Below are 144,179 nucleotides of genomic sequence, written 5' to 3'. Positions count from 1 at the left end.
TATTTTTCCATCAGCTCATAAACCACCACAGCATCAGACCGCCCACTTCCCCTCGTACCCAGGAAATAAGGAAGATACTTAAACAGTCATAATTTCGAGGGTGAATTCATAAGAAAGGACACGGCAGGCGGCAGCGAGTGATGTGGGCCGAGTGGCATGCTGGGTAGCGGACACAGAAGTGCGTGGGAGCCGTACCTTGAGCATGTCCAGAGAGAGCTGGTGTGCCGGGGGGTAGGTGGTCTCCAGGGACAGCAGCAGGCAGGCCTGTGGTGGACGATCAAACATGGACTCAGACGGTCAGTACGGGTCATTAAAGGCCACTCTTACACACAGTCCATTACGCAATGACACACACTCTCCTGCATCAAACACTCTCCTGCATCACACACTCTCCTGCATCACACACTCTCCTGCATCACACACTCTCCTGCATCACACACTCTGCTGAGATACAGTGCAGTGCAGTACAGTGGACGCTCTTGACAAATGACTTCCTTCGCAGTAGACAGGTTTATACGTATTTAATTTAGTCCTTCGCAGTAGACAGGTTTATACGTATTTTAGAATGTGTATTAACCGTATGTTATTTGCACACCTATGAATTTTTGCCCGTAAAGTCAGTAGAGGTGTAAAGTCTGCATTGGTGTATAGGTATAGAGGTGTAAAGTCTGCATTGGTGTATAGGTATAGAGGTGTAACAGCAATGATAAACTTAAAAAGTCTGTTTAGGTGTATAGATGTAAAGTATGTATAGGCATATTAGGGGTAAAGTCTGTTTAGGTGTATAGATGTAAAGTATGTATAGGCATATTAGGGGTAAAGTCTGTTTAGGTGTATAGATGTAAAGTATGTATAGGCATATTAGGGGTAAAGTCTGTATAGGTGTAAAGGTGTAAAATATGTATAGGCATATTAGGGGTAAAGTCTGTATAGGTGTAAAGGTGTAAAAGTATGTATAGGTGACCCATACTCTAAACAAATGTGTAACAAACATCAAAGCATCAACAGGAAGCCGTAATGTTGTCCACAGGTCTCTTGGTACTTTTACCTGACGCTAGGTGCCTTGAGGATAGCGTTTTTAACTGCTGAACATTCTACACAGACTCAGAGCAGAGCAGAGCAGAGCAGAGCAGAGCCACAGGTGGGGGCAGTGGAGAGGTCCTCTGGCTCCTGGACTTACCAGAGGTTTGGAGTCGCTGAGCACGTGGTACTGCAGGAACTGGTGGAGCATGTAGAAGAGGTTGTGATGCACCAGCGTCTTGATCACCAGCTCATACAGATAGTGCTGCAGAACAACAACAAGAGCTGCGTTAGTGCTGTCAATCAGAGCTGTGTTAGCGCTGTCAATCAGAGCTGCGTTAGCGCTGTCAATCAGAGCGTTAGCGCTGTCAATGCGCTGTCAATCAGAGCGTTAGCGCTGTTAATCAGAGCTGTGTTAGCGCTGTCAATCAGAGCTGTGTTAGCGCTGTCAATCAGAGCGTTAGCGCTGTCAATCAGAGCGTTCAGAGCGTTAGCGCTGTCAATCAGAGCGTTAGCACTGTCAATCAGAGGTGCGTTTCCCAAAACCATAGTTGCTAACCCGTTAGCAACTTAGTTGGTTGGCAATGGGAAATTGCATTGCAACCAACAAAGTTGCCAACTAAGTTAGCAACTATGGTTTTGGGAATCGCACCCCAGAGCGTTAACGCTGTCAATCAGAGGTGCGTTAGTGCTGGCTAACCCGGGTCACTTTAAGAGTAACCAAGCCAGGTAACTGGCTAACCCGGGTTGCACTGAGCAGCTGTTGTTTCTTAAGTGGCGATATTGTTGAAAGAATATTAAACAAATAATGGGGACTGAATACTGAATACGTTGGTACATTATGACAGAGGTGCTTTTGTTACCGTGCCATTAGCCATTGTGCACCATGATCAAAGGAATTCTAGTGACTCTGGGTGACGTACCTGCACAGTGATCTGATACTGGTTAAGGGACCGGATGTACTCCATCAGAACAGCAATGATAAACTTATGGGAGACACCCTGTTAAACAGGAAACAGAAAACATTTTTTAATTTGCTTTAGATAATATAGAAATTCTAAATCTGATTAAAACTGGTCAGGTTCCTGTAAATTCCACAGAACACAAATATTCAGCTGAATGAGTTACAGGAAATGGAAGAAATTAAAGAGAACTTCCAGGTAAGTGACCTTGCGCTCCGTGAAGGCCGAGAGGACATGAGTGTACATGTCCGACTGGTCGATGACGGCCTGCGTCCTCATCGGTCGCTTATAGGACGAATTGGATCTGCTGGGACCTGACTCCATCGCCTGTGAGGTAGTGAGAGGCGTTTTTAAACAAGTCACACACACACACACACACACACACACACACACACACTACACCATCTGCTGTGCGGTAGTAAGAGGCGTTGTAGTCACATGTAGCTGAAGAACACTATACAATCTAAAACTATGCAGTGAATTTTCAAATTAGTTAGCACATTAATGCACACAAAAATACAAACACATGCATGCATATTGTAAAAATGCAATCAATAATGATGAATGCACTACTTACCACAATGTACGACTGCACACACAGTGTAAGACTGTGCACACACACACACACACACACACACACACACACACACTAGATTACACTACTTACCGCAGTGTAGGACTGCTCTGCCTCTAGGTATTCTTTGTAGACCTGGTTGAGTTTGTCAAACACAATGGCCACCACAGGAAGACTGCCCTTCTCATCACCCACCAACACTACAAGAGGAAGAGACCAGATCTCATCAGTCATCACCCACCAACACTAGAACAGGAAGTCATCACCCACCAACACTACAACAGGAAGTCATCATCCACTAACACTACAACAGGAAGAGACCAGATCTCATCAGTCATCACCCACCATCACTACAACAGGAAGAGACCAAATCTCATCAGTCATCACCCACCAACACTAGAACAGGAAGTCATCACCCACCAACACTACAACAGGAAGTCATCACCCACCATCACTACAACAGGAAGAGACCAGATCTCATCAGTCATCACCCACCAACACTACAACAAGAAGTCATCACCCACCAACACCACAACAGGAAGTCATCACCCACCAACACTACAACAGGAAGAGACCAGATCTCATCACCCACCATCACTACAACAGGAAGAGACCAAATCTCATCAGTCATCACCCACCAACACTAGAACAGGAAGTCATCACCCACCAACACTACAACAGGAAGAGACCAAATATCATCACCCACCAACTCTAGAACAGGAAGAGACCAGTTCTCATCACCCACCAACACTACAACAGGAAGTCATCACCCACCAACACTAGGACAGGAAGAGACCAGATCAGTCCGTATGCCACAGGTGGTGGCACATTTCATATATTACGGTACATCAGCCTTTAGAAGTAGCACCACAGCCAAATGTATCTCCACATCAACACAACACAGACATCAACATGCACATCAACATACTGCAAAACTATAGGCCTCTGAAGTTCGCCTACAAAAAAGCTGCCATCTTTGAGATCCGGTATCTTGCATTTTTTTTTCCTATGGGAAAATAACATGGGGGTTTTGAATTATCGCACCTGTTAAACTCTCGCAGGGAAGAAGTCTGAAATGCAGACGTTTTGCTCAACACACTTTTGACCTCTGCCTTCGAGTGGCTCCTGTGATCTTCAGTATGTTAAGACGGCAAACTACCCCAGAGCTAACCCAGAACTAACCCAGAACTACATAGGTAGCTTCAATTAACATCCGGATCTCCTTATATGGGCAAAGATGGCAGCTTAGGTTCTTTTTTGTAGGTGAACTTCAGAGGTCTGTGGAAATAATGAGAATATGAGGACCTTATACATCATTATACTTACATAGATAAAGTTATAGAAATAGAAATGCAGGTTTATGTCTAACAATCAGTTCTAATGAATAAACCTCAGTTAAAAGCCAATGAATACGGAGGGTTTGTGAAGATGCCGCGGGACTGAGTTAGCAACTAAGGAGTCTTACTCTGGGAGCACACGGACAGGATGACCATCTTGCAGTCGCGTCTGCGCAACAGGAAGTCCATCAGCTTGCCCTTGTCCTGCAGGAGGTTCAGCGTCGGCTGCAGCTTCACCTTCAGGTACCAGAGATAACCTGCACACACAGGACACACGCAGGACACTCCATTCAGTACCACAGATAACCTGCACACACATGATACACACAGGACACAGACAGGACACACACAGGACACTCCATTCAGTACCACAGATAACCTGCACACACATGACACACACATGACACACACAGGACACTCCATTCAGTACAGTTAGAGGATATCTCATTCAGCACATTCAGATTGTTTCTCAGATGAAAGCAGCATGTGAATGAACAACACGGGTGAGTGTACTGTTCCTGGCATCCCCTGTGAGTAATAAGCCATGGTATATATACTCTTTTTGATCCTGTGAGGGGAAATTTGGTCTCTGTTCCCAAGAATTAGTGAAACACACTCAGCACACAGTGAACACACAGTGAGGTGGCCACACACACTAAGCTGACTGTTGAGATGTCTGCTACAACAGCGGCACCCAGGAGCAGTGAGGGGTTAGGTGCCTTGCTCAAGGGCACTTCAGCCGTGCCTACTGGTTGGGGTTTGAACCAGCAACCCTCCGGTTACAAGTCCGAAGCGCTAACCAGTAGGCCACAGCTGCCCCATGAGTAGTATACTATCCCCCTGAGTAGTATACTATCCCCCTGAGTAGTATACTATCCCCCTGGCAGACACACAGTGAGTAATAAGCGCTCTCGGCACCAAACTAAAGCACCTACAATACATTAACATGGGAGCTAATGGAGCATTTAAACATCCAAATCAGGAAATGAAACCCTGCTCACCTTCACTGGCGCTGATGATGATGTCGGGCTGAAACACACTCCAGGTGGACGAGTCTTTGGGTTTAGAGTTCAGGAAAGCTAACAGCAGGATGAGATGGCCACCTCACAACTAAACAGCACTCCATTAGAAATACATCACACTCACTACATCTATTTTGTATGCAGCAGCATTTTCTTTGATGATTAACCAACATCCCCGCTCAAAGTGGTGGAAAGAGTTACAATGTTACAAACCCAGTGTCTGTGTGTCTGTGTGTCTGTGCGTGCGTGCGTGCGTCAAGTCAGAAAAGATACACAGCTCACAGGCCACTGGTGCTTGGCTAGGGGCTGCAGCAGGACCTGGGAAAGTGAAACAGAAACAGACGTCACGTTAAAGAGGCTGTTTTACACACACACACACACACACACATACATACACACACATACATACATACATACATACACACACACACACACACACACATACATACATACACACATAATATAAATTCTATTAGTGAAACAGACCTCATATTAAAGTGGCTATTTTACACATATAAGTACATCCACAACATATAAATACATACATACATACATACATACATACATACATACATACATGTACATACATACATGTCATATAAATTCTATTAGTGAAACAGACCTCACGTTAAAGTGGCTATTTTACATATCATATAAGTATTATGAGTGCAGTATCATGCAAATTCCTTACTGAAACATGTCACAACCAGCCTGGGTGCCAGCCAAACATTTGAGGTCGGGAAGTTCGGTCTGGCATTGCTCTGTTGTGGAGCAACTATGCTCGCCCCAAATCTGGCGGACCAATCAAATCGGGCTTTACGATGATGGACAGGTGAGCAACAGCGCGTCGTCCATCACGTCATCTGAGCACACTTAGGTTGATTATGTTTGCAACAAAAACGCTGTGGCTAAAAGGAGACAGATAGCTTCCCCCCATATGGAAAATGCATATTATTTCAATGAGGTTTTATCACTGAAAACTATTATTTCTGAAAACTTTGGCCAAAGTTGAGATGTTGGAAAACACACACACACACACACCTACAAGACTTTTAGCACTTTTACATCCCTCACCCTATGCTACAGACCTTTTATTTATTTTCTTATTTCATCACACGTCAAAACACACACACACACACACACACACACACACACACACATATCTGACTTTCTCCAACTTTTGCACATCTCCATAGAACTTTTTATTTATTATTTTTGATTTCTCCTCCATCTACCCTTGTCCTTGATTGCCTAGCCTTTCCACCCCATAATTACGTCCCAATGGAGCAGTATCAGGCTCATATTCTGACGAGAATTTGAGTATGACAACGTCAGGCTGTCACAACATCAATGATGGAGAACTGAAACTGGATAGATCACCACATAGATTCTTAGAATGTTGCTCCCTGTTGGTGGAGATCAGATCCCATCATAGCGGGGGGCATTAGATCCTCAGATCCTACCATAGCGGGGCATTAGATCCTCAGATCCTACCATAGCGGGGCATTAGATCCTCAGATCCTATCATAGCGGGGGCATTAGATCCTCAGATCCTACCATAGCGGGGCATTAGATCCTCAGATCCTATCATAGCGGGGGCATTAGATCCTCAGATCCTACCATAGCAGGGCATTAGATCCTCAGATCCTACCATAGCGGGGCATTACATGTTCAAGACACATTTACGATCTGCTAAAGTGATTTAAATATGCAAATGTAAATGAGATCTACATGAGCAACTGCTTTGGCTACCCAAAGAACTTTACTGGGCGAGTGAACTGTCTATGTTGAATGTGTGTGTGTGTGTGTGTGTGTGTGTGTGTGTGTGTGTGTGTGTGTGTGTGTGTGTGTGTGTATAAAGGTGGGTGCGCACCTGTCCGAGGGATCCTGTAAGGGTGGATGGAGCGGGCAGGGAGGACAGGCTGATGGACATTCACAGCACAGTCTGGCTCTTGTAACTTGATGTCAAATATAATGGAGGTCTGGAGCAGAAAAAGCACAGACTTCAGTTAAAACCAAACAGCTCCAGTCTCTTAGTCATCTAAGAAGGTTCAGTTCACTACTCAGTAGGACCTACTCTGCTCTAGGCACTGATTCAGTTTACTACTCAGTAGGACCTACTCTGCTCTAGGCACTGATTCAGTTTACTACTCAGTAGGACCTACTCTGCTCTAGGCACTGATTCAGTTTACTACTCAGTAGGACCTACACTGCTCTAGGCACTGATTCAGTTCACTACTCAGTAGGACCTACTCTGCTCTAGGCACTGATTCAGTTCACCTCAGTAGGACCACTGCTCTAGGCACTGATTCAGTTCACTACTCAGTAGGACCTACTCTGCTCTAGGCACTGATTCAGTACACTACTCACTGATTCACTACTCAGTAGGACCTACTCTGCTCTAGGCACTGATTCAGTACACTACTCAGTGATTCACTACTCAGTAGGACCTACACTGCTCTAGGCGCTGATTGAGTTGAGCGTGCAGAGAGGTTGCACAGCAGGCATACGTTTCTAGCGTGGCAAGGCAAGGAGCATGGAGTTTCCCCTGCGGAAATCTAGTTGAATCTGGACTTTAAATCACAGTGGCCACAAGCTTCCTTATTACTGATGGAATGAGGAAGAACATTCCGGGTCTGTTAAGCCCAATGTCCACCCTGCTTACAAAAACATTCCTGGTCTGTTACATGAACATTCTGGGTCTTTTACATGAACATTCCTGGTCTGTTACATGAACATTCCGGGTCTGTTAAGCCCAATGTCCACCCTGCTTACAAAAACATTCCTGGTCTGTTACATGAACATTCTGGGTCTTTTACATGAACATTCCTGGTCTGTTACATGAACATTCCGGGTCTGTTAAGCCCAATGTCCACCCCGCTTACAAAAACATTCCTGGTCTGTTACATGAACATTCCGGGTCTGTCCACCCTGCATACATGGCGCAGCTAATGACTGAAGACACATTTCCCAAACATGAGAAACTCCGAGCTACGAACCAAATGACTGGCAAGTGCCACACACACACACACACACACACACATTACTCACTTGTGAACTCTGATGATGAACCACCACCAAATTATCCACCACATTCAGTGCAAATTTGCCCGTAGTATTAAGCTTCAGCACATGGGTCTTCTTACAGGCTCCTTCCCTACGCAGAGGTAATGGAGAACAGACATGGAGAACAGTGAGGTGATGGAGAACAGACATGGAGAACAGTGAGGTGATGGAGAACAGACATGGAGAACAGTGAGATGATGGAGAACAGACATGGAGAACAGTGAGATGATGGAGAACACAGACATGGAGAACAGTGAGATGATGGAGAACAGCCTCCACCCTCCTTTTACATATGAGCGTCCTCCACCCTCCACCCTCCTTTTACATAGGATAGAGGATAGAGGGAGTGCTCTTACCTGAGCAGGTGATAAAACACTATTGAGAATGTGCTTTTACCTGAGCAGGTGATGAAGCACTATAGAGAGAGTGCTTTTACCTGAGCAGGTGATGAAGCACTATAGAGAGAGTGCTTTTACCTGAGCAAGTGATAAAACACTATTGAGAATGTGCTTTTACCTGAGCAGGTGATGAAGCACTATAGAGAGAGTGCTCTTACCTGGGCAGGTGATAAAGCACCACCTCAGCTCCAGGACTGTTGGTGGTTCTGGAGTGATGCTTCAGGTACATCACATACAGCTCGCCATATCTGAAACAGAGTCAACTTTTCACTTTTCATGGACAAGCAGCTCCATAAATGGTACAAAAAAACAAGTATGGTGCCATCAGGTATGTTTTGGTTTTGGAATATTTGATTTTCAGACTTGTAACAGACAGACACTAGCCGTTTGTGTAGAGATAGAAGAGTAACTGTGTAAGAGCATCACACAGGGCCCTCTCATGCAGATCCACACAGGGCCCTCTCATGCAGATCCACAGTTAGAGAAAAGAGCATCACACAGGGGCCTTACATGCTGGACACCGCAATATCTCTCTCCGAGAGGCTGAGCTTGGCAGGTTTGGGGACCACAGGCAACTCGATTTCAAATTTGGACATCTTGGCCATGGTTCCACTCTGAAGAGACAACACAGAAGAGACACACCATGAGCAGGGCTGCAAATAATACCGGGCCAAGGAAACGATATCTGGAAGAAGAAAGCATCAAATTCCTTCTAACGCCTCTCAAAACTAGTGACTCAATATAAAAGTGAGATCTTCTCAGATTACTTACCCGCCACCTGTGTTCGAAGTTATCAAGGAACTGCACGATATCGCTGTTGCTAGCCAACTAGCAAACAAACGCTTAAAAAAACAGTTGACACCGGCGCAGCCCGCCATTACACGATGCTCCCCTCAGCTGTGCACCAGGCTGCGACTCAAGGCCCTTCTCAGCTAAAAGATAGTGGAACTCAAGCCAGAATAGCTAATTCCTCCATCAGATTGAGAAGGATGAACAGTTCCTCGACACCTTTCTCTCCGTGAAGTAACGCTACCTCTCTTACACACACAAATGCCAGATGCCCTGATTTCACTCTGTCCTCCAATACTTTAACCATGCCATGCACTAATGCAACTTCTGTCCCTGTTGCCTCTCCCCGCCTCTGCTGAGAACCAAGCCTGCTCTGCTGGCCAGCTCCACTCCACACCAGCCTGAGCCATGGCGAGAAGCAAGCATCACAAGCACGCAGACGGGTCCGACGGCACTCAGGCCCAGCCCAACCTATACGACTGGAAAATCGCTATGCCATTCTGACCGAGGGATGAGGAGCCCCTCCAGCCCCTGAGACAACCATCCTGGTCCTCCTCAAAGTCGGCCCCCACCCTCCTCCTCCCCGACCTCATCAACCTCCACCCTGGTCATCGGGCAGTTCCATGGTTAGAGACCTCTGCATTCCCCATCATGTAGCTGTCCCTCCAAGGTCTACTTGCTTCCCCTGGTGCCAAGGTCCTTGACATCCAGCAGAAACTCCCAAGCATCCTGGGCCGGCCACACCAAGGTCAACAACATCATGACATTGGGCACCTAACGACATCAGAGATAAGCAGTCAGTAGCACTGCAGAAAAAAACTACAAAACTCTCATCACCACTCTGATGGGCACAGAAAAAAACGCTTTGTCATCTCTGGGCCTCTCCCTACCTACAGAAAAGGTGCTGAGAGATGGTCCAGACTGTTCGATCTCCACACCTGGCTCAAACGCTACTGCGCCTCCCTAAGCATCCCCTATGTCAACAACTGGGGCTTGTTCTGGGAGAGGCCCAGTATGCTGAAGCTGATGGTCTCCACCCAAACCAACATGGAGCCAGGCTACTCTCTGACAACATGGCCCCCACACTGAGACATTGACATTCTGTAGAAAATATTACAGATTCAATGCCCCAGGTATTGATTCAATGGCATTATACATGTGGATGGGTCTGAGAATGTTTTCTGCAGGGTAACATACAATACTACTACCATAGATCAAGCTGTGTCATGCAATAGCATGACTTATGCTTATAGTTCTATTCCAACGCTGATTTCTACCCAACGATAGTAAAAAGAAAAGACAAATTTAAAAACTAGAAACCTAACAAATATTCTTTCCATACCTCAGCATATTCCCTCAAAAGCCAGAGGCATTTTCAGCTAACATGGGTTTACTAAATATAGGTGCACTTACTACCAAAACCTTTGCAATCAATGATTTTATTAGTGAAAAAAATTGGATTTTCTGTTTCTTGTTGAAACCTGGTTGACTTCAGACAGCTTAAGCTGTTCTTGTTGAGACTTGTCCCCCAAATTATAATTTCTTCCACTCAATTAGACAAGGCAAACGAGGTGGTGGAATTGCCTCCATTCTCTCAAACAAATATAGTTGCACACGAAGTCAACTTTGGCTTAATTCGCTTTCCTTTGAGTATATTGCCCTCACTCTGAAGGCTGACCCAGTTGTATTTCTATTAACCTTATACCGCTTCCCTCCTAAACTATGGACTGGCTTTCTGCACCAGTTTTCTGAACTTATGTCGCCATCATCACTAGCTATGATCGGATAATTGTAAATGGCGACTTCAATATTCATGTCAATAAGACAACTGATGCTAAAGCCAGTAAGTTCCTTAATGTGTTGGACAGTTTAGAGCTAAAGCAGCATGTTACAGGACCCACCCACAACCTTGGCAACACCCCTCGATCTAGTCATTTCCAGAGGGATAGAAGTCACAGACTTATCAGTAAAATGATATAAATATGTCTGATCATCATTGTGTATCTTTTAATATTGTACTACATACTCCAAAAATTCATCCCTAAAATTGCAATCAAATCATGACTTGACATTAGAGCAGAACAGCAGTTCATAGCTCTTATAGACTCCATAAATTTAGATATTTTACATCATCCCATTGATCAAATGGTAGAGGCTCTTAATCGTGAATTAGGGCGCCTCTGCTTTGACAGAGTGGCACCCTTAAAGACAAAAAAAAAGGCCCTGTAGCAAACTGACACCTTGATGAATGAAAATATCCATGATCTAAAAAGATCATGTAGGAAAGCTGAGAGAACATGGAGAAAAAACTAAGTTACAGGTTCACCGTGCCATTCTAAAAGAAAAAATTGCAAATTATAATAGAGCTATTCGAATGAGAGGAGGAACCACTTCTCTAAGGTAATTGCTGAAAACAGTGGAAACTCTAGGGTGTTGTTCTCTACCATTGATAGGCTATTGCATCAAACACCTTTTGACACACTCAGTCAGGCATCCTCTCTAAGATGCTAAGAATTTGCAGACTTCTTCAAAACAAAGTCATTTCTATAAGGGAGGCTATTGGTAACACAAGTAATATGTTTGATAGTACACCCAAAAACAGCCCCCAAAATTAAGGTCCTTTAGCACTATTACTCAATCTGAGCTTGGTAAAATTATAACTCAAACCGCTCTTCAACATGTGTTTTAGATCCAACCCTACTACATTCCTCAAAAAAGTATATGATGGCTTAGCTCCCTTTTTTTCTCAAGGTAATAAATACCTCATTAGAAACAGGTATATTTCCAACTGCTTTTAAAACCGCTGTTGTGAAACCTTTACTTAAAAAAGTCAAAACTTGACCATGCCAATCTGAGCAACTACAGGCCTATATCAAATCTATCGTTTTTTGAGCAAAGTACTTGAAAAAGTTGTTTGCAATCAGTTAAATACCTTCCTCAACTAAAAACAGTATCCTTGAAAAATTCCAATCAGGTTTTAGATCAAATCACAGCACAGAAACGGCTCTAGTAAAGATAGTCAATGATCTCAGACTAGCTACCGACTCAAACAAAGTCTCAATCCTTATTCTTCTGGATTTGAGTGCGCATTTGACACCATTGATCATAGCATCCTAATTCACCGCCTTGCAAAGTGGGTGGGTCTCTCTGATAATGCTCTAAACTGGTTTCAAACCTACATTACTGGCAGAGATTTTTATATCAGTCTAGGAGATCATGTATCTGAAAAACATGACTTGCCTTTTGGTGTGGCCCAGGGGAGCTGCCTTGGTCCCCTGCTATTTTCTCTATATATGCTCCCATTGGGAAACGCCATAAGTCAGCATAATGTAAACTTCCACAGCTACATAGATGATACCCAATTGTATCTTTCTGTGGAGCCAACTAACCCAGATGGCCTTTGCTCCCTCACTGCATGCCTAACCTCCATTAATCAGTGGATGAGCAAAACTTTTGAAACTAAATGATGACAAAACAGAGGTACTTCTGGTTGGACCAAAACTAAAGCCAGATATTATTCTTAGTAATCTGGGGAACTTGGCACACCAGGTCAAACCAAAAGTAACAAGCCTCGGGTGTCATCTTAGATGCAGAGTTAAGTTTTAAGCCCCATATCAGTAAAGTTACTCAGACAGCCTATTTCCACTTGAGAAACATTGCCAAAGTGCGCCCCTTTTAACTCAACAAGATGCAGAAAAGCTAATTCACGCCTTTATCACTAGCAGGTTAGACTACTGCAATGCACTTTTCACTGGTCTTCCCAAAACATCTAAAGAAATTGGCACTCATACAGAACTCTCATGGCTAGACTTTTTTAACTAAGACTAAGAAAGAGAACACATCACCCCTGTGTTGGCTGAACTGCACTGGCTCCCTATTTCCTATAGAATTGATTTTAAGGTTATGTTAATTACTTACAAAGCTCTGAATGGCATAGCACCTTCATATATCTCTGAGCTTTTAATATCTTATCAACCACAAAGGAAACTTAGATCATCCAATTCTAATCTTTTAATCGCACCCAAAGTGCTCCACAAACAAAGTGGAGAAGCTGCGCTTTATCCATTATGCCCCCAAACTATGGAACACCCTGCCTCTGTACATCAAGCAGGCGAGTTCAGTAAATATTTTAAAAAGATCTGAAAACATACCTGTACAGGAAAGCTTTTAGTTAACTCATCTTATCCTGTAGACTACATTTTCAGATTATTCTACATCTGCTACTATTGAGGGCTTAGCCAGCCAGAAGCGGATGGGCTCCCCCTATTAAGTCAGGTTCTGCTCAAGGTTTCTTCCTGGAATATGGAGTTTTTCCTTGCCACAGTTGCCATATGGTGCTTGTGGGGGGTAAGAGGGTTAAGGCTGCCAGTCTTATGACGTCATTTTCTATATTTTTGATATGTTGCTGAGTATAACATAAACAGCAAAAAGAAAAGTGATTGATAATGACTGACTGACTATTATTGTGTTACATGCTTCAAATGTAAAGCACTTTGAGCTGCATTCTGTGTATGAAAGGTGCTATACAAATAAAGCTTTATTATTATTATTATTATTATTATTACCATAACAGGTTCACTCTAAAGACACAACACAGACAGTGAGGCACCATAACAGGTTCACTCTGAAGACACAACACAGACAGTGAGGCACCATAACAGGTTCACTCTGAAGACACAACACAGACAGTGAGGCACCATAACAGGTTCACTCTGAAGACACAACACAGACAGTGATGCACCATAACAGATTCACTCTGAAGACACAACACAGACAGTGATGCACCATAACAGGTTCACTCTGAAGACACAACACAGACAGTGAGGCACCATAACAGGTTCTATATCAAGTGGAAGGACCCTCAGAGCTACTGTGGCTAGATGTGAACCCAGACAGAGCACACACATTAGGGGTGGAACGGTACATGTATTCGTGTTGAACCAAAACGGTTAGCCCCGCCTTAGCTCTGATTGCCGCCTATGTTTTTTTTTTTTTTTTATCAGGTGGACGGTTGAGTCAGTCAGTCAGAGATAGCAGCAGAGGACCCGCTGGACTCTTTCAGATTGTAAGTTTGAGAACTTCAGTTACAGTAGTACAGGCGAGAGAGTGGTGGATAAGACGAAACTGTGTCGGCGTTGTTCAGCAGTTCAGCAGTGAGTGGAAATACATCGAACATGCTAACATATACCCGACACCATCACCCAGATGTACCTTCTTCCTACAGGGATTTACTTTACCAGCCTTTAGAAACACACACAAATAGGGCCAAAACCTACGGCTTAAAATTATTCTGTAATGACAGGAAGCGATGTAAATCATGTGATGATGATTACCTTTATGTTAGGGTAACTTGTAACGTCTCACATGAAGAGCTGGCAGTGTTAAGTGCATGAAGAAAGTGTCAACGCTAACCAGGCTAATAAACAAACCATGCTACGGTGAGTAACGTTGAAGGATAAAGTCACGTGACTTCTAGTTGTAGTCTGTTTATGAAACGAAAGGACCAATTTCGTTTTTTTTTTAAAAGAAGGCAAAATAGTGTGAAATTTTCACAGTTGGTAGTTTATTACTGTACACACACTGAAAAATATTGAGGCAAACTGTAGACCCCTCCATATCCAACCAAACACGGATGTTGAAGGTCTCGCCTAAGTGGATTTTTAAAAATCATTATTCTATGTAATTTGCTCTTTCATAAATAAGAGATGCTGTAGGCCTATTTTCAGTTTTATAGCTGATTGTCTTATTTTGTTTACAAGTTACAGATGGAGTCTGGAGATGATGTGGGGTAGTTGTTGTTTTAGCTGATAGCTCAGGGGAGAGTTTGTATGACACTAGGTGGTACAGCCTGAGACATGTACAATAAAAAATTGCTTTCTGCATTTTTGTTTTGCTTTTCCCTCCATTGTACCAAACTTGTGACTTCTGTGTACCGTTCCACCCCTAATCCACATACACATTAAGATCAGTTGTGCCAAAATTATTTTTCACTAATTGTTGAGGGTGGGAAGTGTGATCTCATAAGACCTACAACACAGTTCATGCCAATAAAACAGCAGAACAGGTATCATAGCAGAATGAGGTCTGAAGGTGCTTGTAAGAGAGGGTACTCACTTTGAAGGCAAAGGGCTGCAGCACGTTTCCCTGGACCGTGGTGGACAGAAGAAGGACTGCTGCTTCAGGGCAGTACATGTACCAGTTCACATTGATGCTCTGACTCTTCAACAGCTTTAGGGTGCGCTTGTCTGGCAAGACCCCAGTGGTGGAGGAAGTACTGAACCTCAGTACTTAAGTAAAAGTACAAATACACAGAGAAATATTTCCTTTAGTAAAAGTAAAAGTACCACAATGACAACCCTACTTAAGTAAAAGTAAAACGTACCTGCTTTTAAATGTACTTTAAGTATTAAAAGTATTTGCATAATGATTTATTCTCTTAATATCTATATTCTAAAAGGAAAAATCAGTATGGGCTGTGGCATTTTAATTAAGCTAGTTTTAGGTTATACTTTCGACTAGATAGTTTTAAATTAATGCAATTGTGCTTACCATCTGTGGCCCAGTTTACATTCTGACCTACAATTCTAGAGACTGTAATTCTGGTTATCTACTAGGGTGATCTGCTGAGTAATATCATTCAGCAAAACAGGAGAGCCTGAAGTTTAACGGGGTAGACAAGGGAAACGTCGGGTGGATCGTAATGCCAATTATGCTGATTGAACAGAAAAGTTGCTGAGAAAGGTGTCTTTATGATTAAGTTCAGTTTCACTTGCGCAGACGCGATAGACATTGAATGGCGCTCACGTTACTACCCCCAATTGTAGGCTATGCATCTTTATTTAATCACACACAATTAAGGAATATTTCCTAATCTGGAAAATGTTACGTTTTTTCCGGCCACCGGTTCATTAATAGTCTACCATTCATTTGTGCCGCAAATGATCAGACGTGTGACAGAAGCATGGGCATAGCCTGTAACTTCGCTGATCCGCGGATAGCAATCTCATCGGAGAGGAGGCCCTAACGCTGCAGATAACAGACAGAGAAAGGCACAGAACACAGTTGCATGTACAGTGTAGCCATGGGTCTGGTGAATATAGCCTACCGAATGCAGATGGCTACAAGCTCACGCTTTGCCTGGTCTAGACTAGAAGCTTATGTTTCTAAGAATGCACGAAGCGCCAGAATCTTTGGTAGCAACCCCGGTAAAACAAACGTGTTTGTCAGAGAAAAAAAACTGATCATAAAATGTATCGTGAAAAAGGAACGATGGTGTTGTAGAAATGTACAGTAAAAGGAGTAAAAGTACAGATAATTGCTGTAAAATGTAACTAAGTAAAAGTCAAAAGTATGCACTATAAATTTTACTTAAGTAAAGTACAAACACGTGGAAAATTTATTTTAAGTACAGTAACGAAGTATTTGTACTTCGTTACATTCCACCACTGCTGTGCTAAGTGTGTTTCACTAATTCACGGATTGGGATAAATGCAGAGACCAAATTTCCCTCACGGGATCAAAAGAGTATATATACTTAATCTGACAGGACAGTGGAAAGAGCAACAGGAAGGGAGTGGGAGAGAGAGATGGGGTGGGATTGGGAAATGACAGCAGGGGAGAGAGATGGGGTGGGATTAGGAAATGACCAGCGCCGGACTCAAACCCAGGTCCCTGTGGGCCCATGGACCTGAAAATGGTAAGGACGGCGTAACTAGCCGCGCCACGGCGCCCCTCGTGATGCTGTGTTTAAAGATTCTTTTCATAATACACACTTATTTCAATACAGCATGACAATTAAAGATCCTTCAGCATTGCATTACCACTTATATGTTACACTCATATGTTATCACTTTGGTCAGTCAGATGTTCCTATGGTGTTAGTCAGATGTCAGATGTTCCTATGGTGTTACCTGGTAGAACTCGATTCCTTGGTCTGTGATGAACACAATCTCATTCCAGTTTGTCCAACAGAAGCCCAGCACGCTTGCGTTTTTAGTCTGCAGGAAGACACACAAGCTGTTCCAGTGACTACACACACTCATTATGTCAATCTTATGCACTTGTTATTCAGAAATGATACAATACCTTGCACTCATGAGAGAATTCTATGTGTGGAAAATCAGGAATAAAGTTGATAAAGTCCTGGAAGGGAGAGACAGACATAATTGAATACATTTGACCTCATATAATTTTAAATGTGATTTACGATTTCATTAACACAATGTCCAGCATGAGGATGGTTCCATTAACACAACGCAGTGGACAAGTTAACTGCAATATACTGCAAAACATAAACTACAATAATCTACACAAAGCAATACACAATATTCAGTCTATGCAAATAACTATAATTTCTTTCCAAAGACTTACCACTGATTTTGGAGTCCTCTGAACAGCTAAGATCTTATTTCCGAGAGAGAATTTGATGCACTTCACCTCGCCTTTGTCATCCATTCTGTGGATTGTAACAAACTTTAGCTTCACGGGTTTTTAGTGTTAGTTGGTAAAAAAAAAAAAAACACAAATTGAATGTCATGTGTCGACATACCTGAATGCCACCGAGTTTTTGTCATCTGGACCTTTAACCACAACACCTGTGGCTCCTCCAGATCGCACCGCAAACACCTGATCGAGACCATCACAATTCTACAGTTCACTTTACAAACACCTGATATAGACACCATCACATTTCTACAGTTCACTTTAACATTATCGACAGGTTGATTAAGTACAGTGACATGTCAGCGTTGTGTTGCGAACATCAGGGAACACAATAACACTTTCTCATGATGCACGTCCTAGCTAGAGCTTCAGCACGGTTCGACAATGGTCAACGGTGTTGAGTGAGGGGCAGTATCAGGCTATGCATCTTTTAATCAAGACAAGTTCCGAAGTTGTCTGCAGGTTGAGTAAGTGGCTACCTAGTTGCACAGGGTCAGGCCCTTTCGGTCATCGAGTTAACGGTGAGTGTGTACGTGATGATAGGATTGCTGCGTCTTTTCTTTACTTTTATGTATGACAGAAATATACGGTGACTTGGTGAAAATATATCAATGAAAGAGGCTGGCTGTCACGATAAAATTAGCTAACAAAAGTAGACAGATAAGTTAGCTCACTGTGTAGGTTAGCACACCAGCTAGCTAGCAGGAAATGGCTAACTTGAGTACAGCAGGTTTTGCGCACAGCTAACGTTACCTGTTTATTTGCCTCGTCGAAAAACACGTTGTTGACACTGGAAGCATGTTCGAATTGCACAGGGTTTTCACAAAGCTCCAGGTAGTAGTCCTCATTCATGATTAATCTCAAGCATTCATTGGTACCAGTTCAGTTGCTGTTTTTCCCCTTACTCCAGGATCATGTGACAGCCGCCTCAGAGGGCGTGGCCTCCGATAAGGAGAGCGCTCTGTCATGGTTTGCCAAAGCGACAAATAGATAGATACAAGGGGAAATTCAAGGTCTCAAGAGCATACAGACACCACACACAACATTCACTAACAGCAGAAAAAGTAATACAAGTATATAATATTAAAAACACAACTAAGCAATAAGGACAGTAGGCTAGAAGATAAAGAATATACTAAAATAGAAATTATACTAAATAACACTAAATCTAAATCAAGTCTAAAACAGTAACAGTCCACATAGTATGATAATATAATATGAACATTACAATAGCCTGGGACTTTTAGTTGTTCCAGAAAGTTAACTGTCAACCATGGGTGGACATTATAAGTAGCCTACATTTACTTGATTACTGTACTTAAGTATGATTTTTGAGTATCTGTACTTTACTTGAGTATTAATATTTTTGGAAACTCATAACCACTACATTTGAAAGACAAATACTGTACTTTTGACTCCACTACATTTTAAATATGAGCATGAAGTACTCGTTACTTTTAACCACATTTCATTCTTGAAATGCATTTATGCGATAGACCATCCACCAAGTTCATTTTTTTTAATAGTTCAATTTGAACTTGGCTGAATTGGCTCTGGTAATGATGGTGACAACAGATTCTTCGTCAGAACATCTTCCATGTAGCCTGGGAGAAGCCAGATGAACCTGTTAGCAATTGAGATTTGAGAAGTGGTCTAGTGTAACCAGGCTATCCTCCATTGTCATTGTGAAATTGGAATGAAATTAGACACCCTAACATCACCTAACATTCACCACATAGCTCTTTAGCCTACATCGTTAAACGATAAATAATCTTACTCATAACTGAGTTATCTGGTTTTGTGTTCAGCGGTGAAAATGTTTTAGATTAGTGAACAGAGAATGAATAATGATTTAAATTATATTATTGCATCCATTTGTAATATTGCAAAGTTATGAAAATAGGTCAAATGTTTTTGCTGGATGTATAGGAACTAAAGGTCCTTTCAAGTCCTTTGCCTTTTTTAATTAGTGAATGATTCCACTGATGTCTCTGCTAATTTAATTTCAATTTCAATTTAATATCACTTAGCACAAAACATTGCACATGTCTCATGCCGCTTTACAGAGTGTTAAACAATCAGAGAAGGCCCATGATTAACAGGGGCGAGGAAACATGTAGGAAGAAACCTCGAGCAGATCCACAACTCAAGGGCCTGACCCATCTGCCCAGGGTCAGTACAGGACAGTAAGGTCTGTTTACATGATGAATGAATAAGTTAGTCAGGTGTAGAGAAAAGAACATGGTGTTTAAAGCCACCGGAGGTGCATGTTACAAAGAGGTGGGATGGTTACATATCCAGTATGATAATGCATGAATCTTATTTAGTGTCAGAAAGTTCAAATAGTCCAGCGTAGGAAAGCAATTGTCCAGGGGGATTAGGAGTTGTCATAGGGCAAGTAGTGGGTCAGTAGTGGGCCAGTAGTGGGTCAGTAGTGGGTCAGTAGTGGGCCAGTAGTGGGTCAGTAGTGGGCCAGGAATCTGGGCAGGGGGGCAGCAACAGGCGATAATAGGGCAGTTGTAGGGATGGGACCTCAGATGAGATGATAGGGCAGTCGTAGGGATGGGACCTCAGATGAGATGATAGGGCAGTCGTAGGGATGGGACTTCAGATGAGATGATAGGGCAGTCGTAGGGATGGGACCTCAGATGAGATGATAGGGCAGTCGTAGGGATGGGACCTCAGATGAGATGATAGGGCAGTCGTAGGGATGGGACTTCAGATGAGATGAGTGAAATGAGGGCCAAACACAAGGACAGCTGATGACTGGTGATGGTTATACCTCCCAAGTGAGGTAAGGGGGAAGGCAGAGAGAGATATAGAGTGGGTTAGTATTACTATAAATCAAAATGGGTAATATCAATAGGTATATCATTGGTACTATATAGTGTTACACCATAGTGAGAATAGGCAGAGTGAGAGTTGAGAGATAGAGAGAAGGGAGAGGAGGGGTTGTATGCCGTGACACATGAAAAGTCCATGACAGCACTATGCTATTAAAATAGCAGCATGGTGACAGCGCTATGCTATAGCAGCATAACTAAGGCATGGTGAGGGGTAGTCAACACCAGCGCAGGTATGGTCAGTGTCCACCGTCGCACGCATGACTGGGGTGCCAGTCACACAAGGACACAGCAGGGTGGTCCATTCCAAAAAACCCTGAGGTGGTTGAAGTTCCACACTTCACCATACCTACCTTTGATGCAGGACCTGTGTTGCCGTAAGCTACCATGCGTTTCCCTGATGGAAGGAGAGCAAATAGCCGGTTCCTGGTAATGCCTTGAGTCAGCACAAGGGGGCGCCTGCACAGCATCAGTAGCTAACAACACAACACCACGGTGTGGGCCTTTCCTGTCCGTTACAGAGCCGATACCATGGCAACCATACCCAATGCAATGATGCAGTTGGTCAGGATGCTCTCGAGCGTACCCCTATAAAGCACCTCTGGTTGTGAGGAGAGATTCGGGTTTTCTTCAGGTCCTGCAGAGGCGCTGCAACTGGACAGACTGGTGTTGATGGACCAGGAGATCCTGAGATCCTTTTGAGACTGGAGACACACCTCACCTCACCTCACCTAGTCCCATTAACACACCTCACCTCACCTAGTCCCAATAATTATAATGGTGGCGTGACTGATTATATGTCCTCCGGGTTGTTTCCTTTGGTATTGAGGGCACGGCTTGTTGTCTGAAGGCCACATGCTCAACCTTTTGATTGTAGGCTTACTCATCGTTGGCACTGATCAGATGTGGCCTCTGGTGTTTTCTGCAAATGTGATGACAACTGTTGGCCAGAAACCTAATTTGCATGGGAAAATATGACCTCGCCACAAACATGTGGCAACTGTTTGCCAGAAACCTGACATTTCTGTAAGGGCAGACACTGGCACGACGGCGACAGCCTTGGGGACTGCATGGGGACAGCAATCTGGGCCAGTGAGGACCTCAGACAGTGTCCAGCTAGGGTTGCCACAGTGTCCAGCTAGGGTTGCCAGTGACGACCTCAGACAGTGTCCAGCTAGGGTTGCCAGTGAGGACCTCAGACAGTGTCCAGCTAGGGTTGCCAGTGACGACCTCAGACAATGTCCAGCTAGGGTTGCCAGTGACGACCTCAGACAGTGTCCAGCTAGGGTTGCCAGTGAGGACCTCAGACAGTGTCCAGCTAGGGTTGCCAGTGACGACCTCAGACAGTGTCCAGCTAGGGTTGCCACAGTGTCCAGCTAGGGTTGCCAGTGACGACCTCAGACAGTGTCCAGCTAGGGTTGCCAGTGACGACCTCAGACAGTGTCCAGCTAGGGTTGCCAGTGAGGACCTCAGACAGTGTCCAGCTAGGGTTGCCACAGTGTCCAGCTAGGGTTGCCAGTGAGGACCTCAGACAGTGTCCAGCTAGGGTTGCCACAGTGTCCAGCTAGGGTTGCCAGTGAGGACCTCAGACAGTGTCCAGCTAGGATTGCCACAGTGTCCAGCTAGGGTTGCCAGTGAGGACCTCAGACAGTGTCCAGCTAGGGTTGCCAGTGACGACCTCAGACAGTGTCCAGCTAGGACCTCAGACAGTGTCCAGCTAGGGTTGCCACAGTGTCCAGCTAGGGTTGCCAGTGAGGACCTCAGACAGTGTCCAGCTAGGGTTGCCAGTGAGGACCTCAGACAGTGTCCAGCTAGGGTTGCCAGTGAGGACCTCAGACAGTGTCCAGCTAGGGTTGCCACAGTGTCCAGCTAGGGTTGCCAGTGAGGACCTCAGACAGTGTCCAGCTAGGATTGCCAGTGTCCAGCTAGGGTTGCCAGTGAGGACCTCAGACAGTGTCCAGCTAGGGTTGCCAGTGAGGACCTCAGACAGTGTCCAGCTAGGGTTGCCACACGGGCCAGTGACGACCTCAGACAGTGTCCAGCTAGGGTTGCCACAGTGTCCAGCTAGGGTTGCCAGTGAGGACCTCAGACAGTGTCCAGCTAGGGTTGCCAGTGAGGACCTCAGACAGTGTCCAGCTAGGGTTGCCAGTGACGACCTCAGACAGTGTCCAGCTAGGGTTGCCACACGGGCCAGTGACGACCTCAGACAGTGTCCAGCTAGGGTTGCCAGTGACGACCTCAGACAGTGTCCAGCTAGGGTTGCCACAGTGTCCAGCTAGGGTTGCCAGTGACGACCTCAGACAGTGTCCAGCTAGGGTTGCCACACACACTGGATTTTCCGGGATTGCTCTCTTTTTTGAGTGACTGTCCCGGATAATTAATAACATTTTCTGGGACACAAATTGTCCCGGTTTTAGGTCAAAAAGAATGTGGTAAAAATGTTTAGACTATCCCTGAATTATGTATATGGTTTACATACAGTGTATTACGTTTGGGAAGAATTTATGTTCTTCTTTAGTATTGAGTCTCTCACTATTACAAAAAACATTTGCTTTTTTTTTACATGCTTTTTGTTGATTGGCAGCAGAAATAGGGTTTACCTTATTACCTAGCAACTGCTGCACAACCACAGCTATGACCCCAGACCCCACTTTGTAATTTCACGCTCCTGTCCTAGTAGCCTAGTTGTAGTTCCACGCTCCTGTCTAGTAGCTTAGTTGCTCTGTAATGTAGAAAGGGACAGCAGCAGGGAAAGGAGTCCAAAGCAAGTGAGTGTGTCTGTCTCAACGAGTGCATCAGGGCAAATGTAGGTAAGAGACTATAGGAAATGTTTCAGCAGTGTAAATACATGTAGGCTACACAGTACCGGCGCTCCCCCCACACGCATCACGCTCCAAGGGACAGAGGGGGTACAACAATGTAGCCAAGACGTGCACACCAGAGATAGAGAGAGAGAGAGAGAGAGAGAGAGAGAGAGAGAGAGAGACTGGCAGGTTCCAGGTGGCTTGTCATTGTTGATATCTCGTTTTTAATTAATTATAACTACTTGTAACAACTTAATATTATGCATACAGTAGTATTGTTAATATTGTGTTATCATCAACGTTGCACAAACTCACAAGGCTAGAGGTTGTGGGTTATCCTTATATCTTACAAGAGCTGGTAAAAGGGCTTTATGAGAACCGTTTAGACTGAGTGACCTGAAAGTGGTGGTCATACTGTATCTTCTCTTTAAAATAACATCTCACAACATATTGTATGTAAGCTTCCAAAAGCGTTTAATGCAGCGGCCATGTTTCATCTGCACACCAAACCCAGTAGGCCTTATGCATGTGTCATGTAAAACATTTAAAAACAATTATAAATCACACAGACAGGCAGACGCAGACAGATATTGGATTAATCTAGGATTGTCAGTGGCTGTAGGATTGTCAGTGGCTCAGTGGGTTAATGCCTTGTACTGTTGTTTCTTAGGTTGAGAGCTCGAATCCCCGCTAGAGCTTTAGGATCAAGCTGCACATGGTCAATTAAGATTCACATTGAACAGCACCTGAATGGCATCAACATTCACGCTCATCAGTTTCCAAGAATTGCTGAGACACAGTATGGCATTAAGGGGAACCTCTTTTTGGGGGCAGCCGTGGCCTACTGGTTAGCGCTTTGGACTTGTAACTGGAGGGTTGCCGTAACCCCTCACTGCTCCCCGAGCACGCTGTAGCAGGCAGCTCACTGCGTCGGGATTAGTGTGTGCTTCATCTCACTGTGTGTGTTCACTGTGTGTTCAGTGTGTTTCATTAATGGGCGGTGGTAGTGTAGTGGTTAAGGAGCTGAGCTAGCGTGCAGTAGCCTGAAAGTTGTCTGTTCAATTCCTGGCTTCCACCGTTGTGCCCTTGAGCAAGGCACTTAACCTCAAGTTGCTCTGGGGACAATGTGATCCCTTGTAATATAGCTGACATATGTAAGTCACTTTGGTCAAGAAGTGTCTGCTAAATGTAATGTAATCTCAAGAGAAATGTGGTAATCCATCAGTTTATAGCACACACTAATAATGACAATACAATGGTTGGATGTAATAGTGTAGTCTTGTGTCCACCAAAGTCAATCAAATGAGCTGTTCCCATGATGTAGAGAGTGACAGGGAAGCACTGGCGCTCTGTGATATCATACATGTGAACAGAGATATGGAGAATGGAGAACAAACACAACTTTGATCATACATTATTTATGTATTTATTCACATCTTTGATCATACTGTAATAATCTTGCAAAGATGTCTCAGAAAGGTTTTATTGGTTTTATTAAGGTTTTATTACGCACCAAAACACACGAACGTCATTACACAGGCAACACAAAGGAGGTCAATTAAACAAGCACAATACACAAACAGAGTAGTCACATACAATACACGGGGTAAACACATGAGGTACAACATAAAGAAAGACTACACCAGCTAACACATACATGACAAGGTAAACGCGATTACTCATACTAAAACCAACATCAACATTACACACACACACATACACTGCACAGCATTATGGGAGTTCAGTCATGAACCAGCTAGGCTCAGTTCACTACACAGCCCCCCGAGACTTAGTCTATGTCCCTTTGACTCAAGTCTACGTCAGTCCATGAGCCTGGCTGGGACGCGACGCTGGCGTTGTGGGCGCCCCGCTGTCGCGGCAGTGACTTCCGGGGACGGCTGCACGGTGACCGGTGTTAGAGCCACAGCTCCATTGTCACCAAGGTCCACAGAATCAGTGTCCAAGTCTCCACGACCCTCAGCTGAGGCCAGGGGTCGATACGGGGCCAGTCGATCAAGGTGGAGAGCCACAACTCTCCGACGCTTAATCAGTCTCACATGATAGACCACGTCAGACAGCTTCTCTAAGACGTCACACTGGCTAGTGAGTTTCGGGAGAAATGCCTTTCTTTCTCTCCGGGCAGTACACCCAAACTTTATCGGCGGTTTGGAACTCCTGGCCACGACAGCGGCGTATCGTGCTTCTCGCTTTTGGCGTATTCCAGCTTCACTCATAGCCTGCCTGGCCAACTCGTGTACTCCTTTCAGTCTCTCGCGGAGCTGCTTGTAGTATTCCAGCCCTGGCTTACCTCCAATCTCCGCTTCCGGAGGCGAACCGAACACCAAGTCCACCGGCGTGCGTAGCTCTCGCTGCACTGCTAGCGTCCGATTAAACCGTTCCACTAGCCCGTCGCTTTGTGGATGCAGAGGTGTCGTTCTCGTTTTCCGGATGCCCATGCGCTGGCAAACCTCAGCAAACACCTCCGCCTCGAAATTCCGCCCTTGGTCGCTGCAGTGTTAATTTTGTCAGACGAGACGAGAGAAAATATGTTCGTCAACGACCTTTTTTTTCATGACTAAGACGAGACGATGACGAGACGGCAGTAATGTCCTGAAACACTGACTAAGACTATCTTAAGATGCATTATTGTTGACGAAAAAAGACGAGACTAAAATGTTTTGCTTCAAATAAAAACTAAGATAAAATCTCTCTTCATTTTCGTCTACAAAATGAGAAGACAGAATATCTAGCTGTTACGTTTTCAAAATATTCCGAATGAGTTCATACGCAACAACTTTCCTGTAGGCTAGTCTATGTGCTGTTGCTGCAACCCTGTGGCTGCAACACGAAACTACATGGAACAAGAACACTGGAGATTTCTGCCAGAGTTAGCAAGCTAACTACCTAAGCTTTATGTCACAATGCTACATACCCAGAAGTTGAAGCTTCTCTCATACAAATTAACATCCCCCAGAATGTCCATACAAAAATGTTCATAATGTAATGTCAACTATTTAACTAGTTAGACTGATGATGCAAAGTTTGCTAGCAAGTAAGCTACAGTAATATGGAAAGTTCGCTAGCAAGTTAGCTATGGCTAAGATGGAGAGTCTGTTTGGGGAATATGTTGAGTTTGGGCACATATCGGCGCATATCTAGCGAGGCGGAGTAAAACATTAATACTTTGGCCTATGACGGTGTTTCTCAAACTTTTTCAGTTTCAGGACCACTTAACTAACCCTAGCTAAAAAAAAAAAAAGATTAGACCAACTTCAACAGTAGCCTATAATTAGTCTACACAATAGGCCTACTCACTGAACCACCTTGCTTATTGTCTTTGCATTTTGCTTATTGTGTGGATTCATACTGTATGATTTAAACTGGCATAGACAGTGTTGCAGAACTGTTTTTACATACAAGTTAGTTCAATATTGCAAACAACTCATCTATATTATATTTTACCACGTCTGCTCGCGGACTACTTGGGATAGCTTGCGGACCACCAGTGATCCCCGGACCACACTTTGAGAAACACTGGTCTACGAATATGACAGTGGTCCAGTCAAATCTTTTACTGTCTATGGTCAAATCCCAGCCGAGCTACAGTATAACTGTAGCTCGACTTACCTGTGCATGTAAACATACTGACTGACAAAAAATCAGAATGAGTAATTATAACAGACGAGTAGCCCTGTGGACACATAATATTGTTGGAAAATTGAGATGTGTGAAACACTATTTGACTCAAATGGTAATCAGAAATAATTTGTTATAAAAAAAGACTAAAATGTGTTGACTAAAACTGACTAAGACTAAGATACCTTTAGTTTTCTTTTGACTAAAACTAGACTAAAATGACGAGACTTTTAGTCGACTAAAGCTTGACTAACAAAAATTATATTTGAATGACTAAATATGACAAAGACTAAAAAGGACATTTCGTCACAAGACTAAGACTACGACTAAATAAAAAATAGGTGACAAAATTAACACTAGCAGCGGCCTTTCGCCATTGTAGTGGGGCAACTCTACCGCCGCTGTCGCACCGGGGACCGGCCGGTTTCCATCGCTCCCATGTGGAGCGGGTTCAAGTGGCGGGATGCTGCCATCAGCCCGGTTCGTTTCCTCCTGTGGCCGGGGGCGGGTCTCTTCGTCACGGTCACGCTTAATAATGATACCTTTATAATGCTTAAAGTATCTTAAGACTATACTTTTATTAACATAACTGCAAACTTTCAAGGCACTTATTGTAGTCAGGAAGTACATTTGAAGTTAATGTAAAATATTACAGAAGCATGCCAGCTGAGCCCAGCAGGTGTCCATGGGCGAGCGCGCTGTCGAAGAGCCGTCTTGGCAGAAAACTCATCATCGCCAGGGCATCAGTTGCAGCTTTCTCCTCCCGTCCAGTAGGGGTCGTCATCCCACTTCTGACACCAATGTAATAATCTTGCAAAGTTGTCTCAGAAAGGTTTTATTGGTTACGCACCAATACACACGAACGTCATTACACAGGCAACACAAAGGAGGTCAATTAAACAAGCACGATACACAAACAGGGTAGTCACATACAATACACAGGGTAAACACATGAGGTACAACATAAAGAAAGACTACACCAGCTAACACATACATGACAAGGTAAACGCGATTACTCATACTAAAACCAACATCAACAGTACACACACACACATACACTGCACAGCATTATGGGAGTTCAGTCATGAACCAGCTAAGCTCAGTTCACTACAATACATTATTTATGTATTTATTCACAACTTTGATCATATATTATTTATGTATTTATTCACAATGGTTTCTATTTGAACTTGTCAGTGCAGGTGCTCTTTAGAACTGATTCATCTTGATCAGAATTCAGTCTAACTCACATAATGACGGATGCATTTAATTATGTGTGGCGTTTCCTGGTAAGGCCCCGCCCATCAGCATCACTGAGATTCCAACAACTCATTTGTATTCAAGGAACTGCGGTTATTAATCACATAGAAAGGTCAGATCATTTCATTCTTGCTGCATGCCTGTGTTGCATGACACACACACACACACATTGCTGCATGCCTGTGTTGCGTGACTTGATATTGAGCTAAAGAAGTGTAATTACTATTTTGTGCTCACTAACTTATTTTCAAGAAATAAGATATGAAGTAAAATATTATATGAAGTTATATATTATATGAAGTGAAATAAGATATGAAGTTAAATATTATATGAAGTTATATTTGATATGAAGTTGTATATTATATAAAGATATATATTATATGAAGTTATATTTGATATGAAGTGTTATGTCTCTATGTTTCTGTATCAGCTGCCCAGGTAAAAAAAAAAACTATTAAAATAACAATTTTGTAACATCCCAAGTGTATTGGAAATGTACTTAAAAGGCATTACAATATAACTAATAATAGTGTAGTAGTGTATTTTGAATACACTCTTATCATCCTCATTTCTATTCATTTGGCATGCTTCTGTAATATTTTACATTAACTTCAAATGTACTTCCTGACTACAATAAGTGCCTTGAAAGTTTGCAGTTATGTTAATAAAAGTATAGTCTTAAGATACTTTAAGCATTATAAAGGTATCATTATTAAGTATAATATTAGTGTGCTTTAAAATTGTACTATTAGTACTCTCCTACCTATTCTGTTACATGACAAATTACTCTTTGATTATGAGAAAAACATTTTATTGACATGAATGAAAACAAAACATAATATTCATCCATAACAAAAGTAAAACATTTTTCTGAAAGTTATGAGCATATCTTTTCAAGTTGGATGTGGTAACGCGATAAAACATGCATTTGGGCGTATTATATTATTTCACATGCATAGATTTTTCGAGTGGCTGTTTGGAGCGCTGGTCAGATTCCTCCTTGCTCGCAGCATTTTTTTCCATGCTTGGGGAGCAGTTTCCTCTGAGGCGACGCCAAGAGAGAAATTTTGGCGGCAAGACACATTTAATATCTACGTGTGTGAAATAATATATAATATAATACACCCGAATGCATGTTTCATCACGCAAGTGCTTTTTGCCACTATTGTGTCGCGATACTCTACAGCCTCATTGGTAGACCATCAATTCAAAATGCAGATTTCATGAAAAACAAAAGTTGTTTACCCTCCTAGGTGAGAGAATTTGCCCTCTAAGCTTGAAATTGTTTACTGGACACCCAGCCTACAGCCAACAACTTAACAGTCTAACATGGCTAAATGTGTAATGCATGATCATTTATTGCTTATTTGTTTGCAAAGTCTTCTGGCCCAGAAAGAAAACCATGGTGGTTACGGATCATGGCTGAGGAGGAAAGGTACAGCTGGTAGAGTTGTGCAGTGAGTGAACTTCCCTCCCAATACTGAGATGTGGTGGCAAAAGCTGTGGTAGCTAGCTTCCTTACTAGCACACCATCTTCCAGTCCAAGATGCATAAAGTTTTCGGTGGAAACCCGGGGCTGGACAGCAGTCAAATGCATTGACCTTGGTATTAGAGAATTTGTCTCTGTTGTCTGTGAACAGAAAGAAGATGGAAAACATTTTACAAGATAAACAATATTTTACACAGAAATCCATTGGCAATGATGAGATTAATACAGATTATCTGTACCTATTTGACATTTACTTTTTATGGGTCAAATAGGTATTGACACCATCTGTTTGCCATCCTGGTATGGGTAGACTTGGCCAGGTAGTCTTTCCTTAAAGCGTTGTGCACCTTGGCACCGATATGAGTGCAACCACCCTGTTTTCTGCATTTGATTATCTTAGATTCCTTTGTTTCCAATACAACCGTATTATCGTTTTCGGGTCAAATGGCATTTTAAATGGGAGTCGTAGGGGCACTAGCCTACTATTTTGATGCATGAATCAAAATCATCATGTATCAAAATAGTTCTGCCCCTACGACTCCCATTCAAAATGGCATTTGACCCAGAAACGACAATACAGTCAAGCTTAATGGTGGCGCTTCTGACTTAATTATGCTTTCAAACGAAAGTTTGACTCAGGTACATTCACAAAAAGACCCTAGGTTGCATTTTGGCTTGAGTTATGCTTTAAGAGTAATGGGATAAGGTCCTGGATGAAGAATATTTACCTTTACTGCTGATTATTTGAGGCGTTCAGACATCTCGGTTTCAAAACTGTCCAGGAACACCTGTAAAAACATAGTTAGGCTACAGATTAAAACTAGGTAAATTACAAACACTACCATGAAATGAACTTGAATGCTCTGTCAAACACAAATAATTAAAAAAACTAAATCTATCGTGATAAACCAAGGCATATTATCAATCATGTAGCCTAAGCTTCATAGCACTAACTTAGTAGAACACCAGGTTTAATTCCCCCTCTAATATCAATGGTGGAAAAAAACGTTCTACTTCATAAAATGCATGTAATTTGTCCTGTAGGCTCATTTTAAAAGATGTCTCCACGATTAAAGAAAAAAACAGCTACAATGTCATTAGCATGCCTAATGAGTGTGAAGTGTGACTAGCCTAGCACTATCCTCCTTTCTGTGAGTTAACTTACCCTACACCACACATAATATTAAAGAACATTGGTGAACTTTAGGCAAACGTTGCTTAATAAAGAACACACTTTCTTCCATCATAGTTTGTCTAACGTTAGTGCTAGCCAACGCTTGTCAATAATCCCACAAACACAAAGCAGGGTAATGTAGTTTTCTTCTTGATAGGGATCTGGTCGACGCAGAGCCATACAAAGGTAGAGTTGCGACAATGGGTGTTCAAAATTCCGTTGGTCACGTGGTTTGTGTAAACCTCAACTAGTTCCCGGAAGTGATTGACGTTGGATAAGAATGCATTAAATAGGCTACTGTTCAATGATAGACAGAGCCACGATTTTGGGTAATTGACAGTCAATAAATGCATTGATATACAATATAACACAGTGTAAATTGTGTAATATGTAGTTATCCTACCATTACAACAATATTAAATTAAATTCCAGACCTTATATCTTAGCCTGCTATATAAGGTGAACTTTTTTCCGCCCTTTTACGTGTCACTTAATATTAATTTCTGTACAAAATCAAGATCGGGAGATTCTTTAGAAAACGCAATTGCTCCCACCCCATAAGTGTAAATTATCGCTAATAAAATAAATTACCTCGTACAGTGACTCGAAAAGCTGTAAACAGTGTTTTTGAGACTGCGTGTAGCCTACAAAAGCGCAGCTCCTGTGAAATTTCGATTTTGCAACAAGAAACTGTAATACAGCTAGTCTAACATTACTTGTTTGAGTTTTCTACCCCGCGTTTCCTCTGGTAGGCTAGTCACTGATCTGAGCTAATGAGCGAATTACCTAGCCAAGCCTAGCCTATCGTCGCGGGAGAATAAAAAAAGTTTAAAAGTTTTTCAACATCTCCAGTGTAATGGTGGGCATTCTAAGTTAACCGTAGCATTAGGCCTACCTATTTAGTAACCCCATGGTAATGCGAGTGATCATAATAAAATATAACACACATGTAAGTCCTTCGATAAATAACCAGGCTATGAACTCATAAACATGAACAACATTGTGTCATCGTTTGTCATTCACCGTGCTGTGAACAGCATTAAGATGATAGGCTAAAGAGCTTGAGATTCAGACAGGTGAGCACCTGGGAATGGTGTGCATTGTGTCAGAAAATAGCAATTTGATCAGTGATCATGCATCATCAGCGCAAGCTTGGTTTGAAACTGTCTGGGGACTGGGATTTTACACGATCCTTCATCACACTGGGCTAGTGTGCCCTGCTGTGTTGATATGACCGTGCTGATGCTAACAGCTGCAGCTCCCTCAAATCTAGGTTCTCTCATGCATATTAGGCTAGCTTTTGCCAATGAAAATGAATGCAAAATAAATTAAAAAAAAAAAACAGTCCTGCTCCTAACTGAAGAAACGTTTACGTTACCAACAATGTTAACAACAAACTCAGTTTCACTACTGCAAGTACAAAGTTGGCTGTAAATATGCCATATTTAATGAACCAGCTAGCTTTGTGATAACAAAATCTTACCTTTTATGTGTTTAGTCCACTGAAAGTTATCCACATATCAAACGATTAAATCCACAGTTATGGAGGAATTGTTTTGGGGAAGCAGTTGCACTTTATCCCACTTTTGCTGCCCTTTTTAAAATTAAACCACTTAAATCCATAGCCTAGATGAGCATTGTGCATAACGTTACAACTATGTTGACATGATGGTAGCAGCTAAAGCTAAATTCCCAAGACACGTCACGTCATAAAAGTTGTAGGCTACAAGCAAAAAAAACTTAATGACAGCTCGTTAGGTGGTGTTGCCTAATTGAAATGGTATAGGCAAGGTTTATCTTATATTAGGTTATTATGTGTGGCACATTTATTGGGCTTTAGCCTCTTTTAATTTATTTGATAAGGAACTGATAAAAACTGAGCAGCAGAAAAGCTGTCATAGTCGATACATAAATAGTTTTATAGTAGTAATATTATAATAAGGTTATTAATACTATTACTTTACTACTATTACTATTGTTACTGTTATTATTATTATTCAGATGAGCCAATAATGTAAATCTGAGTCTGAAATGTTGGCTACAAACAGTCTGTAACTGCACTGCTGCTATTATAAATTGTTAACTTTCGGGAACTATTTGAGGCTTCCATTAGCCGCCATTGTTGGAAAAAATGGAACATTAGCGTCAATGGAGTTGTCGCAACTCTACCTTTATATGGCTCTGGGTCGACGTATATGACATTAACGTTAGCTAAATTAGCTAACGTGATCTGGCATTGCTAGCTTGTACTAGCAAGGATAAAAACAAACTCTTGAAAGATTGCTAAGCCATCATTTAACTTCTCCAAAGACTACCGAAGGTCATAAAGAGTAAGCTACATCAGAATCATTTAACAATATGCTTTGGGACTCACCTGATAACGAATAACTTGGCACTTTAGATCCAACTGGCTTCAGCCCTTGTTATCTCATATGACGAGTCCCTCTGGCTCTGTAGGACCAACGTCTCTGGCATGACTAGAATTTATGGTATCTTTAATTTGGACAAACCTGTAACCTTATACGGACCGTAAACGTATGCATTTTCTGGTCTCTACAGTCCATCTGTCTTGCAAATAAAGTTACAAGCATAGACTGTATGAAATAACGTTAATGTTTGCTCACACCACGTTTTGCTCGAAAGCTGCACAGATCCGCCCACTCCATTTCAAATTCAAACAGCCATGTTATTGGTCAACTGGACTGCCTATACATTTAACTGTGTTGCCTATAAATTTAACAAAATGCCACATTCATCCTCACACAACCTCTACTACATCACAAACGTATAGGCTACTACCTTACTAAGACACAAAATCAACAAAAGAAAAAATATTATTTGATGACCAAAACTGATAGATCAGTATGTCTCAGGTTATTGCACATTGCCATCCATGCGGCTGACATATCAGGCCTAAAAGCTACACACATTTGTATTTTATTAAAGGTGAGATGACTATGAAACTATACAAACAATGTATTAGGCCTACCAAAAAGATATACTTTCCATAAGTACACTATATTACAACTCTAAGTATTAGCAATTTAATACACTTAAACTAAATAAACTTATTTACCATTTAAAATACACTAACAACAAAGTACACTTTTAAAAAGTACATTACAAAAACACTTTGAATATTGCACAATAAGTATATTTAATTTTAGTACACTGAAGTTGAACTTAATAACATTTACTTTGAAGTATACTTTCTAAAAGTACTCATTAAACATACTTTACATAAAGTACAAAACGTGTAAGCATACTTGCTTTATACTTCATGTACTTTAATCATATTTCTAACACACTAAAGTATACTACTTTTTTACCTGGGAGCTCTCTCAAAAATGAAAGTGTGAAATGAACTGTTTCCTTTCAACAAGATGAGTGACAAGGTGCAGAATCTGACCTGGTTTAGTAAGAATGAACCAAAATGTGCCTGTTTGACTTGCTTAGAATGAGATGTGAATAGTTCATTTTCCTTCCCCTTCCAATAACCCGGCACTTAACTTCACCAAAACAAAAGAGCTGATTATTGACTTCAGACTTCAGGAGGAGGAGAGAGGAACCTGCTCCTCTTTACATCAAAGGACACACGGTGGAGAGAGTTCAAGTTCCTGGGTACATCCATCTGGACCTGACATGGACTGCCAACTTCACCTCTCTTCAAGTTCCCGGGTACATCCATCTGGACCTGACATGGACTGCCAACTTCACCTCTCTTCAAGTTCCTGGGTACATCCATCTCCCAGGAGCAGACATGGACTGCCAACATCACCTCTCTTGTCAAGAAGGCTCCGAAGCGGCTATATTTGCTGAGGACCCTGCGGAGAGCAAATCTGGCACAGCAGCTGCTGCTGTCCTTCTACGGACGTTCTGTGGAGAGCATCTTCTCACGGCATCCTGGTGTGGTCTGCTAGAGCATCTTCTCACGGCATCCTGGTGTAGTCTGCTAGGCACTACAGAGAGTCATTAATACTGCACAGGGCATCATACAACTACCCACCCTAAAAGACATTTGCAGGGCTTGATGTCTGCCAAATGTATCACACAGGATTCCAGGACTATATATATATGCCAGTGTCTGTGCTTTTGGGCACCAGGTGCTTTTTCTGCTATATTCATTACAGCAGTGGTCTCCAACACGGTGCCCGCGGGATGGCTATGAGGCGCCCCCAGCGCAACTTCTAAAAATAGCCAACAGGTCGCCTGCAGATCACACTCTAAAAACACGCTCCATTGTGAAGTTTTCAATAGATATTTAAGTCTAGACCAGAACCATTTTAAGAATGTATGTAGCCATACATCTGTAAGATTAAATTGATTTGGTGATACCTTACAAATTGTAGCTGCGTTCAATTTTAGCTATTGGCTCCAAATCCGTTTCCTATTCAATCTTTGCAAAAGTTCTGTGGACATTCTATGTTCATCAAATACGGTTCTTGCATGATTGTTCAAGGACTGAAAAACAATTGCTTTAGCTCACAGGCCTTTTCTCCTCCGTAGGCTACTGCCGTATAACAGCGCTTTTGTGGCATGCATGACTGAGCAAGAGTGTGCATTACCTTTTTTGTCAGATCATGGAGAGATTTCAGGTGCGCAATAACTTTAAAAGGAGTCTTCATATGTTAGGGTTTGTTAATAAAATTAAGATTAGATTCCCCACGCAAACTTTGAAATGAACAAACTGAACAAAAATGTTGGTAGTGTTGCATATTGATATTAAAGTATTGAAGAATCAGATGAAAAAAAAATGACATAGGCCTATTATTTAGTAGGACTACCCTAGCAAAAAAGGGGTGAGGGTCTGTTTGTTTCAAATGAGTAGCCCTCCATATGATTTCGGGTCTTCAGGTCAGTAGCCCTTATTCCCAAACAGGTTGGAGACCCCTGCATTCCAGTGTCTGTGCTTTTTCTGCTATATGACGGTGTCTGTGCTTTTTCCAGTTGGTCATTCATCTTGACCACATTTTGAAAACACAAAACGACAGGTTAAGATTTTCCTTCCAAGATGTTACCTGCGGTAGCCTGGTTTCACCCACGCTACGACGGTGCAGGATTCTAATGAAACGCTTTTCTATTCATGGGTATGGTTGTCATGCCTGACATTGATTTACCCTGCTGCTTAGTAGGAGCTGCACCTGCTCTTGAGGCCGGCATGCATTCCAGAAAAGCCTGATGATATTGCACTTTTGTAGGACTACCAAATTGTTCTTGTTGGCTAGTTGTTCTTACAGTTTACATAAGCTAAGTCAATTGATGGTTTTCATAACATCTTGCCAAAAGACTACAGTTAAAAATTAGCCGGCTGGCTAACACTGCCACATTTACAGAAATGTTAATGAATGTGTGTTGTCCTTATTTAATAAATGAAATGAAAAATGAAACACTGGTATTCCAGAAGATGATAGAACTGCATTTTGGGGAAATATTCTGGTCTTATGTAATCATAACTTTACAGTGGCGGGATATTCAGCTTCTGGATTCAGAATCATTTTTTATTTAGCCTACACATAATCAGTCGCACATGTATACTAGTGCTTTGCTTGACTTGGGCTACTTCCTAGAGTTGTTTTTCTTCTTTTTTCGTTTGTGTGGTGTTTTGTTTCAATGCATTTAATAGGCTTAGTATACTTTCGTCTTTTATTTCCCTTTTTGGTTGCAGTCAATGTGCTAAGGAAACCTTTAGGTTAGTCATACTGTGGTTGGCAAATTCCAAAAAGGAAGTAGGATGTTATATTTCCACTCTGAGACTTATGGTCAGTAGAGACAGGAGAAAGCTTCCTGCTCTTGAAACTGGTCCTGTCACTGGTTTGTCTGCCAGTTCTGTCTGCCTTTGTGTTGTTTTTGTTTTCTTTAATCAAAACATTTATTATATATACGTGACTGTTTATATCTATGCTTACGCTATTTCCACCATTTATTTATATTTACTCACTTAGACCTACAGTACAGTACGTTTTTTTTTATTGAAACTTATATCAGTGTCTATGCACTTTACAGTTCTGAGTTCAACTTGACATGGAACTTAAAGCCTTCTGCACTTTACAGTTCTAAGTTCAACTTGACATGGAACTTAGAGCCTTCTGCACTTTACAGTTCTGAGTTCAACTTGACATGGAATTTAGAGCCTTCTGCACACTATTTCTCTGGTAAATATTGATGTAATAAACAGTGTTTCGTTCCTTAGACCTTGCTCAGGTTATTTAATTTTTTCAGAAATTCAACCTGACCAAAATTCAGTCAAAATTCAGTCAAATTCAAAGACAATGCCAGATGCTGCGTAGGCGTCCGAGCCCTTACCCTTGCCCATCGGAACTTCAGTAGAAAGAGATTTGCATGAAACTCATTTATTTGCACGGCAATGTATTCGTTTTCACTTTAATAAGGAAGTCTCATTATTAATGCAAGATGCATACTTGACAAATAACATAAGTGATGATCTCATGACAAAGCTATTGCTTGATGTGACCAACGGCTGCTACTGTATGAGCTCAAAGGAAGATGCAAAGAAACACTGTCACTCTGATTTTAATGTGAACTAGTTTGATTTCAGGTCTTAAGGTACAGCATCTGACATTCAACAACATTTCTTTAAGAAAATGACTATTCACACAGGTTCCATATTGTCAATATTATATATTGACAAATTGACACTATATTACATTTGAAATAAGTGACTTCATAAATAAGCAATCTAGAAATCAGAAGCTGATATGACATCATATTTCAGCTTTCATGTTACTCTTTCCCAAATGACCAGTAAATGGTCATGGAGTCAGTTGGACACTCCTGACATAGCAGCTTAGCTTATTCTTTTCTATTTGACAGCTTTTGGCCTGGGGCTGTTGGCATTAAAGTAATCAAAAATACATTTGATCTAAGATTCTGAATGTAAGTGTTTTTCACAACTTATATACAAAACCCACAATAATATCTAACCCAGATAATAGTTAGTGGCAGGTGAACAAAATGCCTCTGATGAAGGATCAGTGTGAATATATTTAACTCAAGGGTGCATATTTCATAAATGCCCAAATTAGTTATCACAGTTGTCCAGCCACAATCCTATAGCATACATACTGATATGAATCCAGATTCAAACGGCCCAGGCTCAGGAAAAGGGCAGCAAAAATCTCTGCAGACCCCTCACATCCTGGTCACAAACTGGCGATACAGGGAACTGTTTGCCAAAACCAGCCGACACAAAGACAGTTTTTTCCCCAAGCAGTCACTCTGTTGAGCACTCAGTAACAGCCCCCACCCTCACACTGAACAAAGTCAATCAACACTGTTCTGCTCATCTACCTCATGTATACTTCAACCTTACAGTTACAATAGTATTATTAGTACATTATAATTGCACTGAACTGCCTGCACTATATTTATATTTAAATCTTAAATCTCAGTCTATAGTGATATTGTACTATTCCTACCCTCTCTATCCTACCCATAGTGTTCTATTTATTGCAAATGTACATACTGTATTTATTCTTATACATAGCCATATACTGCCCTTCATTCTATTCTTACTGTTAAGTGAGTGTTGCCCTTGGAGTCAAATTCCATGTTTGTTTATGCAAACCTGATTCATACAGATTAAAACTATCCTCTGGGCTAACTTATTTATTCTTTTACACATTTGGACGAGCAGACATTTGTGAACTAACTGAAATAGTTGCCTAAGAATACTCCCTGTACTGTCAATGCACAGAGATATCCAGTAGCATATGTCAAAAACGATTCAAATAAGTCAGTTCTGAATAAAACTCTGTAAGACTGCAGGCCCAGTTCTGAATAAAAGTCTGTAAGACTGCAGCCCAGTTCTTTGGTGGTGAAATGACAGCTGGAATGAAGTCACTACAACCCCAGTTATCTCAGATGATGGTGTCCGCAGTCCTTAACTCACCTGATCACGGAACCCCAACGCGGTCCTTAACTCACCTGATCACGGAACCCCAACGTGGTCCTTAACTCACCTGATCACGGAACCGTGCTGCCGCAGGACCAACACAGTCTTTTGGGGCCGTTTTGATATTTATGTTTGTAAAATCTAATTCTAAATCTAATCTAATGTATTAATCTAATATATTAATATTGATAAAACACCAATGACATTAGGATAATATTTATGTTCATGAAATATGGTTTATAATTATGAGGAATATGGTTTAAATGTACATAATCTATGTGTTATGGTCAATTAAGAGTGACGTCTGGCCGTCTGATTGACGGATAGCTATTATAGGGCTGGGACACCTTTGGCCAGGTAGAGTGGAAGAGGCAAACAATTTTTCAACCGCGTGAATGCGATAGAGGCTTTTGTTTGTATTCTGACGAAAAGTGAATTAATAAATGACTCTATATTCTAAGACGCACGTTGTCTGGAGTTATCCGCTCTCAGAAGTGGCCGCCGCAAAGCTGTCACCACAGGGTCCTTAACACCTGATCATGGAACAACAAAGTTGTCACCACAGGGTCCTTATCTCACCTGATCATGGAACAACAAAGCGCGCTCACACCTGTCCTCACACCTGTCCTCACGCCTGTCCCCCGGTATGCAGAGCATGCAAGAGGCCAAAAGATGCCGTTTAGCCCGTGCAACTACTCTCGAAATACTGGAAGTTTTCGGTTTGGGTTTAAAAAAGTCCTGGTGTTATGTAATCCTACTGTAAATGTACAGTAACAGTAACAAAAGGCTTTTAAAAAAACAAAACAATTTATGTAACAACATGGCTATTCTTGTAAAACATGCCTAGGTGTTTCGGCATTACTGGCTTCAGAGCATGACAAAAGTCCATTCAGCGTTATGGAATTCTGACATTATATCGCCTTTGTGTCCATCTGTAGGTATTCCATGGAAATGATGTATTGCTGGGTGTGTATTAATGTCTTTTGATTTGCTGCCAGTAAGATGAAAGTTATTCAGTGGGAGGGATTTTTTTTACTGTAGGTGTGACATATAATAAAGTTGCTCATGAGCCCAGCTCCCTGACTGCCTGCTCTCTGTCCTCCAGCCCAGGTGCTCTCTGCCTGCATACTGTAGATATGAGTTCTCTCTCTAGCGGCTCTTGGCGACCCTCGTCTGTGTCTGGTTTTTCGGTCACCTCATTTAAGCTCACAGGCTGCAGTCATGGGAAAGATGCGGTGGTGTTCTGTGACACCTGCTCCATGCCACTGTGTGAGGAATGCTTGGTTGATGTGAACCATCGCAGCCACAAGTTTAAGACCATGGAAGAAGTATGCAAAGACAAACTAGTGAGTACTGATTTGTTTGATTTGAATTTGTTTATTATTATATGTGTCGCCTATACTCAGTTCAGCACTATTATGAAGGAAATGTCCACTAGTTTGTTTTAGGCCATAGTCATTAACACTGTGCTTTTGCAGGAACATATTGATAAGCAACTTGAAAAGTGTAAAGGCAACAGCCAGAATAACTCTCAGCAATTGGTGGAGAGTCAAGAAGAACAGCTTGAAGTAAGTGAATCCTCTTCATTTGAATTAGTTTTCTTTTAAGAAGAAATGCTCTAATTCATATTTGTACCTGCTTTTAAACATTTTAAACAAAAAACAAGTTCTGACCCATGAGTGTTGAAAAGCCTCACCATATTGTGTCTCTTACCTTCACCTCTCTCAGAGGGACTTCCAGGAGGTGCAAGACAGTTTTACCGAGCAATACAGAGAACTTGACGACCTGCTGAATCACACCAAAGAACACGCCGTCACACTGTTGGAGGCCCAGCGGCAAGGACAGAAAAAGCCCCTTTATGTGCTGGCCGAGGAGGGGGACAGATACAAGATGCGGGCGGACAAGCTTCAGACGGACATAGCAGATTTGAAACAAAGGGTGTCGTCAGGAGCCGATTCTACTTGCATTCTGGTAAGAGTCAACAGCCCCAGCAAATATTTGAACCCAAAATATTCCTACTGATAACCAGAGTCTATCAATAGATGTTATTGTGTCTTGAATTCCATATAGTAGGCTACCAAAGACAGCTGGAGATTTGTGTCATTTATGTCATTGTACAATATTATTGGTGAAACAATGTGTTGTTATTAAATAGGCAATGTTGTACTTACTTTGGTTTTCATTTCATTCTTTTTTACCTTGCAGCACGAAATTCAGGCACATCAAATGAGGTTTGTACAATCTGTATCCACTATAAGTGAAAAAATTACAATTAAGTCAAGTGGACACTTTTTAAGATGAAACTATTTTAATTGACTTCATATTTGTCGATATTTCAGTATTGACCTTATTGATGAATTCTACAAGAAGGTCAGCCGAATCAGCAAGTTTGACAAATCAAGGTTGGAGGCCCTGGAGAAATCCATCCAGCATATCGTTGAAAAAATCGTTGAAATCTTCCCTCGACCATGGGAATGTAAGAAGCACAATTACACACAGTACAGCCCAGCATGTCATGTAGTCATGTCTATAGTAATAGACTGTAATACTTGTATCTCTCTCTCTCTCTCTGTGTTAGTTTATGAGGACATCACCTTTAACCCTAATCCTGACAAAACAAACGATAACCTGATGATATCTGATGACTATACGCAAGTCTTCCTTAGTCCCCAACGGTCATCACCTAGAGTCCCCTACCAGACTAGAGAAACCCCGTTCTATGTCCTGGCCAAGCAGTCCTGGAAGAAGGGGCAACACTACTGGGAGGTGGACGTGGGGCACTGCCGCACCTGGGCAGTTGGAGTTGTGGAGCTGGCCAATGGCAGCCGGCCGCCATCACAGGCTGCGCTAATGCGCCTGGGACGCAACAAGAGGTCGTGGATGCTGGAGTCGGAGGACGGGGAGCTGACCGCGCTGCACAACGACAACCTGAGCATGGTGAAGCAACCTGAACAGGAAGTGACACGCCTCGGGGTCTACCTGGACATGACCAAGAACAACGGCCGGCTGAGCTTCTACGATGTGGGCGGCGGCGCGGTCCTGCACACGTTCCGACTGTGCGTCAAGAAGAGCGTGTTCCCCGCCTTCAGTCTGACCAGAGTGGACGGCCAGCTCCAGAGTCTGGTGCTCTGCAATCTGGGCCTCAAGCCTAAGAACGAGACTGAGAACGAGAATGAGTCGGAAGACTCAGGGGCCGACACAAGCTCGAGGCCAAGCTCTGGCATGTCAGGGGTGGAGATGAGCACAAGGCCAAGCTCTGGCATGTCAGGTGCAGATTCCTCTGACATATCGGGGTACTCTTCAGATTACAGTCCGAGGAGCTGAGTCTTCTGTGGAGTCTTCCCTGACCACCTCTCTGTAATCTAGATCTGGATCCATAGACTGACCACCTTTCTGTAGTCTAGATCTGGATCCATAGACTGAATGTGGTAGGCTGCTTACATATTTCATATTCAGGCTGGAGTTTAAAGCACACAATGAATATTGCTAATCAATGTTTGACTTCACACAAAGCACTTATTTCTTGCACAAGTTAAAGTTGTTTTGGATAAAAGCACATTCACTATTTAAACGATGGCGATAAATGGCCATTTATATTATATGTGTTTGCATTTCCTATCTCATGTTATAGACTATTTACTTTTTATTGCACTATTTATATATACTTTGGTGTCCTTGTACCCTATAGCCTTAACCTGACATCTAATGAAAGGAGTCAAGATTTTGTAAAACATATTTATATGCACATGTTATTTATTTAATTGAACGTGTAATTCAAAATAAAATATTTATTAAAAAAAACTAAATATGAAGTGAAATATTATATCATGGGACACTAGCTATAGCAAACCTCACAGAACCCATTCATGTGTGTGACATTATCTGAATTGTTCTGATCGAGAGACACTGTTACACAAACTTAAACATTCATCTCAGGCACCTGCAGCAAAGTGCTTTCACTAACATAGTGCTATATGGTCTTTTAGGGCCCCCACCGTCAATGCCTGGAAGGCACTAGGGTTAGGATTAGTAGGGTTAGGGTTAGTAGGGTTAGGGTAGGCAAGGGTTAGGGTTACTGTAGGTAACTAATATTAACCGCCAGTAGCGTCCGCGAGTAGAGACCCAGCTGTGTTCTAACATTAGGCCTGCTTCCATACATGCATGTTGCTAATAACTTTGGCTGTCTAACGAATTGTATCTCTCCCGGATTGACTTTGCTGTGACAAGAACAAACTAGTTAATTTGCATGCATGAGTAGCCTATTGAACTTAATTTGCGCTGTAGTGTTGATAATGCTAACCTTTAGTGAACACCGAGCTGAACTGTCATTCTGTGCTGCAACAATCTTGGATTGTTCTGATTCAAGGAGCCTAGTCTACAGAGGGGAGTCTCCATAGTGTGTGTGAGAGAGTGACAGCGGGACAAGGAGAGGCTATGTGAGTTTCTGTTGCTGCATGTAACTAACAAATAGCAACAAAATAGAAACATAATGTGCTGGTCATACTAGGGGGGCAGATTTCATTTGAGGGGCCACCACAGCCTTCCACTCCATGCTGTTGAAGGAGAGTGCATGCTTTGCATTTGAGGGGTGTATGCCCAGCACTGTGCTGCTAGGAGAGTGCATGCTGTTAGAGCTGTGCTGAGAGTGTATGCTGTTAGAGCACTGTGCTGCTAGGAGAGTGTATGCTGTTAGAGCACTGTGCTGCTAGGAGAGTGCATGCTGTTAGAGCTGTGCTGGAGAGTGTATGCTGTTAGAGCACTGTGCTGCAAGTAGAGTGTATGCTGTTAGAGCACTGTGCTGCTAGGAGAGTGTATGCTGTTAGAGCACTGTGCTGCTAGGAGAGTGTATGCTGTTAGAGCACTGTGCTGCTAGGAGAGTGCATGCTGTTAGAGCACTGTGCTGCTAGGAGAGTGTATGCTGTTAGAGCACTGTGCTGGAGAGTGCATGCTGTTAGAGCACTGTGCTGCTAGGAGAGTGTATGCTGTTAGAGCACTGTGCTGCTAGGAGAGTGCATGCTGTTAGAGCACTGTGCTGGAGAGTGTATGCTGTTAGAGCACTGTGCTGCTAGTAGAGTGTATGCTGTTAGAGCACTGTGCTGCTAGGAGAGTGCATGCTGTTAGACCACTGTGCTGGAGAGTGCATACTGTTAGAGCTGTACTGCTTGGCAAGGACAACTTATGGCTCGGGCCAAGCAACCATGTTTGTTTCCTATTTACAGAGTCAGACAACTTTAATATGGCAATATGTGTTTTATATAGTTCGTCCATCATAGCTCATGATCATGGCATGTCTCAGTTTTGGTGAGCACTCTCTCATGGCTGAACAGACTGTTCTGAGCATGGCACTCTCTGTGGCACATATGACAGGCCAAGCAGGTTGTAGAGCACAGGAGTGCAGCTCCAGATCCTGCTTGACAGATGTACAACGGCTGCTTAACAAAGTCCTGGTGTGATGTAATCCTAAATTTACAGTAACAGTAACAAAATGCCTTTTTAAAAATCTAAAATCCACATTACAATTGATGGTTTGCTCATGTCAACTAATGATGATGTGTGCTGCTAGGGTATCATATTAATGATGATGTGCTGTATCAGATTAATGATGATGTGTGCTGCTAGGCTATAAGATTATTGATGATGTGTGCTGCTAGGCTATCAGACTAATGACTATGTGCTGCTAAGCTATCAGGCTAATGATGATGTGTGCTGCTAGGCTATCAGGCTAATGATTATGTGTGGTGCCTGGGTATCAGACTAATGATTATGTGTGCTGCTAGGCTATCAGGCTAATGATTATGTGTGGTGCCTGGGTATCAGACTAATGATTATTTGTGCTGCTAGGCTATCAGGCTAATGATTATGTGTGGTGCCTGGGTATCAGACTAATGATTATGTGTGCTGCTAGGGTATCAGACTGGGTGTTCCTCTAGTGCTCATCAGTTTTGAGATCTAAAAAGTCTAAAATCTAAAAAGAAATATGTTGAACATCTAAGGCACTCATGAGGGTTATATGGTTTTAAAAGCCTAACATCTCACATGGCTAAAACATGACTACGCGTTTCAGCATTACTGGCTTCAGAGCATGACAAAAGTCCATTGGAAGCACTATGGAATTCTGACATTATATCGCCTTTGTGTTCATCTGTAGGTATTCCATGGAACTGATGTATTGCTGGGTGTGTATTAATGTCTTATGATTCGCTGCCAAGGGCGTAGGTTTGGTCTGAGCTTTGGTGGGGATACTACCCACTAACCTCGAAAAAAAAACAAACAAACAAAAAACACTCAACTCTTTCACCAGCCACTATAGATATATAAACTGATTAAAATGTGCTACTGTCCAACTACTATCCATGATTAAAATGTGCTACTGTTCAACTTGATCTAACTACACTGTGTAGCCTACATAATTTGATTTTAATATGTAGGCTACAGATATGTAGGCTATATTTAACATTTATTTTCTATTTGGTCTGTTATGAAATCATGCCCATTTAAGCACAGCTCAGTTTTAAGAAACTTAAATACATGCATGCTTAGCATTTTGTGAAAATTAAGGCTACATTGACAAACTCTTAACCGTGAGCTGCCTGTATATTCTCTGATTCTACTATTTACAGATATCTAGGTGATGTAAGCACAGCTCAGTTTTAAGAAATGCAGCCGAAAGACCATGTTGAATTTTGCTATAATTTATTTCAAAACCGGATTACTCTGGAACAGCTAACTATACACGGGAATGCATTACACCTTTGTGTTCGGTAAGGTCTGCTGTTTATTCTGATATATGGTTTGTCATGTGTTGCGTGAAGAGTGTGTACCCGACAAACACGGGACGTCCCCCGGACCTTATGCCGACATTCACGACGTCCCCGATTGGTCCTGAACGTCGTGTTCTCTAGCGGACGTTCCGGTGACCTTATTGACGTCCGGAGCAAGTTATCGTTTGGTTATTGCGTGACGTCCGGTGCAGGACTTTCTGGGGATGTCACCGTCAGGTCCCTCGGATGACATTTGCATTTGGTCATTTCAAATACCTTCTAAGGACCCGACAATAACGTTATACCAGGGACATGGGAGGGGACGTTTTTTTATTCACACATGGCAGCGGAGTTGAGAACGCTCTGGCTACTGCCTGCAGGACGGAGACATCACATCCATGCACGACTTCACGTTACACGTCTGGGGATGACTAAAGTATCTATCTATCTAGTCTGTTAGTCTCTCTAGCAGTAGCTGCATTAGCCTACCGTAGTCTAAGGCAACATATTGTAATAAATGGTTATGAATAAAGAATGCTGCCACCACCTTTGTTAATCCGGTATGGTCCGGTGTCAAGAGTCAGAGGACAATCACCACAAATAAGTTACCAAAAGCAGATTTTATTTACATACAATTCATTAAAAGTAATCCACCCCTCCCAGCCAGATAAAATTCCCAGTTCAGAGTACCCCCTCTATCTTTAGCACAGGTCACAACACCTCCAGACCCAGACAAAACACTGCAGGTGAATAAAGGCGTCAGCACTCACACACACGCACGCTATACACTACAACCCATAATGGCACTGCACAAAAAGGACCGCTTCACACTCAAGCAAGATCAAACCAACTAGGGAGACAGGGGTGAAACTGTAAAAGCGGTGAAAAGTGGGCCTTCATCTCTGGTGAAACTCACTGGCTACAGGCTTCATTAAGATTAAACATCAAACACAAATAGCCCCGTCGGGGCTAACTTGGTATCTGCCGCCGGAGTCAGCCAGGGAATAATCCAAACAGAGGAGACGAAGATATGCAGCGTGCTCACAATCAGTTGCGAGTGCAAACAGTCTTTTGGCACTCGCTAAACCCGAGGCCCTCTCTGTCTCAAGGGAGTATTCAGCCGTGGGGGCAGCCGTGGCCTACTGGTTAGCACTTCGGACTTGTAACCGGAGGGTTGCCGGTTCGAACCCCGACCAGTAGGCACGGCTGAAGTGCCCTTGAGCAAGGCACTTAACCCCTCACTGCTCCCCGAGCGCCGCTGTTGTTGCAGGCAGCTCACTGCGCCGGGATTAGAGTGTGCTTCACCTCACTGTATGTTCACCTGTGTGCTGAGTGTGTTTCACTAATTCACGGATTGGGATAAATGCAGAGACCAAATTTCCCTCACGGGATCAAAAGAGTATATATACTTATACTTATATATAGCCTCCCCCTCCTGATACAGTAATTGTTTGCTCCCCTATTCAACTGTCTTCACTGCCGGCCACACTAGAAGTTGCGAACAGCACCCTCCCCCCCGAGTGCCAGCCGCAACAGTCTCTCTCAATTCGTCGATCGAGCACTTCGCACCTCACTTTATGCCCTCATGCACAGGTGAACATAATTCCGTAAATCCAAATGTAATCAGTCAATCATTCACTCAATCAGGCTGATCGTTCAGTCCATCATTTCCGTTTCTCATCACAATATCATACAGTTTATGAAGTTGTGCGTCTATTTGCTCATAGACGCACAACTTCATAAACTGGGAAGGGGGGTTGTTAACGTTAAACTCAAAATGTAGGTTTATGTTACATACATTAGCATGTCAGCATGTCAGACATGCTGAATTATGTAGCACATACATTTTGAGTTTAACGTTAATGTATAACGTTACAAACTAGGGAAGGGATTTTATCAAAATGTTAGCTGATGTGATGCTTGGTGTAACGTTAGCAAAGTCGCTGTTCTTAGCTTCTAGCTTAGCCTACAATGCGCATTTCTTCAGAGAACTGTCATTACGTGATGCATGTAACATGCTCTAAATAGGCAGTGGTTTATTTAACATAGTCACATACTTATTATCGGTTTTATTTTCAGAAACACACACACGGCCGAATTGGGACTGAACCGACTTTTGGAGCTGAATACGATGCAATAAAACCACGTAGCATTTGTTTAGGGTTGTCTAGCAACAGAAGTGACTACTTAGCCTAATTTGTAAAGCAAAACGATCTAGCTCTACATTACTCTGCAATGTTCCAGGAAGATAGGCTTACATTTATAGGCTGTCCATGTTTGATCACAGGTCCAAGAAAACGAGTGGATATAACGTCAATGTATTCTAGTTATGTTTCATGTACTTTATTTCATGTTGAGTTTTGCTTCCCAGCATGCATTGCGATTAATTTAGTATTTTTGGCTATTATTAGTTTTTAATATTTTGAAACAATATGGTTTGAACAATTTATCTTAGACTAGCCTTGGCCTACTCTGATTATGTTTTGAACAATATGCTACGGGATATGCCCATTGAAACGTCGTATTAGTTTTTTAAGAAAATGACACCATAGATGTGAAAGCAGCACATCCTAGCCCGGTATAAATGTCCATGTCTACTCATCAATAGGAGGACGTGATTTCATACATGTGTGAAAATATGAGGCGAATGAAGTTGATTGTGTAGTTGTAGAACAAGTCGTTGATGCGTGATCATGTTCCTTTTCTCCTAGCAACACTGAGACTTACAGGATGTAATAGCCTACCATGCTGAATTGCGCTTCATGTTTTTTTTTTTTTTACCATCGCTGAAATATAAACGCGGCGCCGATAACGCCGCTGTGACCATTACAGGACGCGTCCTCTCAAAGTCTCGTGGACGTCTTTTAGACCTCCCGAACAGAGGTCCGCGGGACATAAAGGGAACCCTACACAATGCCGAGGAGGTGACGTTCGCCAGGGGACGTCGCCAGGACTTTATTTTGTTTACTGGGTAGGCTTACGATATTCCACCGAGACGAATGGATGTGGAGATGGGCGCAGAGAATAATTAAATCTCTTGAAGTTATTTTTCTCACAAACTGTTTATCACAGCAAACAGTGGCTAGCTAGCACCGTTTAAAAGCTGAGAAAAGGTTCTTTCATGTGATACATGTGTGATGAGTAGCCTAGCCCACTTCTCGAGGAGTTCAACAGAGAAGAATGGGTGAATTTGGACGCACTTCATGCTTGTAGTGAAGTAAAGCTGAAGCGCTGCATGCTGTGGCTCACTGGTAGTTATTATAGGTAACTTCAAATCAGCTGATTTATTCTTTATAGGCTGCTGCACATTACAAGATCTGTACGAGATGATCCGCAGCACTGAAGTGAGAAATGATTTAACTCTTTGTGTAGCGATGTGAGCCGCTTTTTTTCCCCATTTCAACCTGAATATTGGTGGGGACATTTCAGTCGTAATTTGACATTGGTATGGACACGTCCTTCGGTCCCCACGCAAATCTACGCCCCTGTTCGCTGCCAGTAAGTTGGAAGTAATTCAGTGGGAGGATTTTTGTTTTACTGTGGGTGTGACTTGGGTCATAATAATAAGTCGCTGCAACAATTCCAACAGCACACATGAGCCCAGCTCCCTGACTGCCTGCTCTCTGTCCTCCAGCCCAGGTGCTCTCTGCCTGCATACTGTAGATATGAATCCTCTCTCGGGTCTCAAACTCCCGGCCCGCGGGCCAAATCCGGCCCACGTCCGACCCAATTCCGCGACGTATGTCAAAATAATAATGTAATCCGGCCCTTGAGGGTATTTTTAATTGCGACAAACAACGATACTGATTAAAATAGACGATAGATCCAAGTACGGTGACACATCCCATTTGTACTCTCCTCCACTATTTGCTAGACATCCAGAGCTTGATTCAAACTCAAAATCGCTGCACACAGTTTTCAGGAAATACTTTACACGCAAGAAACACGAAGACGTGCATTTGTAAGGACGCGGAAAGCGATGCAGGCCATAGTTTTGCACAAATTGAAGCAGAAATAGGCCTACACCAAATGTTGAAAAACGTTCACGTATGATGAAGTCTTAGGAAGGCTATGTTATTAACCTATTCTGATTCTGAAGGAGAATATCCTTTTGGAGATTATGATCGATCGTCTATTGACAGTGATGGTCACGGTGCGTCTGTGAATGGAGGTGCGTCTTTGCGTGCATACCATGTTTATTTCGACCCTCAGCCCAACATAGCTTAGAGGTTGCAGTGGTAATCGTGATGATAGTGTCCGTAATGGACGTGGTACAGACAGCAGGGCTATGTGGGTAATATGACAAAAAAGAAAGTAAACCTGCTCAAATATGTTCATCCAGTATTTACTGAAAGGTGCATAATTTGAGGTGCTTGCCGTCCAGTGGCAAATTAGATGGGTAAATTTACCCCCTTCATAAACTTTTGTTTATACTCAAAGATTTTTACATTCACAGTAGGACTTGCCACTTTCAAGCCATGGCCTTTTAGAATTTTGATATAAAAATCCAATGGTGTTGCTTTTTTTTAAACCTGACGCCTTTGCCAGGTTTAAAAAAGTTATGAGAGGAAAATATTTTTATTAGCCGTTGTTTTTTTGTGTTATTTTTTAACACCGACGCGGCCCTCCAATCAGATGACATTGGCAGACGTGGCCCCCAGCTCATTTGAGTTTGAGACCCTCTAGCGGCTCTCGGCGATCGTCTGTGTCCGGTTTTTCGGCCTCATTTAAGCCCACAGGCTGCAGTCATGGGAAAGATGCGGTGGTGTTCTGTGACACCTGCTCCATGCCACTGTATGAGGAATGCTTGACTATTGTGGAACATCGCAGCCACAAGTTTAAGACCATGGAAGAAGTATGCAAAGACAAACTAGTGAGTACTGATTTGTTTGATTTTTAATTATATGTCTCACCAAACTCAAGTCAACACTTTTCTGAAGGAAATGCCCACTAGTTTGTTGTAGGACATAGGGCTGTATTTTGGACACCAGCGCATGGCGTAAAGTTCGTTTTTCACCCGCGCAAAGTTGAATCCACCTACGTACACCACCTAAACCTGGTCAGAAGTCAATGGCGAGTTGTTCATATGCTATTTTAAGAGCGCATGTCAACAGTCATATTGGCAGGTGCACGCACCATCCTTCTATCATTCATGAACGCACACCAGCGCACGTCCATGCAAAGCATTACAAATTGCACGATTACAATGGGAAACATTATTAGAACTAGACTGCATTTCCGGCGGGAACTGCGAAAGTGTGTTTGCCCTGGTCCGGTCACCAACGTGAGCAGACAGTGACATACGCTATGCTGAACCTGGCTTGATCAAAGCATTCTAACAGTGCCTTTCAGTGTTGGAGCAGTAGCAATACCTCAAAAGCTCTATTTAACTATGGCCTTGCGGGGTGAATGCGGTTCGTTGGATTTTACCTGTGGCCTGCCTTCGAATTTAGCTTCTATGACTAAAATCAAATAAATAAAATAAAACAACAGCAGTGATTGGCTGCAAAAATAAATAATGTCACGCATCTTGCACCTCTCAAACTGGGCTATCAGGTAACCTAGAGAAAAATGTGAAATTATGAAATATGACTAAGGTATTAAAATGCTGCTTGTTTGTCAGGATACTTTTTCACTGATTTATTTTAAAAATATGAGCTATGAGTGTGAATGTTATATATTCCATCCCCTAATTCTGTTTCACTGGTTTATTTGACAAATAATCTATATGGATTTGCTCTATAAAGACCTTATGTCTGTTTGGGATTGTTTTGAGAGCCTATTGATGTATCTCAGAATAAATGAATGTCCACAACATTAGTGATGTTTTTTTTGTGTGTGTGAATGTATTTTACTTAACTCATTGAATGTAGCTGGATACTCATGAACGCATGTCTCTAATAGCCACAATAGGAGTAATTTTAGCAACACCGTATTTTGTGTGGCCCATAACAGTTTTATTTTTCAAGGAACTTTTCTCGGCCCTAAATGTGCTTGGAATACAAATTTTCATCAGTGGCCCACTCCCAGCAGAGGGAAGCTTTGTATTTTCCAGACTATTCAGTTTAAACACCTGGCTCGCAAAAACATGCTTTTCAGTTGGGATGAATTGTATTGACAATTTTAACCTTTTTTGGAATCGCAGGGAATACTTCAGACCAAATAGCACAGAGCTGAGTTGGACTGGGGCCAAGATCTTAACCGAATACTATCACCTCTCTCTCCTGCACCCAACATTTTTTCTGCCAACCTTGAGCCGAGCCTCTGATAAGCGCTCAGTGGCCATACAGACGGAACAAGCGGATGACATCAACATCTCAGCTAAACCAAAACACTCTGCACAGGCTGAAACAGAGATATGCCCAACCTCCCCTGCTGTGGGGCCCTCTGATAACCACCCGCTAGCCTCCACTGAAATGCAGACCTTGGAGAAAACATAAACAACCAGCTCAACAATGCCAAGCCATGTCCACTGGACAAGATAAGATGGGTGCCGCTAAAATGACTCAAAGTCAATCACTGGCGTCAAACTCCCTGGAATCTCAGCAAACAAATGGATGCGATGAGCATGAGGAGATGGCACCTATCAAAGCTGCTGAGAGGCTATCAGAAAGGAAGGGTCATGTTGTAACACCAGTACCCATCTCCGTCGACTCCTTGTCACCACAAAGACACAACAACTTGGAATACACTACTGGAATACATGCTGAAAGCGGAGCATCTGCAACAAACTTCCCAGAACCTCAGCAGGCAGATGGAGACTCTGGATCAATTTTCAACCCCAACCTCCTTGATTTCCCATCACCACCCACACCCAATCCGTCCCCACCCAATCAAACTCCCCAGGGCACACAAACCCCCTAATCTCCCATCACCATCCCCACCCCTTCATCCCACCACCCACTCCAAACTCCACAGGATCCCCTGAATACCCATCACCATCCCCACCCAAGCACATGATGTTCCCTGCAAGAATGGAGAGACTGCTACCAGTAGCCATGCAGAGTTTTACTAGCCCAAGATCATTAGCACCAAAGAAGCTAAGGGCACCTCCACCCCTCAGCCCTCCCCTCCCGTTTAGAAGGATCTCTTAAGCAGCAGCAACCTCTTAGTTCATTTTCTCAGCCCGCATATAGCATGGAATGTGCAGTGGAAAATACAGATGGCAGCAGCGGGGGGACAATTATATGATGACTGTATGGCATGATATTCTCAGGGTCCCTGCAATATAAATGGTACTGACAGTAGTTTTGAGAACATGCGGGACCCAGTAAGCCCATGACATTCTCTATTCCTGTATTGACAAGAAATAGAACACAAATGCATCGAGCTTATAGGGTAAACCAGTCCAATCTCCTACCCGTATACCACATCAACCTCAGATTTCCCCATGGATCATATTTCCCCAACACTTAAACTAACAAAACTAGCACTCCTAAATATCAGATCTCTTTCAAACAAATCATTCTTAATTCATGATCTAATTTGCACACACAACCTTGATTTTTTTACTTTTAACTGAGACATGGTTAGATCAAGCAAACAGTGCTGCTACTTTCTCATCGAATCAGCTCCCCAAACTTCAGTTTTTGAGTGCTACCAGAGCAAATAAAAGAGGTGGGGGATAGCCACAATTTTCAAGACGTCTTTTCAGTGCAATCAGTCGCCATTCGGTGACTTTACTTCATTTGAATATCTGTGTGCATGCATTAAGTCTTCTCCTCAGATTTTATTACTGACAATTTACAGGCCTCCAAAACATTCAGCTAAAGTTTTTCTTGAAGAGCTAGGTGAACTGCTATCAGTTGTTTGCATAGAGTATGACTGTCTTATTATATCGGGGGATCTAAACTTGCATGTGGATAATCCTGAAAACAATTATGCCAAAGGAATTCATTGCACTAATCGATACTTTCTCCCTAACACAGCATGTACAGGGGCCAACACACTCTCTCGCCATACCCTCGACCTTGTTATCACAAAGGGTCTCGATGTCTCTACAGCTGTTAAAGACCTGGCCTTATCTGATCATTTTTCGTGTTGTTTTGATGTGTCTATGTCCCCACACACTCAAAACACAGCTATGATGGTAAAAGGAGAATCATAAATGATCAGACAAGTGCTCTCTTTGAGCAAGCACTTTCACTAAAGTCAAGTCAACTGTCAGACTCTGAAGACTTATTTGATCACTTTAATGCAAAAATGGCAAACATTATGGATGACATTGCTCCATTACAATTCAAGAAAGTTAAGGACAAACAGAAAGCACCATGGAGGCAAAAATCCAGCAGTTAAACTTCTAAAAAGAGAGTGTAGGAAGACTGAAAGAAAATGCATGTAAATACAAACTTCAGATCCACTATGAAATCCATAAAGAGATGCTCCTTTACATATAACTCTGAAATATGCAAAGCAAGACAGTCTTTTCTTTTCTAACATTATCAATAGAAGTTCAAATAACACTCGTATTCTATTTTCAACTGTTGATAAGTTAACAAATCCCCCTCACAATTAGCCTGAACTTCTCTCAACTAATAAATGCAATGAGTTTTTCATTTTTTAAAAGGTAAAATTGACAAAATCAGACTCAACATATCTGCTCAATTACAAATTCAACAACCTGAACTTCCAGCAACAACAGAGGGAAACTAAACTTCAGTTTAGTTCAGAGTTTACTTCAGAGTTCAGCTTGATAGACTACGAAACACTTGAAAAAACGGTACAGAATCTCAGCCCTTCCACATGTGTCTTAGACACTCTGCCTACCAATTTCTTCAAAACTGTTTTCACCTCATATGGCGGATGTCCTTCAAATTGTAAATGTATCATTGCTGTCTGGCACTTTTCCTAAGTCACTGAAAACAGCTGTTGTAAAGCCACTTCTCAAGAAGAATAACCTGGATGCCTCCATGCTAAACAATTACAGGCCCATATCCAATCTACCTTTTATTGGCAAAATTATTGAAAAAGTAGTCTTTAATCAATTAACCACCTTCCTAACATCAAATGGGTATTTTGATTACTTTCAGTCTGGTTTTGGGCAAATCACAGCACTGAAACAGCTCTCATTAAAGTTTCCAATGACATGTCGCCTCAACACAGATTCAGGTAAAACATAAGTCCTAGTGCTACTGGACCTTAGTGCAGCATTTGACACTGTTGATCACAATATTTTACTACACAGACTAGAACACTGGGTTGGATTTACAGGCATAGTTATCAGCTGGCTAAAATCATATCTACAAAAAAGGAGCTTCTTTGTTGCCATCGAAACTGTACCTCAACACCAACGCCTTGACCTGTGGTGTTCCCCAGGGTCGCATCTTGGGGCCACTATTATTCAACCTCTATATGCTCCCACTTGGACAAATCATTCAAAATAATTTGATTTCATATCATAGCTATGCAGATGACACACAAATTTACTTTAGCTCTATCACCAAACAACTATGGTCCTCTTGAATCTATGTGTCAGTGTATAGAACAAATCAACACCTGGATGTCTCAAAATTTTCTTCAGCTGAACAAAGAAAAACTGAAGTAATTATATTTGGTAAAAATGAGGAAAAGACTTAGGGTTGCCACTCTCCTTGACACAAAAAGGGTTGAAGGCAAAGGATACTGTTAAAAACCTTGGTGTATTAATTGACAGTGATCTAAATTTCAACAGCCACATGAAAGCGATAACTAAATCAGCTTTTACCACCTCAAAAAATATTGTCAAACTCAGAGGGCTGATGTCAAAACATGACTTAGAAAAACTCATTCATGCATTTATCTCCAGCAGGGTTGATTACTGCAATGGACTGTTCACAGGCCTTCCTAAAAGACTATTAAACAGCTTCAGGTGATACAAAATGCAGCAGCTAGGACTCTAACAAAACTAAAAGAACTGACCACATTACTCCAATTCTTAAGTCCTTGCACTGGCTTCCAGTAAGTCACAGAATTGACTTTTAAAGCACTATTGCTTGTTTATAAATCAGTAAATGGAGCAGGACCTAAATACTTGTCAGACATGCTTCAGCAGTACACACCTTCTCGTCCTCTCAGGTCCAAGGTGAAAAAACCTGCTAGTAAAACCTACAGTTAGAACTAAACATGGTGAAGCAGCTTTTAGCTGCTATGCTGCTCAGCTGTGGAACCAACTTTCGGATGACATTAAAAGGCCCCAACTGTAGCCAGTTTTAAATCTAGACTTAAGACCAAACTGTTCTCAGGCGCTTTCTGCTAACTGTGCCGAAGTTACAAATTCTGAATCTGCCTCGATAATTATTCTACTTTGTCTTTTATTACTTTTTTACTACTTTTGCCTTTGTTTTGCTTACTAATTATTCTTTATTTTTAAATGATTTTACCTTGTGTTTTATGTTTTCTTTTTATTATGATCTTTACCTTTTAACTATTCTTTGACTATATTGCCCTTCTATGCTTTTATTTGTTATTATCGTTTGGTTTTGTTTATGTAAAGCACATTGAATGACCTCTGTGTATGAAATGTGCTATATAAATAAACTTGACTTGACTTGACTTGACTTGACATAACGACCCAGTGGATCATGAAAATGTGCCAAAATTCACATTGCTTGTTGTTGGTACATTAATCCCATTCAGATTGCCACTTATCTGAGATGTAAGAGTTCAGTATAGGTTTAAGGTCTGGGGCAGGGATTTGACATTCTGTGACTTCTTCATTGAGGGCTTGCTTAGCAGCACTGTCCACTTTCTCATTTCCCCTCAGACCAACATGGCCTGGGACCCAGCAAAAAACTACACTCAAGTTCTGGTAACTGTAATTACATTTATACATAGTTATTCTACTGATCTTTATACTATTCATCCTGCACATAGACTTATTCTTACTACTCTTATAATGTTGTTTCTGCACTACAATGACACTGTTTCCACACTGCACATAGCTGTATGTTATGTACATATCTGTTATATATTTGTCATATTGAATATCCATATTTATTCTGTTTTATTATATTCTGTTAATACACTGCATATATCTATATTATTATGACCGCGCCGCGAAGCTAAGCGGCGTGGTCATATAGGTTTAGAATCAGATTTTTTTTTTTTTTTTTTTTTTTTTTTTTCTTTTTCGTGATGTCCAAATTTCCGTCAATGATTCCGGGACACTGAAAGACCGGGGTAGACAAAACTTGGTGGGCATGTAACCCCATATGGATAGCATGGAACCATCGTTTTCGTTTTGATCTGTAGCCCCCGCTGGACTGCACCCCGAAAGGAGGGTAGGGCAGACACAGTTTTCTGTGAATATCTCGAGAACCGTAAGGTTTAGGAGGACCATTATTTTTGTATGTTGATCTCAAGGGGCCATGTCAACGTATTCCATAACCACTCATTTCATGTATAGCGCCACCTAGTTAAACACAAAAAGTAAAATGAGGTGGTGTAATTGAAGGTATCTGTGACCTAACATAGTCAAAACTGCACGAAATTGAAGTGTAGGATCATTATGACACCCTCTGTATGCACGCCAAGTTTTGTGGAATTCCGTTCATGGGGGGCCACACAATAAATTAATTTATGTTACTATACACCAACTGGCCTGTAGGTGGCCGGAGACAGTTTTCTGTGAATATCTCGAGAACCGTAGGGCCTAGGAGGTCCACCTTTTTTTGTATGTTGGTCTTAAGGGGCATGTCAACCCATCCCATTATCACTTATTTCATGTATAGCGCCACCTAGTTAAAAAATAAAAAAAGCATAAAATTAGGTGTTTTCATCTCAATATCTCTGGCTGACAAGGTCAAAACTGCACAAAATTAAAAGTGTAGGATCATTATAACACCCTCTGAATGCATGCCAAGTTTTGTGTACTTTCGTTCATGGGGGCCTTACAATAAAATAATTTATGTGTACATTTAGTGGCGTACACCAACAAGGATTCCGGGACACTGAAAGACCGGGTACACAAAACTTGGTGAGCATGTACCCCCACATGGATAGCATGGAACCGTCATTTTTCGTTTTTCATCTGCAGCCCCCGCTGGACTGGACCCCGAAAGGAGGGTAGGGCAGACACAGTTCTCTGTGAATCTTTTATGGTATGTTGGTCTCAAGGGCCCACATAAACCTGGCTCATAATCACTCATTTGTGATTTGCCCCGGTAAAAATGAAAATCAGTAGGATTAAAAAGAAAGCCAAAATAAATATTCATCATCATCATCATGGCTGCATTTTCAGTATTGGCGAGAAGTAGTCGTTTGTCCACTAGATGCATGATCGTTGCAGTGAGGCGTAATTTTGTTGGAAGTTAAAAGGGGTTGGAAAAACAATGGGACGCTTCATACAAGGACTGTAATTTACCGCATTTAACATCTAATAAGGATAGGACGATGTTCACATGAAGTGTAATTCCCATTTCTTCTTGAAGCCGAAATAAATCTGAGGATGTTTATCGGACATGCTTGGTTTTACTGCAGGTGCGTTAATCTTGTAATATCAATAAGGACCTAGGTAATGTTACCGTTAGCGTTGGTTGAGTGATGGAGGCATTTGATTTATTGCATTTGTAGAAAACTATAAATGCGGTTATACCAAGTAAAATGTATAGCAGCACTGTTTGTATCTTTCGACTGTCATTTATTGCACGTGCTACAAAATCATTCTGTGCAATGGAAGATTTACCAACGTTACACCGGTCTGATGCAGTTTTGCCTATACATGCGTGAGACTGAGACGCCTGTTTATTTTGTTTTAAGTGCGTGCAGGGTGTGAGAGGGGAATCGATGTGCTTTGATTACAGCTTGGTAGTCGTAGTCTGTGAAATTAAAAAGCACGTGTGTGTGAAGTATCCAAACAATGACACCTTCATTTCATTATGGCTGTTTTAGCAAAACACCTTAAGCTACTGTGTAGTAGGTCCCATTTAGAAGTGGCTACTTCATTTGCGCTTTCCTTGACTCATGGAGCTGCGTGAATGTTATTACAACTTTTCGCCACGATATGACAGTTTAAGTCCGCTTGATACTGTAAGGCGTAAGCCATTGGTTTCCAAAGGAGATTTTATTTGTGTCGCCAGGATAGCCTATTGACAATTTATGTTGTCAATAGGCCTACCTTATAATCCTACCTGTAGCTTTAGGGAAGCTAACAACTTTCTATTAGGATCTAGTTTGTTAGTTACCGTTTTTGTCATAACTCCCTGATGCATTTTTGCATTTAGAATAGCCAGAGCGTGTATATCTCAATCGGAAAATTAAACAATATCGAGTGCCTATGGACTAGGCTGGGTGAACCCAGCCTGATCTGCCCGCTATTTATTTTTTGATTTCTTAAAAGATTGAGCTTGGTCTGATGAAAGCCAGACTAGCCATGGACCTCAGTTAAACAATGCAAGGGAACATGAATCAGCCTATTTTGCACTAACAATAACGGACAAAAGCTCTTCAACTTTGGCCCGTTAAAATGTGTATGAACAGTCTAGCGACGCATTTCATCAAGGCCCATTTGGACATGTCAGTTATTTGCACCACTGGTTAGATGTAAAACAGCATTTCGTTTCAGACTAGGCTACTGTTACTTAATTTGTGCATTAACAATAACGTTTCAGACTACTGTTACTTAATTTGTGCATTGACAATAAAGTATTACATGAACTAAAGATGACTAAAATCTTATGTAGAAGAAGAAACATTCACAAAAAATCCATCCATCAAAAATGACCTTTGTTTTTGATAGCTGTTGAAAACGGCATGGAACTGACAGAGATGTTTTTGTTTAAAAATACATAAAAATAAATAAATAAATAACATTATGCTGATACCTTTTGCTTTTCCCAAATACAATGTAGCCTACAGGTGTAAGTGACCTTTCATCAATCCAGTTGCAATGGATGAACTGTGATGAACTGCCCTACTTGTGATTGTTTAGAGATTTTAAAGGTTTTATAACAATTCTACATCTTCTTTGGCTATTCTACAATCTATTCACCTTTTCAGCACCAGTAGGGTACTTTCTGTGCAGCCGCACACACACACTCAGGCATGCCAAACAAGCATACACAAAAGTTTCAAGAGTGGGGGATGGAGTAAAATATGGAGACAAATTGAAGTGTGATTTATTTTCATGAACGGATGTACAGGACTGGCGGCGGTCATATTTTGTACCGCTATGCGGTACATCTAGTTATTTCTACTATTATAATGTTACTGCTACATCTACATACATTATTCTACTTATTGTATGAGATAACTGCTAATACACTGCACATATTTATATTTAATTCACATTACTCTAAACCACCTTCTGTAAATCAGTTGTATACTACTGTCTACATTGCACTATATTTCTTGACCTGTCTCTGTATATTTCATCACCTTTCTATACTTTGCATCACATTGCATGCATACTGTAGCTACATGAATCACAGCTAAGATCCTTGGTTGCTATGAAGACCAGTCGTTCTAAATGGATGGTTGCTATGTTATCTCTGTTATCTCTGCCGTTGTCAAGCGGGCATATCCTAACTTTATCTTATTTTAAACATCTCTATTTTACTTAGCCTACTTCCATACAGTGAGTCCCATTAAGAAGTGGCCACTTCATTCGCGCTTACCGTGACTCACGCAGCAACATTATTAAACTAGAAAATGTAATTTCGAGGAAATTACCAGGGCATGAAAATATAAACATACTGTATATTAACATAAAACGCCAAACAAACTTTTATTTGGAAACAGTTGGCAGGAGTCATAGTTGATAACAACTGACAGTTGAAATGGCTGAACAGTTAAATAGTTGAGTAGTTTAAATCAGGGCTTTGAACCGATTTTTTTCCCCAATCGGTTTGTTCCGAACAGAAACGGAATTATAACGTTTCCGGTTATGAGTTCCACCAATAAATTGACGTTCGAACCGGTTAGAACAAAAATACTGTTCCCCGAACGGTTAATTTCGTTCCTGTCAGCTGTTTAATGCTATAGAATTATGTCACATCTTTCTCATCCAGCTTAAACTAAATGTAATAATATTACAACCATTATTAAATAATAATAATTATATTATTAATAATAATAATAATAATTAAATAGGCCTACAATTATTTAAAATGTGTAGTTTATTGTTAAAAGAGAAAATTTCCACACAAATGTAACAACATTATTAAGACACATGGTTATGCCACTCGGGCAACAACAAATTCCAACTGTCGGGGGGAAAGACCATCCAGTAGGCCTACTCATACCAGTAACAAGCCATCTGTGCATTAGGCAAACAGAGGTGTTGGCGCCATTTAGCCAAATGTTCGCTAGTCCATCATTAGCGATGGAGTCACAAATATAGCTATTGTTATTGTGTTTGGAATGAGCGTTTTAATTAACGATGGATCGTAATTTACCTCTTATTTAAGATGTGGAGTGGAGACTTTGTAATCCACCACTCTCTCTCCATTCAGTCAGCGAATGTCTGATGTCACACAGGAAGTGAACCTCAGCCGTCATGGTAACGTGCGCAGGAAAATAATTACTTTTTTTTTTAGGCAACGAAAACTTTGAGGAACAAAATAAAACCGGTATTAACCGGTTACCATTATTTTTAAATAAGTGTTCCTGTTCCAGAACATAAAAAATTATAACGTTTCCGGTTTCGTTCCTGTTCCCTGTAAAATACAAAAAGTTCCCGGTTTTCGTTTTCTTTCCTTGAACCGGTTCAAAGCCCTGGTTTAAATAGTTAAATTATTTAATAGTGAATTATTGTAGTGAGGACATTTATTTTGAAACAGTTGTGGGCAGAGGAAATAGTAGTCTTAAGAGAGCCAGATTGTATGCTTAAAGCCTGAGACGGAGTATATAGTTTAAAAGTTGAATGTAGATAGTGTAATGGATGTTGATAGACAGAAAGTTGAATGGATGTTGATAGGCAGATTGTTTAATGGATGTTGATGGATAGTTTTATGGGTGGATGAGTGAATGGTTTGAAGAGGATGAATGGATACAAAGTTGGATGGAATGTGCCTTATATCCATTTTGTTTAATGAATGGTTTAATGGTGATAACTGAAAGAGAATGGCTCTAATGTTTTAAGATTTTAATTCAGAAAGCTAAGTTTTTGATACAGGTGCAGTCAGTTTAGCGTTTTCTAAACAGCAGTTTAATGTTTTAGTTAAAAAATGCTAATTAGCATGCTAACAATCTTTATCATGCTAACTATGTTAACCATGTTACTTAGCTAACTTACCTAATCATTTTTTAGCAGTTTTGTTAAAATGCTAACTAGCATGTTAACTATGCTAACCATGTTACTTAGCTAATCATTTTTAGCAGTTATGCTAACTATTTTAATTAACATGCTAACATTAACTATGCTAACCATGTGACCTAGCTAATCATTTTAGCTAATTTTTTTAAAAAATGTTTTCTTAAAAATGCTAACAATGCTAACCATACTAACTAGCTACAGTGGGTAGGAGTCATAGTTGATGAAAAGTGTTGACATAGTTGATGACAAGTTAAAAGTTGTTGATAGACAGCTAGTGAATGTATATAGTTTAAAAGTTTAAAAGTTGAATGTAGATAGTTTAAAAATTGTTGATAGACAGCTAGTTCAATAGATAGATAGTTTAATGATAGTTTAAAAGTAGACCGTTTAAAAGTTGAATGTAAAAAGTTCAGTAGTTTAATGGGTTACATTGTTTAACAGTGGATTATTGTAGTGAGGACTTTTTATTTTGAAACAGTTTTGGGCAGAGGAAACAGTTGAATAGGATGTGTAGTCTTAATTATTTAGATTGTGTATGTTGAGGGCTGCAGGTGGCCTGAACACCTGCCATAGGATTCTAATTGCTTAACGGCCATTATGATGTCAATCGGCAATGTTAAGTCTATGGGGATTTTTAAAAGTTTTTTCTTTAATAGTTTAAAAAGTATAAAAGTTTCAAAGTTGAAAAGTCATACCAACCCGATCTGTTTGAAGACCTACGTAACAAAGTTTGAATGAAGTTTCTAAGTTAAACTGTTCAAGAGAAATAGCGTCTACGGAAAAAAAGTGGTAAAGCGGAATAATAATAATAAGTTGCCTAGGAAGAACAGTACAGTGCATTTTCATGCACTGTAACTAAAATACAATTCAAGGAATTACCAGTGCATGAAAATGCTAAAAGTTGTGATGTAAAATATCATGTATATATAATACAGAGATGGTTACTATGGTGATGCTAGGATAGACATGGTGGTTGCATAGCTTAATAAAAGTTGATAGTTTAAAAGTAGACTGTTTAAAAGCTGAATGTAGATAGTTTACAAGTTGTTGATAGACAGTAGATCGTTTAAAAGTTGTTGATAGACAGCTAGTTTAATAGATAGTTTAATGATAGTTTAAAACAGACCGTTTAAAAGTTGAAGGTAACTAGTTTAAAAGTTGTTGACAGACTGGAAGTTTAATGAATGTTGATATTCAAATAGTTTAATAGCTGTGTATAGGTAGATATTTGGCGTTAACTGAAAGTTGGAATGGCTCTAATGTTTGCTAGCAGTTTTGCTAAGATTTTTAACTATATACTAACCATCTTTACTTAGCTAATGTTTTATAGCAGTGCTTCTTAATCTTTACACTGCTAACCATGCTACTTAGCTAACGTTTTCTAGCAGTTTAATGAATGTTGATATTCAAATAGTTTAATGGCTGTGTATAGGTAGATATTTGACGATAACCGAAAGTTGGAATGGCTCTAATGTTTGCTAGCAGTTATGCTAAGATTTTAATTCTGCTAACCATGTTACTTAGCTAATGTTTTATAGCAGTGCTAGCAATGCTAACATGCTAACCATGCTACTTAGCTAACGTTTTCTAGCAGTTTTGCTAAACATGCTAACTATGCTAGCAATGTTAACTATGCTAACCATACTACTTAGCTAACTTGACTAACATTTTCTAGCAGTTTTGATAAATATGCTAGCAATGCTAACATACTAACTATGTTAACAATGTGACTTAGCTAACCAAGCTTATCATTTTTAATAGTTATGCTAACTATGCTAACCATGTGACTTAGCTAACCTAGCTAATGATTTTTAGTAGTTATGCTAACTATGCTAACTAACATGTTAACAATGCTAACATGTTAACTATGCTAACCATGTGACTTAGCTAACCTAACTAATCATTTTAGTTGTTATGCTAACTAACATGCTAACAATGCTAACTATGTTAACCATGTGACTTAGCTAACCTAGCTAATCATTTTTAGCAGTTTTGTTAAAAATGTTAACATGCTAACTTTGTTAACCATACTAACTAGCTACAGTGGGTAGGAGTCATAGTTGATGAAAAGTGTTGACATAGTTGATGACAAGTTAAAAGTTATTGATAGACAGCTAGTGAATGTATATAGTTTAAAAGTTGAATGTAGACAGCTAGTTTAATAGATAGATAGTTTAATGATAGTTTAAAAAAAAGTGGTAAACGGAATAATAATAAGAAGTTGTTGATGTTGTTGCCTTGGAAGAACAGTACAGTGCATTTTCATGCACTGTAATAAGAAGTTGTTGTTGCCTAGGAAGAACAGTACAGTGCATTTTCATGCACTGTAATAAAAGTTGACAGTTTAAAAGTTGAATGTAGATAGTTTAACAGTTGTTAAAAGACAGATAGTTTAATGAATTACATAGTTACATGCCCCACCCCACCCCCATCCCCAACACACACACAAAAAACACACACATTAACATCATCACTGTCATCACCTCACATACATACAGCACACTGCTTGCTACAGTAAGCCTCCTCTACTTGCTGCACACTGCCCCCCCCCCCTCCCTACATACACAGCACATTGTCTTCAGGATCTTCTCCAACACACATCCTCTACATATTTTACAGCACACTGCCCCCACCTACCCACACACACACACACACACACACACAGTCACTGCTACACTCCCCTCCTGCCCACACACACATCTTCATCACTCCACATACATCATACATACAGTACTCTGCTTGCAATAGTAAGTCCCTTCACCATACTTGCAGTACACTGCCCCCCCTCTCCCTACATACACAGCACATTATTTCATCAGGAAGCTTCTCCAACACACATCCCCAACATACTTACAGCACACTGTCGCCCCCCCCCCCCCCCCAATACACAGCACATTGTCTCATGAGGAAGCTTCTCCAACACACATATTGCACACACTGCCCTCTCTCCCACATACACAGCACACTATCACATCTCCCCTGTCATCCCCCAACACACACACCAAGACCCTGGCAGTTGGGTTAGCCCCCTTGAGCCGTGGATCTGCCCAAGGTTTCTTCCTTGGTAAGGGAGTTTTTCCTTGCCCCTGTTGCTCTTGGGTGCTCCTTGTTGGTGCCCCCCCCCCAATTCCAATCCTCCCTCACCTTTCTTATGCAGCCCTTGCCACTTAATCTACTAAACCCTCTTCTACTGCACTCCCCCCCCCCCCCCCCCCACTTTGCACAAATAGGCTGACACCAGACATAATTTCACTGCATTTCTTACTTCCAGTAACTATATGCATGTGACAATAAACTTCCTTGTATCCTTGTATCCTTGAATGTTGAAAGTTTAAAAGTTAAATGTAGATAGTTTAAAAGTTGTTGACAGACTGAAAGTTTAATGATAGACAAATAGTTTAAATGCTCTATATAGGTAGATTGTTGAAGATAACTGACAGTTGGAATGGCTCTAATGTTTGCTAGCAGTTATGCTAACAAAGCTAATTATTTGGACCAAGTTACTTAGCTAACTTAGCTCATGTTTTCTAGCAGTTTTGAAAAAAATGCTAACATGCTAACTATACTAACCATGTGACTTGTGACAACCAGCTAACTTAGCTAATCATTTTTAGTAGTTATGCTAAAATGTTAACTATGCTAACATCTTAACTATGCTAACCACATTACTTAGCTAACTTAGCTAATTATTTTTTAGCAGTTATGCTAAAATGCTAACTAGCTAAGTAGCTAGTGAGGACTTTTATTTTGAAACAGTTTAAGGCAGAGGATACAGTTGATGGGAGTCATAGTTGACTGACAGTTACAGTTACAACAGTTGAACAGTTGATAACAGTTGAACAGTTAAAAAGTTGGATAGTTTAAAGGGACTTTTATTTTGAAACAGTTTTGGGCACAGGAAGCAGTTGAACAGGATCTGTAGTCTTAAAACAGCCATATTGTATGCTTAAAGCCTGAGACAGTGGCTCCAGGTGGCCTGAACACTTGGAAGAAAAACATCCATGCTGTTTTGAGTGAGATATGGGTTTCTGAATTGATCCTGCCTTCAGCCTCTGGGTGAGCTGTTCAAAATCGCCAAGGCTTCACACGTCACAAGCCGAAATATTTGAATATTCCCACCCCCTCAGAGCATACGTACAGTGTCTCCACCCACCAGGCACAGCAGTCAGACTTCTCAGATAGCATCCATTTTGTTACCGATTTGGAAGCACTGGTTCAGATTAGAGGACACCATGCCGAAGTACCATGCAAAATGCTATGTTGTTGGCTGTACAAAAGAGCACAAAACACTTCATCGTGTCCCAGCCGAAGAGGACAGAAGTGCGGCAATATCCCTGCTACTGTTGGCAAGAAACTGTCGGTGTATGCCAATCATTTCGAGACTGACTGTTTCAAACTACGGTCAGTACAAGGCAGGATTAGCCGGGAAACTCCTCTTAAACGACGGCGCAGTTCCAACTTTGCGCGAAATACCTGCAGACGAGGAGCATGTAAGTAGTTTTATACAATTTAATTTGTAAATTATGGTGAACTCGTGTGTGTTGTAGAGCAGTGTTTGCCATTGACACCGAGGCGGCTAACCGCTAGCGCTAGCTTGTTAGTTTACAAGTCTGCTTGGTTTCTCCTGCAAAGCCATTGTCCAGAAACTTTCGAAAGTTGTGCATTTGTAAAATATTTATATGCTGTAATGGGTTGCGCAACAAACAGTCAGTTTAAAACAAGTGCGTGTGTGGGCGAGATTACAAGTTTGGTCGTCAATCTACAGTAGATTTTTGCCCACCACATCAGAAGATACAGTAGCTAGGCCTACTAGCTCGCCCCTAATCCATATGTTTCTGATCTTTTTAGCAGCTAACTCATGTACAAGGGAGAGGACAAATTGTGCACGTATTTACCTGTGTTTATTTAGCAATTCTACACGAACTAACCAAGCAGTGTTTTGCTAAACTAACCAACTAACTAGCTAACCACTAGCTTCTAGCAATCAGCATTGTCTCAACATTCAAACCCTGTGACCAAATCGGTCATGCAGTACACATCCCTGGCGGTTTCGGGAATTTGCTAAAATAATGCGTTAATAATGCGTTTGGAAATGTTTTCTGAACTGGAATATGTTAGTGTTGTCCAGGGTAGAACGAGTGTATAGTTGAAATTGCTACATCACTGGACAATTTACACTCAAAGCCAAAGCCATTACCAAAAATATGATATGTACTATATATATATATATATTTTTTGTCTTGCAGGAACTCCTGCATTCTACAATCTAGAAAAAGGAGCAGACCAGTGAAGACAGACGCTAAGTTCCGTAAGTTTTTTTTATTTACACAAAAACAAACACTTACATTGTACATGACAAAGTACTGCTACAGTGCTTTTCACACAATAAATAAAACCAAACACACTTAAATACCTGAGAAACTACAAAATTTCACATGCAAAATGTCAATATGAACAGTTGTTGAATAATGTAGTAAATTATACTAGTGATTCACTTTTTTGTGTGTATGTGTAATGCACAGGGTATGTTGATTTGATGGACATGATCATGGAGAAAGTGTTGACCCATCATCGTATGCAGACGAGATTCTGAAGATAAACATCCCGCCGGACCTGTCTTCAGAATATGAGCATCCAGACAGGGAGGAAAAGTATAGTAATAGTAAGTATAATAAACCTGGTAATTTTTATCTAATAATAGCACCCACGATTTCATTTGAACGAGCTTGCTCCAGCTAGCTAGTACTTTTTCTCAGCCTGACGTAAGTAGGTGAATGGTAAGTAGTGCTAGTGCTAGGCTAGACTTTCTGAAGTTTACAATGCGAACACACCAGTATACACCAATATATCAATGTACAAGACTGCAACACGATTCCTTTAAATTATTACCCATCGTGCAATAGATAAACAGGAACTGAAAATTATAGCCTACTAAACTCAAAATCGTATTTTCGCGGTTTCTGCAGCATTGTTTCATGCGTGGACATCCTTAACCGATACAGAGTTGTTCTGTCAAGTGGAAGAGCCAACTAAATATGTATAAGAAATGACAAATATTATAAGAATAACAAATAATTATAGGCTACAGCTGTGTCGGAGTCAATAAGATAAACAGCCTATAATTATACAGTTATATTTGCCTTGCACTACAAGTCCATATTGACAAGTAGCTGTAATGTTATAGTGTGTTAACCTCCACAACCCAACAGCATTCTATTGTAGTATGCTAACATCCACAACCCAACAGTATTCTAACACTAATGCTTCAAGTGGGATTTGAACTCTCAACCTAAGGATCACCAGTACAAGGCATTATCCCACTGAGCCACTGTCAATCCCACATGGAAACACACAACAAGAAAAACTCCAAGCATACATTTGACAATAAAATAAAGGGCTTTCCTGAAAGAGTACACCTGAAATCTTTTTGAAATTCTGGGGCAATTAGACATTTGTAGAGAAGAACACTAATGGATGAAATATAAATATGATAGACTTAAAGATGAAGGAAAAATAGTGAACAAGTTCCCCTAAATGTCAGAGTGTCTCGGCATTCTGATTCTTGGCATCTAATGACTGTATGTTGATTGCCTGATGTCATTCAGGTGCTGTTCAATGGTGTGAATCTTCAATAACCAATAGTATTCGAGCTAGAGCCTAATGCACTACCGAGGATTTGAACTCTCAACCTAACAAACACCAGCACTAGGCATTATCCCACTGAGCCACTGACAATCCTACATATTTGGCAGTCACATTCACATGGTGAAAATGTGTGTTGGCAAACACACACATCAAGAAAATTCCTAGCATACATTTGACAATAGAATTAAGGGCTTTATAAAAAAGAGTACAGATCTGAAAATGTGCACTGTTAATGGTATCCACATAATGATGGTTGTATGGTTGTTCTCCAAGGAAAAAAAAATACTCATAGGAATATAGGTGATATAGGAGAAATGGGCGAACTTTATTGGTCTATATCTCTGAAATGGAACAACATATCCAAATTCTTTTGATAACTTTTGTGAGGCTTTGTCTAAACATTGTCTGTGAGAATTTTGGTGAAGATTTGATAATTTTTGAAGCCTGTGAAACTTTTTATGATGTTTGGCTTTTCTCTGAAATTGTGGCAAAAGTAAACATTTTTAGAGCATAAGGTCAAGTCAGATTTATTTGTATAGCGCATTTAACATGCACAGAGTGCAACCCAAAGCGCTCCACATATAAGAGACATTGTCATTGACACAGACTAACAAATACAATAGATGCCGGACGGAGCGGCGTAGTCGCCAGCGTACCCGTGACATACAAGACATACAACAAACAAATTAATAAATAAAAATTAAAAATAAAATTAGTCCAATTTCCAACCGGCTGAAAATGTCCAAGGGCAAAGATGACCCACGGGAAAACTGCGCACAGCTGTGTCTTCACGATGCAACACCAACAAAGTTCTTTATAACTGACCAACCCGGAGAATTCACTGGCAGTCTGGAGGGCACTGGAAGGACTAGACAGTCCGAATTTGTGATGGGCGACCCTGCTGATTATCAGCTCGGTCGGTGGTCCTAGACAGTGACCGTTTGTTGTTCATGGTTGACGCTGTCATCAGAGTTTCTTAGCACTCAATCCAGACTCCAGGCACGGTAGATGCTAGGCAGCTCGGTAGATGGTGGTATGCTGCAGATCTCTTGTAGATTGAAGTTAGAGCGCCTTGCTGAGCAATCCCTCCCGCCCAGACATTGGATGAGGGACCTCAGAGACATAAGGCAGGCTAGCCTGCAGAATGGATCAGCCCAATGGGTTAACGTTAACTTGACGTTGATGGTGTCAGCCGAAGTTTGTTTAGAAAAAGGACTAAGAATAACACAAAAACGAACGAAAATAAAATAATTAAAGAGTGATTTACATTTAACTAGAAAAAGAAATACAAAAAATTAACAGAACACTACATAAAATTACGAACATTACATAAATACAAACAAAAACATGAGGCCAGACGGAGCGACGTGTCTCGCCAGCGTCCCCGTAACCTAGCGACCAGGGTGAAAAAGATGCATCTAAATGTAGAAATTAATATGATGATAGAATTTTGAGTCTAGGTCAATCTGGTAAGGAGAAATAAGCATTTTTGACAAGAGCGCCACCTTTGGGTGCAGTACCCCAAATTTTGGGTTATGGGTAGTGGGGGGTACTGGTAACAATTCTGAAAAAAAATGTGAAGTTTCTAGGACTTACAGTTTATAGGAATATAGGTGATCTAGGAAAAATGGCCTAAGTGGTCTAACTTTATTGGCCTATATCTCTGAAATGGAACAAAATATCAAAATTCTGACCGATAACTTTTGTGAGGCTTGGTCTGAACATTGTCTGTGAGAATGTTGATGAAGATTTGATTATTTTTGAAGAGTGTGAAACTTTTTATAATGTTACAATTTTCCATGAAATTGTGTCAAAAGTAAAAAAAATTAGACCATAAGACCAGGGCCAAAAAGATGCATCTAAATTTAGAGCTTAATATTATGAAGAATTTTGAGTCTAGGTCAATCTGGTAAAGAGAAATTAGCATAATTAACTTTTTTTTCCCAATAGCGCCACCTTTGGGTGCAGTACCCCAAATTTTGGGTTATGGGTAGAGGGGGGTACTGGTAACCATACCTGAAAATTTGAAGAGTTTTGGAGTTACGGTTTAGCTGCTGACTTATGAACTTGGCCAAACAGAATACAGAAACAATAGGGTCCCAGAAGCTTCGCTGCTCGGACACCTAAATATAGCTGCAAGCAGCAATGAGGGGGCCAAGCAGTTGAGCAAGAGTTGGGATTGGATTGGACTGGATTGGACTTGACAGTGTTGTGTTAGATTGGATTGGACTGGACTGGATTCGAAGGTCACCGAATTTATTGTACTCCTAAATCCACATACCAAGTTTGGTTTAAATTGGTGAAAGTGTTGATAATTATAGCACCCCTAGTGGTGAAAGTATACCAAATTAATTGTGCATCCTCAGGATGTAGTCCCAAGTCCACATACCAAGTTTGGTTGCGATAGGTGAAAGTCCTGCTAATCATAGAGCCCCTAGTGGTCAAATGTTACCAAATGTATTGTGGGTCCTTAAGATGTGTTTACGATTCAACGTACCAAGTTTGGTGTTGATACTGAAAAAGTCTTCCTAATTATAGCGCCCCTAGTGGTCAAAGTATACCAAATGTATTGTGTGTCCTCAGGATCAGGTCCCGAGTCCATGTACCAAGTTTGGTTTTGATGGATAAAGGCGTTGCTGAGATATGAGGTAATTTCCTGTCTCTCTAGCGCCCCCCCTAGTGGTCGAAGGTCACCAAATGTATTGTGTGTCCTCAGGATGGGATCCCAAGTCCATATACCAAGTTTGGTTTCAAGATGTGAAAGCATTGCTGAGATATGAGCCTACTTCCTGTGATTTTAGCGCCACACAGTGGTCAAAATTTACCAAATTTCTTGAGCCTCCTCCTAATTGGGTTCTGAGCCCATGTAACAAGTTTGGTTTTGATACGTGAAAGCATTACTGAGATATCCCTTCACTTCCTGTTTGCAGGGCTTCGCCAATTTTGATTGGCTGTTACGGGCTTAACGGTTTTAGGTTTGAAGACAAAAAGGGATAACTTTTTTGAGGCTTGGACTGAAGATTGTATCAAGTTTGGTGTCAATCGGACAAACTTTGTGACCTGTGAAAACTTTTAGTTTTTTTTATTAAATCCAATATGGTGGCCGAATCAATTAGGATGAACTCACAGTTTTGCTTGGGTCAGCCTAAGGACCTCCAACTACCCCACTAGTACATTTTAATTCAAAACACAACAGCAGCTACAGGCCAAAACACATTGTTCCTAATTGCAGCGCCTCCTAGAGGTCAAAGGTCACTAAAGTATTTGAACATCCTCCTGGTGGAGTCTTGAGTCTACGTACTAAGTTTGGTTATGATACATGAAATGGTTGCGGAGATATGAGCTCACTTCCTGTTTGGCGGCTTTGCCACAAATTTCGATTGGCTGTTACGGGAGAGTGGTTTTAGTTCCGAAGAAAAAAAGGGAACTAAAGAAAAGGGATAACTTTTGTGCGGCTTGGTCTGAAGATCATATGTACTAAGTTTCATTAAAATCGGACAATTTATGTGAGGCGTGAAACCTTTTAAAGGTTTTTGACAAAATCCAAAATGGCGGAAAATCCAGCATGGCGGAAAATGACGTCATAGAGTGCGTTGAACTCTGCTTGGTCCAAGGATTCCAACGATACCTCATTTTTGACAATCGGGTCAACGGGTCAAAAGTTACGTGCGTGAACGCATGTCCAACTTTGGCCTATTGGTGGCGCTAGAGCGCTCAAGGTGCCGGTATGAAACTTAGTGAAATTAATCATGAGACTGTCCCCAATCAGTGTGCCAAATTTCACAACTTTTCACCAGACGGTTCTATGGGCTGCCATTGACTTCAATGGCAGAGGAAAGATGTTGAATAAATATAGCTGCAAGCAGCAATGAGGGGGCCAAGCAGATAGGCCGGAGTAACCATGGCAACGAAATGCTGTTAGCTCAATGCTGCAATCAGACGTATGGCCATAAGCTGTCAAAGCAAGTTTCACGTCTAGCACGTCAAAAGTTACAAGGCATAATGCATTTTTGCTAATTGCAGTGACCCTAGAGATCAAAGGTCACAAAATTTCTTCGGCATTCACCTGACGATTGCTGAGATATGAGCTCACTTCCTGTTTGGCGGCTTCGCCACAAATTTCAATTGGATGTGACGGGCGAACGCTTCTATCAATTGTTACAGAAATAAATGAAGTGACAAGACATGGTCTGAAGATGGTCTGTGCCAATTTTGGTGAAGATCAGATGAAATTTGTGACGTGCGAAATTGTTGGTGTTTTTGATCAAATCAAATATGGCGGTCCTCAGTTGACCTAAGGACCTTTCACAGTATTACCACTAGTACAATTTAATTCTAAGCACAGCAGCAGCTACAGGCCAAAAGGCATGTTTGTGAATTACAGCGCCCCCTAGAGGTCAAAGGTCACCACATTTCTTGAGGGTCCTCCTGATGGGGTCATGAGTCAATGTACCAAGTTTGGTTTTGATACATGCAAGGGTTGCTGAGATATGAGCTCACTTCCTGTTTGGTGGCCTCGCCGCAAATTTTGATTGGCTTTTACGGGCGAACGGTAATACTTCCGAAGACAAAAAGTGATAATGTGTATGAGTATGTGACCCCTGATACATTTTAAGTGTTTTTGATGAAATCGAAAATGGCGGAAAATCCATCATGGCAGAAAACGACGTCATAGGGTGCGTTGAACTCGGCGTGGTCCAAGGATTCCAACAATACCTGACTTTTTTGAAAATCGGACCAACGGGTCAAAAGTTACGTGCATGAACGCACGTCCAACTTTGGCCTGTTGGTGGCGCTAGAGGGTTCGAGTTGCCGACACGAAACTTGGTGACATGAATCATGGGACCGTCCCCAATCAGTGTGCCAAATTTCCCAACTTTTTACCATACGGTTCTATGGGCTGCCATAGACTCCCATTGCATATAATAATAATAATAGGAAAACGTAGAAACACAGTGAGGTCCTCGCAGCTTCGCTGCTTGGCCCCCAATAAGAAAAGGTAGAATCACTATGGGTTGCCTCGCAGCTACGCTGCTTGGCCCCCAATAATAATAGGAAAAGGTATAAACACAATGGGTGCCTTCGCTGCTTGGCCCCCAACAATAAGTGTGCTGCTTTGCAAGCACACTTAATAAAGATATTACGAAATACTGTACATCTCATGATGAGTAGTTATTCACCATCATTTGCAAATTGGAAATGACGGTTAAAAGTGATTAGGGGAGAGGCGAGGAACGCATTATGGAGCACAGCTGAAGACGCACTATCGCGAGATATAAGCAACTCCTCTGCAGGATAAATGTTGTTTTATTCAGTCATTTGAGCAACATTAGGGTAAGTGTTGCTTTTTCCAGCCTATGTTTTTGGTGGTAACCCATTGTCAGTCGATAGTGAAAGTAACTGCATATCACTGTCTTGCCGTTGACTAACTCCTTGGTGAAGTTAGTTTCACTTTGCCAATGAGTTCAAATAATAGACGAGTGCAAATGAAAATCATGGTTTAAGAATGACTATATGGTGACATACGATCTCGCAAGCAGCCTCCTTCAAATGCGCCGTTGAATGTCAAAATACCGATGCATTTATTTGACATATCGCGCTTTGCAACAAAATGTACTATACTGTTATGACTAGGCTTCTTCTTATTCAGCTGACCACTTTTTCTGTGTTTAATTCAGCTTGAACTATTTAACGTACAAACTTCATTCAAACGTTGTAACGTAGGTCTTCTAAAGAACTAGTGTGCAATGTATGTTTCGTTTTTGTAAACGTTATTAATATCTCAAGTACAAGCTTATTTTTTCCCATAGACTTTGCATTGATCATTATGACATCATAAAGAACCAAATAAACTGAGTTGCACCTGTTCCAACTGCCAACTTTTAGTCCCCCTTTCTCTCTGTGTTTTCATTCAACAAGACTAGAAGACACCAACTTTCCCACCATCCATCCACGTTAAACCATTCATTCATCCATTAAACTATCTGTCCATCAATATTCATTAAACTATCTGTCAATATCAACTGAGCAACCAAAATAATTACCCTAGCACCCAGCATTGCAAGCCCTTTATTTGGCATAGCAACCACCATATGTACCTTATCAACACCCTAGCAACCACCTCAATTACCCTAGCAATAACCTCACTATAATCAACCACTACTATAATGTCAACCTAGCAGTCACCATAGCAACCAACATTAATACCCTTGCAACCGCTTTATTTAGCATAGCAACCACCATGTCTAACCTAGCAACCATAGCAATTACCCTTGTAACAACCTAGCAACTACTTTGATATTGTCAACCAACATGATTATTCTAGCAACCAGCATAGCAACATCTTTCTTTAGCTAAGCAGCCACCACGTCTACCCTAGCAACAACCTAACAACTGTCTCAACTACCCTAGCAACAACCTAGCGACCACTTATACTGTATTTTGTAAACCAGCATGATTACCCTAGCAACCAGCATAGCAATCACTATATTTAGCATAGCAACCACCATATTTACCCTAGCAACAAGCTGACAACCTAGCAACCACCACTATAATATTAATCTAGCAACCACCATAGCAACCAACATGATTGCCCTAGCAAACAGCATAGTAACCATTATGTTTAGCATAGCCACCATATCTACCAGCTAGCAATACAATAGCAACAATCTTAATTATCCTAGCAACAACCTAGCAACCACTACCATGTCATCATCCCAGGAACCACCATAGCAACTAACATGATTGCCTTAGCAACCACTTTATTTAGCATAGTAACTACCTTAGCAACACTCTGCAGACAGGGAGATCCAGGAGTGTTGAAAAGCCTCACCATATTGTGTCTCTTACCTTCACCTCTCTCAGAGGGACTTCCAGCAGGTGCAAGGCAGTTTTACTGAGCAATACAGAGAACTTGACGCCCTGCTGAATCACACCAAAGAACACGCCGTCACACTGTTGGAGGCGTCAAGGACAGAAAAAGCCCCTGTACGTTCTGGCCGAGGAGGGGGACAGATACAAGACGCGGGCGGGCAAACTTCTGATGGACATAGCAGATTTGAAACAAAGGGTGTCATCAGGAGCCGATTCTATGTGCATTCTGGTAAGAGTCAACAGCCCCAGCAAATATTTAAACCCAATCCTATCAATAACCAAATAGTCTATCAATATTGTGTCCTAAATTCCATATAGTAGGCTACCAAAAAAAGCTGGAGATTTGTGTCAGTTACAGTATATCATTGTACCATATTATTGGTGAAACAATGATATTATTTGTCAGGGTTTTAGGCAGGAGTACCTAAGCGCAAGACTCTTCCAGGCGGAAGTGTAGAAAAACACACTTTATTGTAGCAAACTACAATCTTAGACATTTACATTTACATTTAAAAAGTTGTTCATTTAAAATGTACTTTAAGTAAAAGTTACTTAGTCTCTTTTTTTGGGGGGGAAATCGGTTTTATCCGGTTCTAGTGGCTGCAGCCAGCAGCTAAAGTAGCCAGGCAGCTACCGCGCTACATTCTGGGGGCATGTTCGTGAGCCCCCATGTTCATGCCCCCCAGAGTGTAGCGCTGCAGCTGCCTGGCTACCTTAGCTGCTAGCTGCTGAAACGGAGATCTACAGTATGTGAAAAATCGCTGCTCCTTTGAGTATGTTTGAGCAGCAGTTGATTTTCAAAATTAGTTGTGCTCATCCTTGCTCACTTTGCAGAGAACAGTAATCCAGCACAACTGAAAAGCTGCTCACAGGCATCTGAGGCAGGCAGGCCCAGGTTGAGTTTCAGAGAGAAACTCTATTTTTAAAGGAGTTCAGCAGATCCAAGGGCCTCGGATTGTGGGAAAACTGGGACTGATTACAAGGCCCCAATGGAGGAGAAGGCCCTTGAAAAGTCTGGAGTATATCTTATTTTACCTGGATATTTTAATTTCCAAATTAAATGTCAAAATGAATGTCAGACGAAATGTTTGACTGACTAAATTTTGTATACAAAAAAATAGTGAAGACTGTATAAGGCAGGGGTGTCAAACATCAGGCCCGCCAGCAGGTTTCATACCCCAGATGTTTTTGGATGTTTAAGGTCACTCTCACTCTCCCTTGCTAAAGCGCAAAATGGTTTTGGTCCGCCTGCACAACGACTGATAAGGTATCTCATTTTGTTTACGTAGTTGAGCATCGCTAGTAGTGGACAGCTAATTGTTGTGCTGCTGGTACAATGTCTTTCTCCAAGAAAACCAAGTCGAAATACCAAAAAACAAAGGCAAAAACGAGAAAAAGAAAGATGAAAATTAAACAGATGCTAATAAACTTCTTTCCAAAGAAAGGTGAGCACACACGTTAAAACACGAAATCCCATGGTGTTAAACTGCTTGAATATAGAACTGAGGCAACCCATTGAAAGAGCGGAAAATACACTTTCCTCGGTTACACAGGTAATCTGAGGTAATCTATCTCGTGATCCACTTCCATCTTCATCTCTTTCAGAAAGACTTTGTGCCAGCTTGATTCATGCCCTATGCTACATGCTGATCATTCTAGTGGTTCCGGGCGCAATTTCCCCCCTTCCTTTCGGTTGTCGTTAGTCTTAACTTTTTTTTTTTTTTTTTTTTTTACTCAGTAACGCATGGGATTTGTGATGTAGCGAAGTACAACACTTCACTCAAAACGTAATCAAGTAAAAATAAAAGTACTAATTTGAAAAACTACTTAAAATATACAAAAAACTACTCAATACAGTAAAATGAGTAAATGTATTTCGTTACTTTCCACCTCTGATAACGGGCAACAGGTGTGAGCAGAAACGGAGGGAAACTAACGAGACAAGAAGTGCAAACCATATAAGGAGATAGGTGGGGACAAAGACAGATGACAGACAGTTACAGTAAACACAGAGCACAAGTGGAAACAGCAAAAGCAGACAAACACAGGGCAAAGTACAAAATGGCCACCAGGGTGGCACAAAGTCAATCAGTCGCTGCAGGATTATTATTAAATTGTCTTACTTACTTCATTTGTTTTTATTTCATTCTTTTTTACCTTGCAGCACGAAATTCAGGCACATCAAAGCAGGTATGTACAATTTTTTTATCCAGTTTGCATGAAAATATTACAATTAAGTTAATTGGACCCCTTTTAACTCATTGAGTGCCAAAAATGTAATATTACGTTTTTCCTTCCCATGCGTTGAGTGCCAAAAACGTAATATTACTTTATTATTGCTTTTTTTTTTAATTACGAAACTAGACACTCTAACACACCTTATATGTGATTTTGGGAACTCTGTGATGAATGGAAATGATATATATGACGATCGAAAATTCATGAAAACGCACAATCTGAACATTTTATCTGGACATTTTATCATTCGGTTGCCGCTTTGGGTCGAATCAGTGACGCATGCACGTCAGGTCAAAACCAGGCCATTTTCTTGGGTCTATCACTAGGTGGCAGTCTCGCCAGGTCTCGCTGATCACTTCCCGGAAAGTTTACAGGCAACACTTCATATTTCATGAAAGACGATATATCTCCATTTCTAGAAAAAAAACAGCGATTTTGATGAAAACTAGCCACTGTTTAGCTTGGGATTTCTCAGGAACAGAGGCGTGTAGAAATACACGGTTTGCACCCACTGAGAGCTTTTCTCACCTTTTAAACGAGCCATTGTATGTGTTCATAGCTATAACACAGAATATGCTGTGGCTGTACAAAAATCATCAACAATGGTCTAGATTGCTGGCACTCTAGGACAAAGCTTTCGAAAACAGCTTGGCATTCAATGAGTTAAGAACTATTTTCTTTATATTTCTCCATATTTCAGTATCAACTTTATTGATGAATTCTACAAGACGGTCAGCCAAAACAGCAAGATTGACAAATCAAGGTTGGAGGCCCTGGAGAAATCCATCAAGCACATTGTTGAAAAACTCGTTGAAATCTTCCCTCAACCATGGCAATGTAAGAAGCAAATTCACTACATGTCTGTAGTACTGGAAACTTGTATTGTAATACTGGTGGTTCATGCTGTACAAAAACATAGCTCATCTCTCTCTGTCAGTTTATGAGGACATCACTTTTAATCCTGACAAAACAGACGAAAGCCTGATGCTATCTGATGACTTTACACAAATATGCATCAGTCCCCGCCAGTTCTCATCCAAAGAAACCCCGTTCTATGTCCTGGCCAAGCAGTCCTGGAAGAAGGGGCAACACTACTGGGAGGTGGACGTGGGGCACTGCCGCACCTGGGCAGTGTGACCAGCATATCATGTCATGCTGGGGCTCCAGACCACTCTTACCAATGTACGAAAGACAATCGTAGCAAAGAACCTTTCGGGAAATGAGTGAAAATGTTAAGATAGCGCTAAGGTAGAGGTTACGGACTACGTAGCGTTAAGAATGCTTCGGGAAACCAGCCCCTTACCTTTCCTATGATATTAGATGCTAGTTAAACAATAAACAATTCAGGAGAAAATTAATGTTGAATTTACATGAAATGTAATCATATTTACATTCTGCACAGAGCGCTGCGTCCATGTCCACACTCATTATTGTTGGTGGAATATCTCACAAACTCTTCACTCAACATATCACAAGAAACGACAGACTTTTCCGAATATGAGGGCATAAAGCATTCCTCTGCACAACAAGACATTCCTGAGTAATCTGATACAACATTGGGCTGGAATTCTAATGTAATAGCACTCCAAAATAATAAACTCCCTTTCCATATCAAAGAATCAAAGGTTAGTCATAGCATGCACAGATCCACTGTGCTTTTGGCTACATGACATTTGCACATATGCAAGCACAGCTTAGCCTACGTCAGGTTACAAATGCACTTTTCAGTTTGCATTCTATTAGTAGGATAGTTTTGTATATTCACAGTTGAGTTTGCACATTTTGACAGCAGGGGGTGTTTAAAAAAGTCAAAGTCAAAGTCTGCTTTATTGTCAACTTCTCCACATGTACCAGACACACAGAAGAATCGAAGAATTGTTTCTCTCTATCCCTCTCTAAAGAGAGAGAAGCTTACCTCTTACCTCTAAGTTAAGAGGGGGTCCTGAATTAAATCAAATAAAATAGTATCAAAATTCTTGACTTATTATATCGAAACAATAATTTTGACACATACAAAATAAATATCTATAAAAATTAAAATCTGCAGAATACAGAAAAGTGCATAGGTTGAACGTAGCAGAGGATTCGACAATGTAATAAGATAAAATCTTAATCTCACCATGTCACCGAATCAGGGGGAGCAATGAGCTTGTTTCCCCGCAATAAGATGGTCATATCACGGGGTGATATGAGACGGCAACACCCGAAGTGCATTCCTAAAGTGTGTGCCTTAACAGATGGCATCATATTCAATTGGTAGTCCGATTTTCTGCATAATACCATTTTTTCCGTGAGGCCTGGTCGCAATTGTCCCGCAACATTTTATTATTTTTCCCTTGCGGTCCAGTAGCTGGAAAGTAGCAACGTTGAGCTCCCCCACACATTGAGCCCAGCCCTGATCTGCACGCTGCAGCCAGGGGCTTCTGAGGGGAGTGAGTTCCAGAGTTTGGGTGCAGGAAAATGTCTTTGCTCCCATTGTGGTGATCCTGATGTTTGCTACTGCCAATAATCCAGCTGTAGATGAACGTAGTGAGTGGGAGGAAGTCTGTAGGAGTTCTGTGATATATGGAGGGCAGAGGTTATGCACATTCACTATTTAAACAATAGTAATAAATGGCCATTTTTATTTATCTGTGTTTGCATTTCTTATCTCATGTTGGTCTATGTTTTAAGTATGTGGTTCATGTCTTCAAAAAATATAGGCCATAGGCTATTCATAGGCTGTTTACTCTTTCTTGCACTATTGCAAAATGCACTTTAGTGTCCTTAGACCCTATAGCCTTAAAGCGTAACTTTCACCAAAATGTATCATAGTTGTACCCAAGTCAAACTTTTGTTTAAAAGCATAATTACGTCCGAAGTGCCACTTTTAAGCTTGTCCGTCCAAAACCTTTCTTTTTAGTAAACTATGTGTACACGAACAATGTTCTCAATGCTCGATTTCATGTGTAGAGACACTGATGATACTTTGATCAAAGTTTCAAGTTCTTCACGTTGTGTCAAGCCTTAGTGTTTTAAAAATAGCGATTTTGACGCGATCATGAGTGGAGAGAATTTGCGCAGCTCGGACTAGGCCTACGGTCATTCTCATTGCGACTCCCACACTGCCTCTACGTTCCCCCCTGTCCTATGAGCACTTCGACCTCGTCTAACATACCCAGTGGCATTAGACAAAGGCTCCACCACGTTACTGTCGCCGCGATTGCGGAGAAGCACACGGTCAGAAGACAGAAGCTAGGGGATGACGTATGACATGTCTGCCATCTAGTGGAGTGGAGGTCGAACGAAATATGACACACTATTTGACTAAATCGGCCGTTTTATTCAGTACCGCATCTTGTCAAGTAAACTCGACCGTGGCGCCTAGAGGGTTAAGAGCAGTGCACGCGCGTTCACGCTACGAGCATGTTCGGGAAGCAATCAGAAAAACCAAACGAACGATCGTAAGATGAATCGCAGAAAACCTTCGTAAGAGCGTGTCTCCATCGTTATCGGGAAACTGGGCCCTGGTAGCAAATGTAATTTGCTGGTGCTAGGGTGCGTTTAGATTTCTAGGCTAGTGTTAACCACATAATGTTGCAAAACATATTGTTATTTAAACATATTGTTTTAATTTAATGGAATGTGTAATTCAAAATTAAATATATATCAATAAACAATATGAAGTGAAATATTATCTCATGGGGCACTATCTATAGCAAACCTCATAGAACCATTCATGTGTGTGACATTATCTGAATTGTTTTGAACAAGGGACACTGTTACACAAACTGAAACATTCATCTCAAGAGCCTTCACTAAAAAGTGGCCTGAATAGGTCTACAATTGTTTCACTCATCTTTGGTTGACTCTTTTCATGACCATATTGGGCATCAGTGTTTAAAAATATAATTTTCTCTGTCACTTTGGTGCCATTCTTGAACCATCATTAATATTTGCACAACAGCAAGTGCATTTCTGGTCTGGAAAAATGCCCCAAAAGTAAAAAAGGGTTTTTCCTACAGATGCCTTTTCCCTCTCTTTAGGGAGTGTCATTTGGAGATCTTGCTCTTCTAGTTTTGTAGCCATTTCATCTCCTCGTGTGGTGATCTGGCTTTCTAGTTTTCAATCACGAGTCTCTGTGTTATTTACGGCCACATTATCAAATAAAGGAAACAGATAAAGATCTAGATGAGCTACTGCAGAAAGTGAAACAATGAGAAAGTAGAGCAGTGGAAGAGTTATCCAGACCTGGAAAATATCCAAACCAAAATTGATACTTCTATTGAAAATATGTTTTTCTGGGTGTGTACTAGAGGGGGAGGAAGGAAGCTCAATATTGTTTTTTGTTAAAACTCAACCAGCATCCATGAGCTCATGAGCACACTCAGGAAGGTTATGTGTTTAAAAAGCCTTCCATCTCACATGGCTATTCACAATATTTCTTTTCTAACTATTTGACAAACTAGCTATTCAACTATCCTGCTTGCTTACGAGACTCAGTTGTGAATTTAAAATTAAGTTTGATGGTCATGCAAATTCTGGGAGTTTCCCGGGAGAAATAACAAAACGGGAGGGTGCCGGAAAATGACCTTGAAATACGGGAGAAACCCGGGAAAAACGGGAGTGTTGGCAGGTATGCACATGCCTATACATTTTCATGAGGGTTATGTTTAAAAACCTTAACATCTCAACATCATGGCTATTCTTGTAAAACATGACTAGGAGTTTCAGCATTACTGGCTTCAGAGCATGACAAAAGTCCATTCAGCGTTATGGAATTCTGACATTATATTGCCTTTGTGTCCATCTGTAGGTATTCCATGAAACTGATGTATTGCTGGGGTGTGTATTAATGTCTTTTGATTCGCTGCCAGTAAGTTGGAAGTTATTCAGTGGGAGGATTTTTTTTACTGTGGGTGTGACTTGGGTCATAATAATAAGTCGCTGCAACAATTCCAACAGCACACATGAGCCCAGCTCCCTGACTGCCTGCTCTCTGTCCTCCAGCCCAGGTGCTCTCTGCCTGCATACTGTAGATATGAGTTCTCTCTCTAGCGGCTCTCGGCGACCCTCGTCTGTGTCCGGTTTTTCGGTCACCTCATTTAAGCCCACAGGCTGCAGTCATGGGAAAGATGCGGTGGTGTTCTGTGACACCTGCTCCATGCCTCTGTGTGAGGAATGCTTGACTAATGTGGAACATCGCAGCCACAAGTTTAAGACCATGGAAGAAGTATGCAAAGACAAACTAGTGAGTACTGATTTGTTTGATTTGAATTGGTTTATTATTATATGTGTCGCCTATACTCAGTTCAGCACTATTATGAAGGACATGTCCACTAGTTTGTTTTAGGCCATAGTCATTAACACTGCTTTTGCAGGAGAAGATTGCTGTGCAACTTGAAGATTGTAAAGGCAGGAGCCAGAGTCAATTTCAGGAATTGGTGGAAAGTCAAGTAATACAGCTTGAAGTAAGTGAATCCTTCTTTTAAGAAGAAATGCTCTAATTCATATTTGTACCTGCTTTTTAAACATTAACTTCTGAAAAACCTAAAAAAAGACCCAGGAGTGTTGAAAAGCCTCACCATATTGTGTCTCTTACCTTGACCTCTCTCAGAGGGACTTCCAGCAGGTGCAAGACAGTTTTACCGAGCAATACAGAGAACTTGACGACCTGCTGAATCACACCAAAGAACACGCCGTCACACTGTTGGAGGCCCAGCGGCAAGGACAGAAAAAGCCCCTTTATGTGCTGGCCGAGGAGGGGGACAGATACAAGATGCGGGCGGACAAGCTTCAGACGGACATAGCAGATTTGAGACAAAGGGTGTCGTCAGGAGCCGATTCTATGTGCATTCTGGTAAGAGTCAACAGCCCCAGCAAAAATTTAAACCCAAAATATTACTATCAATAATAAAAAAATATATCAATAGATGTTATTGTGTCTTGAATTCCATATAGTAGGCTACAAAAACAGCTGGAGATTTGTGTCATTTATGTCATTGTACAATATTATAGGTGAAACAATGACTAACTTGATGATATTATAAAATTCTATGTTGTACTCACTTTTGTTATTTCATTCTTATTAACCTTGCAACAGGAAATCCAGGCACATCAAATGAGGTTTGTATTTTTTTTGTTTATCCAGTAAATATAAAAATATTACCAACAAGTCAAGTGGACACCTTTTAAGATGAAACTATTTTAATTTACTCCATATTTGTCGATATTTCAGTATTGACCTTATTGATGAATTCTACAAGAAGGTCACCCGAATCAGCAAGTTTGACAAATCAAGGTTGGAGGCCCTGGAGAAATCCATCCAGCATATCGTTGAAAAAATCGTTGAAATCTTCCCTCGACCATGGGAATGTAAGAAGCACAATTACACACAGTACAGCCCAGCATGCCATGTAGTCATGTCTATAGTAATAGACTGTAATACTTGTATCTCTCTCTCTCTCTCTCTCTGTGTTAGTTTATGAGGACATCACCTTTAACCCTAATCCTGACAAAGCAAACGATAACCTGATGATATCTGATGACCATACGCAAGTCCTCCTTAGTCCCCACCGCTCATCACCTAGAGTCCCCTACCAGACTAGAGAAACCCCGTTCTATGTCCTGGCCAAGCAGTCCTGGAAGAAGGGGCAACACTACTGGGAGGTGGACGTGGGGCACTGCCGCACCTGGGCAGTTGGAGTTGTGGAGCTGGCCAATGGCAGCCGGCCGCCATCACAGGCTGCGCTAATGCGCCTGGGACGCAACAAGAGGTCGTGGATGCTGGAGTCGGAGGACGGGGAGCTGACCGCGCTGCACAACGACAACCTGAGCATGGTGAAGCAACCTGAACAGGAAGTGACACGCCTCGGGGTCTACCTGGACATGACCAAGAACAACGGCCGGCTGAGCTTCTACGATGTGAGCGGCGGCGCGGTCCTGCACACGTTCCGACTGCGCGTCAAGAAGAGCGTGTTCCCTGCCTTCAGTCTGACCAGAGTGGACGGTCAGCTCCAGAGTCTGGTGCTCTGCAATCTGGGCCTCAAGCCTGAGAACGAGACTGAGAATGAGACTGAGTCAGAGGACTCGGGGGTCGACACAAGCTCGAGGCGGAGCTCTGCCACGCTAGGTGCAGATTCCTCTGACGTATCGGGGTACTCTTCAGATTACCAAAGTCCGAGGAGCTCCTTGACCACCTCCCTGTAATCTAGATCTGGATCCATAGACTGAATGTGGTAGGCTGCTTACATATTTCATATTCAGGCTGGAGTTTGAAGCACACAATGAATATTGCTTATCAATGTTTGACTTCTCACAAAGCACTTATTTCTTGCACAAGTTAAGGTTGTTTTGGATAAACATTTAACGATGGTGAAAGGCCATTTATATTTATTTGTGTTTGCATTTCTTATCCTATTCTTATATTTTTTTTTTTTTTATCTATGTGGTTCATGTCTTCAAAAAATACAGGCTATTCAAATGCTGTTTACTTCTTCTTGCACTATTGCAAAATGCACTTTGATGTCCTTGGACCCTATAACTTTGACTGGACATATAACGACAGGAGTCAAGATTTTGTAAAACATATTGTTATTTAAACATATTGTTATGTATGTAATTGAATGTGTAATTCAAAATAAAATATTTATCAAAAAAAGAAATGTTGATTATTATATCATGGGGCACTAGCTATACCAAACCTACGACGGAGTATTAGGGCCACACATGAAGAAAAAAATATTTTTTGCCATGAGATTAAAGTCGCCATGTCGACATTAAACTCGACATTTCGAGAACAAAGTTGAAATATCATGTTGACTTTAATCTCCACGTGTCGACATTAAACTCAACATTTTGAGAATAAAGTTAGTTTGGAGAGAGAACGACCGCTCGGGACGATTGAAAGGGAGGACGAATGAAACATTGCAGTTTTCTTCGAGTGCAACAATGATTAGACATAGGCCTACATCATGTGGACAAAACATAGAACATTAACCTCCGTTACTCAGCCAAATACTTTCCTGTTATCACGGAGTTAAAGGCGATAAATGCGATGTCAAAAGTAAACGTCATTAGTGGTTTATTTATATATTGTAGACCTATTATGAAAGGCACAATCAGTCAGGATTTCGTTTTATTTAATTCACACTCCACACGCCAATCCAGTTGGGGCAGCATGTAGGAAAACAATGATGTCACAATGATTTGCTAGTGGTAGAAACGACAAAACGCACATTGCCCATGTCTCCTCCCCTCCTCCCTCCCCCGTCTCCGTTTTCGCTACTGTCTATCAGAGAATGTCTCTGTCTATGGTCGCTGCCTAGAAAAAAAACCTCCTAAATCCGGAAAATGTCTTCTTCAAGCGGCTCACCCTTACCCGATCACTACATATAACAGTTTTTTATTAACGTTTTGCTTTTCACACTGGTATTGTTGGTAATGAGACATTTGAGAAATAAATACAAATTTGCTAGCGGCATTTGGCAAGCGAGTCTTAGCAAAGGCTAGGCCTAGCCTGCGTGTAGTAGCGATTGTATGGATGGATAAAACTGAAAATAGTAATAAGCCGTAAGGTATTTTTTTTTCGGGTGGAGACTGACGACGAAGATTACATCCCCCCCTGCATCGAGTCAGACAAGAGTGGGCAAACGTAAGGGCCAGGCAAAAAAGAAAAGGCCTGGGTGTCTAGTGTCAGTCCCAGACCTGGAGAGAACAGTACAGGGACGGCTCGAGCTGTCAGAGCAGCCAGAGAGCGCACTGACCAGCAGAGGCGTTTGGAGAACAGTCACCGTTAGAGTCTGGCAGCAACACAGGTGTTCTTGCAACGTAGCCAGTAACTAAAATGCTCCATGTAGTCAGTGGTTACAGCCAATCGTTCTGTTTACTATTAGAGGTCATTATTACCATTTATTACACGGCTCTTTATAATGCTGTAGAATGCTCCATTCACTCCGATGGGACTTCCCAACGTCCTACGGTCTGATCATTTTAATACCGGACCGTTGCTAAGTATAATCAGAATGTCAAGGAAAGTGAAACTCGGCAGGCCACGGCCAGCGCTGCATCACTGTCGGGAGATATGCCACGATAATGACCGCCTTACAGAACGTTATTCCTTACACAATCATCCTCTACAACTAACAATAAAACTTTCTAAGAGCACAGTGGCTACATTTCATGTAACATAAAGAATACCTGAATTATGACTAAAATGGTATGTTCATCTTTTCCTTTGCACCTTTAGGCTATGAGTTCATATTTAAAACTATGGGCACAAACGTCAAGAGCCAAAGCTACCACTTGAAATTACATTAGTTTAAACAACTCTTTAACAACAAATAGATTCTAAGAAGTCAGGAACTGGAGAGAAAAGCATGATGTTAGTATACCAATCTTGATCAAAGAACACTTTCAGGCACAACCAATGTTTCACCAATCCTGGTTCTTGGTATTTATTATAAAACTACAAGACAGGAATAAACTTTACATCTACCAAGAGCAGCAACATGAATAGAAATGTAACTTTTGGACTATATGAGGCAGGAGGGAAGCAGCTGGGCACATGGATAGTCCTTAGCAGTCTTCAACAGCAAGAAGTTGGGCTAACGAGTCAGGCTTCATGTTGATGAGCCACAGGAAATGAAGAGGTGATCTGATCCTGTGAAAACAGATACAAACACACACATGGGTATATTGTGATAAAGACATGTTTGAAGAGCTTCAAAGGAAAATGGTGATGCTATTTTGCAACAGGCCCGACACAATCTAAGCAACTTATAACGTTACCGGAGATAGAGGATGGTATTCTAACGTATCTGAAAGTTATCCTAATCGCGTAGAGCTAGCATTAGTTGTAATTTTAGTATCTTATGCTGCCAACATCATTCGTTAGCGAGACCACAAGCCAGTGAACATTCACCAATATCAAAATGTATTTATTGCATATTGGAACATTACACTCTATGTATTGTGGACACAAAACTTGGTCACGTACAAATAATAGTATTTGGCAAACTGCTTAGCATATGCAGCAAGGACGCTATCGCTAGGTTGGTAACGTTAGCAATGGCGGTAGAACAAAGTCAATTTACGGCGATCTACAGCTGACAAACATTACCTAGTGGCTCGAGAGCTAATTCTACAATATCTCCTTTGCTTAATCAAAATTATGAATTATGTTTAACAGATGTTTACTTACCAGTCAAGAAGAAATGTCGCAAGTTCCCTAGATTAACGTGTATTTGCTTGCTTCCCATCTGATATTCTTTTCGCCTCAGATCGAGTTTTTTTTTAGCTGGAGGCGATGGAGGTCTCTTCGGTTCTTCCTAGAACTTTTGCCCATTCTCGCAGTACACTTTACTGTAGAACTTGAACTCCGTGGGGAGGGAGGAGCAGGAGGGGGTGGGAGCAGAGCGTGCGTAATTCCGTTGTCTCTTTCTCGACTGCTCTGGGCTGCACTGAAGACGGTTTGGCCGGTATGTTACTCCCTGTCGCCACCTCAGACATAAACTGGTATTGCAAGACTGGAATCGGGCTAGTCGGTTAGCACGCTAATTCTGGAGGAGATCTCTGCAATGCTATGCATATTCTTCGATTAGAAAATGTCAGTAGTGTTATTTCTTCACATTCCATTGATATGTATAGTTGATTTTTGAATGCATTACACTTCAAAAGTTCACAAAAAAGACACATTGTGCCTTTAAAGAGTTTTTTTTATCTAAAGGTTCAACTTCATGCTTATGCACTAGACTAGGTATACTAAGTGCTCTCCCCAATCCCAGACTTTCACATTGCATGTTTGTTTGTAATGGATGCAAAACAGCCTATTGCTGAATGTCTATGGAGGGGCGAATGAAGCTGTCCTCCCGACCATAGGCAACCCCATGTATTCTAAGTAAATGCACACATATTCACTCATGGGATCAAAATAGTATAGGCCTATATACTTCTATATACTCCTATCGCAGGTGAGACATGGAAAAGCAGTTTTAGAAAAATGAGTTTTGCCGTGTTAACCTATGGAGAGTGATGGCCTGTGGGTCATGAAGGGCAGTTATTTGGATGTGCGGTGGCCTTACCCACGTAAAACAAGAGTGAAACAACATTTTGTAGCCTACTATAGAAACATTATATCATTGGAAACATGTATTATTCTAGCTATATAATAGTGCATGGTATAACCGCGTGATACAGCGCTTCACGATGACGGCAATGAGTTAACAGAAGACGCAATCTATCTAAATATCTGCAATCTATCTGATATAACACCTATTTGAAGTAGGCCTATTATTCATGTCACATATTGTGTGTTAGTGTAGGCTACATAGCTTAAACTGTAGGCTATGTTTAAACTGTATTTCGAGTTTAATGCCGGTATGTCAACTTTAATATCGACACGTCGAGATTAAAGTAGATATGATATTTCAACTTTATTCTCGAAATGTCGAGTTAAATGTCGACATGTCGACTTTAAAGTCAACATGTCGAGTTTAATCTCGCCATGGCAAAAATATATTTTTTTCTTTATGTGTGGCCCTAATACTCCGTCGTACAAACCTCACAGAACTCATTCATGTGCGTGACATTATCTGAATTGTTCTGATCAAGGGACACTGTTACACAAACTGAAACATTAATCTCAGGCTCCTGCAGCAAAGTGCTTTCACTAAAATAGTCAACTGAATAGATCTACAATTGTTTCCTTTCTTTAAGGTATCATGTAAAACAAAATCAAAGTAAGTGCTCTAGTTAGTGCTCTAGTAATTGTTCTAGTGTTCTAGTAAGTGCTCTAGTAATTGTTCTAGTGTTCTAGTAAGTGCTCTAGTAAGTGTTCTTGTAAGTGGTCTAGTAAGTGCTCTAGTGTTCTAGTATGTGCTTTAGTGTTCTAGTAAGTGTTCTTGTAAGTGGTCTAGTAAGTGCTCTAGTGTTCTAGTATGTGCTTTAGTGTTCTAGTAAGTGCTCTAGTAAGTGCTCTAGTAAGTTTTCTAGTAAGTGCTCTAGTAAGTGTTCTAGTAAGTTCTAGTAAGTGCTCTAGTAAGTGCTCTAGTGTTCTAGTAAGTGCTCTAGTAAGAGTTCTAGTAAGTGCTCTAGTAAGTGTTCTAGTGTTCTAGTAAGTTTTCTAGTGCTCTAGTAAGTGTTCTAGTAAGTGCTCTAGTAAGTTTTCTAGTTTCTAGTAAGTGTTCTAGTAAGTGCTCTAGTAAGTGCTATAGTAAGTGTTCTAGTTTCTATTAAGTTTTCTAGTAAGTGCTATAGTGTTCTAGTAAGTGCTTTAGTGTTCTAGTAAGTGCTCTAGTAAGTGTTCTAGTAAGTGCTCTAGTAAGTGTTCTAGTAAGTGGTCTAGTAAGTGCTCTAGTGTTCTAGTAAGTGCTTTAGTGTTCTAGTAAGTACTCTAGTAAGTGCTCTAGTAAGTTTTCTAGTAAGTGCTTTAGTGTTCTAGTAAGTGCTCTAGTAAGTTTTCTAGTAAGTGTTCTAGTAAGTACTCTAGTAAGTGCTCTACTAAGTGTTCTAGTAAGTACTCTAGTAAGTGTTCTAGTAAGTGCTCTAGTAAGTGCTCTAGTAAGTGTTCTAGTAAGTGCTCTAGTAAGTGTTCTAGTAAGTGCTCTATAAGGATAAACAAAAATGTGGCCACTCATCTTGGTTTGACTCTGTTTCATGACCATGTTATTTACGGCCACATTATCAACTAGATCTAGATAAGGTACTGCAGAAAGTGAGACAATGAGGAAGTAGAGCAAATACACAAGGATGATGTCATATTAAATTATGAAGTATGAAAAACATGTTTAGTCTGAGTAATAGTTCATGATGAGTGGGGCTTTATTAAAAATACATTGTTTTGCTTAATGTTTGCATTATTGTGAAATTAATTTGTGCATAAGCAACAATTGCATAACCATACTTGGCATTTAACTAAATTGGTTACACTTTACTTGACAGTATCAAGTTTTACCTCCTAGGCAGCAGCTTAGCCACATAACACTGATTCCCTGGCAGGTGTAATAGAAAGAAACAAAATTCCAGTGGATATTTCATGTCTTCTCAAAGACTGGCAGCTGATAAGAGTGATGTTTTTTGCCAAAAAAATAATAAAGCCAAAACACGTCCGTGGAATTTAAGGATTTTAACCGCATGCTGTGAAGTTACATGCAGGTCTTTTACGGAGGAAACTAAAATAAAACTCTAGTCACAAATTTTGATCGTGTTGGTATAAATATATGTTGAAGTATGTGATTCCTACAGTGTAAAAAAATATACTAACATCTTAGAAACGTTGTAAAATTATTGAAATAGAAGTATTAACAATAATGTATAAACATATTTTAGATATAGGCTTATTTATAATGTATAAACATATTTTAGATATAGGCTTATTTACTATGAACAAACCATTTATAACTGTGTGAACAAATGCTTTACTGATGATACATTATGTATGAACAATAAATTACTAATGATGAACAAACCATTAACTAATAAGTAACAAAGAATTGTGTGTAGTTATTATAAAGTGTTACCCACTTCTGTTATTAAGTGAGATTCGTTTTTTGTCATAACAAGTTAGGGTTAGGATTAGGGTTCATGTGTATTGACAGGGTCATGTCACTCTTATGTCGATACTGTCAAGTAAAGTGTTACCACTAAATTTAACCATTTTTGTCAAACACCATAACAATACCAAATCTTCAAACTATACACTAATTGTCACCCTTCAATTAAATTAAAACACCACACACACATACATGCATACATACACACAAATATACAGTAACTTCTTTTTCAAAAATTGTTTATTTGGTTTCTGTCCAACTACATTTGGTCATGGTTGTTTTATTCGCAATAACAAGTGATTTGGAGAATTTTGTTTCAAATTTTGCATTTTGTGTGAGCAGTTGGATTTGTGTGTAGAGTTTTGCCAAATAGACATAGAGCTTTGATAATGTATGTAAGAAGCCAATGATGCTGCAGTCAATAACACGCTACCACAGCACAGCTAACACACTGGTAGACAGACTAAATGTACAGAGAGAGAGGAGTGTGTGAAAGTGTGTGTGTGTCATATTGTCATAGAGGAGTGTGTGTGTGAACAGAGGGAGGTGTGTGTGTGTGTGAGATTGGGGGGGGGCAGGTTCCTTGTGTTAGCACTTGAACCTGGTGAACAGTAACAACACACACTGATCTACAGATGAAATATCATATTTCATAAGCTTTTGAACACTGGGAAGTACTGTAACTTAACACACACTGATCTACAGATCTACAGAAAATATCATATTTTACCAGGATACAGGGGGCATTAGAGTGCAAATAGATTTAACAAGGAAATGGAATCATGTTGTGCTATCCACATTGCTCTAGCTTAAACAATGGTGATGTCATAATAAGTATTGTTTTTATTGCTGTTACTGCTTGCTAAAGGTCTACATGCCAAATTAATGTGAAACACACTGTACATTTGGCATAGCTATGTACATATCTGCAAGCACATGAATAATAAAACATAAATTCAATCCAGCCCAGCATGAGCAGTAGGGGCTGTTGCTACGGTATCCATGTTTAGTGGCACAGAGGCACGTTCTGTAGAGCACATTCATAAGACTGTCCGTAGAGCTGTAACTGAAAGGGCAGTTGATTTATACAATTACGGCATAACACTGAACAACAATGAGAACAATGAGTCACCGACATGCTCCTTAGCACAGATAAGCTCAAGTCAAGCTACTGACATGCTCCTTAGCACAGATAAGGTCAAGTCAAGCTACTGACATGCTCCTTAGCACAGATAAGGTCAAGTCAAGCTACTGACATGCTCCTTAGCACAGATAAGGTCAAGTCGAATCAAGCATGTGCTGTGTGTCGATCTGTCAATAAGCTTGTTGGATGTGTGTGTGTGTGTGTGTGTGTAACTCTATACTGTGTTGCCATCCCCAGCCTGTTCTCTGGAGTTAAGAGGCTTGTCACTACATACTCATTAGGCTGTCAAAACACAACGGAGTAAACTTGTAACCCGATCCTTTGTAGAACTTGTTCTGAAATTCCACCCTAAAAAACATAAAAGACAACATGACATTACATTGATATATTAATGCATTGTTGATGAGCTGTGTAATTCTAATCTCTTCCCTAAGTGATATATTAGGACATGTCTTACTTAGGTACTCTGGTTATGTATTGTGCAATATATGACAATATAGATATTGTAGAGTACTGGCGTATAGAGCACAGTACAAAACATTGGAACAGTGGAATTTGGTAAGGTATGGAATGAATGTAGGAACTAAATAGGCCCCTATGAGCGGGAATCAGCCTGTCTGACTTCATGGTGCTTTATAGCACAAACCCTGGGGCCTAAACGGGATGCCAAGGTAGATCAAGGTGTCCTGTCCTTAACGGATGTGCAGCTACAATATTTATAGTCTCATCGGTTCACATAGCTGTACAGGCGGTCACGTTGTCGGGATGCCATTCTCTTGAGATAGTACAACACGGCGATAGAGACTTTCACTGTGTGAGACCTTTCTTATGGAGACTTTCACTGTGTGAAAAAGTCTGCTTTATTGTCAATTTCTTCACATGCCAAGACATACAAAGAGATAGAAAGTGAGACCCTAACTCAAAACCTAACCCTAACTGTGTGAAACCCTAACTCAAAACCTAACCCTAACTGTATGTGACCCTAACCCTAACCCTCACTGTGTGAGACCCTAACCCACACATTTGTGATGGTGTCATGTTATAGTTATGACACTGTCATGTCACTCTTATGTATACCTTCAAGTAAAGTGTTACCGCATTTTCCCTTAATGATGTCATGTTGGTCTTGTGAGTCTTTTGGGTTTTCGGGGCACCATTGTGAGAGGTTCAAGCCTCTTTAGTGTTGGAGTCAGAGTTACATGTGAAGCATATCTTGTCCAGCAGCCTTCAGGCCTGATTTATCAATTAGTTCGTCTTACCAGTGAAGTCTGAGTGCATGCAGGAATGCAGACAGGCCCTCCATGACCAGCAGAACGGCCACTGTGAGGGCGGCGAATGCGGCAAAGATCAGCGCCACCAGCACAGAGCCCAGGCCGGACGTGTTGCCCAGAGCCACGTGGAGCACCATCTTCCACAGGACCTCCGAGAGCTCTAGAGGAAGAACACACACATGACACACTCCTATAAACACACCGCACACTCCTATAAACACACACCGCTCAAATAAAAAGATGGAAAACGTAGCTTCCGGTCCTCCTTAGTTCTGGCAATCATTATAACACTCTTTTTGATGTCATATTGTCCTCCATAGTTTGAGCAGACTCTAAGCAGTTGCTGGTAGGCCATCACTATATGGAGACATAACAATTAAATCATCTACATACATCAGATGATTACAGTTTTTCACAACTGTTGACACACATTTTCAAAACGCTGTGTCTATTTTTCAAAACTACACACAAAACCCACTATTGCTCACACAAAATGCCTCAAATCTTCATCAAAATGACACACAACATACAAAATGTTATAAACACCTCTCTAAAGCAAACATTCGCCTCACATTATCAACACTTTTGTCATAATAGGACATTTTGGATACATCATGTACACACTGTTGCTCAAAACCTAAAGCTATTCTGTCTTTCATCGACTTTTATGTGCATCTCATACAAGAGTGAAAGTCATCTACAGAGAAAAGTTGAAATACACAGTAAACGTGAGCAATTATGAAACCAAAAATAGTGATTTTCCCCAAATAATTTGCTGTTGTGTATATAGTATTTTCCAGCCAACAACAAAAAGGAAGCTAAATACAATTACCACCAGATGTACATGGAGTTTTGAAAAAGCTGATTTTGCCAAAGACAGAAATGACTGTATACAAAAGAAAAAAAATACTGAATATCAAATTACTTTGCTTTTTCCAAAATATGTGTGTGGACATGTATTCATAGGCCTATAGACCCTTTCAACTGCAGAAACAAACATGTTTGTTCCTAAGGCATTTCCGGAGGCACAGAAAATAACATTGAGCAGTAACTTGGGGATAAAAAAAAAACAAAAAAGACAAGTTTTACGTAAAGTTAACTTTTTGTAGAACATTACACTAAAGTCTGATTCATTTTCATTTCAAGTATCTGCATTGGTTCTGCACATTTCAACCAGAAATCCTCTAGGAACAGATTGAAAGGGTCTATACCTATAGAGTGTCCCAGTGACTTCCGTTCTACTTCCACTACAAGGGACCTATCTTTCATAGCTGTCAACATTGAGCTTTGAAAATAAGGGAGATTTCCCGGGTTTCTCACGCAGAATATGGGAAAATGTCAACATTCGTCCCCTAACGTTGGGTTAGGGTTGCAGTATTAGTCCGTTTCATAATTGCAAGCTTGTGCATTGGTCAGCTAAACAATACAACAAAGTAGCCTACTTTATTTACGCCTAACAACAGCCTATTCATTTGGTCACCTTTATACAGCCCTTGTAGCACATAAATGGGCATATGATTTGATTAAGGCAGATCTTATTTATTGTTACATATCAGATGTGTTACTAAATATTTAGTAGGCCTACGTCTAAGTAAAAGTAACAATTTAGGTTATCTCTCTTTATACTCCCATGCAAAACAAAATGTGTATGCCCAAGTAGCCTATAGTGCGTAATTCTTCTTCATAAAGTTGACCAAATGCATTTGGTTATTTTAGAGAGAAAATATAAATAGCCTGTCATGCAGTTTATGGGCTACAGTGCAGAGTTGGGAAGTTATAGTAGGCCAACTTGGAGTGAATATACAAACGGGAATTCTTTCTCTATCAGAAGCTGAGTGGTAGGCCGATACACACAGCGTTCGGCCGTAGCCTACACCAGAGACGGTTGATAAAGCGAGACGATTCACAGAAGGGTTCTTCCTGTTCCCCTATGACGTATGGTTCACTAGCGCCACGCCTTTTTAGGAGACTAGCGAGAGATTCTTTACACTGTGGCCCTATGGAAGAAATCATTTTTTCTCGGATTATGCCCCAGCCCTTAATTATACAGCTCGAGATTGACATTTTAATGCATTTTCTGTAATTCACATGTGTTCCTTACATTCTGACACCGACATGGCGTTTTTCAGATGAACAGTTAAGGAGAAAACGACTTTGTTTGCCACTTGTCTGTCTGTTTCTGTAACCCACTGGCACAGCGATCTACTAAGTAGGCGAAGGTTCTCTGGAATAAGTTACCGTTGCTTACCACTTCGATGTTGATCACTCAATGTGAAAATGCCTAAACTTTGGGTGCATAAACAGACACCTTTCTGTCTTCTCTTTCCCTAAGGCGACATGTACATACCGTCATATTGACTGATCAGCATCGTTTTTGATGTCTGGATTATGTTCAAATAGGCTGTATAGCAGACGGCCATACTCATAAACTAGGGCAGTGGTTTCTCAACCTTTTTTTTTCAGTGATGTACCCCTGTGAAATATTTTTTTCAGCCAAGTAGCCTTCCCCCTAACCAGCGCAAAGCATTTTTAGTTGAGAAAAAAGGATTTAAAACAGAGCACTGTGCCATCAGTGTCTAATTTATTAAACTTTGGAACTAATAAACACATACAAAATTCAAACATTTGGAACATTTTAAATTGTAATAATCCATGACTACATTTATTGCTAATTATTTGTATATTTTAAAATCTCACGTACCCCCATTTGAGAACCACTGTACTATAGTCTTGCATATTATTGTTTAACAAGTAGGTCATATCACAGAATAATCTGGACAGCCAGGGGTGCGTTTCCCAAAACCATAGTTTGCATTGCAACCAACAAAGTAGCTAACTTAGTTAGCAACTATGGTTATGGGAAACGTGCCCCTGGTTAACAAGTTGCTAACTAGCACACCTAACCAGACGTCTGCTTTCTCAATTAGCCTTACCTCTGATGTTTGATAAAGTAGCTAATCGATGTATCCACACAGCCACACGGCCATATCTTTAGGCCTACTCCCACATAAATTACAATGGAAATACAATAGGCCTACACCACTTATTTTTCATTGACATAAGGCTAAAAATATGATGAACACTGGCATTTCTCTTTCAGATACCATATTATTGAACTAGTAGAAGAAAGAGGCAGCTTGTTAATATAAGGAGTGCCGACTTGTCCATCCAATCCAAACAAGTAAACCTGAGGAAAGGAGGGTATAAAGTGTGTGAGGCTAACTTTGAATGGTAGGGTTTTATTTGAAATTCACATTTTCAACAAATCCCACAATTTAACACCTGCATACATAGCCACATTCTGCAGTCTACCCACAAGGAAAAGAATAGCACAACTGCCCTAAACCCCCTCCATCAACTGCCAGTATATGTGTCCTGCATTGAGTGGTAGTTAAGCATTTACAAAACTAAATACTGTTATTGTCTTTGAATTAACTAACATCCTGAATGGAGTGTAGGAAAGCAGGATCTCTTCGTTTGGTTGGATGAAGGTTGAAGTCATATGGCCAGCATTTACAGCACCTAAAACAGAGACAACACCACACAAAGTAAAATAAAAAATCATGAATTACTCTTATGTTCTTGAAATTAAGTTACTACACCTGCACATTGCTTTGCTTAATATGATCCTTCCTACTATAAATGCTGTGATAACACAATAGGACTGAAGACTATGATACAGCTGGAGAGGCTGCCAAGTTAGGCAAATACTACGACTGACTTCTTTGAGGCCATGAACAGGCTTTTTGATGTCTTAAATTCACGGTACAAATGTCCATTCAAATACCCTACTCCAGTTTTAGCATCAGTCAAATTGTGATTACAGCACTTGATTACAAACACAAACACTTACTTCTCAGGCGCATCTCTGACCCCAATCCATGGCGTCGTCCTATAGGACCACAAAGCAGACATCAGATCCACCATCTTACGGAGAGCCTTCAGTGGATTGAGTCTTGGACCTTCAGGTTGCTAGAGAACAATACATATAGTGCAGCAATCATTCTCAGTGTGTTAACTAATGTTGAATAATAGATCTTTTTTTCCATACAGAGGGAAGTTTAAATCTAGTTACAGAGTTTCATAGTGACAGGCTGTTGGTCGAAACATGTTGGCCAATGCAGCCAAAAAGGCTTTTCCTTGGAGTACCTTTTGTAGAATTAGTTTCAACTTTATTTTGGTAGTGTTTCATGAAGTCTTCAGGTCTGATTGTTAGTAGCCTATATGAAATTATATTTGATATGTTTAACTTTGAAAGTCTGTAACTTTATAGGGCAATTCCATAAAACTGTCACATCCATAATGCCAACTAAATACCATGGCATTGTGTTGGTGTTATGGATGTTACAGTTTTGCGTGGAATTGCCCTATACATTTGAATGGCCACAAGAGCGGACAGTTACAGAACACAGTCTATGTACATAGCATTGACTTATCCTCTGAATAACACAGGTTCAAGTTCATTCCTCCCTGTCATCGCTGGTTCATCCTCACCATCCATAGCGTCCTTCTGCTCGTCCAACAACTGGGGAGAGAATTAGCAAACATGACGCTCATTTTAGTGCTGCTTGGTGCAAGACCATCCGAGAAAAAACTACTCAGAACTGATGTAACGTTATTCAACACAATCGTTGAGCCACCCTGACTACACATTTGCCATCAGAGACAAACTTAATACAAAAATATGTAATGTGCAGGATCGGGCAGAGATCAGTAGAGAAAATCGGCGTCATCGAGGACAGACAGAGAATATGGCGTAAAACTAAATGTTTCACTCACGCTTAAGCTGATATTAAAATTCAGTGCACCAACAACTGTGTACATACGGTACTCATTTTTTACTAGCAGCTAAACACATTTCAAAACTGCTAAATCAATGTCGCTTGCAGTAGATCTGATCCACAAGCTATAGTGATGCCGATTTAGGTAGAGCAAATATCAGGTTCAGAATTATCTTTGTAGCCTAACTACCAAATTAATCTGGTAGCTAGTGCCTCAGCTAGCTCTGCTATAGGTATCAGATGGTTAGCTAACGCCAACTAACGTTACTCCTCAATGAGCTAACATTCATGACGGCGACAGGAGATAATAATAATAGTATTACCTAAACTACGCAGACATTTTACTACATAGATAACTCGTTACACAGACACAAACTAATCACAAATACCTTGCCACATTTCAAACTGCCACTTACCTGGAAATCAGACCGCATCTTGCCACGACGATGTACCAAATTCAGTCACCCAGGCCAGCTCCAGTTGGTCACAGCAAGAGAGAGGCGAAAATGAAAAATCTTTGACGTTTTTCATCAACGAGGTAGCGTCAGCGCATTCTGACCACGCCTTTTTAGGAGGCAGGAACTGTGTACAATTCCATTCCATTGTAGAAGCCTGTGCTGCTTTATCTTTGTATATTAAGGATCTTTGCCTACACTATGCAGGTGCCACTGAATCGTGCTCTCACGACAACCACGCCATCATCTTAAATAGTCTCACTGTCGCCTTCAAGCAAGCAAAACGATGCTTTGAAAACATCTGTTTCGTTGGAAGGGCAAGGGTGTAGCAACAGGACAACAGTACAGAGACTGACAAGTCTGAAAATATTAAAACGGGAAGACAGCGGGAAGAAGGTTAAAATAAGTGAGAAACCCGGAAAAAAACGGGAGGGTTGACCGCTATGAAATATGAACGGGAGTTAATGGAGAGATAACAATTATTTTTTGGTCCAGTTTGAATTGTGCCACGAATTTCACATATGATGTGTGTGAATTTAAAAGATACATTTTCACGTCAAGAAAGTACTGTTGTTCGATAGACTTCAAAAGTTATGTTGGTTTCGTGCGAATCCGCTCAGTGGACTACATCTCTCTTCTCGAACAATGTACGTCACCAACGTAATGAAACGATAAGATTAGCTGTTATGCTAGTTAACGGTTGCATCTTGCTGTCTGCTATGTATCTAATGTACGGTCTATGAACGAATACAACTTACCTGATGTGTTTAATCCTCTGACTCATGGTATTTTCATCGCCAAGGAAAACCCAATTAAGACCTGTTGCTGGTATGCTTGTACAATCTAGTGTGGCTGTGAATGAGCTAACATCACCTAAGCGACTGATGGGTTTGTAGTCGTTGGAATTACGATCTTTCACAATGTTGTAATTCAATAGTTACGAAACAAACTGCAAATGTCTTTACATGAACAATTGTATTTAAAATTGACAAACATCATATGGGTAATTCAAGGCACAAGTCCACGGGACCAGAAAATAATTTATTTTTTGAATAGACCATCAAAATTTTTTTGAAAGATAGGTCTCATCAAAAAGGGCGGGGACTTCGCTCTCTGTAGAGTATTTCTATTCATAGGCCTGTGGCAATGATCGGATGGTGTTCAGTAAAGTGGCGAGTGTTTGTACATTGAGGACTGAATGTGAATAAGTTGCAAATAAGTGTGGCATTTTGACAGAAAATCAAGTTATTTCCTGTTAGATTTTTGTGTGCTAAGTGGAAAATTGTGTGTGACGTTTTGCAAAATGTGTTTTAGAAAATTGAAAACTGATGATGATGATGTACTGTTTTGCAGATTTGGTGTGGGGTTATGATGTTTGAAAGACATGTTTAGAAAATTGTGCAAGAAGCAAATATTTAGTGTGTAAGCAGTTGAAAAAAACTAATATGCCCATCCCCCATTATACCTCCAGTCTTACACTCTTGTCCTAGAAAGACCATGTGCAAATGATATAGGAGAGGTGACAATATTCCACCTTGTCTTGTCATCTCGGCTTCACTGAAAATGAGTTTGACCAGACCTCACTGTTGTATACAATGGCATAAAGGCTGACATATGACTCCAAAGGGAATTTCATACACAAATCCAACAGTGAATCAGTGTCTATGTTATATGTGAGATAACAAAATTGATTTTATTTGTTCAGAGTCCCACACACATACCACAAAAGGTCAGAGGTCAATGCCTACCTGCATGGGCTAAACTTAGAGCCCACAAGCGCAGATAGGACGCGGTGTTGGAGATGCACCCCAGGCAGTACTCGATGGTGTGAATGGCCTGATACACAAACATGTCCCCCATGCTGACCTGTCAACACATCACACTTAAATCAGTCAGCCAACCACCCATTTCAAAAGCTCTCCTCTGCTTCCCTATTATTGGATATCCAGAGGGCCCTGCAGCATGCTAACACTGCACATGCTAACACTGCAGCACGGTAACGCTGTAGCACACTAACGCTGCAGCATGCTAACGCTGCAGCACGCTGCTGCAGCACGCTAACACTGCATGTGAGGATTCTCTAGCTGCCAGTCGATCTAGACAATGCTCAAGGTGTCATCCCCTCTGGTCTGCATTTTAGACATGAATCCACCTCTAGGGCTGGACTATGTGCAAGGCCCTTATAGCATCACTGTGTTAAAAATGAGTGGGGGAAATCTGACTTCCTCCTTGGCAGGCAAATTAGTTGGTGGTTGACAGTAAATAGGAGGTGTCTTGGAATGTGGTTAGACAGGAAACCGAGCTAGAAGCACAGGAAGCAGGGGGCCTATAGGGGTTTGAATCTGGATATCCACAGAATATGCTGGCCCAGCAGGGGCCTATCTCATTTTTGTTAGGATAGAAAATTTGACCTGCTGTTGTTGTATTGTTTTGGGAGTTTCTGGATCATCTTACACAGAATGACACTGTCATAACGTGTCATAAAATTATAAACAAGTCATAAACGTTTATGACATGGTCACTTCGCTTCTGTCAAGTGAGGGTCATGACAAGTTAGGGTTAGGGTTATGACAGTGTCATGTAGAAAACAACATTTCGACACACCTAAAAAACATGATGAAATAAAGACTACAGAACAACTGTTCTCATGTCTCCCTTGTTTTTGAATGATCACAAGTCTAAATAAAAGGCCATAATGGGTTATGAAAAAGATATTGCTGGTTCAGTTCCTTAACATCTTTTTGCTTGGCTTTATGTTTATGTCCAGATAAAATTGGTTTGTTTCAGTCTGACACTGATATTTCTTTGGTGGTGCATTCCTTAATTAGTTTAGTTGTTCGGTTATTGGTTGATAAAAGTTAACATTGTGGTGCATTCCTTATTAAGTTTTAATTGTTTTTGGTTATTAGTTGGTAAAGAAGACACTGTTGCGCTTTCATTTTGAGACAGTCAGATTCCCTCATATAGAAAGTAGCCTATCTGCACGGGTCTCGTTGTAAGTTTAATTAAAAAAACACATTGGAGGAAGTAAACGAAAAGATAGCGTGAGGAAGACACAAGTGGCATTAAAGCGTGAAATGAGTCCAGCCCTGTTTTTGGCAGGCAGTTTTGTTGACAGTGCTGCGGCCTCCTATCACCCCCGGATGCTTGTATTTATGCCTAGTGAGTAGGTGGTTGTGCTGTGAGAGTTACCATTTCCTGCTTGTGCCCAGGTGCCATTTCCTGCTTGTGCCCAGGTGCAAAGCCAGCACTCCCGTCTGCAGCGGCCTGCTGGTTCTGCTCTCTGCTCCCAAACACCTGTGAGGAACAGAATCACATTTGACTTTTGTTAAGTCAAAACACTTCTGCCAGTATGTGCACATTATTGATGCCACAATACACAGAATGCTGGTAGAATTCTCAATGTAATAATGGATTTTGGGAAGAGTTGATGGTGTCGAATACAGTACATTTGACCATATGATCATATGGAAAAATATATTTTTTATCAGGATTAAGTTGCCAACTAAACCGACCTGAAGGAGAGTTTATTAAATATTGTTTAACAGGCACAACATTGACAATTACCAACTTAAATGACACAATCACAACCTTTTGACACCTCCTAGACTACAGTGCCAAACTTTTTCTCTACAGGAGTCACGTTTCAGTCGCTACTTAGATGTTAGCACTATAGATAGCCAGAGTTAGCCCTCTGGATAGCCAGAGTTAGCCCTATAGATAGGCAGACTTAGCCCTATGGATAGCCAGTTAGCCTGAAAGATAGCCAGAGTTAGCCAGACTTAGCCCTATAGCCTGAGTTAGCCCTATGGATAGCCAGAGTTAGCCCTATGGATAGTCAGAGTTGGCCCTATAGCCAGAGTAAGCCTGATGGATAGCCTGGGCTAAGTGTCCAGGATACGCCCAGATACCTAATAGCTGAATCTCATTCTCACTACAGGACAGTATTAAAACCACTTAATGGATTTACAAGGTGTCCTGATATGCAGAAATAATAGAGGAGACCATGATGACCTCCCTGATGCAAAACAGAGTGAAGTTTTCTCCACCAAGTTAATTAATTCCGTTGCACATGCGTGTGGTTCTAGGAATCTTGCTACTCTGCGTCATTTATGTTCGGTGGTGGTGTAACGTGCAGCGAGACATACCAAAGCAATTACATTCTTGCGTGTTCGCTTCCCAAACGAAGTATTACGGCTACATAGCTTATCACCTTGATAATGGCATTTTTAGTTATACTCTTTAATGAAAGACATATGTCTACTGTTAATAAAGGGTCATGCACATTTGGTAGGCTGTTCCTGTGTGGAGCATGTTAGTTCTGTGGCATAAATTCCCATAGTTACCAAGCTGGAATTCACGTTAACCTCATTACTGGAACGGAATTCTTACTAAAATTAGAGGTTTGGCCTTTAGCGAGCTTGATGGAATACCCCCCAGGTGCTTGTTGACAGCAATGTCAACAAACGGGAAACCGGTTTGCCGATTCCAAGTAAGCTGGTGCACAGAGCCCATAGGACAAATTGAGTCCCGAAGTGTGACGTAGCGTTTCCATGCCGGCAGAATCACTGGATCTAAACAAACTTTCGAAGTGGCATAAATAGCATAGCATTGAATGTAGACATGTGGCATCATTTCTAGCTAATAAAAATAAATATATCCATTTAAACGTGTTTTACCTGCTAGGCAGCAGCTTAGCCACATAACACTGATTCCCTGGCAGGTGTAATAGAAAGAAACAAAATTCCAGTGGATATTTCACGTATTCTCAAAGACTGGCGGCTGTTAAGAGCGACGTTTTTTGCCAAAAAAATATAGCCAAAACACGTCCGTGAATTTAAGGATTTTAACCGCATGCTGTGAAGTTACATGCAGGTCTCTTTTACGGAGGAAACCCATGTTAAAATAAAACTCTGTAGTCACGAATTTGATTGTGTTGGTATGAATATATGTTGTGTTATGTGATTCCTACAGTGTAAAAAATATATACTAACGTCTTAGAAACGTTGTAAAATGATTGAAATATATTAAGAAAGCCACCGCTATGGTGATTTTCTAATGGTAGATTGATTTGTTTAGATCCAGTGAAATTGCTGCCTTGGCAACGCTGCGTCATGGCTTCAGGACTCTATTACTCCTCTTTTCCTCACCACCCTGGATTTGCAGATCGTGGAGAGAATTTAACTGATGTCCAGCAACCTTGCTGCTCACATTAAAGGTGCTCCAAGCGATGCCACACGTTTTGTAGGCTAAAACATTTTATGTCACTTACATAAAACATCACCTAACCAACCGCTAGCTGTCTGTGTCCTGAATACACTGTAAAAAACAAGATCTCTGTGGACAGCCCAGGCTCCAAAAACAGCAACAAAAACAACCTGGGCAAACCTAGCCCATAAAAACATAACAAACTGTTCCAGCAAATCACAGACGAGATGCTCGGGAGGGAGGGGGAGGAAGGTGGAAAACGCATGAATATATTGGTAAGCCATTAATGGTATTATGGTTGACTGGAAAGGGATTGATAAGTTTGACAACAGAAAGAAGAAATAGCAGCGGAACGCGTGCTGGCTGGGACTCGCCTGTTTGTTTTGATCCCTGTAGAGTAGCAGGGGTTTGGCCAGCAGCAGCCAAGGGACCATACATATAGCTAGCATCACCAAGAAGATCTGCAATGGCTTCTGGGAAATCAACAACAATCAAAAATGAACAAAATGTAATACTTACAAATATCACATCTGTACTCATACTAACAAATATCACATTTGTACTCATAGTTACAATATAGACAAGGCATTTCAGTTTTTTCATAATGACAAATAAGAAAATATAGTACAGAAACATATTAAAAGAGTATTGTGATGTCAGGTGAAAGCTTATGAATAAAATATTTAATTGAATACACACACACACACTTAATACTACTTACTGTCGCTTTGGACAAAAGTGTCATCTAAATACTATAACCATAACATACACCATAACATATACCACAACCATAACATATACCTGCTTAATACTACTTACGGTATACAGTATATACCTGTTCACAGTTTTTCACAATTGCTAAAACAGTAAACCAGATTCTCTGAACCAAATTCTCAGTTGCGGAATATTAGGCCATTTAGTGGCGTGATCTTTCTGTGAGCCAGTTGGTCAATCCAGATCTTGTCATCTTCATACTGTTGCCGTTCCATCCAGCACATCAGAATAGTTCAATACATTTTCAATGAACAATGAATGTGCACGACTTAACTAAATATGATTTAAAACCTAGTATGTAATATCTTGGTGTATAAACGCTTGTGTGTGTGGCAGTGGTAGTGTAGTGGTTAAGGAGTTGGGCTAGCACGCAGTAGTGTGTGTGTGTGTGGCGGTGGTAGTGTAGTGGTTAAGGAGTTGGGCTAGCACGCAGTAGTGTGTGTGTGTGTGTGTGTGGTGGTGGAAGGAGTTGGGCTAGCTTGTAACATAACTGATACGTAAGTCATTTTAGAATTTTTTTTTTTAAATGTGTAGTGGGTGTGTGTGTGTGTGCATTAGAGAATACCAGCATGGTGGTGGTAGCGTAGTGGTTAAGGAGTTGGGCCCACACACACACACACAAAACACTTGGCATTCAAAGAGCATGGAGTGTGTGTGTGTGGCGGTGGTAGTGTAGTGGTTAAGGAGTTGGGCTAGCACGCAGTAGTGTGTGTGTGTGTGTGTGGTAGCGTAGTGGTTAAGGAGCTGGACTAGCACGCTGTAGCCAGAAAAGCTGTGGGTTCAATTCCCGGCTTTCACCGTTGTGCCCTTGAGTAAGACACTTAACCCAATTTTTGATGAATGATTTACAAGTTTTACAGTTTTTCACAAAAGCTAAAACACTACTCCATTCTCAGTTGTTCGAGCACATTTCTTGAATCGGTCTCTTTTGGTAAAACACATTCTTAAGCAGTAAGACACATTTAAGTTATGTTGTTATGAGTCAGCCGGGTTATTTTGTCATGAGTGGGATCTTTAGGAGCTGAGTAACTCCTCGTCAAGGTGAAAAGTAATCCACAACAAAAGCCAGTCAGTCGAATCAAGCTCTGTATGGAGTTGCCTTGAGTAGGCCAGCCTACCTGGGTCACAGCCTAGTTTCTACTCGTGTCAGGGTGATAATAATAATAGGCCTAATGAGAATAGTAGTAGTAGTAGTAGTAATAATAATAATAACAATAATAATTTATTCACTGCAGGGCATTTCTACGTTCCTGTTTCTATGTCTACATTGAAAGTCAATTGCTTAGGCTAGGTTAAGACAATAAATAAACAGTCTGGCTCAAACTGCTTTCTTTCCCGTGAGTGGGTGGAGGTTTTGATGCTATTATATTAGGCTATTTTATATTATATTATATTATATGATATTATATTAGGCTACCTAACAGTATAGCTATGATTAATAGTAATATTAGTTGCCTAGTATTAGCAGCCTATAATACTTATTAGAATAGATTCCTAGTAGCCTACTATTAGTATATAGTAGTGGTAATAAACATTGTTGCAGAGTAGCATTAGACCTAGGCAAACTTTTCTATTGTTAACAAAACAACAACAAATAATTATTATAATATAGGCTACCCTCTCTGTCAATAAGATCAAAGTTTCTGAACATGAGCACCAAAAAGATGAACAATGTGTGGATGCACTTTGACCAGGAGAGCAAAACTCTACAGGCTAAATGCAAGTACTGCAAAAACCTGGTTTCAAATCATGGAGGATCCACATCCAACATGAGAAGGCACTTAACAAAATGAAGCACCCCACTGCATTGCTTGAACGTAGGACTGAATTTCTTTGCGATTTAGCAATACTGACTCAAGTGACTCGTTCTACCCGGATCAGTTTAGTGAGTGACTCAGAATAACCCGGATCCTTAAAAGGAATCGAGATTGACAGGCCTATTTCAAACACACTGAGGGTGTCACTGTCTTCCATCACCCCCAGATGGAACCTTCTTGTTGCAGGGAAACAAGCACAGGGCTCCCACTGATTATATTCGTAATGCACGTTTAGCTCCCATGTTTTGTTACCATATTTTGTTAAGCATGTTCACACATGATAGATGTAGCTTCAAGTTGTTCAATTTTCATAGTTCATATTGTTCAATTTTCACTTCTTCAAGTTCACGTTTTTCACATTGTTAAGAGTTCGTTACCTTCACTGTTCATACATAACTGGAGCTAGTTCTTTTCAAGTAATGCATGCACAACACGGAACATGGAACCCCCGAACCCCCCCACCGGTCCGTGAAAAAAAATGGGAATCAAACCGGTCCATGGTACATAAAAGGTTGGGGACCCCTGCTGTAGACTTTACAGTGCTGAAATGCCTGTATTTTCCGGTATGCAGTTTTTCACTAAACACATTTTCAATCCTTCAACCCTTTTCTCAAAAATGTAAACACAAACCCCAAGTGAGGGTAAGTAAGTAAGTAAATATACTTTTTTGATCCCGTGAGGGAAATTTGGTCTCAATCGGTGAATTAGTAAAACACAAACAGCACACAGTGAAGCACACACTAATCCCGGCGCAGTGAGCTGCCTGCTACAACGGCGGCGCTCGGGGAGCAGTGAGGGGTTAGTTGCCTTGCTCAAGGGCACTTCAGCCGCGGCCCACTGGTCGGGGCTCGAACCGGCAACCCTCTGGTTACAAGTCCAGAGTGCTAACCAGTGGGCCACGGCTGCCCATTGGGAGAGAGAGAGAGAGAAAGGAGTGAGAGAAAGCGAGAGAGAGAGAGGAGTTAGATAGAGCGAGAGAGACAGCGAGAGAAGAGAAAGAGGGAGAGAGATAGAGCAAGAGAGAGAGAGCAAGAGAGAAAGTAGAGAGAGATGTGTTTGTGAGAATGACAAATAGACAAATATAGAGATGGAAACACAGGAAATGATATTCATGAATTTCTTTCCCAGATAAAAGATGGAAAAAAGAAAAGATGCATTGTCTTAACCACACATAATATATTTTTATTTTATTTTTAAATGACCAGCATGCTATAAAGACACCCGTTCTATCTGACACAGCACTTATTGTAAATCTGTCGGATTCATGTGACTAAAACCTTATGAGAATATTTTAATTGTGAATATTTTATTACAGACTAGAGTCTTATTTTAGATTAGATTTTTTTAGATTCTTTATGAGAATATTTTAATTGTAAATATTTAATTACAGATTATATATGTTTTATTACTTATTTTAGATGTAAGTTACAGGTGTATCCAGAGGTGGACACAAATACATCAAAAACTATTTTGTTACAAACTACAAATACTGGATCATGAAATGTAACAACATAAAACACAAAATACTGATGCGAAAAATATATTTCATTAAAATACAAGTAATTAAAAAAAAAAATACCCACACAATAATCATGGTATTCCAACTTTTTTAAAAAAACTACAAGGTGTATTATTGAAAATGTATCCCCAAAAGACAAGAAATACTACTTTCTGATTGGCTGGCAGGGGGGCCATCACCGTCCCATTTCAATGTAAACGACGATTAAACTGACAACAAACAGGCTTCGCAGCAGTGGAGTCAAATGTAACAAAGCAAACTACCCACCATCATTTTCTGTAACCAATGAAAGTAGTGCAACAAATTGAACAAGTTGGCTTCTTTTGAAATTGAACTGCATTTCCCTTTATTGTGCTATAAATGCATGCCTATTGCTTACATACGTGACTGGCAACATGGGGACTAACAGAATAACATCCTGTAAGGTGTCCCGATCCAAACGGAATTAATTAACTTGGTGGAGAAAACGCCACTCTGTTTTGCATCAAGGAGGTCATCATCGTCTCCTTTATTATTTCTGCATATCAGGCTAACTCTGGCTATCTATATAGCTAACATATCCATAGGGCTAACTCTGGCTATAGGGCTAACTCTGGCTATCTATATAGCTAACATATCCATAGGGCTAACTCTGGCTATAGGGCTAAGTCTGGCTATCTATATTCTGGCTATAGGGCTAACTCTGGCTATCCAGAGGGCTAATTCTGGCTATAGGGCTAACTCTGGCTATCCAGAGGGCTAATTCTGGCTATAGGGCTAACTCTGGCTATCCAGAGGGCTAACCTTGGCTATAGGGCTAACTCTGGCTATCTATGAGGGCTAACTCTGGCTATAGGGCTAACTCTGGCTATCTATAGGGCTAACCTTGGCTATAGGGCTAACTCTGGCTATCTTTCAGGCTAACTCTGGCTATCTATAGGGCTAACTCTGGCTCATTTAGTTACAGTATTTTGTGCATGTTAATCAATGAGCACTCTTCCTACCAATCAGGGGCGGATTCAGACTTTTTGAAGGGCAGGAGCAAAAAACAAAAAGGGCACTTATCTCACAACATGAGGGCCCCCACACAAAAAGCTACAATGTATCAAGTATGATGAAATAGCGTTCATCCTTAAAGAGGTGGTTAGGTGGTTTTGGTCATCAGGACCTCAGTTCCAAGTGCACTGTAAAAAACAGAACTTGAGAATTGTAAACTGAACTCAGGATGCAATGTTGAATGAACAAATATACCTAGGAAAAGTTAATATCACTTCTAAACATGGGTTTAATTATTTTTCTTCATCTGATGTTCAAGAGAAATGGGAAAGTAAGTTGTGTTGAATTGCATTCTTCAGTTTTCGTTGACACAAGTTGACATTCCGTACTTTCTGTCAATGCGCATGCGCAAATCTTCTCCCTCTCTTGCCGAATCGAAGGATGTCTGCTGAATTTCAGTGCTGCTACATGTGCTGCTACTAATATTGGCTGTTGGTTAAGCGTAAAGGTAAGAGACACCACTACTTTTGCACTTTGTCCACTGATGTGACCTTATATTGGATAGTTTGAACAGAAACTATTGCTATGTAAAGTTGTAGTTAGAGAATAAATTAGATTTTCCTAACCTGAGCTTCGCATCAAATGCTCCATGCTTGCTAACATCTGCCATTAGATATTACCCAAGCTTGCAGTCTTTGCTTCCCGTTTAGCTCACTACCAAATGAAAATATAAGCATTTTAGTAATTTCGGTGTGAAAAATCTTATTAGAATGAACTGATTGACATTGGTAACAAAGTGTGTACGTTTGGTTTACCTTAACGACGTTGCTAAATAAATCTTAGTATAGTGACCTTAAAGTGGCGTGAGGCATGACGTTACGTTAACGCTAACGTCAACTAACTAATGATATAGCATTGTATTTCAGAATTTTCTCGAAACATAGCGATGTTATTCGGTATATGAAGTGTTTACTTCGTGTAGGCCTACTAAAAGTATTCGAGATGTTAAATGAATGTATTTCTTGTGAGGTTGCGATTTCTATAGCAACATTTAACATTAGGAAGGTTTGCAAAAAGTTGTGTCAGTAATGTTAGCATGACTTTAGCAAGTCAAACATCTAATCTCCAGCAAGGAAAGTTATTTCTCTTACAAATCAAACAGTACTTTCACTGTAAGTGTTTTATGATCATATAGAGGACTATTTTGCAGCAGTCCCAGAAAGAAGGGGCTAAACTTTACAAAAGATGCTTACATTCTAATTTTATTATTCCATTGCATAGTAAGCAGGACATACTAGGACTGCATTTTCATTCACCTTCATTCACAAGTTACTTTACACAAACTTGCAGTAAGAGTTTTTTTTTTTTTTTTTTTTGCAAATATGTGTTTGGTTCGTTTTTTATCTTATTTCAGGATTATTGAATGTAATACATTTTAACTGTATTTTTTGTGTTTGCAGGTTTAGAATGCAATGTAAACTGTGTGGATTTGAGAGTCTCAGCCTTGACATTCTTCTGAAGCACTACCTGTTCTGCCACTATCAAGGACGCACTAGTCCGTTGCCCTGTCTCTATCCTCAGTGCGTTTGCACTGTCAGAACTCCAGGTGTGTTGAAGTCACATTTGTCACGAGCGCAAAGACAGTGACAGGACAGTGTTTTAAAATAAGTTTAAAATAAAAAGTTGTGTTCTTTACTTAAGAATTCATTGTTTCTTCTGTCTGTCTTGTAACCGAGTGATAAGTTATACATACAATAGACAATTGCCTTTTATTACTTGACGTAGTTCAATAAACTTAAAGAGCATAGTTTTAACTAAAGATTAAAGGAAGCTGTACATACTTAGAAATGTAACGCAACCGGCTGCGAAGGATTTGTAAGTTTTCTTGACTTAAGTTACCATCTAGTTGTGCTAACCTGCTTTCCAAAGTTGAGGTGATAGTTTACCTGACTTATTTTTTCAATTTCAGCTTAGTTACACGTATACTTTATTTGCCCTTGCAAAGCAAAGGTGAAGAAACTTAAAACACTGCTTTGTATGAACTCTGAAAACCTGGTCAGCACAACTACACAGGCCTAAAGTTGAGTAAACCTGAAAATGCTTCGCAGCTGGTTGCGTTACATTTTTTAGTTATCTTAACTTTTTATTTTTTACAGTGTGTGATATTTATCAGTGGAGGCCATTTTCAACACGTTTCATCCAGTCCTTCTAGTTGCAGAGCTCGCAGGTGCTAAGCTAATGCAAGTCAGTAGTATGTGTTAGCCTGCCACTAAAAACAGTCTTACCCACTCCACAGTACACCTGAGGCAAATAAATTATAACACCAGACTATCGATGTAAATGTCTGTGTTGATGTCTGTGTTGATAGAGTAATGTTAGAAATAAAACTATCCTTGCATCTCAATGATCGCATTACATTTTGAGGGACTAGTTTCTCAGCAGCAGTGGAATTTTACTTCCTCTGATTAGTAGTACTGCGTCCAAAAAGTAAACAGAGAAGTGCACTCCAATCGGGACACCTAGTAGTAGCCTTGGTAATATCAGTCCGCCGCTGCCGTAGCTTATATGCCTAATACCAACTACAGGGAACAAAGTATAACTATTGCAATGCGATGCAAGGGTAGTTTTATTAACAGTATTCTATCAACATAGACATTTTCCTTTGGAAACATTTGGAAACACAGACATTTACTTTTGGAAAGTTTTATTTCTAACATTATTCTATCAACACTACATTTGGAAACTTCCCTAAATTGATGCAAGTAGGGACACCCATTGTATCCACTAGAGGAACTCCTGCCTTGGCACTTCTTAATGCTTTCTCACATGTAACAAAAATAAATGACACAGGATAGTTAAAGGTGCTTTAAGCGATGCTGGGTAACGTCACTTCTGTTGACATTCAAACAAAACAGAGAGTTAGCTCGCTACTTCCTCCCCCTCCCTCCCGAGCATCTCGTCTGTGATTTGCTGGAACAGTTTGTTATGTTTTTATGGGCTAGGTTTGCCCAGGTTGTTTTTGTTGCTGTTTTTGGAGCCTGGGCTGTCCACAGAGATCTCGTTTTTTACAGTGTACACAGACGGCTAGCGGTAGGCAAAAATGACAAATTGAAAGCCATTGCATTTCAGATAATTATATTTCAAACACTTTGGGACTGATGGGAGACAATAGGCTATTATGTTAATACTAATTTATTTTATGACCACCTACACCTACACAATAATTTGGAGTGAATTCTTTTAATCTAAGAACGTAGGCTATAGATAGTTTTGAATATATGTCAAAGTTGTTTTTGAGTTTATACTATTTATTCATTCACTAGTTTTGTTCAAGCATAGACTGTATAATCTATGTGTTCAAGAGTGAAGCCAATCAAACTCGGAATTGATTTCAAACCATTAGCATGGTTGTTTTAAATATATCATTATTCTCCAAAACCTCTTTTTGTCAATTTACTGTTTTGGTCTACTGTTCTACCTCGTGCACGAGCAGAGATGAAGCTGAACTAAACCTTGCTTGAATAAACGAGGCCAAGATGCCGCTAACTTGAGTTAATGGAATGGCTTCATCCCCAAGTGAAAGTCTACGCTAGTTCAAGCCAGGCTATTTCTGTTAAGCGCCGCCTTCATTAGCGAGGTTGATGGAATACCCCCCTGAAGTGGAGTGCTTTATTTGTTCCAAAATTTAAAAAATACAATGTGCGCAAGTCTACAAGTCTTAATGACCGTGGGCGACTTTAAGAAGCACTGCTGTGTGACACACAATATAAGGAGGGAAGGATTTTCGGTGAGCACACGTTTTGGTTCAACTGAAGCAGTCCTCTTCAGAGGGGTATTCCAGAAAGGAGGTTTAACAAACACTGAGATAAAACTTAACCTCTGGGTTGTCTGAACCTGTGGCGACTAAACCCGAGCTGTCGGTTCCAAAACACCGGTTACCAGTTAGTTCAATCAACCCTGTGTTAGATAACCTAAAGTTGTGCGCGTTCACGGCGAACTTATAAAGGCATCATCTATTGAGAGTCGAAACAATGAGTGAAACCGTAAAACGAAGAGCACCGTATTTTTCAGAGGCGGAGTAGTCGAGGCTTACGAGGAGAGAACTGTAATAACAAAAAAAAGAGCAATACTTAAAGCCTGCGTCCGACCTTGCTTGGCAGAGAATAGCCTAACTGACCGTGTAAATGCGTACGTTTAGGATAGCCTATTTAATGTCAAAGGCACAATTAAATAATTCACTGGACATCACGTATTGTATTGACTGCTTTGAATGATGCTTTCTTAAACTAGCCTACCTTGTCACAGATTGAGTGGGCCATAGAATTCTTGTAATTCACATGTAATTTTCTATTTTAACACGGGTTCTGCAGCTGTGGGCCAAGTTAAACTTTTGCGCTCCATCTTGGGAAGGGTTAATGTCGGAAGGCATGGGTAGCCTATTGGACACATTTCAGTGCACATTTGGAAAATTTAATAAGTGATGCTGACCTGCCAGTTGGTGAAACTACACATTAATGATCCTCGTGGGTTTGTGTCCAGGAAAACGAATGAAGTTGCGCAGGGACTGCTTTAGCGCAAGGCAAACTTTACGCACTGACCGACAGCTTGCCGATATGCTCTGCGTCTCCAACACTACAAAAACTCCCAGTCGGAGAGCGTGTGTAGCCTATTAAAAAAATATTTTATCCCAAAACGCCATCAGCATTCTTAACCAAACTTAGTGACAACATGCATACCCGGCTGAGCTGTACAGCTATATTTAAACTTATTTATCAATTTTCTATAGGCTATGTTTCCCCTTTTTTGTACTGTACTTGTTTTAATGATATCTTCAATGTGTCTGAGATGTTGTTTGTCCATCTGTCTGGTGAGCCAAACACAAATGTCCACTATGGTGTCCTATATTAAATATTTATTTTATTCTATTCTAATCCACCATGCTGCTTTTCAAGTAGCCTATATTTAGGATTCAGCTGAAAAACTCTAGCGCTCTTGAAAAACTCGTTTGGAAAATAATGGATAGGCTATCATGTGATGTCGTGGTCTTATCGCCCTCTCACGGTGAATTGCACGGATGAATATTACATGATTTTGTGCTTCTTTGTCAATCGGACCTTCGTCAAAATGAAACGCCATTGTGTGACAAGTGTAAAAATAGCGGCCTGATTGAACATGCACTGAAATAACCGCACATAATTGAACATAACCTGAACAAAACCTACCCCCTACCAGGTTAAGTACAGAGCCTATGTTACCATAGTTACTTACATAGCCTGATCATTTTTGAGCTTTCTGGAACTGAAATCCCAGGTTTACCGTTTACTCTGGGTTTACATACCCAGTTCAGTTCAGAGCCTATGTTACCATAGTTACTTACATAGCCTGATCATATTTGAGCGTTCTGGAACTGAAATCCCAGGTTTACCGCTAACTCTGTGTTAACATACCCAGTTAAGCCAGTAAACCTGCTTTCTGGAATACCCCTCAGGTGCTTGTTGACAGCAATGTCAACAAACAGGAAACTGGTTTGTCGACCTCCAGTAAGCTAGTGCACAGAGCCCATTCCAGGCGTATGAGGTGCTGCCATCAGGCAGAAGGTTTAGGGTGCTGTCCTTCCAAACTAACCGGCCTCGGATGATATTGCACTTTACCATTGATTTGGTATAATATTAACATGTCTAATGATATTGCACTTTACCACTGATTTGGTATAATAATAACATTTCTGATGATATTGCACTTTACCACTGATTTGGTATAATATTAACATGTCTGATGATATTGCACTTTACCATTGATCTAATTGAGTCTAGTGGCGCTACATGATACTACACTTTGTTGTGTTGTGTAGTGTTGTTGTGTAGTGGTGTTGTGTGGTGTTGTTGTGTGGTGTTGTTGTGGGGTTGTTGTGTTGTTGTTGTGTGGGGTTGTTTTGTAGTGTTGTTGTTTGGTGTTGTTGTGTGGGGTTGTTGTGTAGTGGTGTTGTATAGTGTTGTTGTGTAGTGTTGTTGTGTGGGGGTGTTGTTTGTGGTGTTGTTGTTGTTGTGTAGTGTTGTTGTGTGTGTGTGTGTGTGTAGTGGTGTTGTGTAGTGTTGTTTTGTGGTTTGTGGTCCTGTTGTTGTCTGTCTATCTAACAAGCTGTATGGTGCAAGATGAATTTCCTATCTGAAGGATCACTGTCTGTCTGTCTGTCTGTCTGTATACAGGGCTGCATTCCATTGCATTCTGTATTGGATGGGTGGGGTGTATATATATATATCCAGGAGGTCAACTGCTACAATTGACATCATATAATGGTCAGATGGAATATTAAAATTCAATCTTATCAAGTTGATTTACTGATTAATCCATTAATGCAGTGGTACTCAATCTTATCCAGTTGATTTACTGATTAGTCCATTAATGCAGTGGTACTCAATCTTATCCAGTTGATTTACTGATTAATCCATTAATGCAGTGGTACTCAATCTTATCCAGTTGATTTACTGATTAGTCCATTAATGCAGTGGTACTCAATCTTATGGTACTCAATCCTTATCCATCATTCCCACTTTGGAGGTGGGGAATTTCCAAGCCCCACCTGACTCCATCACCCTAGCTAAATGATAACATTAAAATGTTATTTTCCCATTGTGGTTCATCGTTACATTTTCGGTCTCAGTCCCCTGGATCTGATATTGTGTTCATTTCTACAGGCCTGTTTATGACTGCTATGAGTGTGCAGCTTGTGTATTTCGTTTTGAATGTATGATCAAATAAAGGCATTGATTGATTGATTGATTGATCGATCGATCTTCCTTGGCAAAGAAGAAAGCCATTAGTAAAGATAGGCACAAACAGACAAATTCCCTCCTGTTTGTTGCACCCCATCTGTCATATCTTTATTCCTCACTAGGGGGGGCCCGCCCCACACTTGGAGAAGTGCTGCATTACATGTAATGTGACGGAGAAAAATAAGGATTCAGGACTACAGAGAGATACAAAGGATGCCACCTAGTGGATAGGACAGGAATTTCTCCCCCTTAATGAGAGCCTAGTCAAACTAGTCACTTGTCACATGCATGTATAAGTATATATACTCTTTCGATCCTGTGAGGGAAATTTGGTCTCTGCATTTATCCCAATCCGTGAATTAGTGAAACACACTCAGCACACAGTGAAGTGAAGCACACACTAATCCCGACGCAGTGAGCTGCCTGCAACAACAGCGGTGCTCGGGGAGCAGTGAGGGGTTAGGTGCCTTGCTCAAGGGCACTTCAGCCGTGCCTACTGGTCGGGGTTCGAACCGGCAACCCTCCGGTTACAAGTCCAAGCTAACCAGTAGGCCACGACTGCTATGCATGCAAGCTGACCCTGCAACACTGACCCTGCAGCACAGACCCTGCGGCACTGACCCTGCAACACAGACCCTGCAGCACTGACCTAACCCTGCAGCACTGAGAGCGTCTGTGCAAGACCCAGCTGTTCTCCACCGTATTCAGAGTGCCTCTCCCTCACTCACCGGGTCTATGCCGAACGGGTAGGGACTCCCGGAGAAGACGCCGGGCACGGCAGGGTCCAGCTGGAGGTGAGCGTTGCCATGGAGAGTGTCATTCCTGATGACAAGACAGAACACATAAACCATTAGAGTCCTGCTTGGATGTTTTTCAGCATAAGAGAGTGTCCTTCGAAGGAAAAGTTCCGTTGCAATGGAAAGGGACCTACTGAGGGAGCAGCTCATCAAAGGGAACTCGTTTACTTTCAGCTTTTATATGGGAATCTTCCGCTGGGCAACATGTTGCACTTTCACAACTGATCAAGAAATCAAATGATTGTGATGGCTTCACTTGACCTCTCCCACAGCGATGCAACACAATGCAATCTAATGCATTTGATCATTCCTTTTGAAGTTCATATATGAATTATTTTCCATCTCAACTTCATTCTTTGCTTAGCTCCAGAGCATATTTCAGACACTCAATATCCAACATCGTAAAGATGACTTATCTGTTTATGCTCTAGTATATACTTGTGGATCCATACATTGGAATTATTTTGTGACGTCATTCAGCAGTTGTAGTTGTTTGCACACTAAGTAGAGTTTATTAGAGTTTATTTTCAGCAGGCATTTACCACATTGTCACATGACGCAACAGCACATAGTCACATGACACAACAGCACACAGTCACATGACACAACAGCACAGTCACATGATGCAGCACATGACACAACAGCACATAGTCACATGACACAACAGCACAGGCCACTCACGTCCAGGGCCCGTGGGGGTAGAACATGGGCCTGACGCTCCAGGAGGACCCGAAGATGTTGAAGGACTTGGAGAAGCAGTCATTGTAGATGAGGCCCGTGTAGATGGAGAAAAGGCCCATGAGCAGCAAGATGTAGCGTCCGCCCACCAACACATCGATCAGCTGCACACCAGTTTATTTGCAACACAATGAAAACCGTCCCACAATATGGGCTTCTCAAAGATGTGCAAAATAATGAGGTTTTATTAATGAGGTTTTATTAAGAAGTTCAGAGCTTACACAGAGCTCTTACACACTCACATCTCTCTTTAGATGATTACTCTTCCACACTTTTCCACACTCTTGTAGTACTAGACTGTAAAACTGTAAAACCTCTTTCTCTCTCTCTCTCATTCAGTCATGTTTTACCTCATTCTTTAAATGGCGGAAGTGTTCCTCTTGGTAGATGACCCAGACGGCCAGCAGACTCATGACGAGGCCGTGACCACAGTCCCCGAACATGATGGCGAAGAGGAATGGGAACGTCACAATGGTGTAGGGAGCTGAGCACACACACACACACACACACACACACACACACTCACACACACACACACACAACACACACACACACACACACACACACACACACACACACACACAATGGTGGAGAGAGCTGAGCACACAGCACATGAACCGACATTTCACATCTACAGGTGGGGTGAATTAGTTACACATGCAGGACCCTCCAGAGTTATTGGCATTATTTAGCTATCTGCTAAAGTTGACTAAAAACAGGTGTAATAAATAATCTGTTGGTTATTTATTGTAATCTCAAACGAGAGGAAAGGTCTTAAATTCCTTGCTTTGTATTCTCCAACTGTATGGGGTGTCATATACTGTAAGAGTATTACAAGCTGTTTTATTGGCAAAGGGAGACTTAAGAAGGTATTACAAGCAGGGGTGCTAATAATTGTGAGCGACGTGTTTTTGTTGAAAATATTTATTTCTTTATGAGATACTATTATTATTACTATATATGAGCTTTTACTTTTTCTCAAAATAAATTTGTTTCCAGAGTTCCAGAGGTACTGTACAGCATAACACACACACACACACATGCTGTCTGCTGACTGTTGGGGCAGTCGTGGCCTACTGGTTAGCGGTTCATTGTTGGGTTGATTACTGTATTAAAGTCTCTGGCTATAATAGGTTGTTGGACTTTGTTGTTGGAATTTGATAGTAAAGAGAAGAAGTTATGAAAGAAAGTTGGGTCATCACTGTTTGGGCCATATATGTTTGCAAGTGTAAATGCTGTATCGTTAATAGATGCATTGATGATAATAAATTGATTACGTGCCTATAGTGATGTGTGTATCACCTGGGCTGATTAGGTGCCTATAGTGTGTGTGTATCACCTGGGTTGATTTTGTGCCTATGGTGTGTGTGTATCACCTGGGTTGATTTTGTGCCTATAGTGATGTGTGTATCACCTGGGTTGATTTCGTTCCTATGGTGTGTGTGTATCACCTGGGTTGATTTCCTGGTAGTCGGCCACTCCGTAGGCGTCGATGATGCTCTGGAAGGCCGCGGTGAAGGCGTTGGTCCTGTTGAAGGTTGGGGGCGTGTGGCTAGTGGGGATGCGGTTTAAAACAGGGTTCACACTACAGCCACTCTGCTCCTAATACACACACACACACACACACATGGACACACACACACACACACACACACACACACACACACATGGACACACACACACACACGGACACACACACGGACACACACAGACACACATAGACAAGATTGGCTCGAATTTAAATAATGAAATCCTCTCATATGGGCTGTAAAGAGCCAGGAGTGTCCGTGTAAATGGCCTCATTCTGAAGTCCTCCTGCCTCGCCTTTGATCGAATTGTTTTGCAACACCAGGCTTCGCCTCAGCTTTATTAAATACCTCCTTACTCTTCCTTGTGTCTGCCGACTGAATTATGTTAAAAGGGATTCCAAATAAGCAACAAACAATTTGTCGGTAGCTCCATTAAGTCGACTGCGGCAGGCGGTGAAGTGAACACTCACGAACATAAACTGTGATTAAGAACCACTCATCCCGAGCCCCCTCTATAAAAATGTGCTCAATCTCTCTCTCTCTTTCTCTCTTTCTGACACTCCCTCCTCTCTCTCTCTCTCTCTCTCTCTCTCTCTCTCTGACACTCCCTCCCTCTCTCTCTCTCTCTCTCTTTCTGACACTCCCTCCCTCTCTCTCTCTCTCTCTCTCTTTCTGACACTCCCTCTGTCTCTCTCTCTCTCTTTCTCTCTCTTTCTGACACTCCCTCCCTCTCTCTCTCTCTTTCTCTCTCTTTCTGACACTCCCTCCCTCTCTCTCTCTCTCTCTCTCTCTTTCTGACTCCCTCCCTCTCTCTCTCTCTCTCTCTCTCTCTCTCTCTCTCTCTTTCTGACACTCCCTCCTCTCTCTCTTTGGCACTCCCTCCCCTCTCCCTCTCTCTCTCTCTCTCTTTCTGACACTCCCTCCCTCTCCCTCCCCCTCTCTCTCTCTCTCTCTCTCTTTCTGACACTCCCTCCCTCTCTCTCTCTGTCTCTCTCTCTCTCTCTTTCTGACACTCTCCCTCTCTCTCTCTCTTTCTGACACTCCCTCTCTCTCTCAGGCAGTTCTACTCACAGATCCCTTCATCAGGGCGGCCTGCACGGACGCGAGGTCAGACACCGGACACCAGATCTCGGCCACGATCAGCTTCTGTGTGATGTCGATGTTGCAGAGGTTCAGGGTGTAGTAGACGGCCTTCATTTTCCTCACTTTGGTGCTCCAGTCCTGGATGTGGCCAGCGGCCGCGGTCAAGACGTTCTGACGGTACTCCTCGGTCTTCTTCAGGATCTTTGGACCAGACAGAGGGGAGGCCCAGAGAATAAGAGAAGAGTTGTAGTTGCTATGGATACAGTTAAACACTATAGATACAATCAAACACTATGGATACAGTTAAACACTATGGATACAATAAACACTATGGATACAATCAAACACTATGGATACAATAAACACTATAGATACAATCAAACACTATGGATACAATTAAACACTATGGATACAATTAAACACTAGGGGCTATGGATACAATCAAACACTATGGGACTGTTAAGAGTTTACATGTAGGCTATGGATACAATTAAACACTATGGGACTGTTAAGAGTTTACATGTAGGCTATGGATACAATCAAACACTATGGGACTGTTAAGAGTTTACATATAGGCTATGGATACAATTAAACACTATGGGACTGTTAAGAGTTTACATGTAGGCTATGGATACCTTTACTTATTTACTTACTTTTTTGTTTACTTGAATGTTATGTTTGTCTGTGGACTTAAATTGGTAAAATATGTCTTGTCTTCACCGTGGGATAGTGAGAAACGTAATTTCGATCTCTTTGTATGTCTGGAACATGTGAAGAAATTGACAATAAAGCTGACTTTGACTTTTTGACTTTGACTTTGACTTTTGACTTTGATACAATCAAACACTATGGGACTGTTAAGAGTTTACATGTAGGCTATGGATACAATTAAACACTATGGGACCTTTTCCTGAATATGGATTAACTCTAGTTCTAGACTAAAATCTTTAGTCTGGACTGGGCTTAATCCAGGACTGAGAAATGGGCCCTGAGTGTCCTACAGTGAGCCCTATGGGTTAAGGGCACTCTTAGGAGATGCTGTCTCCTGCTACCTTCTTATCCCTTGGCATACTGCTTGATTATGACCATATTTGTGTTATATTCCTCTTAATGAGTTGTGTGCAGTTTTCATTAGTGCCTTTTCTGCTACGCATCTAAAACCTCTCCCAATGTGTATGTGATGAAGCACTCTGCACATGTGTATGTACCTTTGTGTACGGAAACACAGGGCAACAGGATGAAGCACTCTGCACATATGTATGTACCTTTGTGTACGGAAACACAGGGCAACAGGATAATAATAATAATAATAAGCTTTATTTGTATAGCACCTTTCATACACAGAATGCAGCTCAAAGTGCTTTACATTTGAAGCATGTAACACAATGATAGTCAGTCAGTCATTATTAATCATTTTTCTTTGCTGTTTATGATCTACTCAGCAACATATCAAAAATATAGAAAATGACGTCATAAGACTGGCAGCCTTAACCCTCTTACCCCCACAAGCACGCCATATATGGCAACTGTGGCAAGGAAAACTCCCATATTCCAGGAAGAAACCTTGAGCAGAACCTGACTTAATAGGGGAGCCCATCTGCTTCTGGCTGGCTAAGCCCTCAATAGTAGCAGATGTAGAATAATCTGAAAATGTAGTCTACAGGATAAGATGAGTTAACTAAAAGCTTTCCTGTACAGGTATGTTTTCAGATCTTTTTAAAAATATTTACTGAACTCGCCTGCTTGATGTACAGAGGCAGGGTGTTCCATAGTTTGGGGGCATAATGGATATGAAGGATGAAGCACTCTGCACATGTGTATGTACCTTTGTGTACGGAAACACAGGGCAACAGGATGAAGCACTCTGCACATGTGTATGTACCTTTGTGTACGGAAACACAGCGCCAGAGATGAACTTGCTTTGCTTCCTTCTCCACTAGTACTCAACACTACAACAGCACTGCTGTCAGGCTCTCCTGCTCACAGGCAGTACTCAACACTACTGTCAGGATCTCTTGCTCATAGGCTCCATAGCCATGTTGTTTGGTCTTTCGATCTCACTATGCGTTCATTGTCCATACGTCCTTCCACAGGCATCAGTGCAAAAGTGGGTGCTATTCCCAAATCACCAAGCCATGAGAATTAAGCTACAGATGAAATATGTACTGATTATGAATGCAGGTTATGCAGATCCCTGTGCTAATGACGTGGCTACTTCATCAGGTTATGCAGATCCCTGTGCTAATGACGTGGCTACTTTATCAGGTTATGCAGATCCCTGTGCTAATGATGTGGCTACTTTATCTTTATCAGGTTATGCAGATCCCTGTGCTAATGATGTGGCTACTTTATCTTTATCAGGTTATGCAGATCCCTGTGCCAATGACATGGCTACATTATCTTAGAGGCCATGCATGAACAAGAATGTCCTTATTATTACACCATCATCTTCAACTCTCTCCCCCCTCTCCCCCCTCCACCCTCAGCTACACAACATCCTGGACTTTGGACCCACAATGGCTGCCTTGCGCTACTCCACTTGCACTACTCCACTTGTACACTTGCACACTTTGCAACTTGTTGTTGTTGTCCTGTTGTCCTGAAAACACTTCTGAACACACTTCTGCTGCTCTTACATAACTTGCACCACTATGCCACTTGCATACTTAGGTCAAACAGAACTACCTCAGCCATTTATTGGCCTGACTTTTGCACTATTATATTGACTGTCTACTGTATGCACAATTGCACAATTTCAACCCAAATTTTGCTGCTCTTATTTTCTTCATTGTATGTGCCTTCTTATTTTTACTTTTTATATTGTTTACTTGAATGTTATGTTTGTCTGTGGACCTAATTGGTAAAATATGTCTTGTCTCCACCGTGGGATAGTGGGAAACGTAATTTCGATCTCTTTGTATGTCTTGACATGTGAAGAAATTGACAATAAAGCAGACTTTGACTTTGACTTTGATCATGGTCCATTAGTTCGGTCATGGGGTCATGGCCTACCATTTTGAGGTCTGAGATACGAGTGCTGACGTTGACCCTCATGTTTTTCCGGGCAGCAGGTGCGTTTGGGCAGGGATACAGACCAGCATGGAAGCTACACGAGGAGGGAGAGAGAGACACGGGGGGTTGTTTGGCCACAGATTCAAATCTACAAAGGCAGGAAAAGGTATGTGCACCTGAGACAAATTGCCTGTAAAACTGTGAAAACTGTCATGACATTTTTGACTTACCCTTCACATATTTTCTGGATCTTTCTCCGGACATGATCTCCTTGTATGAATATTATGAACACAACTTTCTTCACTGGCCCCTCCTGGAAATTCATGTTACATTAATGGTGCATTTCTAATTGTTCAATTTAATTTAAGTTAACAGTTCTGTCACAAGTTTTACCCATGTAGTATTCCATACCAAGATCCTGATGATTCCTCCAAAAACCCGCACATAATTTACTCATGCATGATTGGACATGTTTGGACATGTTTTCCATTTGATGGTGGGTCTTCTTATAACATTCAAGCATTTAATCACAGCTGCATGTCTTGAAACAGCACTGATCTTATCATAATCTTGTTAACCTAGATAATCTGAGGTAGAGAGCAGATGTTGATAATCTGAGGTGAGCAGATGTTGCTAATCTGAGGTGAGCAGATGTTGCTAATCTGACGTGAGCAGATGTTGCTAATCTGAGGTGAGCAGAGGTTAATAATCTGAGGTGAGCAGGTGTTGCTAATCTGAGGTGAGCAGATATTGCTAATCTGACGTGAGCAGATGTTCTCACTGTGTTGTTCTCCTCCTCCTGGATCTGGATTTCAGCATGACGCAGAACAAAGTTGCCGTGAAACAGTCGCCACAGGATCTTCTCAAAGGAGAGGAATCTCTCATGCCTGATTACTCCTGCTACAAACCTGAAGGGGAGTTGAACTTGATGTAAGTGGTGGTGTCATGTGATCACTTTTATAACAATGCGTTCAACATTTGAAGGAAATATGTTTAGTTTATGGATTTTTTCAAACTGCAAATGATAATACACTAAGTTAAATAATATCTTATTAGCATTAGAAGGCCCTTTAGTAATACTTTCATTTTAGTAAAGTGTTCCTATTGGTCCGTATACTGTGTACTGTGCGCATTCCCCAGTTTCCTATTGGTCCGTATACTGTGTATGTGCGCATACCCCAGTTTCCTATTGGTCTGTGCGCATACCCCAGTTTCCTATTGGTCCGTATACTGTGTATGTGCACGTACCCCAGTTTGAGCGGGCCAGTGTGGCTGGCGATGCTGCTGGTGCGCCTGGCCATGCGTGATGAGGTGGTCAGCGTGATGGAGTCCTCGGACGGCAGCTCAGAGACCGACAGCTGGCACTCCGCCTGCAGGGCACAACAAGCTCAACTGTGCCCACTTCTGCACTCTACACACTGATAGATGCCAGTTTCCCCAACCGCCAAAACCTGATGCATGTGACATATGGTTTCATTAGTCTAGTGTACTATTGCAAAGTAGCAGTGCTTCGCCCCAGCATAGTCCCAAGTCAATACCTGCCCAGGAAATCACCTTGTCGTAATCTGCATTGCCTTTTGTACTCGTAAATGCACAGGCCACAAGAAGTCATTTGAGATTTTTTTTTTTTTTTAGCTCACTTTTACTCACGACATGCTGTCCAGCAGGAGAGATTCCATTCACTATGCTAAGCTAAGCTAGCGGGGGCGCTGCCGGACTAAGACGATGCATACACGGAGATAAAAATGTTTTTACTCACTTATCTAATAGGGGAGACGGTGAATAACTCAATTTCATAAAATGGTGGCGTGTTCCTTTAACCTGGGCTATATTGACTTTGACTGCTGACAGCTTTTTGTGGTTGTTTGTTTGTTTATGTGTTGCGTTGTCGTGTCCTGTACAATATACTGTATACCTTTTGAACACATCTGACTGGAAAATATTTCTTGGAGAAGTTTTAGTTAATACAATTTAGTTTTGTTGTATGCTCAGAAAGTTCATTTAATTATTACCGGTATTTTCTTAATTTTAGTTTAATTTCACTCTGTCTGAGTTGTGGTGGATAACCACCTGGCGCCCAACCTTTAAAGTTACCCCATTACCGCCACACTGTAAACTACTGTGTGTGTGTGTTACATAGGCCTACAAGCTTGAGCTCCCGGGCTTCATCTGTGGAGTCCATGACCTGAACAATTCTTCACCATCTCCCGGTACATCACCCACTGTATCTCTACACCATCTCCTGGTACATAACCTACTGGATCTCTGAAACTCCTGGAGTGGCCTACCTGTTAGTTTCCCCAGTCAGGCGTACCTGTTCAAAGAGCCAGGTCAGGCGTACCTGTTCAAAGAGCCAGGTCAGGTGTACCTGTTCAAAGAGCCAGGTCAGGTGTACCTGTTCAAAGAAGTCCTCAGCCATCTGCAGCAGGTACTTCATCTCCATGAGCTCGGTGAAGTTGTGCTTCAGTGTGTCCTGGTTGGAGTTGATCTCCCTCAGCTCCTGCTCCAACTTCTCAAGCGTAGACTGTGGGCAGCGCAGTACGCGAGGGTCAGTTATTACGCGCTCATGCATGGACATGTTGTAGAACACGGAGAGGAACCGTGAAAAGAAGATATCTATCCAGAAGATATCCAGTGGTTCATTTGGATTTAACAGATAGAGTACTGGGCTGACTCCTCTCCTTGCACTACTCTTTGTTAAGTCAAATCACATTCCTATTCTATAACTTATAAGTCAAATCACATTCCTATTCTATAACTTTTCTAGATTAAACAGGATTCCCTGGCTGAAAGCTTAGCATTTCATGTACATCAGGGGTGTCAGACTCATATTAAGCAGTGAGTGTGTGTGTGTGAGTGAGTTGGATTTGTAGGAATGCGGCCTCTTGGGGGCCGTCCTTGCCGCGGTCATGATCATGTTCCTGCATGATGCATGATGGGAACTAGATTGTTGTTTGGTGAGTTACTCCTTTACTACACACACTTCTGAGCAAACAAGGCCAGGTTTATCTACACACACTTGTGAGCAAACAAGACACACACACATACCACAAATCCAGCATAATGTTATAGTCGATAGGACTGATCCAGCATAATGTTATAGTCCATGGGACTGATCCAGCATAATGTTATAGTCCATGGGACTGATCCTTTTCTGTCTCTTCCTTCCTGAGGATGGTTTGTAGGTTTAATTAGATATTTCTTATTACACACAGTCAATGACAACTGGATGTGAATATCTATTTGATTTACAGTATTTCTTAACATTTGGGGCGCCTTATGAAACCTGCTGCCAGCCTGGATCTGCCCCCTGTCATACCAATGGCACAGGAACGTATCATTCTGATGGTGATTGCACTTACATCAAAATATTTGTATACATATCTGAGACATACATTTTGAGCTTTTGCAGGTGATCCACTGTGTTTGCAGTTTGAGTACATTGTTTTGAGAAATGCAGTTACTGTGATGAAAAATGTACAAACGCGACTGATTAAACTTTAATGTTCATGCAGAAGAAAGATTCTATGCATGTGTGTGTATAGCTTGGTGAACTATGCAATATACATTATGCTGTATAGCTTGGTGAACTATGCAATATATATGATGCTGTGTGTAGCTTGATAAACTGCACTGCATCCAATATATATGATGCTGTGTGTATATAGCTTGGTGAACTATGCAATATATATGATGCTGTGCGTATATAGCTTGGTGAACTATGCAATATATATGATGCTGTGTGTATATACAGTAGCTTGGTGAACTATATATGTTGCTGTGTATAGCTTGGTGAACTGAAAAGCAGCAGAGCAGCCATTAGATCAGCATGATGTAAACAGCGTTACCTCAAGTTCAAACACATCCCGAGGACAGGGCACCCGCTCTGTGTCCGAGCCCTTGGCCACCGCGATATCACTCTTCATCATCTCCTTCTGCAGAAGCCCTGAAACAACAAGCTCAAGCTGTCACAGACTATCAGTCCAGAGCTCAGGTCCAAGGTGGCCACACAAACACTGTGCTGCAAAATCTGAATCTGAATCTGGAATGGCAAGATCACTGGAATTCATATGTAAACACACATCACACTTCAAATGTACAAATGACTATATTTCATATCATATCATTATGTATGAAAAATATGTGAGGTGATGACTATATTTCATACCATACCATACCATTATGCAATGAAAAGATAAAGTATGAGGTGCTTTAAATGTACAAATGACTATATTTCATACCATACCAGGTGGTATGAGGTGAGTAAACGTGTTTCTCATCCGTTGATCTCCTGATATGAGGTGAGTAAGTGTTTCTATATGAGGTGAGTAAACGTGTTTCTCATCCGCTGATCTCATGAATACTCACTGAGGACTCTCTCCATGTCTTCGCATTTCCTCACTTCATTTACAAACTTCCTATGAAAGGCCGACGCATCTGGATTCAGCTGGAAGCAGCAACCACAGGGCACACATAAGTAAAAGTATATAACTTTTGATCCCTATATAAGTATAAGTATATATACTTTTTTGATCCCGTACGGGAAACTTGGTCTCTGCATTTATCCCAATCCGTGAATTAGTGAAACACACACAGCACACAGTGAACACACAGTGAGGTGAAGCATACACTAATCCCAGCGCAGTGAGCTGCCTGCTACAGCGGCGCTCGGGGGAGCAGTGAGGGGTTAGGTGCCTTGCTCAAGGGCACTTCAGCCATGCCTACCAGTCGGGGTTCGAACCGGCAACCCTCTGGTTACAAATCCGAAGCGCTAACCAGTAGGCCACGGCTGCCCCTACTTAGGGTTAACACTCAGGGTCAACAACAGGGCACACTTAGCAGGGTCAACACTCAGGGTCAGTTTGTTTGTCAGGCAAGTTTGACCGTTACAGCACTGTCAATGTTTGCAAAAACACAGTGACTGTTGTTAGGCTTATGTCTGACGCCTTACCCAGAGAAGTGTGCCTGTGAATATGCTTGTTTGTGCTGGTGTGTGTGTGTGTGTGCATGACAGGTGCAGCACATGGGGATGTTATCCAGGAAATTGAATCAATACGACACTGTCGCTGAGCTAATTCACCACGCTAGTTATACAACGGCAAGCAGACTGTATTCACCTTTTCCTCTGAACTCTATGAACCAGCTCAGAACAGATGGCTGACTTTTGGTGTTTGACATTTACATTAAAATACATTTGGCTTACTGTAAATGAATTTCTTTCAACTCACAAAACTTAACAAAGCATGGAAAAAGGCATCAAGTAAAAAGATTGTTCAACTGTCAAGAAAGAAAAACAGACAGACACACAGAGATAGATATATAGATAGATAGATAGATAGATAGATAGATAGATAGATAGATAGATAGATAAATAGATAGATAGATAGACATATACTGTAGATAGATAGATAGATAGATAGCTCTTTCAGCATACACATAGGAGGGCACTGGATGTGATACTTACATCTCTAAACTGCACAAGTCCCAGATTTCCGAGCTCACTGATGCAGTAGTGGGCTGATTCTGTCTGGAAGAAGAGTTGAACAAGACACATCTCCTCACTTTGGAAAAAAGAACCCATCTCTCAGTCTGTCTAAAGAACACTTCTCTCAGTCTGTCTAAAGAACACTTCTCTCAGTCTGTCTAAAGAACACTTCTCAGTCTGTCCAAAGAACCCTTTCCTCCTGTCAAAGCACACTACGGCACCAGCACCTCACTAAAGGGGTGAAACAGAGTGACTGATGAGAATCCTCTGCTTTTGACACAGTCTATTGAAAACGCTGTTCCGACAGGAAATCAATTGAGTGCTTTGGTACCACTATGATCAATAAGGCCTTTGCTACCGTGGTGCTAGGATGACCTCATCACTAGCCACAACCTGCCAGCTTCTACATCACCATGGGTGTAGATGTGGTGACAGTTTAGTGACTACAAAAGATAGCATATATGGAATGATTAGCGCATTACACACAGCAGAGCAGTATGGTAGTGAGGCCATCTGTCGTGACAAACCCCTGTCCTCTGCCTGGACCTGCAGGAGGGAGCAGAGAGCCTGGAGAGATGGGTGACCTCTCACCTCAGCCTATCTCATCTCTCACCTCTCACCTCAGCCTATCTCAGCTCTGTGAGTCGCTTTTGTTCATTTACAGGCACATGTCTGAGAATCACTCTAATTGATAGCAACATGATAGAGAGTGTAGGCTACAATGATACGCTGAAGTGGACAAACTGGACCCAACAGAAAGGTCTGCATGGCTATCTCATCCACTAACTGGTGTCATTGCATCTTAGTGGAAGTGCATTGGGCTCAGTGCGTAGAGAACCAGACAGCAGCTCAAGCATCACTCACCCGGTGCTTCTCCTCTCTGGAACACTGTACGGGCTTATACACACTTACTGTATACACACAAACTTTACAAATAGAGCTTCTCCCCTCTGGAACACTGTCTGGTATTCTCAGAATAAATGTTCTTTCCTTCCAAGGGTGGATTTTTCCTCATTGTTTTCATAATAGAGCTTCTCCCCTCTGGAACACTGTACTGGCTTACTGTATACACACAAACTTTACAAATAGAGCTTCTCCCCTCTGGAACACTGTACTGGCTTACTGTATACACACAAATCCTTTTACAAATAGAGCTTCTCCCCTCTGGAACACTGTACTGGCTTACTGTATACACACAAACTTTACAAATAGAGCTTCTCCCCTCTGGAACACTGTACGGGTCCGTACACACAAACTGAAATTGAATGAAATTAGGTAGGAAAATGCTTCTGTTAGGTTTTGTATATAAGATTTTTCTAGGGGTGCCAATATTTGTGAGCAATAAACTTTGTTAACATATTTATTTCTTTATGGATTTTCCTTTTCAGAATAAATTTGTATCCACAAACTCTTCACAAATAGGATTTCCCCCTGGAACATTGTTTTGCATTACAAATAAATCACCAACGGATTATTTTTTATACCTGTTTTAGTCAACTTTACCAAAGGTGCCAATAATTCTGGAGGGTCCTGTATTTATCTGTCTGTCTATCTGTCTGTCTGTCTGTCTATTTATCTATCTATTTATCTGTCTGTCTGTCTATCTATCTATCTGTCTATCTGTCTGTCTGTCTATCTATACCTCCTGAAAGTTCACCCTGGGCGCTGTGACACACTTAGGCAGTGAGAGGAGCAGAGGTTCCCATCACTGTGCGTCCTCATCTATACTGAATGTAGACTTAAGACTGGGGCAGGACCTCTGGGACGTATCTAGGTTAACCATGCGGCTGCTATAGACCTCCTGTAACCTACATAGGAAGACTGACTGACACACACATTTCTCTGCGCCGAATAGAGAGGCACTCTGAAATGGAGCAGTAGAGGCTGCAATGCTTTTAGTGTGTGTGTGTGTGTGTGTGTGTGTGTGTGTGTGTGTTTGTGTTTGTGTGTGTTTCTTGTAGTGGCTTGTGTATACACACAAACTTTACAAATAGAGCTTCTCCCCTCTGGAACACCGCCCTGTCTGTCTGTCTATTTATCTATCTTATTTATCTGTCTGTCTGTCTATCTATATCTATCTGTCTATCTGTCTGTCTGTCTATCTATACCTCCTGAAAGTTCACCCTGGGCGCTGTGACACATTTAGGCAGTGAGAGGAGCAGAGGCTCCCATCACCGCCCCTCATCTATACCGGAATGTAGACTTAAGACTGGGGCAGGACTCCCTCTGGAACACTCTAGGTTAGAATCATGCGCCGCCATAGACTCCGTAACCTACATAGGAAGACTGACTGACACACACATTTCTCTGCGCCGAATAGAGAGGCACTCTGAAATGGAGCAGTAGAGGCTGCAATGCTTTTAGTGTGTGTGTGTGTGTGTGTGTGTGTGTGTGTGTGTGTTTGTGTTTGTGTGTGTTTGTGTGCGCTTGTGCGTGTGCGTGTGTGTGTGTGTGTGTGTGTAAGCAATTCGCCACACGACTGGTGTGGACACGTTCACACGTTTTTCTTTCAGACTCAATGTTCCCTTTTGATTATGTGGTGGGTGGGGGGGGGTGGGGGGCTCTACTGTACCAAGCGAGCGCATCATGCTGCTCAGTCAACTGTACGACCCTAGGTCATCATTTACGTCTGAATTCACACACACTCAATGTTCCCTTTTGGTTATGTGGTGGGGTGGGGGGGGGGGGCTCTACTGTACCAAGCGAGCGATCATGACACACAGGCATTTCAGAGCACAGGCTTATATAATAAACATGATTGTGTTTGTGTGCATCCAGGCATGAACTGCATGGACAGTTTGAGGTATAGTTTTATGATGGTTTAATAATGGAGAGACAGTGAAATATAAAGATGAAGTATAAAATTGAATCCTTTCTTCTAATGGAAAAATCATGTCAAATATATAAAAATATATGTCCCCATTGCCCCAGTAGAGTTGTTCTTATTAAGCTCAGGAATGTGTCTCTGGATTCCATTAGCGTCACAAAAGTAGCCTACTAAAAAGTGCGGCAAGAGAGACAGTTCACCTCCCTGCTGCTAGTAGGTAAGCTAATCATTTGCATTGGCCAAGTAAAGCAGGGATTATCTGGACACACTGCTGAGACAGTGTGGGGGGGGGGGGCAAGGCCCCAGATGGCAAGGCAATGTCGAGGCCATATCCTGGTTGCTTGGGTGACACGCAACAGAAAATAATAGCATTGCTTACAGATAATACCATAAAGTCTCAGCAACTGAGGGTTAGGCTAATCTCTAAATGCCTGGACTGGGTGGGGAGGTGGTGGTGGTGTTGGGGGACCAAAACAGAAAAGCTGTCCCAGCTCACTGTATTGGAAAGGCACTGATGATGATCATGTTAAACTTTAGATTACCCTTCACTGTTACACTGCACATTAAGCTGTTAAAACCTACAGGTCTATCTACAGTGTAAAACCTAGGCTACAGGTATGTAGCTACGTTGTAAAACCTACAGGTCTGTTGCTACTTTGTAAAAATAATTAATAAAACTTAACCACATTAGGAAACTCAGAAGATTACATTTGATCAGACTTGTAGTTCCTTGGAATTTATAGAAAAATAAATAAATAAACAATGTCATTATTAAGAAATCATTAAGACATTATTACTGTAAGTAATATGCTCCTAAATGTGGTAACACTTGTCAGCTCCTTTTGCTAAATAAAAATAGTAAAATCCGCAAAATTATTTCATGTAGCCTTAGGACCTATGGCTCAGTCATGCATGGTAAACAAAAAAATATTGCTTGAGACAACCATATTGACTATTAAAAATGTAACTTAAAAAAACAATTAAGTATTTAGATAGTCTGTTGAAAGGCAAATGCATATATATTACAATATAATAAAGGACTACTTCCGAATAACATCAGTCGCTTGTCTGAATTGCAAGTGAAGCGGCTTGATTGTATCCTGCTCGAAGGTGTCTGTCTGGTCTCCTCGGTCTTCCCAAAGGATATTGGGGGAGGTGGTCTGCCTCACGTGACCACAAGCCATCCTTGCCGACCCTTTGTTGTAAGGGCTACACAACAGGCTGAGTTTAGAGCCTACATTGATGTTTTATGGTGCACGAATCGGATAATATCAAATAAGTCTTAAGTGAAGGACGTGGAATTGGAACCTCGTTCTCCTCAGCCTTCTGATGAGTTGAATGTAGTGGCGGATTTGGTGAAGGAAAGGCACACAAAGACAGCAGGACCTACCGATAGAGAGGGACCGCCGAGAGCCAGGCTACTCATTTACGTGCGCACACGTTCGGGACATTGAGCAAGAGCGTGAGTGAGAAGATCATGTCTGTGTAGCCTTATTCAGATGCCGAATTACTAGGGACTGGGAGTGATGCTGGTATTTATGTTTAGCTTACACCATCCCGGGAAATAATCCCCATCTGCGCAACCATCTTTCATTCACTGGAGAGTAACGCTTGGAACGGGGGTGTTTTGCCTCGGCGAAGCTGCATGCGCTCTCCTTAGGTCGCTTTTGTTTTCTTCTTTTCGCACGAGACATCGAACGAAGGAACAAATTTATCGCTATCAGGACGGCCCGTGGACACCTTCGTTTTCACCATGTTGACAGGCTACCGGATCGTACGGTGGATGGGACCGTTGCATAGCCAGCTTCACCTAACGTTCGTGTGTTTACTGACCATCTTCTCTTTGCTTGGGGTCCACTCGTCGTACCCCCAGAGCGGCGAATGTGTGTCGGGCAAAGGGAAAGGCTGCGTGGGTAAGCATTTAATCATTATTATTCCAGTAGCCTGCATGCTCATATCGAAAGCTGCAAAACATAACACATCAACATCCGTTTCCCTCTCTTGTGACAATGTTTCCAGACAAAAGACGTATCGGTGAATTTACTAGAATTAGGGTATAGGACTAAATGGTGTATTAGGGAAAAAGGCAGTCAGAATGATGCCTTTATTTGTTATTATGGGGTAATAACTGGTATAGGCTGTGTGTCAGTATAACCCCAATCGACCCTCATTGATGATGCTCCGTGTGTTCGTTGATGCTACGCTGGTGTCACTGGCGAACGAGATCAGGTGTAGCCTATGATAAAAGAATAGCAGTCCCGAACCCCACCCTTCAACGCTCTCGCGCGTAGCCCCCTGCTAAGGACTCAAACTCTGTTAGACCGGTAGGCTAATGGTTGGCTTATCATATATTCATGCAAATCAGTGGCGCACATCTAAACAGCGGCACCAGCATCGGTCTGTCCCACACGTTTGTTATTCGTGCAGGTCGTTGAAGACATTATGAATAGAGGGGCGCTGTTATCAGATGCAGCTAATACGCATTTCTACTTCCTCTCCGTCCATTGTTAATTGCTGCTGCCTGCAGGCCCGAGGCAAACCGTTTGGTTCCACTCAGTTGTCAGTGGCGGTGGTGTAGCCTACGTTTGTCAGGGGGCAGGAGAGTCACATCTAAGGCTATTTCGTTAGTTTTCCTCTTAATAAGGGATGCTTTATTACATTCACCAAAACCAGTGCATAGTAATTTCACAAAGGAGCTCAGGACAGATCAAGTCATACCACATTGGTCCCACCAGCCTGAGTCTGCCAAGCCATAGGCATCTGGTAGTAATGTGTTGGCCAAGGAAACCCTTTCCCAGACCCAGTAGCTCACCAGTGATGTGGCTTGGCGCTCGAGAGGATGTGGGTAAGGGAAAGAGCAGGGCCTACCCGGCCCGCCTACCCTGCTTCAACAACACAAGAACTAGAGCCACATGGAGCAGTTTAATCTCCAGAGGTCTCCTTGATGTTGCGGAACCCAAAGATGGGGACCATTCCAATTCCTAATAGTGAGCAGTTGCAGAACTGCATCCTATCGTCTTTGCTGGAGGAACTGCAGAATATAATATTCATCTCCGAGACAGACCAGACTGAGGGCCTGTTTGACTAATTAATAATCTGGCAGCCGTGGTGGGCTAAGCTGCGGCTTGTTTGTGTGCGTGCTGGCGGGCAGTCCTCCAGAAATGCATTGGCGTAATCAATTCTGGAGGGGACAACGGTCTGGATAATGTTGGTCTGCATCTGCCAGCTTTAATAAAGCTGTTATCAGAGTATTCATTTTAATCACCGGATAAAAGAGCCTTCAATACATTATTTAACAGCGCTGTACTATAACCAAAGCATTTGGAGATAAAAGATAGCCAGTGATATATTAGCTGTCAGCACAGGTCACTTGCTGTCACATTTAGGAGGTCAGGTCACTTGTCTCTGATGAAAAATCATGTATGTTATTTGCCAGTATATTAACCAATGTCATCATTTACCCTGCAATGTCATCATTTACCCTGCAAGGCTAATTTGGTTTCTGTAAGGTAGCATATCTGTAAAATGCCTAGTTTAGTTGTGTTCATTGATTAAAACAAACCATTGTCCGAAGATTCAAAGATGGTGTGACACTCGAGCTGACATTTAGGAGAGTTATAGCGCTATCAGCATTCTGAAGCCCACAAGGAGGAGCATTGTCAAATGTTCAGCTAATTTGGGCTTCAGGACTCACTCTGCGGAGAGTTTGGACCGTATCATGCGACGGGTTCCTGTAGCCCAGGAACAGGCCTGCCATAATTAAGGTCTACTCGCCAAGTCTTGGCCAAGATTGGTTTATCGTGTGTGTTATGCCATACAATATGAAATTATGAAGGGGCATTTTGAAGGGGTTTAATAAAATGATCTTATAAAACATTTTGTCAACAGAACAGCAGAAATGTCATGTTCAACATAATAACAACTTAATTTACAATTTATAAATTCATAGAGAGGGCCACTATAGAAAGTATTTTTAAATGTAAACATATAAGTAATATTATTCACGAATGTGCATGGTACTTTTTTGTGTATCGAATTTTTATCTCTTGTGTCAAATCTTAAATTACAGACCGATCTATTAGTTAGTCCCATATTACTGATATGGAGAATTAGTTACTTTTTAAAAGTATTTATTTTTCATGTGACATAATAACTTCTTGTGAGGGCTTGCTCCTACACGGCTACAACCAAATTGTTAAGTGTAGCAGAAAAAAGGGTGGTGGTGATGGTGTGTGTGTGTGTTTGTGTTGGTGCAAAGTGTTTCGTGAGGCTCCCAAGTTTCTATAGAGGCTTTTATTTGATCTCACCCCTCTCTCAGGACAGATCAATGCTTTTTTATTCCCCTCCATTTTGTGACACCGAGGGAGAGCCCATGACAATAGTAGCCATTGTGCCCGATTGGTTACAAGCGCAGGCCCAGGGCCTTGGAAAGAAGCTCAATCAGGGGTGTCCAGAGAGAGGCGAGAGCTCGCCTTTACAAATGGGCTCGGACACAATGGCCGCCCCAGGATTCCTTCTGGCACTAGTTACTGTGACTTTGCAGAGGCCGTGTAGCTTCAGGCCGGCTATTGTAGCTTGATGAGGGACATAGCCACAGTGGCAAAAATGTACATTTATTATTGAAACAAAGTAGCAGTCTACTCTGTGTAGTTGTGTAGTGCTTTGTGATGTCCTGCTCTGTGTAGTTGTGGTTCGTGACGTCCACTGTCCTCTGTCCTCTTCACACACTGTGTTGTGTCACAAAGTTCAGTGATGGGGACCATAACAACCACAGCTACAAACCTGTGATGGATGAAATGGTTTTCTCAGAAAAATAGTTGGGAATTTGAAAAATAAAAACAACAATGAAAGTGTAAAACTACTGTAATTGTCAACAACTCCACCATTTCTCAAAGCCATAACATAAAGCCCTTATATTTTACTTTGTTTGTTGGGAGAAAAAAAGTTTGTGGTCTTTGTGGCCTGTTTCTCTGGAGGGTCTTGAACTGTGAAATGTGGTCTTTTTGAGGTCAGCTATGTGGATTACATTAACAAGTGTTTGGTCTTGATTGATGGGCTTTGGCAAGTGTCCACTTCAGGCGGCCCTAATAGCCTCTAACAAAGTCATGGCTTTGCATGCATTAGTTAGTGGCTCAGTTTGAGACTATTCAAAGTCGCAAGTAGGAAGTGATGTGACCGCTGTATTGAAGTGATTGTTGAGGCGAAGTTGACAAGCTGAGAGGAACTGTTTTTCTTCACAGCCAGAGATGGACTGATTTAGCCAGTGGACTTTTCAGAAAAACCCAAGTTTGTTTTGAAATATACACTGATGTATACTGGGTAGAGATTGAGGTTAGATAGACGGGTGAACGGACTAGTAATTCTAGATGCTTCTGCGGTTATGCTTCCTTGAAATAGAAAAGATAGAAATAGAAAACTGGGCATAAAATGCATTATGTTTATTCATTTGGACTGGCTTACTACGTAACCTACGTAGCCACTTATTTCTCAAAGATGTTTACATAGATTAAGGTTTTAATTAAGTTCTGAGCTGATGCTGCTCCTTTTTCTTGTTTTGTGTTTTCATAGGCTTATGTGTCTGTGGTTTGGGTGTTTTATAGGGTAATGTTTATGTAGTTTGGGTGTTTAATAGGGTTATGTATCTGTGGTTTGGGTGTTTTATAGGGTAATGTGTATGTAGTTTGGGTGTTTAATAGGGTTATGTGTCTGTAGTTTGTTCACATTTGACCATTGAGCCACCAGGTTCTGTAAAGGACTTGACATAGCTTGTCAGTAGGAATGCTTCTCGTTTGCTTGAGCTTACACCACTGTTATTGCTCCAACGATTCATTACATTTGAAGGACATAGCAGCAGTAGTCGTAGTAGATTAAAGGTTGAAGCTTTTTGTAATCAGTTTCTTCTTAATGTGTGACTGATATATTGTATACATATAGATGATGTCATTAAGACAGCATACCTGCTAGGGATGGGCGATATGGACAAAAAATAATGTCTCGATATTTTTTGTGATTTTGACGATAACGATAATTAGTCGATATCCTTTAAAAAAATGTTTTTGTTAAAGTTTGCGTTACTTTACAGCTCATTATTTATGAATAGCATCATTACAATAATAACCAATAACCTAACCTGTGACTTTTTAACCAAATCAACCAATGCATTGTCACTCTGACACTTCCAATTCTGCCCCCACTTGGTTGTGTGGCAATGACATGGTCATGCCAGCTACATTAAAGAAGATGAATAGGCCTAACAGTTTCCCAAGAGAAAGTCTGAAGCTGAAGTTCCTTTCAAACCTTTACATAGGATTCACTGTAAAACTAAGCAGACCAACAGAGTACATATCAGTTATTTCCTTCTACGGTATGTTTTGTTTAAGAGCACTCATGTAGGCTAGCATTCCAAGTTACAGAATATAAACGAATGCGTTAGCTTATGGCTAATGTATATGAGAAATCCCATAGAGATGCTAACGGTTAGCATAATCCGTAAACGTAGATATTTAGAGCGAACTTCAGTCCATGTACAAGAGTTACTTGAGGAGTTCTTTGTTTACAACTGACTATTAAAATACTCAAAGGCTAATGTTTTCTCTCCATATAATACAGTGTAGGAAAAAACTTGACTGCCTCATCAATGCTACTTTAACAGATACTTGACAAAAGTAGCCGCATAAAATCTTAAGTAGGCTACTCGCTGCACAAAATAAATATTAGGCGTGCGTGGAACAACGTTGTGACCCACTAGTGATCACATGACACTTGCTCTGCTGCAGCCAGGGGCTTCTCCCGCATACACCTCCTGGGAATATATGAGTCTTCACTGCGTGATTTCGAGTGTTTTTTCCCCATAAGTAATTTAAATACTCGATAATGTCAAATTGCACATCGTTAAAACAACAATCACGATATTATCGCAGACGATATATATCGCCCACCCCTAATACTTGCCAGTAACCTGCCCTGTCTGTTCAACTGGCATCCTGTCAGAAATAGTAAAAAACATTTTCGCAGGTAATGTTTTTCAGTTTTTCTACAAGATGGATGTGTAACTACATAAATCAAAAGCGTTGTCCAATACGTCCTGGCCAGGACAGAAAACGTAGACCTTCAGAGGGCCCCTTGTCTTATAGTCTTGCACACACACATGTACATGCCACTATGATGTTATGCTCTGAACATATGCTACAGCAATGCATAAACATATAGATAGAATAGGTAGATGGCTGAATAAACATATGGAGAGATAGAATAGGTAGATGGCTGAATAGATAGATAGAGAGATAGAATAGGTAGATGGCTGAATAGATAGATAGAGAGATAGAATAGGTAGATGGCTGAATAAACATAAGGAGAGATAAGAATAGGTAGATGGCTGAATAGCTGAATAGAGAGATAGAATAGGTAGATGGCTGAATAGATAGATAGAGAGATAGAATAGGTAGATGGCTGAATTGATAGATAGAATAGGTAGATGGCTGAATAGAGAGATAGAATAGGTAGATGGCTGAATAGATAGATAGAGAGATAGAATAGGTAGATGGCTGAATAAACATATAGAGAGATAGAATAGGTAGATGGCTGAATAAACATATAGAGAGATAGAATAGGTAGATGGCTTAATAGATAGATAGAGAGATAGAATAGGTAGATGGCTGAATAGATAGATAGAGAGATAGAATAGGTAGATGGCTGAATAGATAGATAGAGAGATAGAATAGGTATATGGCTGAATAGATAGATAGATATATTTTTCTCATTTGTTGGCCAACATTAATAATCCCAACTCAGAAATGCAGAACGAAAGCCGCTGACAACAGAAATGGCGATCTGTGGCGTGAGCTCAGAAGAGGACTGGGGGAGCAGGTGTCTGAGGAACCATGAGGAACAGGAGGTGCTGTGTTGATGAGGAGGTGTCTGAGGAACCATGAGGAACAGGAGGTGCTGTGTTGATGAGCAGGTGTCTGAGGAACCATGAGGAACAGGAGGTGCTGTGTTGATGAGCAGGTGTCTGAGGAACCATGAGGAACAGGAGGTGCTGTGTTGATGAGCAGGTGTCTGAGGAACCATGAGGAACAGGAGGTGCTGTGTTGATGAGGAGGTGTCTGAGGAACCATGAGGAACAGGAGGTGCTGTGTTGATGAGGAGGTGTCTGAGGAACCATGAGGAACAGGAGGAGCTGTGTTGATGAGGAGGTGTCTGAGGAACAGGAGGCAGGTGCAGGGCAGCCACTGGGAAGTTTATATGGCCCAGTCACATACACACACACATACACACACAGACTAAAGCAGTCACACACACACACGCACAGGCTAAAGCAGTCACACACACACACACACACACACAGACACAGACTAAAGCAGTCACACACATGCACAGGGTAAAGCAGTCAAGATAGATAGATAGATAGATAGATTATTGATCCCCAGGGGAAATTCAAGAGTCACACACACACACGCACAGACTAAAGTATATAAGTATATATACTCTTTTAATCCCGTGAGGGAAATTTGGTCTCTGCATTTATCCCAATCTGTGAATTAGTGAAACACACTCAGCACACAGTGAACACACAGTGGGTGAAGCACCTGGACTAATCCTGGGGAGTAAAGCTGCCTGCAACCTGGCCCACTTCCGAGGGGAGCAGTGGGGGTTAGGTGCCTTGCTCAAAGGGCACTTCAGCCGATCCCTACTGGTCGGGGGTTAGAACCGGCAACCCTCGGTTAAAAGTCCCGAGTGCTAACCAGTAGGCCACGGCTGCCCCACAAGCAGTCACACACACACATGCACAGACTAAAGCAGTCACACATACGCACAGGCTAAAGCAGTCACATACACATGCACAGACAGACTAAAGCAGTCACACACACACACACACACAGAGACTAAAACAGTCACACACACACACACACACATGCACAGACTAAAAGCAGTCACACACTTCTGCACTGGGCTAAAAGCAGTTACACACCTGCAGCACACAGACTAAAAGCAGTCCACCTGCACACACACACACACACACACACACACAGGGTCTTGCGATTTGGGGGGGGATGGTTAGGATTTCCCCCCCTCTGGTTTTCCTATCCATTACCTCTGCTAAATTATTTTAATCCCGGTGGGGGGACAACATTTATCCCCTCTGCCCCTCATATTGATTGATGCTTTACTTCATATAAGTAAAGCTGGCTGCAACGTGAGAACAGTCTAGTAGGCTAAGCCTACATAATAATCTGACATCATAAACTTGCCGTCACCCGTCAGCACTCATGCTGCTGATACAGTGGCTCGTGATAATAGTGGCCTTGTCGTGCAGGACATTTCAGAATGTCGAGTGTGTAATCCATCATAAATGGCTAGTTTCAATGGAAAAGTTAGCTGGACAAATGAAAGCGAAGGATTCAGTGAAACATATCGTCATATTTTAGAACCTTCAAAATGTAGAAAACTGATGCAACTGAGATGGAGGACAACTGCATTAGAGAGTAGAGCAGTGGGCCTATTATTGTCCCGAAGGAACTTACATGAAATGAGGAGATATTTGCTGAATGTCACAAAAAGTGTGATTTGGCATCGCTTGGCACGCTTATTCAATGGCTCTCTACCCGAAACATACCTGTAGTTCTGCGAGATGACGAGAAAGCTTTTCGTTTGATAAATCAGCCAATAGGCTAGGCAAGTAGATAAAATAACTTTCAGAAATAATCTAGCAGGCTACCAAAAAGCGAATGTTGGTGGGTATTTAAAGGGACACCAGGCAAGCCTGATGCTTTCTCCTCTGGCGGCTCCCCTAAAAGCTTCGGTCCTGAAGCTCTTTTCCTTTTTTTCTTTCGTCTTCAGGTCAAGGGGTGTTCGCTGCTTTCTTCACCGGCTCTGCACCATTATACACTGCGTTTACAACAATCTCTAGCATTTTAGTTAGCCTGCCTCTCTGCTAACAGCAAACTGATCCCCGCGATTAGGCGGGTGGGATACACCAGAACTTGCAAATGGGATATTCTTCCTTACAGGCAGTAGGGGTGGGCGAGAGAACCTTCATTCGCCCCATAATGAGTCATTTAACCATATACCGACTTAGAAGATGATTAATTAACACAAAAGCGTTGCCTGGTGTCCTTTAAACTATCCTAGCGGGTGTTTTTTAACAGCTGCAAGAAATAAACTCCATATGGTCTTTATGTTCTGGTTAAGTAATTATTTTCATAAAACTTGGGATTGCCCTATAGCTTTACTCTCCAAACTCTTCACTGCACTGTAGCCGACTAACTGACAGTATGATGGTAGGCTATTTATTTTCTGTAGGTAATAAACACATTTATTTTCAACTTTTTGCAATAATGCGCACTTGGCTACTGAGCATAAAATTGGGAGAGAGATACTGCATTAGCCCTCGCAGCTTTCACTAACTTAAGACTTCAGTGCCATCATATACAATGTTTTTTACACAACAAATACAGAAAGGATGCAGCAAAAGATAGAGAAGTCATTTCAGATGGGGCAGAACAAGGTGAATTTGTATGCTTGTCAAATGTAGTCCTATCCTGCATTAGAGGAGCTGATCATCAAGCACACTCGCTGTTTAAGTCATATACACCACGGTACACTAAAACTAAAAAATGTTACAAGGTGTAAAATTAATATCTTATTAGCCATGACATTATAGGCTATGAATCAGTTAGTTCGTTCATTTTTTTTTTTTTTTTGGGGTTACAAACTTATTCAAAATCATCCCCAAAATCATCATGTGTGTGTGCAGGGTGCGATTTTACACAAATCGCACCCTACACACACACACACACACAGGCTAAAGCAGTCACACACACATGCACAGACAGACTAAAGCAGTCACACACACACACACACACACACAGACTAAAGCAGTCACACACACACATGCACAGACTAAAGCAGTTACACACACACGCACACAGGCTAAAGCAGTCACACACACACGCACACAGACTAAAGCAGTCACACACACACACACACACACACACACACTCACACAGACACACACACACACAGACTAAAACAGTCACACACACACACAGACTAAAGCAGTCACACACACACACACACACACACACAGACTAAAGCAGTCTCACACACACGCACACACAGACTAAAGCAGTCACACGCATACACACACACAGACTAAAGCAGTCACACACACACACACACACACACACAGACAGACTAAAGCAGTCACACACACACACACAGAGACTAAAGCAGTCACACACACACACACACACACACACAGACTAAAGCAGTCACACCCACACAGACTAAAGCAGTCACACACACACACACACACACACACACACACACACAGACTAAAGCAGTCACACACACACAGACTAAAGCAGTCACACCCACACAGACTCAGACTAAAACAGACTCGGACTAAAACAGTCTAAAACAGACTAAAGCAGTCACACACACACAGACTAAAGCAGTCACACACACACAGACTAAAACAGTCATACACACACACAGACTAAAGCAGTCACACACACACACACACACACACACACAGAATAAAGTGGTCACACACACACAGACTAAAGCAGTCACACACACACACACACACACACACACACACACACACACACACACACAGACAGACTAAAGCTTGCTCATTTCCAAGCTCGCAGCTCCCACTGGCTGGTGGAGTTCTGTGCATGGCTGGCATCCTGTCATCTCCCTTGCTTTAGAAGTCATCTTTTCCCCTCCTACCAACCCCAGCCAAGTCCAGCCCTGTTTGCCTTTGAAGTGAGCGGCGTCTCAACAAGCAGCAATCAAGTGCTCGTTACGCTGAGTGACCTCCTGCAGATGTTTTTTTTTTTCTTCCCTCACACACACACTGGCTTTACCATCATGCTCAGACGGACTCTTTATGGCCATCGTCACGTTGTTACTGTCTACCAGCTAGCTGAGCTTTCATAGCACTGATATTAATGCCTCTCTGAAGTAGTGCTGTCCATCATAAAATGTCCTGTCATCAGTGTTGAAGCTCTTTAGAGGATTAAAGTTAGACTCCTATAAAACATGGACATAAAACGCTTGCTTTGCGTTTGACTCTTGGAAGATTAAGACAAAATATATGAAGAGGGCCCAACAGCATCGCTGATTTGTCATCATTTCAGTCAGAATGCACCCTAGAAGATGCATTTATTTCCTGCTGAGGAGTGACATTGTCTCATCGCCTCTAATGATTGTGTATCGGTCTCAGAGTCACCTGGAGATGAATGGTTTTAAAACAGCACAATACAAACAGCACAATACAAACAGGTTCAAATTCCACACGGACAGGAACAAGCAGACATGCTAAATCGTTTTGTTCATCCATATTGTAGAGATTAGGGTTTCTCAGTTAACACTAGGTAGTCTTTCTGAAAGGAGACATAATGACTTGCTGATTCCGTGGGTGAATACACACAGCACAGTGTGTACAGTGTGCACTAATGGCTTGAACTCTGAATTACCAGGGAGAACCCTGGCCTTTGTGTGCGACAGACCTCTGGTTCCCATCTCGGCTCATTCAGCTCCCTTGTCATGCCATGATACCACAGCCCTTCTGGATTCCAGACCTAACTAATCAATTAACGAGGAAGTGAGCACAGATCACTTTGACTAATCATCAGCAACATCCTGATGCTGAAACAGGAAGCCATTTTAGAGGATATTTCTTTCTGATTACATTTCTGCTTCACTCTGTATGTTCTCTGGCTCTCAGCCTTTCTGTTTGTCTGTGTCTGGCTGTCGAGTGATGGACAGGGACGTTGGTCTCCTGGCCCTGGGAGCAGTCGTGGTGTCGAGATAACAGTGTTGACTTTGAAAGTGCCTCGGCGAGAAGCGATCCCCACGGCCCAGCCCGCGCGGCCACAAATGAAGTCTCGCGGCCGCTTTGCCGTTAACCTCTCTGTAGCGATCGCCGCGGCCACAAATTAAGTATTGGGGCCGCTTTGCCGTTAACCAGCCTG

At 41.3% G+C, this 144,179-nt stretch overlaps 4 protein-coding genes and 1 long non-coding RNA gene across 5 annotated transcripts in view; 2 read left to right on the top strand and 3 right to left on the bottom strand.

The window, feature by feature from the left end:
- The window catches only part of rmc1 (regulator of MON1-CCZ1), a 28,912-nt gene extending 10,370 nt beyond the window's left edge, over nucleotides 1–18,542 (bottom strand). Inside the window, exons 1-18 of the mRNA XM_048266629.1 lie at nucleotides 18,364–18,542; nucleotides 17,717–17,793; nucleotides 17,539–17,623; nucleotides 17,254–17,310; nucleotides 17,079–17,165; nucleotides 15,283–15,423; nucleotides 8,890–8,993; nucleotides 8,538–8,627; nucleotides 7,967–8,072; nucleotides 6,789–6,897; nucleotides 5,189–5,233; nucleotides 4,895–4,948; nucleotides 4,022–4,150; nucleotides 2,650–2,756; nucleotides 2,190–2,309; nucleotides 1,944–2,021; nucleotides 1,181–1,285; nucleotides 196–264 (exon numbers count right to left, since the gene is read on the bottom strand). Coding sequence (XP_048122586.1) covers nucleotides 196–264; nucleotides 1,181–1,285; nucleotides 1,944–2,021; nucleotides 2,190–2,309; nucleotides 2,650–2,756; nucleotides 4,022–4,150; nucleotides 4,895–4,948; nucleotides 5,189–5,233; nucleotides 6,789–6,897; nucleotides 7,967–8,072; nucleotides 8,538–8,627; nucleotides 8,890–8,993; nucleotides 15,283–15,423; nucleotides 17,079–17,165; nucleotides 17,254–17,310; nucleotides 17,539–17,623; nucleotides 17,717–17,793; nucleotides 18,364–18,462 — 1,662 coding nt within the window. The 5' untranslated portion in view covers nucleotides 18,463–18,542. The remainder of the gene's footprint in view (nucleotides 1–195; nucleotides 265–1,180; nucleotides 1,286–1,943; nucleotides 2,022–2,189; nucleotides 2,310–2,649; nucleotides 2,757–4,021; nucleotides 4,151–4,894; nucleotides 4,949–5,188; nucleotides 5,234–6,788; nucleotides 6,898–7,966; nucleotides 8,073–8,537; nucleotides 8,628–8,889; nucleotides 8,994–15,282; nucleotides 15,424–17,078; nucleotides 17,166–17,253; nucleotides 17,311–17,538; nucleotides 17,624–17,716; nucleotides 17,794–18,363) is intronic.
- Nucleotides 18,543–31,514: 12,972 nt separating this feature from the next.
- On the top strand, nucleotides 31,515–42,052 carry LOC125309812 (ret finger protein-like 1). Its single transcript, XM_048266937.1, has 6 exons — nucleotides 31,515–31,520; nucleotides 36,540–36,542; nucleotides 40,457–40,699; nucleotides 40,934–40,959; nucleotides 41,068–41,204; nucleotides 41,307–42,052. Exons 3-6 carry the CDS (start codon nucleotides 40,619–40,621, stop codon nucleotides 42,050–42,052), a joined length of 990 nt encoding a protein of 329 aa, XP_048122894.1. The 5' UTR covers nucleotides 31,515–31,520; nucleotides 36,540–36,542; nucleotides 40,457–40,618.
- A 39,051-nt stretch (nucleotides 42,053–81,103) lies between these two features.
- Nucleotides 81,104–85,109, top strand: LOC125309073 (tripartite motif-containing protein 14-like). The gene is made up of 6 exons (XM_048265736.1): nucleotides 81,104–82,706; nucleotides 82,837–82,926; nucleotides 83,073–83,315; nucleotides 83,559–83,581; nucleotides 83,694–83,830; nucleotides 83,937–85,109. Exons 1-6 carry the CDS (start codon nucleotides 82,311–82,313, stop codon nucleotides 84,662–84,664), a joined length of 1,617 nt encoding a protein of 538 aa, XP_048121693.1. The 5' UTR covers nucleotides 81,104–82,310; the 3' UTR covers nucleotides 84,665–85,109.
- A 7,171-nt stretch (nucleotides 85,110–92,280) lies between these two features.
- si:ch73-173p19.2 (V-type proton ATPase 116 kDa subunit a 1) lies at nucleotides 92,281–128,589 on the bottom strand. The gene is made up of 18 exons (XM_048266936.1): nucleotides 128,346–128,589; nucleotides 127,250–127,328; nucleotides 126,730–126,827; nucleotides 125,277–125,405; nucleotides 124,130–124,251; nucleotides 123,663–123,789; nucleotides 123,112–123,194; nucleotides 122,882–122,975; nucleotides 119,858–120,070; nucleotides 118,709–118,859; nucleotides 117,608–117,741; nucleotides 117,201–117,361; nucleotides 116,436–116,544; nucleotides 103,049–103,231; nucleotides 101,849–101,953; nucleotides 100,405–100,522; nucleotides 93,409–93,580; nucleotides 92,281–92,497 (listed from the first exon to the last, which is right to left on the bottom strand). The coding sequence occupies exons 1-18, from the start codon at nucleotides 128,460–128,462 to the stop codon at nucleotides 92,416–92,418; spliced, it is 2,277 nt and encodes a 758-aa protein (XP_048122893.1). The 5' UTR covers nucleotides 128,463–128,589; the 3' UTR covers nucleotides 92,281–92,415.
- Nucleotides 96,644–98,704, bottom strand: LOC125309644. The gene is made up of 4 exons (XR_007196162.1): nucleotides 98,618–98,704; nucleotides 97,915–97,945; nucleotides 97,274–97,392; nucleotides 96,644–96,942 (listed from the first exon to the last, which is right to left on the bottom strand). It is a non-coding gene; the product is annotated as an uncharacterized LOC125309644 (long non-coding RNA).
- Nucleotides 128,590–144,179: the final 15,590 nt, after the last annotated feature.

This window comes from Alosa alosa, chromosome 16 (assembly GCF_017589495.1).
Source record: "Alosa alosa isolate M-15738 ecotype Scorff River chromosome 16, AALO_Geno_1.1, whole genome shotgun sequence".
NCBI lineage: Eukaryota > Metazoa > Chordata > Actinopteri > Clupeiformes > Clupeidae > Alosa > Alosa alosa.
The sequence above is the reverse complement of the archived record's forward strand: the minus strand, read 5'-3'. Positions and strand labels throughout refer to the sequence as shown.

Coding starts and splice junctions, on each gene's coding strand:
- si:ch73-173p19.2 (XM_048266936.1), bottom strand. CDS start 128,462: ATGGGTTCTTTTTTCCAAAGTGAGGAGATGTGTCTTGTTCAACTCTTC. Junction 127,329..128,345: donor GACTTGTGCAGTTTAGAGAT/GTAAGTATCACA, acceptor TGCTGCTTCCAG/CTGAATCCAGATGCGTCGGC. Junction 123,790..124,129: donor ACTGGCCCGCTCAAACTGGG/GTACGTGCACAT, acceptor ACTCCCCTTCAG/GTTTGTAGCAGGAGTAATCA.
- LOC125309812 (XM_048266937.1), top strand. CDS start 40,619: ATGCGGGCGGACAAGCTTCAGACGGACATAGCAGATTTGAAACAAAGG. Junction 40,700..40,933: donor CCGATTCTACTTGCATTCTG/GTAAGAGTCAAC, acceptor TTTACCTTGCAG/CACGAAATTCAGGCACATCA. Junction 41,205..41,306: donor CTTCCCTCGACCATGGGAAT/GTAAGAAGCACA, acceptor TCTCTGTGTTAG/TTTATGAGGACATCACCTTT.
- LOC125309073 (XM_048265736.1), top strand. CDS start 82,311: ATGTCTTTTGATTCGCTGCCAGTAAGTTGGAAGTTATTCAGTGGGAGG. Junction 82,927..83,072: donor GTCAAGTAATACAGCTTGAA/GTAAGTGAATCC, acceptor GACCTCTCTCAG/AGGGACTTCCAGCAGGTGCA. Junction 83,316..83,558: donor CCGATTCTATGTGCATTCTG/GTAAGAGTCAAC, acceptor ACCTTGCAACAG/GAAATCCAGGCACATCAAAT.